The following is a 144179-nucleotide window of genomic DNA, read 5'->3' on the forward strand; positions in this document are numbered from 1 at the left end:
TTATTTGTTGCGACGGTGACGTGTTTACGTCTACTAATTGTCTTTTCAAACCAAACAGGGAGCTCTCCCGTTTCTCCTTCAACATATATTTCTCTCATTAAACCTACAGAACGTCAAGCCATTATGTCTTACCGCCCTACTTGGGTTTGCGCGCTAATGTCCACAAGGCCGATCCATCGCTCGATATACTGATTTGATATGGCAGTATGCACCAAGAACTAATGAGATGAGGGATACTATCCTTCACAGCTAACACTCGTATGATCGTTTGGATTAGTCGAGTGATGAATGTATTTGCAAAAGTCTTAATCCGAGGCCATATCTGGTCCTTTCTAAACAATCAATGGTATTTCGGTTATGATAAGTGACATGGGAATTCAGTCAGTTATCATAACCCAAATACCATATCCACGAATCCAATATTTGTGGTCATAAAAATTCAACCTAAAAAGCGTAGGCTTAAATTGTTGAACAAGTGACATTGCTTCCGTATAATAAACATAGTAGAAATCAGCAACCGAATCGTGGACATGATGTGCATTTGCCTTGCTGTCCCTCATTATACACAGACCAAGTCAGGGCTTCTTTCAGCTGATGGCGTATGTGAAATAGGTAATGGTATTTTGTGGTAAAATGAAAGGTTGACAGTTGGATGGAATATAAAATACAACAAAAATACAGGATTCCAGTTCTTTTCTGACATTGGTTCGGTTATTACATATCGCAGCACTCAGCAATTTTCCAGCTACATGACGGCGGTCTGGAAACAATGGAGACTCGACCAGACAACATGCCATTGAGCATTTATCTGCGCAATTGGGATACGGTGACACGTGTCAAGAATGTCAGCCAGCCTGACCAGCGGTCACGTTAGTGACCTTTTACGACAAAGCATGGGTTACTAACGTCCAGTTCTAGCCCCGGATCTAGCGTGCGTTCGTGGATGTGAAGTGTATCGGAATCGAGTGTGCTGAGCGAACAACAACTTAGAGAAACACGTGCATGATATCATGATAGGACACAGTTTTCAGTAAAATATGTATTGTCTGTGACTACAGATGAATCAAACAACACTATTCGTTCATGATTAACATAAGGAGCTATGTCAGGGTAACTCGATTCGCCTTGTTATTTATCGTCTCACGTCCATTACTTCCACTATTTTCTCATTCCTAATTAACAATTTTTTAAAGAGTAGGTAGATCTCGCCGCCCCAGTTATTTTCTTTGATTTTCATTATTTTCATTTTTTTATTTTCGTGACCGCGATTATTAACTCGTAATATTTAACATTTTGTCAAAATTTAAATTTTGTTCAAAGGAGATTTGAACTGCTGAGACATTAATCAAAGTGCCGATAAAAAAAACGCATCTTTCAGTTTTAGAAAAATATCGAATCACGAGAAAATGATTGACATTACGAAACTATAATCAACGTAACTGTGAAGAGATAAACAAATAACTGAATATCGAATGTCGAGAATTTTCGTTTTATAAACAGTTACTTAATGCTTACAATATCAGGGTTAGAATACTTGAGAGCTGCTACTTCGTCATTAGAGTTACGCATGGAGACAGATATATTTAATATGCTTCCGTGAATATGAACAGTTTATAAGATTAAAAGCAATGTCTGACAGACGGTTGGACGTTAATGGCGAATTAAATTAATTCATTTCAGTAAAGCTGATACGAGAAAGCAACGTCACAAAGAGCCGAATCACAAACCCCACGGTAGGGTCAACCTGTTCACGTTTAACTGGACTCCAAGATTCCCTGTCTTTAGCCTTGGTTTACAGTGATATCACGTTGCAGTTATCATGTTGCAGTTAAACACTAGTAATTATTTGGACTTCCCATTCCTACTCCTTGTTTACAGTGATATCACGTTGCACTTAAACTCTATTAACTATTTAGACTCCGGGCTTCCCTGTCCTCAGCCTTGTTCACAGTGATATCACGTTGCACTTAAACTCTATTAACTATTGGACTCCTGGCGTCCCTATCCCCAACCTTGTTTACAGTGATATCACGTTGCACTTAAACTCTAACTATTTAGACTCCGGGCTTCTCTGTCCTCAGCCTTGTTCACAGTGATATCACGTTGCAGTTAATATAATATAACTGATATCAGAAGAACGAGCGGGGGATTGGTATAAGAAATTACCATTCTTTAGGGTTTTTTTTATTGAAAGTGTACAACACGGTACTGCCATTGACTTGCAGTTCATTTGGATGTGACGTTACAGCTTTGTGAGTCATGTAAGTCTCCTATGAGTTATTGCTTGATCTCACACAAGCAATATATCCTGTGGAACAAAGTTTTGAATGGCAAAATCTAGTTACCAACATCATGATCATCGATCTACGCAGCTGGAATACGAAGACGTGTCTATCAAGTCAGCGAGACTGACACCCCATTCCTGTGAGTCGCTTCTTACGACAAACATGAATTGCTGAAGACCAATCTTAACTAACCCATCAATGTTACGTGGTATTTTCGTCGTTGCATATGATGCTGCTTAACAGCTTCTTTTATCCAAGGAATAAATGATCCGGGACAAGGGGCGTAAAAGGCATTGTTGACTTCAGGGCACCTAAACGAACCTTCTATTTGTAGCCACAAGATTGCTCTACTTACCGACAGAAATGTCTCAATCCTACATTATCCTAAACTGAGGTTGTCGGTAGCGTTAATCACGAGGAGCCCATCACGAATCAAAGATCACAGGATATTTATTTTGCATCCAGTTATAACGGAGAGATATCTAATATATATCTGCTTAATGACATGTATAGTTACATTGCCGTAAGGATTCTTGCCATTTTGATACTTATTACTCAGGAGGTCACTCTCAATAAGACGGAGACGTAAAACATTGTAAATGTCGGTATTACTAATAGTATTAAGATTATGATGCAGTTATCAATACAAACATAATCGCGCACCCTCGATGATATATTGTCGTTGTTGGGTAAATCTGAACGTGGACCAAAACAATTTCAAGACTTAGATAAACTTTTAACACAAAAGGACAGGTTACAAAGCTTTGAGCAATATTCCAGCAACATAAAGGAAGGGAATGAAGAAAACGGACTCCACACACTCTACACATGTGGGGAATCGAACCACTGATTTCAGCGGGGAGAACGAACGCTTTTCCTACTTGGCTTCCTCCCCTCACATGTTTCCGTGGAGCGTACCGGTCTTTGTATGTATTACGTATGTGTGTCGCTGCGTGTGTCTGAATACATATATTCGCCAGGTTCTACTGGTAGCTGACTCAAAGATGTGTGTGATACATACTGGATAACTGTATACTTGGAAAACCGCTGATGAGCATCCGCAAGATCCTGCAGTTTTATCCTGGACGCCAGATGTTTGCCCACGGTTTGAACATCACGCACGTCAGGCCTTGGAAGCTACTTAGTGCAATTCTACAGCGCTGGGATGGCCAGTTGCTTCCGTTGACTGAGAAACCTTATTTCATCTGTGTGGTGTCCGAACGAGTGAATTAGTTTGTTTTACGCCACAGTTTGCAATATTCCTGCAATATCACGACGGTTGATACACATTTCCCCCATGTAAGGAATCGGACCCGGGTCTTTGGCGAGACGGATGAGAGAGAGAGAGAGAGAGAGAGAGGAGAGAGAGAGAGAGAGAGAGAGAGAGAGAGAGAGAAGAGAGAGAGAGAGAGAGAGAGAGAGAGAGAGAGAGAGAGAGAAAGGTAGAAAATTTCAGGGCATACACGACCACAACAGGACAAGTCCATCCGTCTCACCTATCATTATCTTAAACAACAGGCACTAGTTTCCGGTGGTCACTGCCCAGGTGATATTACGGAACCGGACAACGACGAAAACACGGTTAGTCTCCTGGCTCTGCTACATCAGCATGAGACTCGGCTATGACTTCCGACCTCAGAACCATCCTGACCCAACTAAGATGGCGCGGACACTCCGTCCGTACCCTTTAGTGTAGAGAGGAAAGATGCTGTCAGCAATTTTAACAATGACTGGTGTCAACAACACTCAAACACATCAAGATAGCTTTATTTTAACGTATCCACGCTTGTCTTTTGTGTTGGTATGGTTATATTTGCACTAAGAACAATGATTACATTACAGATTACTGCGACACAGAGTGAGTGACCGAGTTCGGTTTTACGCCGCTTTTAGCAATATTCCGCAATATCACGACAGGAGACACCAGAAATGGGCTCTATAAAACCGAGAGAAAATTGACCATATTAAATAAGTTCATCCATACGGTTTTATTAACATTTACCTTCAGAATGTAATTGTTACATGGGACGCCCGGCAGCAATCTTTGACATGTAACTACATTGCCCGTGTGTCTGCAATATCTATGAATACATTAAAAGTACGAAACGTAAGCACGTTTTGAAGTGGCATTCTTCTTTGATCGGAGAACAAAGGTCAACAATAATCCCAAAAGTAAATGGCTCTCTTTATTTCAACACGAGAGCATGTTGTATTAATTCTGGAACACAGTCTTAATAATCCACCATTACTTTGTCATTTGAATCTATTTGAGCGAATATCGCATTTCTATTAATATATTTGAATGTTTAAGTTACAAACATATTTGCATTCAGATTTCTTCTTGTTTTCGCTGTTTATTGCAAATGTTGTTGTTTACTTAACTAGGAATAACACGTAGGCACGAACACAAAGAGACAAAATTCATGTCCCATGTGAAAAAGTTGTTTGTTTCCTGTCTTGTTGCAGAAAAAATATTCTGTCGGAAACAAACGTTCTGCCACAGTTTAGAAAATTATTTGGTGAATTCTTTGGATAACCTTTCTGGAGCTCCTCTCACGAAGCTTCCTTTACTATGGGGAGCCTTAAGTCCCACTTTTTAACATTGCACTAGGGTTCACTTAGTGGCTTACGTTCACCTCAGCACTTTGTGAAAGGAGGTTGTTATTATATTAATTTGGAGCACCTTCAGAACATGGGAGTCCCACACCCTACTTCATAGGATATTGGTGAGAAATGTGTAAAGTTTGTGGTGTTGGTAGGTCAGTAATCCAAAGCTCTACAATGTGCAACATCATATCTTGTTTGACAGTGTTAATGTCTCACAATGGATTCGACGCTAAACTTCACATAATTTAGCGACCATATCTCTCTTAATGAACTGCTTATATCACCCAAACGCCACAAACCCATATTTGGTATGAACACAAAGATATAGTAGCAGCACCTGAAATATCTAAAATTGCGTATTCAACGACGACATCATCTATCCCCTAGGTGACGCCTTCCACTTACATGTAGCAGGCAAGATAATCTCTTAATGTGACTGCATTGTAGGTCGACGTCAACCGTTGTCTGTTATGTGAATAACTGGACATGACTGAGTGAGTTTAGTTTTACGCCGCGTTCAGCAATATTACAGCTATATGGAGGCGGTCTGTAAATAATCGAGTCTAGACCAATCCAGTGATCAATAGCAGGAGCTTCGATCCAAGCAACTGGGAACAGATGACATGTGTCAACCAAGTCAGCGATCCTAATCACCCGATCCCGTTAGTCGCCTTTTACGACAAGCATAGTCACCTTTTATGACAACCATGGGTTGCAGAAGACCTATTCTATTTAGAATTGTAGGCATTGCTGAAATGATTTTCCATGGGGAAATGTTTAGTGAAACATTACGCACATCATCACATTGTCAATAATGAATGGAAAAGACATGTTTTGTTGGAAAATTGAAAAATATGTGCATTTTGTCATTGTACGTCGTTGAAGATTTTTAGTTAATGAACTTTTGATTATGGTTTGAGACAGAGGGAGATTTTCCTTTCATTCAGTCTAAACAAAGCACAAGATTTCACTGAGCGTTATAAATGAGAGTTCAAAAACTGATGCGTTGCTCCACCGATATGTTCATGATTGCCATGAAAACATTTCTCAAGCTCTCTAACCACCACAACAACCCTGTTACGAGTCTTGCACATGGGTCTGTGAAATTTATATTGAAAAACATTTCTTCAAATATAAAACAAAACCTAGCCGGCCATTTAATACATGATTTTCATTCCCTGTGGAATATACACTATATTATTTACGTATTTGTTCATAATGCGTCACATAATAAATGCATGTACACCCATCATTCTTATCTTGAAGTTCTGTCTATCTCTACGACTTATAATTCATTGTGATCATCTCACATTAAACATCCATTGATCCTAAAGAGAAACATTAAAATTCAAATTACCTATTCCTTTAACGACAAAGAAAATAGTTAATACAAGTTAATTCATTTATTCTCGTATTTATGTAACAAAAGAGGTACCTACCTATTTTTCCGACGGGGCTGTTACAATACGGTTACCGCCACCGAAGCACTGCACATCATCGGAACACTGGAGTCTTCACCTATTGCTTCCTTAAAGTCTCAATCTCCTAGCAAATGCACACCCAAAGATAAGATCAAAAGCCAGAGTTGCATATATTTTGAATGTCTCAGCCTTCTTCGACAGGTCATGCGCTTTTCATTAAAACACTTCCTTGGTCAACAGCTAGGAATATCCATTTTTATCGACCCGTGTAAGCGGGCTGACCACCCTCCAAGACAACCTCAGCCAAATGGTCTTGAGCACGTTGAGCTCAGTGGTTTAAATGTGTCTCACTGAACTAATGATCCCAACCACTGTATGTCTCTCGTTAGCCCTCCATGCGCGCCTTTATTACCCAGTTACATATACTGATGACGTCACGGTGAATTTCACTGGTGTCCGATACCAGGCTCATATATATGGATGTTATTATCACTGTGAACATGCTCTCTTCACATACACCTAATGATTAAGTTGCCTGTTCTAAATGATTAACATGGCTTGAGTCAGGTGAAGACGTCCGCTCAAGTAAGGAAATACCTCAGAAAATCACAATCATATCTTCCAATATGCCTGGAACATTCCTATTTGCCCTTTCGTCAAATTGCCGTTGAGACTGGCTACCGTGGGCGTCCGTTGTTACGAAAACGCCAACCGCAAACGACGTGCACGTTTGAGGATGTGTGTGAAGCGTGTGCCACGTTCCATTCGCTTTCTCTTGTAGCAGCGTTTATATCACTGTTTGAGGTTATCAACTAACAGAAGGGTGGTTTCACGGAAGAGATCAATGAATGGGCCAGCGTCATTCATACTCATGTTTCATTAGCTGCAATGCAGTAGGAAAAAAGACGCTCTACCGCTGTATGTTACGTTCAAGTGGGTGAATGGAGATAGATTTACGCCACTTTTGGTAATAGTGCTCCAGTGCCTGACCAGTGGACATCAGACATGGGCTTCAAGAAATGTACTAACCTGTGGAAGCCGACCTGGGCCTTCGAACTAACAACCTGAGTGTTCGCTGTAATTACATTCTACCACACTACCCTCAGTTAAACGAAACCTGCTATACTGGAACTGCATTAAAGGACGAAATCTTCTTTACATTTTATACCGTGTGTGTGTGTGAGGGAGATGAATAGAGTCGATCATATTACATAGATGTCAATCAATGGGAAAGTGCGTGTGTGTGTGTGTGTGTGTGTGTGTGTGTGTGTGTGTGTGTGAGAGAGAGAGAGAGAGAGAGAGAGAGAGAGAGAGAGAGATTCATTTGAATTAAACTACAGTAACTCTTCCCAGCACAGTCTAGGTTACCAAACGCCCGGGGAATATTACAACAGAGCTCGGATTGCATAGTAGACATTACACATTGTTGTGGCACAAAATCAATGGGAGCTGGGATTTTATCATTGGTTATACATACACAGGAAAAGGTCACATACATCTTCCGCAACAGGAGGACGTCCCGAGCGATTCATTATTATCGTTTGCGATGTAGTTTTCTTTGCGTGTGTTTTGCCGTTATTTGTCTGTTTCCATGGAAACACGATTTAGTACAAATGTGTGAGGGTTACCTTGTCCGGAGCATATGTCCGAAACTGTACATTGATGTAATGTTTGGTGGCGTCAAGAAGAAAGTCTTGTGAGCTGCTGATCTCTCAAAGAGGGAAGGGGCTATGAGCGTTGGGCTCAGTTCTACACCTGTGGCTAAAAGCGTTGCAGGAAGATCTGGACGGAAAGGAAAATGATGCGGTTCATGCACTGTAGGCCTCAACACCTGCCAGACGAATGGTTTTTGTCACGTCTTGCTAACGTTTAGAAAATACCTTCTATTTGCGGAGATCTTTTAAAGTGTTTATGAACGATACGTGGAAAGAAATGTTTGTTTAAAACTCATATGACCTGACACTGAACAGTAGATGCAGCAAAGTGGCTTTTTTCAATTTTCAAATTTATCTACTCCAGCGTTCAGAAGTTTTTGGTACTCCCAATTGTATGTGAGCAGTTGTGAGCGTGAATGTTTGATTGGTTAATTTTACAAAATATTGGTGCTACAACTTTGTTATTACTTTCTCGTCTTGCTAGTTCATATTTCTGCTATTTGGTGAATATTCAACACCCTAAGGGATTTAAGAGAGACTGCTCGAAGTCAGCATTCTGTGTCTGAGTAGGATAGTATCTATTCTTAGCTTCTGCATGGTTTATCAACGTGCACGCTACACGATGACAATGGTACACCTAGGTGATACTGATCCAGCCGAATGATACAGACGGACTTTGATGATACTGATAAGCTCGTACACCCATACTCCCCTAGTAATCCTGTGATTAGCAATACAAGTATCAACCTACACGACAGAGGTACAACATTGTTTAACGCCGCTCTCGGCAATATTCCAGCTGTATGACGGTTGTCTATGAAAAATGGAGCCTGGATCAGGCAAACCAATGACTATCAGAATAAGCATCGATCAACGCAACTGGGATACGTGATTTAGCCAAGACAACGATTCTCTATTACCTGAGCAGGGGAACAAATCCAGTTTTCCATGGCCAGCACTCGGTCACCCACTGAACGTATTACGTCATTAGATCGCGTAAGCCTGTGTCGACAACAACCGAACATTCTCAACGAACGTGTCACTAGAAATGGGTTGGAATGAACCCGATTTTCATGGGACAGTTGATTATAGTGTACCTCCTAGGTTACATGATTCATAGGTTAGGTGGCAGTGACAGTGGTCACAGCGTTCGCTCGTCACCCCGAAGACCCAGACATGGGTAGTGTATGTGAAGCCCATTTCTGATTGACCCACAACGCCATATTGCAGGACTATTGCTAGAAGCGGTGTAAAACATTACTCAGTCACTCGTGATATTAAAAGTAGATTATAACAACATAACTGAGTTTCACTTTCAATGTTAATAGACATACTGGACACTGGGGTTTTGGCCATTCATATAATAAACTATATGATTATATGTAGTTAAACGACTAATGCAAATCTCATGATCAGGAGTGTTGTCCCTGTTACACTGTTCAGCTATGTCTAAAAAATAATAGCTATTAAGCATAAAGAATGTCATACCGTTCTATTCATTATCCCCTCTTTTTAATGTTATAGGCTGACATTATTTCAACTTAACTTAGCACTTTGCATGGGTTCAGCCTGATTTCGTGTTCTCTTACGTAATTCTGCTTATTCTCTTTACCAGAAACTTGCTAGCATGGATTTATTTTGTTGAAAAGTGTATGTAATCAACATGACCTAGCATTCGGGCAAGCGTGTGGCGAGTCTTAATGATGGTTGTGTGGTCAAGCATTGAACTTTCAAATGGTTTAACTTGTTTTGAAAGAATTAACTGGTGCATCATTTTAAACAACCATTCGACTGATACCGACTGTTTCCAGGTATATTTTCAGGTGAACCTGTTATTAACTGTGTTCTATCACAGTTCACGTCGGTGGAGCATCGATAGGTTGGCATTGCCATTACTGCTTGTTGCCCATTCAGACCCTAATCTTGATCAGATCCAAATCATGTAGTTTCACGTGCATGTAACCATGTTCCCTGTGAAGATCCAGGGTAGGAGGGCCTTCAGCAACCCATGCTTATGCTTGTCGTAAGAGGCGACTAACGGGATCGGGTGGTCATGCTCGCTGTCTAGGTTGACACATGTCATCTGTTCCCAATTGCTTAGATCGATGATCAATGTGTTGATCACAGGATTGTCTGGACCAGACTCGATTATTTACAGACAGCCACCATATAGCTATAATATTGCGGAGTGCGGCGTAAAACTAAACTCGCTCACTCATGGGCTGTTATTCAAATAACAGACAATCGTTGACCTCGACCTACAATACAGTCACGTTAAGAGATAATCTTGCCTGCTACATATATGTATTTTAAAGAGGACGGCGTTACCTTTTGCCATAAATGATTCCGTTGTTGAATATACGAATTTAGTGCCGTGACCAAAGATTACTGTTGTGATCGCATTTACGGCATATTAGTGTAGTAAAAGGGCAAACACATCAATAGCATTATACGGTGAAGTATTGGACGTTTACAAATGTGCTGAAAATCAGACCAAGTGTGTAACACGGTAGTGTGTGTGGAGGTGAATTTAAGAAAAAAGGGAGATGGTGAGAAAATGTTATCCACTGATGTCGTTAAGTACAGCTGTGTCTACGTGCCTTCTCGGTTTGTGTGTCGTAAATATTTTGAGAAAAATCAACGTGTTTATGCACGAACATTAAATTTGTGCTGTACCACGCCACTACATCACCTGACATGTAAGTCAGTGTGAAGGTTTACAAGCTAAGACGCCAGAATGTAGATCTTAGTAGTCTCCAAACTGAAAATAATACAAGACGGTTGAAGTGTGGTAGGAGCAATGAGTTTTTAAATGTAACCGAACACAGCTCTTTTAGCAAATATACTGAATTTATTTCGGTCGTTCTATTTCACGACAAAATGGCATGGATGTCAACTTCTTCCTTATTGTTTATATGTTCTATTTCATTTACATCTTCTAGTTCATGCCTACATGACAAAGCAGGTTATGTCGGGTATATATGGAACGTACAATGCATCTCATACATTTGCTAATATGTATATTTTTATAAGATACGTATAAAGCAGGAGACCAGTTGATGTTGACAAAATACCTTGTGTTAATTGGACATCATAAAAATCAAGCCTTGGGAATTATCTCCAGTCAAACACGTGGATCTATATACTGAGTCTAAACACAAACCTGTGTTGTAACCAAATATTACAAGACTCTGCTTTTTCGCTCGAGCAAACTAAGATCATGCGGAATATTTTTAATGAGCAGAGTAGCAAGATATCTACACAACAAGGTTGTGGTAATGTATGTGTGTTATCTATGTCATTAGCTGATGTTAAACGTTAGATAGTGTTAAAATGGTGACTTTAGTATGTTTACAAGCAAAATGACCATATTGAGCTCGAAATGTTATCGTGGAATATTTGAGTTTTATATAACAGTATGCATTTATGTTTTGCATATACAAATGTATATGACACTCCATATAAGTGCGGGATATTTAACAGGTATGGACACTGACGAATCACAAGTATTTCTTTTTGTGCAACGTCTCAAAACTTTCCCCTACTGCACTAACATGTAGTCATAACCAAATGACGTAAAATGCTTAGAAATGGGTTCATTGCCCCCTTCCATATCATCACTATTACAAACGGCAGTAACTCCGCTTTTTCGTGCTGTGAGAAAGCTCTCTGGACGAGGAACAGTTTTGGTTTAAGGACAAGGATTTAACTGGTTTCACATTGCTTCACATGTTGCATTGATTACAAGGTCTTACCAATGCTACAACCACCTTGCACCATCATACTTCAAAGAACTCCCTCCAGTCCACTGTCCTCTTGGAGCCGCTCATGAGGTCAGCATCTCCCCTCCATTTACACATTCAAATCTTCTACTTTTGGTAAACAAAGTCAGAGTTCGTCATATTTGTGAATTGCTGTAAATGCATATTCAAATCAAAATGAAGGAACATACAGGGTGTTGCGGCTATAATCATGGAATCGATTGGCTGTTACGCAAGCTCTCCACATCATCTCTCAAATCATAGACGACATCGGGATCAACAACAATAAACATGACCACGACAGACGCCCAATCTGGCCTGACATGCCAGGAACCGACCTGTAGAACAGGGAGAATAAGCAAGATATTTTCAAGTGTAGAAAATACATGCATTCGGGACATACATCATTGTCTGGTGAAAGCCTAGTATCCAATTGGTTTCAGACGTATTAGAGCCAGAGAGTGGAACACCATTACGATCAACACGAAGGTGAATTCTTCGGTATCATAGTTGCTACATGTCTGAATCTGTCGGACAAGTAATGGTTGTTCTGTCCTTATCAAGCATGGGAATGGACCCCGTGTATTGATTGTGAATTGCACAATTACTTAATGACACAGCTGGAAGACCTGGAACTCTGATGTAAGGACAGGTGGGTAATTCCAGAATAACGAGACATGGTAAATCACGGACTGAATGTCAAGGGTGGGGATTACTGGTTAGACCCATGGCAGGAATCAGCAGTGAAATGTCATTATGTTAGATATTCACTTTTCGTTGCGTCATAAATGCATCGATTTATGGCTGTGTCTTTATTACTGTCATGATTAAATTCAGTAGTTTGCTTTCGTCATTTACGTTTAGTTTGTCTAGATTGAACATAATCACTTGTGAGAGACATGATAGCGGAGAAGAGGAACATTACTTTCAGAAATATATCCTCCAGTTATATATTTTTCGAATTGTCTGAAATGATGTTATTCGGTTGAAAGAGGACTGAATTTCTTGACAGTTCAGTATTATTTATTTCCCTGGTAATAGGTTACTGAAGTAGTAGGGGGGGGGATTTTCATACAATAATTCCATACTGTACAACAACAGGGCAGGGCAACGCACACTGGGTATGCCACAGAGGCAGGGAAAGAAGTAGAGAAAGATTCAAAGGTGGTGTAACAGAGAATGAGATGAGGACAGAGACTGAGGTAAGGACAGACACTAGAAGAAACACAGAAATGAGGACACTCTCTATAGATAAACACAGGCAGAGATGAGGACTGAGATAAGGGCAGAGACTAGAAGAGACACAGAAATGAGGACACTCTCTATAGATAAACAGAGGCAGAGATGAGGAGAGAGATAAGGACAGAGATTAGAAGAGACACAGAGATGAGGACACACTCTGTAGATGAACACAGACACAGATGAGGAGAGAGATAAGGGCAGAGGTTAGAAGAGACACGGAGATGAGGATATTCTCTATAGATAAAACAGGGGCAGAGATGAGGACAGACGTGATGACAAAGGACTGGAAAAGAACAGACACACATGGTAAGGACAGAGACAGAGCTTATTGTAAGGACTGATGCAGACATGACACAGAAACGGGTTTTTAGGCAGCGATAGGGCAGATATGATGAAAGATACAGAGACAGGATGAGGACAGAGGCAAAAGGGCGACACAGGCAGGGAGTCATAGATATGGATAGTGTCCGCATCAGACAGAGCTCACAACAAAAAAGTGACACAGAGACATCAACAGATATAGTTACAAAAAGATGCAGATACAGGGAGACATCATTACAATGCAAGGGACACTGACAGGCCAGGAAAGTAACGAGACCATGATAGTTTAGCAGGTTGATTAATGTTTCTGCGCTTTTACCACTTAGCAGATGTACAGCCAGGAGGCCGTGTCAGGTAAACTGTCAGATTTTCTTACCCCTACTTTGTGCCAGACAATACCGACAGACATGGGATGGCTGAACCAGTGCCAACAATGAAGCCAAACCTCAAACACTGTTAGACACTCTATCCTAACCCATGTTGAAACAGAAACCACAAATCTAGAAATAGAGTCAGAATTAAGAGTTCTCTTTCTGGGCGATAACAACAACCGTGTCTGGAACCTCGAAAGGATTCATTCCCCCTCCCCCTTAGTCCCGTACAATCCTGAACAATTTTATAACCTCTAGTTCCCTCTAAGTCATACATCGTTGTGAGGTCGGCTGGCAAGATCGCTGTTGACCCAAAGGTGTTTCATTTTTCAGCTTTTAGCTAATTGATACCCATGTCCACATCGAACGTCTTTCCCCTGCCATGAGAGATGCCGCCTTTGTTCCCAATATAATTGAATGAATCCATTTATCATGGCGGGCCTGCGGGAGGTCTTGATCTCAATGTGCCAAGGATGTCGACGCGCTAAATTGATTAGCGTGAATCTTGGTAAAAGCTGGCTTATTGCCGTAAACACCTATCTTAATATTGCACGTGGGTTATACAGTTCTGATTTCCATCTCAAACATAATTTCGTTTCTTCACTGTATCTGGTCATCAACTTGGCGACTTACATACGGCCCGTCTAACCTAAACTGGTTCTTAATCTGGGTGTTCGTTTGGATCCGTCCACATTCAACGTTTCGGAAATAGTCCAGTGGCCTAAATTAAATGAATAAAATATGACTGGTGATGTGCAGTCAAACAATGTTGTGTCGAAATTCAACTTAACGAAAAAAGCCCAGTTCCCTTCGTATACTTGCATTGTTTACTATGTGTTGGTAGTATCGAACTCCTTCGACACAACGGTAGTTGATCCGGGTATTACAGGTGCTACATCAGTCATATGAATCAGTAACTCTCAACAGTTGATATGCACGTGCAACCTAAAAGGCATTCTGAGATGGCAGTTTCACATTAACAGCAAGAGATTTCATCGTAATGAGGAGCGTGACGAAGGTATTATTTGCCCAGCTTTGAATTGATCATATTTTTAAATAACAATCGTGTCTGAGTGATTGACTTCGCGTTTTGAAATTGACATTCGCCCATTGGGTGAATATATGTAGTTGCAATGATAATCAGAGTGAGTGAATATTGTTTAACACCGCATCGGCAATGTTGCAGCTATTCGCTATTCATCACAAGGACATGATGTTCGTGACTGATGTTCATTTAATAAACAAATGAGATGAAGAAGCCGATTGTTGTTCTGCAATATGAAAAGTGCTATGTAAATTGTCGAGTGGGCGAACCGAGAGACATCTTGAGTCTTGAGTGACATCCTGAGTCGGATGTGATGACATCAATCGACGTCAGTGAGCCTGAACTCCTGGCCTGATCCCATTGATCGCCTCATACTACGAGGGTTGGGTTTCTGAAGAAAACCCTTGTTAGAGGAGGTCGTGATAGTTTGTGTTGAGATGTGTTTATCGCAATAACTGAGAGCAGAACAGATTTGAGATCTGGTAACAAATGTGTGTGTAGTAGAATTCCAGGTCCGTGATAACCTACTCAGTAACGATGACCTAAGATCATGACGCTCTACATTCCTGATAAAGAAAGGTCGTCATGCTTCGGCAGAATTCACCCATGTCTGTTAATCGCTGCTAGGCTTTTCGATGCCGTTCACATGATACAGTCTACATGTTCTTCATCGTTTTGTATATGGCTGTATCGTGTTTGAGGAGTAAACACATGGCGGACTATATTGTACATATAGCAGGTAGTCGTGCTGCACCGTGTCTGTGAATCCCTGCTAGGTCTTCCAAGTGGTTTTCGTGTTATTGTTAACCTGTATCGTGCTTGGAGAGTGAGCCGGATAACTCATGAGATCGTGTTGTGTTAATACGCCATGTGATGATGGGGTCAGACAAATCATGGATTCGGTGGCAAACACGTGCAATATACTATATACTAACAGACTCATACATGTTTTAATAATATTACATGTACAGTCTAATTGCTCCTAGTGACGAACATCTCACTCTTCACCATTGTCTTCAAATAGGCCCCAAACACTTGAAACCTGCTTTAAAAGACGTGTACATCAACGCATGTTTTATTAACCCCGCACTAAGCAATATTCAAAGCACATGGTGGTGGTTTGTACATATTCAAATCTAGACCTAACAAAAATCTGATTAAAAGCAACATCAGATTACGAAGCCAGAGATGTGATGATGTAAAACCCGCGTCATCGAGTCTGACCACCCGATTCAGACAATCGTGGGGTGTTGCGGCATTGTCAACAAAGTATGTGAATCCTTTTCTATCAACATTATGATCTGTTTGTCAGTTTCGATTTTAGCTCAGATCGTAGTATCGAAATGCAATGTAATATTGATTGTAAAACTAAAAACTGTTTTCAAATCTGTCAAGAAAGGAAACTAGAAAAACTTAAATAGGGCAGATTAATATTGATAAACAACTATGAATTAAACATCCGGAAAACGGGTTCAAGATTACCAGCTGCCAAATTTGGTCTTAATACTGGAGACGGTACCAAGGGTACGTACACTTCTGCTACTGTCACAGTGCCCCATCTGGATTTACGTCATTCACTTAAATTTACCAAATTTAGCCAAAATGAAAAAAACTCAGCTGTAGTAGTAATAAGCTAAGCTACATTTTAATTTTGTAGTCTTGAATACCCCTCGCGTATAAATCTACACCAATTTAACTAACTTTCATGAAGCATATGCGCACTAAACAATTAAGATAATGATGTATTGTACAAATTGTAGAGTATGATTTACCATATGCAAATTATGCTTGTCAACAAATGGTACAATGAATGCTAACATTTATAAAAAGATCCATTAGTACTGGTAATTTCAAATGTTTATTTCTTTTGGATGAAAGAACATCACAAATAAAGTCTTATATTAGTATGTGTTTCAAATGGACAAATCATGACACCGTCGTTTAACAACTGTGCTGATACCCTGCGCGAGGTGAACCGATGCCTACATCTACATGAGTGATCTACTTTGTTTGCAGTGGAGCTCGATTATGGAACCAGTGAAAGATTTATTATGACTATATGTGATCAGAAGTGGTGTCGCAGATTTGTTCAATGCTACTCGTCCAGCAGCAACAGCCGTTGTTTTCTCATAGGAACCGACAAGGCTAGGTAGTCATCAAACACACGACAATGTCGCGTTGTCCAGGAGAACAGTCGTTATGTATTTCAATAGGTACGATGAGCGTGCACTTCTGTAACATTATGTGGATCGCCAGAAGAAAAGAAGGAGCGTTGGAAATAAAAACAAAATGTCAAGTTTTGGTTAGTTACTTACATACACTTTTGTTGATACATATTGGCCTTAATCGAACGTACTCTACATCTTGATGTTTTAGCCCTGGGTTAAATGACAGTGACAACAGCATCATCGTCTCTGATGCCAACCATGGATATGGATCTGTATGCATATGTAATGTAAACGCTTTCTGTGGATAACGTATTTGAATGGTTTCAGATTTCTCTGGTTGAGATAATGCCATGTAGTGAAGATGTGATTCTGAATTGATTTGTTTTTGTTCATTAATAAAGAGGACATAAACACATGCGTGGATGTGAGTAAAATGTAATACTGAGAAATATATTGCAAGATAATTTAAAACTTCGTTTGATATAAAACCTCGGAAGGTAATCTGCTTTCGGAAGGTAAGAGGCTTTGTGATGAAGAACATTTATAATATTTTGCTTTCTCAGCACTTCTTTAAATCGGAGAGACGTAGTTAGGTTTCGAACAGATCAGTGATGATTTCTATAGTTAGCAGATGATTTTATGATGTCCTGCTAAAATTTAATTTATCAAGAGTCCGCAGGTATTTTTCGTGAAGTATCTAAAATAGAACTCAAATGTCAAATGTTGATCGAAAACAATACCATGAACTATTACATTTTTACTACTGTATTATGGCCACATCTGTAACTAATTCCATATGTTTCCTCATCAATGTATACGTCAGTCATAGCTTTGGGGAATTTAAATGCTTTTAAAATCATGTAAATATGGACACAGGTTTCGTTCAATGCAAAGTTTTTTGTTGTTTTTTTTGTATCATAAGCAATATTGAAAGCTTTCATATCACAAGTTGAAACCATCCACAAGAAAGTAAACTGTCGATTAAATCCGTTATAATATTCCGATTTAATATTCCCATTAAATATTTATTTATCTTTTAAAATTTGACATACAAGAGTCTGCCGTTTTGCCACAACTACATGTAATATATTTATCAGAAAGGGTACAATCAAGACCAATGTGTAAATGTTTTTAAACAGGGCCTCGAAATCAAGACATATAACTTTTTAAGATAAACAAAAGAATGATGTCATTCTTTGTGAATGCCATAAGTCTAACTTAATAATGTGTCAGTGGAATTACGACGTTCGCATTATGTTATTGTGATTATATTCTCAGGACCATTAACCTGTTATTAATCATGCCTGCTAAGGTTTTTCAATTTCATACAGCTGAGACGTCAGTCAACAACTTGAACGGTTTATATGATCAGGTTTAAGCCTTTACAGTTTCGAATATATCCATTAAGAAACCATTAGATATGATCGCGTTTTGTTCCTCCGACATATCAGAAGAGACAGTTTCCTTGCAACAAAACAAGGGTCTCATGCACAATAATCTCAGTGTCTGCGAAAAGATTTTCCTAGAAGATATTGTCATCGTCTATCGACAAGGGAACTAGCTCAATTATACGTTGACTAAGTAATCCGTTCATTCCAAACTTCTTTAGCTGGTTATATGATAAACAGATTACGTTAATAAATAAGGGTAGAATTTTACTCTGATGGAAAAGTCAAGCAAGCAGGTATGTCGCACTTAAAGCAAAGAAACTATTTTCCAGTTGACGATAACACAATATAATACAGGTTATGGGTCACCAACAACTGAAAAAAAGTCCATAGGGAATGCAACTATGGAAACTTACATATCCGATCATATCTGAGATGACTATCTGATAACAGTGTTTCATGTTTGCATGAAATATTAAAGACAAGATCAAAGCATATATTTTCGAATCCGAATTTTTCAAATTTGCCGAAAGTTGCGAAAATCAGTTGACAAAGATATATCATCGACCTCTTCCATATAGCTCTGTAAGGTATCGAGTACACAGAACAGTACTCTTGCATGGTTAGTGTCATGTACCTGGCAAAGGCACCAGGTAGAAAGCCTCCACTGGACAATATCAATCTCGTCATTAAACAATAAAATTTACTCATTTCCCTCAAGTGTTTACCTCGATATCAGAGTAACGTGTCATGGGTTGCACAGTCCACGCAAAAGGTTCTCACTCGATATACCTGCACGTGCCGCCTTTATAATGTCAATACAATATCTGGAGTAGTAACGGTTGAAGGGCACTTGTATGACATTGGTATCAGCAGATGGTTACAAAACCCTTTTCTTTTTTTCCCATTTCTTTTCTTTTTCACATTCTTTCATAATTGAGTCTATATTGGGCGAATTTCGTTGAACACAAAATTGATGACAAAAGAACACTTTTGTTATCGGTCGATCATGAATATCAATAAAACAAGCTTGGAACATGAAGTTCGGGTGTCACTGTGTGTCACTGTGTGTCACTATGTGTTTTATCATAATGAACTTCTGTGTATGTGACAAGCCGGTCTCGCTGCCTTATGGCTAAACTAAAGCCGGTGTGACGTTTCAGTTTACTCAATGATTCTCAGATCACTTAAAACTAGAAATGTGTCGGAAATAATTAGAGATCAAGACACACACTGGAGATACTCGTGCTCACTTATGCTAATTTCACAGAATGTGACAGGTGCAATCATTTCAGTGGAGACCTAGATGGAGAGCTGTACAAACAACAACCTTATGCTGAAGAAACGACCTTGTGTGGTTTATGAATCTTGACGATATCGTCATTCTGGATATTAGTCTGTTGGGGGTGAGATATACAGAAACATGGGATAATGTTGTCGTTATGAGAAGAAAAGATGCATCTGGTTGGTGTTTCATAAGGCAAAAATAAAGATTAAAATCAAATAGGGTCAAGTAGCATAATAGGGTCAAGTGGAAAAATAATATTATCTCCAAATTACTTAAATGTCTTGGCATGCGAATGTGTTTCATGTTTTACAATATTATCTTCATATCAAGAGATTAGCTAGATAAATACACTTTCATTTAGGATTACATTAAGACAGCTTTAGAATACCTCAGCTAAGAAGTCGTTCGCGGTATAAAGCGTCCTGTCACACTCAGATTGCGTCTTTTTTAAGTTTGGAATATGTTACATTTTATTTGTCTCCATTTCCATTTGTTCAAACTGGACTGAAGCATATTTCATGTTTGTGAAATACCATTCAGTGGATCTTTATGAATGAGTGATTGAGTGAGTTTAGTTTTACGCCGCACTGAGCAATACTACAGCTATATGGTGGCGGTCTGAAAATAATCGAGTCTGGGACAGACAATCCAGTGATCAACAACATGAGCATCGATCTGCACATTTGGGAACCGATGACATGTGTCAAGCAAGTCAGCGAGCCTGACCACCCGGGACTGTCCCGGGACCTTTACGGGTAGGATCTTTATGAAACTTAACATACACATCATCTACTTGTGCCGTTCATCAATTGAATTTCTGAGTTTTTAGCCTTTCGCTCATTACTCCTGTAAGGTCAGATAAGCTTATGGCATGGCCCATCGTCCTGCGGCCGTCCGACGGGCCTCGTCCGCAGACTTTTCCCATTTTCGACTTCTCCTCCAGAACAAATGGTGCTTCCCTTTAAGGGCTATTATCAAATAAAATCATATTGGTCTGGTAACAAGTTTTCACAAGTGCCCAATACCATTTCCGTAGCACCAATGATAAGTTAGAAATAGCTGACGGCTCACCCCTGTCGGTTCACACTCGTACCCCCTTCACTCTCATTTCACAAACACCTCAATTCACCAACAATTAATCAGTGCATGTTTTCTCGGTACCCCGACACTGCCCTGCCGAGAAGAGGGGTTTATGCCCTGGGTGGCTGACTGGGCCACGAATGTTCACAACTTTTTACAAGCTCGTGCTTGTGTTGGCCATCGTCTGTTGAATGAGTGACTGAGTGGGCCATCGTACGATATTGAATCATATTTTCGGCATATATAGTATTCCACTTTCCATCTCCAAGATCCTCAAACAACGGTTGAACATGATCTTTATTAAACATTAAAACAACAGCAATCTCATTAGTTCCTCTCAGTTACTCCCAGCTACCCTCAAACAACTGTTGAACGAATCTTTAAAACAACATGCAAAATACAGAGGTGTATAAAAAAACATTAAAACAACAGCAGTAAATGGGATAACTAGGTAACTAATTAATGTCATTAGTTACTCTCAGTTACTCCCAGCTACCCTCAATACAGAAGCGTCTACGGGATAACGAGGTAACTCGGAGAGGACAAACCTGTCAAAAAGAGACTGTGTGCACATGGGGCACTCCCCGTACCAGACAAACGAGTATACAAGGAAATGGAAAACATGATTAATAGACTCAAATGGCGTCTATCAAATGGACACGCACAAAAACAGACTCTTTAACTACGAACATGGCAACTTCTACATTAATACCATTATGTCTTTGCCTAAACAGATACAGCCGTTTTAATTTTCTGTTTCAACGACGTCATTTAAACTGGCCAAACAAGACAATGCCTTTTCTCGGTGTCCCTAATACACTTCCATGCTAGCAAGTGTCACTGCACGTGTCACTGAACAAATCAATCATTGTGATGAATTAATTCATATCTAGACTGGAGGGATAGCCTTGTGGTGAATGTGTTTACCCGTCGCCAGGAAACGGACGGTACAAGTCAAAATAGGGAATTGCATCATTTTTGTAACTGATGTGTCAAATTTGGAAATGTCAGTTATATGTCTGCCAGACAACGTTGGAAAGCTTTACTGAGCCCTGGAATGTTTACACTTTGATCGATCAGTTTCTGAGTTATATGACGTTCCTTGAACACTTGATTGACGACAAATCATGCTCGATTGTACTTTAAAAGCTGCGAAGTAAAGTCTGAAGTGAGTGAACTTATCAAGCTACTTTCTTTAAAAGTGAGTAAGGCACGGCTGATGACGCAGGTTGTCTTGGGTGAAGATAAACAGATTGATGAACATTTAAGAGATCGTGTGTAGAGACATACAAATTACTTTCAGAAGCATCTTTATGTGCCAGATGTTCTGCGTTGCAGTCAGGGGGAAGGACTGTCAACACAGTTTGATGTATACGAGTGTCCAAAGATTGCACTGAGGTAAAAATGATGATTCTTCTGTCACCACAGTCTGATGTATACGAGTGTCCAAAGATTGCACTGAGGTATAAATGATGACTCTTCTGTCACCACAGTCTGATGTATACGAGTGTCCAAAGATTGCATTGATCCATGAGGTGTAAATGATGACTCTTCTGTCACCACAGTCTGATGTATACGAGTGTCCAAAGATTGCACTGAGGTATAAATGATGACTCTTCTGTCACCACAGTCTGATGTATACGAGTGTCCAAAGATTGCACTCAGGTAAAAATGATGACTCTTCTGTCACCACAGTCTGATGTATACGAGTGTCCAAAGATTGCATTGATCCATGAGGTATAAATGATGACTCTTCTGTCACCACAGTCTGATGTATACGAGTGTCCAAAGATTGCACTGAGGTAAAAATGATGATTCTTCTGTCACCACAGTCTGATGTATACGAGTGTCCAAAGATTGCACTGAGGTATAAATGATGACTCTTCTGTCACCACAGTCTGATGTATACGAGTGTCCAAAGATTGCATTGATCCATGAGGTGTAAATGATGACTCTTCTGTCACCACAGTCTGATGTATACGAGTGTCCAAAGATTGCACTGAGGTATAAATGATGACTCTTCTGTCACCACAGTCTGATGTATACGAGTGTCCAAAGATTGCACTCAGGTAAAAATGATGACTCTTCTGTCACCACAGTCTGATGTATACGAGTGTCCAAAGATTGCACTCAGGTAAAAATGATGACTCTTCTGTCACCACAGTCTGATGTATACGAGTGTCCAAAGATTGCATTGATCCATGAGGTATAAATGATGACTCTTCTGTCACCACAGTCTGATGTATACGAGTGTCCAAAGATTGCACTGAGGTAAAAATGATGACTCTTCTGTCACCACAGTCTGATGTATACGAGTGTCCAAAGATTGCACTGAGGTAAAAATGATGACTCTTCTGTCACCACAGTCTGATGTATACGAGTGTCCAAAGATTGCATTGATCCATGAGGTAAAAATGATGACTCTTCTGTCACCACAGTCTGATGTATACGAGTGTCCAAAGATTGCACTGAGGTAAAAATGATGACTCTTCTGTCACCACAGTCTGATGTATACGAGTGTCCAAAGATTGCACTGATCCATGAGGTATAAATGATGACTCTTCTGTCACCACAGTCTGATGCATACGAGTGTCCAAAGATTGCATTGATCCATGAGGTAAAAATGATGACTCTTCTGTCACCACAGTCTGATGTATACGAGTGTCCAAAGATTGCATTGATCCATGAGGTATAAATGATGACTCTTCTGTCACCACAGTCTGATGCATACGAGTGTCCAAAGATTGCACTGAGGTAAAAATGATGACTCTTCTGTCACCACAGTCTGATGTATACGAGTGTCCAAAGATTGCATTGATCCATGAGGTAAAAATGATGACTCTTCTGTCACCACAGTCTGATGCATACGAGTGTCCAAAGATTGCACTGAGGTAAAAATGATGACTCTTCTGTCACCACAGTCTGATGTATACGAGTGTCCAAAGATTGCATTGATCCATGAGGTAAAAATGATGACTCTTCTGTCACCACAGTCTAATGTATACGAGTGTCCAAAGATTGCACTGAGGTGTAAATGATGACTCTTCTGTCACCACAGTCTGATGTATACGAGTGTCCAAAGATTGCACTGAGGTAAAAATGATGACTCTTCTGTCACCACAGTCTGATGTATACGAGTGTCCAAAGATTGCATTGATCCATGAGGTAAAAATGATGACTCTTCTGTCACCACAGTCTGATGTATACGAGTGTCCAAAGATTGCATTGATCCATGAGGTATAAATGATGACTCTTCTGTCACCACAGTCTGATGCATACGAGTGTCCAAAGATTGCACTGAGGTAAAAATGATGACTCTTCTGTCACCACAGTCTGATGTATACGAGTGTCCAAAGATTGCATTGATCCATGAGGTATAAATGATGACTCTTCTGTCACCACAGTCTGATGTATACGAGTGTCCAAAGATTGACCTGAGGTAAAAATGATGACTCTTCTGTCACCACAGTCTGATGTATACGAGTGTCCAAAGATTGCATTGATCCATGAGGTATAAATGATGACTCTTCTGTCACCACACTCTGATGCATACGAGTGTCCAAAGATTGCATTGATCCATGAGGTAAAAATGATGACTCTTCTGTCACCACAGTCTGATGTATCCGAGTGTCCAAAGATTACATTGATCCATGAGGTATAAATGATGACTCTTCTGTCACCACAGTCTGATGTATACGAATGTCCAAAGATTGCACTGAGGTAAAAATGTTGACTCTTCTGTCACCACAGTCTGATGCATGCGAGTGTCCAAAGATTGCATTGATCCATGAGGTAAAAATGATGACTCTTCTGTCACCACAGTCTGATGTATACGAGTGTCCAAAGATTGCACTGAGGTAAAAATGATGACTCTTCTGTCACCACAGTCTGATGTATACGAGTGTCCAAAGATTGCATTGATCCATGAGGTAAAAATGATGACTCTTCTGTCACCACAGTCTGATGTATACGAGTGTCCAAAGATTGCACTGAGGTAAAAATGATGACTCTTCTGTCACCACAGTCTGATGTATACGAGTGTCCAAAGATTGCACTGATCCATGAGGTATAAATGATGACTCTTCTGTCACCACAGTCTGATGCATACGAGTGTCCAAAGATTGCATTGATCCATGAGGTAAAAATGATGACTCTTCTGTCACCACAGTCTGATGTATACGAGTGTCCAAAGATTGCATTGATCCATGAGGTATAAATGATGACTCTTCTGTCACCACAGTCTGATGCATACGAGTGTCCAAAGATTGCACTGAGGTAAAAATGATGACTCTTCTGTCACCACAGTCTGATGTATACGAGTGTCCAAAGATTGCATTGATCCATGAGGTAAAAATGATGACTCTTCTGTCACCACAGTCTAATGTATACGAGTGTCCAAAGATTGCACTGAGGTGTAAATGATGACTCTTCTGTCACCACAGTCTGATGTATACGAGTGTCCAAAGATTGCACTGAGGTAAAAATGTTGACTCTTCTGTCACCACAGTCTGATGTATGCGAGTGTCCAAAGATTGCATTGATCCATGAGGTATAAATGATGACTCTTCTGTCACCACAGTCTGATGTATACGAGTGTCCAAAGATTGCACTGAGGTAAAAATAATGACTCTTCTGTCACCACAGTCTGATGTATACGAGTGTCCAAAGATTGCACTGATCCATGAGGTATAAATGATGACTCTTCTGTCACCACAGTCTGATGCATACGAGTGTCCAAAGATTGCATTGATCCATGAGGTAAAAATGATGACTCTTCTGTCACCACAGTCTGATGTATACGAGTGTCCAAAGATTGCATTGATCCATGAGGTATAAATGATGACTCTTCTGTCACCACAGTCTGATGCATACGAGTGTCCAAAGATTGCACTGAGGTAAAAATGATGACTCTTCTGTCACCACAGTCTGATGTATACGAGTGTCCAAAGATTGCACTGAGGTGAAAATGATGACTCTTCTGTCACCACAGTCTGATGTATACGAGTGTCCAAAGATTGCACTGAGGTAAACATGATGACTCTTCTGTCACCACAGTCTGATGTATACGAGTGTCCAAAGATTGCATTGATCCATGAGGCATAAATGATGACTCTTCTGTCACCACAGTCTGATGCATACGAGTGTCCAAAGATTGCACTGAGGTAAAAATGATGACTCTTCGGGATGGTGTCCTTAAAACCTCAGCTTGAAAAACATCAGACCAGAGCGTATGGCAACAGAAGGAATGCACAGTTTCGACTGGGCTGGTTTGAAATGGGGGAGGGGGGATTCCGTTCAGATTTACAGGAATCTTAAAAAAAACAGCAGATTTTTCTGCAACAGGTTTTTCAAAATTCCCTATTTGAATACATAATACCATTTTGAACTTGTTCAAATGTTACATAGGTTATGTTAGCGTTTACGCCTTTTCATTTATTTATTCATTTTAGAGACCCGTTTGATGCAAAAAGGTTTTCTTTCAAAATAATAAACGTCGCAATCAGCTAACGAAGAAGTTGATATCTAAAACAGCAAACCTTGACGCAAATTTATCACTTCCAAATACATTTAAAAAAACAAACTAGGATCAGAGCAGACTTCCTTGGAACATGGCAGTTATTGATTGGAAGGTGAAACAACATGTGTAGGCAATTACTATCTTGCTAATATATAGCTACGCCCTTGTCTAAACTAACAGGGTTTCAAAGTGGAGCTGTATTGATTTTTGTCCGACAGGAAAAAAAACAGGGTCATCCAGACTTAGATATATCATGGCGCATATTCTACGAAAAGTTGCAGTTTTATGTAACTAGAAAAATGTAAAGGTTTTCCGCGGACGGAGTATAGGAATGATACTGTACGACACAGATATTGTAATGGGTTTTGTTGGGGAAGGGACGTGTGGAGCGGGATGGTAAAATAAACAATTTGCATGTAGTTGGACAGCTCTTGCTGAATACACTGCTCAATCATACAGGATTTCCTAAATACGTACACATCATTATCATCATCATCGAGAGGATCCGAGGAGATTATGGATAGAACTGTTTTTAGTAGCCCATACTTGTCGTAAGAAGGGACTAACGGGATTGGGTGGTCAAGCTCGTAGAGTTGGTTGACACAATTTACGGTATCCCAAGTGCATAGATGGATGCTCATGCTGTTGATCACTGGATTGTCTGGTCCAGACTCAATTATTTACAGGCCTGTCACTCGTAAAACGTTCATAAGAAATCCAGGTAGCTTAGCGTTATTTAAAGACTCATTTAGTTCTTTTGATAATAGGGGCGGTGGGGTAGTCTAGTAGTTAAAGTGTTCGCTCATCTCTCCTAAGTCCCGGATTCGATTTTCCACATGGGTGCAATGTGTGAAGCCCATTTCAAATGCACCCGTCGTGATCTTGCTAGAATACTGCTAAAGCGGCGTAAAACCATACTCACTCACCAACGTTTTCAATAATACTACCTCGAGCATTCAGAAGGCGATTTCCTTCTTAACTTCCCATATTTTATGGATGTGTACAATGTCCATCGCAAACTGTTTCCGTTTCACTAGCCGTATAGTTAACCCCGAGCCCTCCCACTGGAAAAAAGAACTTCCGGATAAAGTATCACATATCCCTTGAATGTAACTATTTTTGCTTTTGAGCATAATTTCAATGTTTTTAACACGTAATTACAATTGTAAGTCATAGGAATAACGGAATGGATGTTTTGCCTCTCCATCTGAACACAGACAAGTCAGCCACATCGACGTGGAGTACTGCGAGTCCACAACGCTTGGTATGACCTTTGAATGCAAGATGTGCAGTGTTTGTCACGTGCTCGCGGTGACTCCGGCACTAGGGACGGCTAAAAAAACAACTATTCTGACCACACTGGTGGGTTTTTATCAAGATTCAATACGCCAAGGGAATTTGTGGACACCATGTGTTTCAAGTTGAGCACTACCCAGTGACGTCATCTTTACAAACAATCTACTCCGTGAAGGCGACGTCGAAAGTAACACTGGACCAATTCATGGACGTAAAACACGCCAAACAAACCTGATGATGAAACTAACAATACTGCTCTCGCTTTGTCTGAACGAACAAAACAAATTGTGGTTGTTGATCAAGAACATTGCTTCCCCAGAGACTGAAATGGCTGATTTATCTAAGAAAGCACATCCAGGTAATCTGGAAGAGAATGTTGCTCTATGTTGAATGGGAACCAGGAATCCTGTTGATCAAAATATCCGAATACAAGAACTTGAGGATTCTTTTGAGAGATCTGAAGCGAATTCTCCTGGAAGACGAGGAGAGAGTGGAGACAATTGTTGGCCAGCCCGACCCAGAGTTTGAAGACAGGGAAACATCTCATTCAATGCCAGATTTAGATGAGGTGAGTTTGGGTGATAGATATTAGATAACGGATTTTTTTGCAGTTAGAACACTAACAAAATGAGTCAGTGAGCTGTTCCAGTGATAACCATTGTGCTTTGTTACATAACGAAAGCATCACTATGATTATGTAAGATTATCTTGTATGTATTGTAATCGCCATGAGCGTCCTTTTGTATCATATTTATATTGAAATTTAATGTCTATTTCTTTTCCTCAGAAAACGGGCAGGAATAAAATGAAACGGAGATTGACATCCGATGAAGAAGACCACACGGCCGTGTGGCTCTAACAGAATGAGTTGTTATACGAGAAAGCTTCCGAGCGTTTCAAACTAAGCAGCCTGAAAAATGTGGACTGCCAAGAAGAAGGAGCTGGACGCCCTGCACCCAGGCGACCTTGAAAAGAAATGGTATAAGGACATGCGTACTCAGTACGGCAAAATCACCAAGAAAGTGAGTGATAAAGTTAGTTTACTATTATATGTATAAGTACTAGGAACACTACATGTACATATGTACTAGATATATATTTAAATGTACTATGAATGTATATTCCTAAGACAAGAAATAGTATATTCGAGTGTCTTGTAATGATTGTCACTTGCGTTTTAGCAACTGAAGGGTGGTTCAGGACAGACTCTGATTGTGGCTCGCCGTTAATGGATTACAGACAGATTCCAGTTCCTGGCACCCCACCTGACTAACATTAGGACTGGCAGAGGCTCCCAGCTGCAGGCTGGAACTAAAAACATACATTTTTAAGTATGATAATCCGTGCGTATTTTTAATAATCCCCATTTTCTAATTACTAAAATATACGAAATATACTACAAATAAACTAATATTAGTAAGTGGTAAAAGTTTCAATTTTTAGGGGACTCAGTCTCGGAGAGAAACTGAGACAGAAGCAGAGCAGATGGCCATGGATGACGACGTTGAACAACCCAGCACTGCTCCTGCTGGATCCAGCAGTTCTACTCCCATTGTCGCATCCACTACTTCTGGGTATGGAGATGGAAAGCCAAAATTTCTTTCTTAATATGTAAATATGATTAAATTGCATAAGTTATTATGTCAATTAATATGAAAGTATCAACGTTACACTGGATAAATATGTATTACTGTTTAATTAGTCTTTTCAGCCCCTACACACCACACAACAGCAGCAACGTCAACAACCACATCAAAAGCCAGGAACTGTTTCAGTCTGCTCAACCAGTTCGACATCCCTTCGTTGTCAACAGAACAGTTTGCAGGACTACTGCCCAGCAGCAGCAGCCCCTTCAAAGCCTGCATCCACTACCATCACAGCAATAATTGGACCCCCACTGGCAGCCTCCTCGCCCGCGCCAAGTCACGTCCATGAAAGACAAGACCACAGACCAGTTAGCATCCACCAACTACTACCCTTGAAGGAACATCCAGCCACAAAAAGTGCCACCAGTGACGGACTTCAGCAATCCATTCCTCCTTCTGCCTCGGGTCTCACGTACCAGTAACGCTGCTCTCCACACCAACCTGCTACCATCCAGAGGCCCACCCTGACCACACCACCCTCTCCAACACTCCGCACGGCAGCGAAACAGACTGGTGTTTTTCCTAGCTTTGACTCAAGTGCTGCAGCAGGTATGTCTTTGAACCTGTCAAACGTCTCTTAGACCCTAGAAACACCTCAGAAGGTCAGTCTCTCACCAAGGACAGCGAAACTATGGAGTAGAACTGGATGCTGATATGAATGAGTTTGAAATATAACTTTTTAAAACATTGTTCTTCTTATGTATGTTATTTTTTATTTTCATTTTTGAACATGCATTGCCAGGTGTAAGTGTAAATACATCTTGCAGGTGTGTAATAGAGTTTGTTCTGTTCTTTGTGAATATAGTTTTCATTTTGTCGAGCTCACCAATTGCTAAAAAATACCCACTCCTTTGTGAATTTAGTCTTTAATAATAAAACAAAATCCTTTAAAGTCGATTGAAGATCATATTTTCTTGCCAAGTAACAGCTCCTGAGTCCATGAAGTATTCCTTCAAATAGTTCCATTAGTTTGCGCGATCTAGTGACTTGACGTTCCTTGCACCCAGGTCATCCACATCTACATAAAGTAGTTGCGTGCAGGAGCAGTCATCATTTACCTGGTCTGTGAGAGTGATCTGGCTGTGACATTTCCTTTTTCTTAGTATGTTGTGTAAAGTGACGCAGGCCAGGTCTATTTGTTCAGCTCTGTCTGGAGTGTTATTTAGGGAGCCGAGTAGGATCTGAAACCTCACTCCCGAAAACATGATCCACCACTCGTTGGGACCGAGAAAGTCTGCAAAAGTCTCAAATAAAATATACTAAGTCTAATGCACGAATTCAAAAGCATTTACTTTGATATGATATTGCATTCATCCCAATGCAGTAAGTTAAATGATGATTTAGTCATAGGCAAGTACAATTACCTGTAGTTGAAGATCTGCTGGTGGCGGTCCAGCTGACGCTTGGAAAAGGGGCTCATCATCCAGGGGCAGGGTGGAAAGGCATCGTCACCTATGATGAAGTATGGAATGTCAACATCCCTCCAGGTCGGCATTTTCCAGTTCATCCGCCTGTTCAAACAGGTACCTTGCAGTCTGGACCCAGTTTGTAACCAGTCTTCGCGCTTCTCGGGGTCCACTAGGTTTACGTCAGGGTTCATGATAGTGATGTCACTACTTCGCAGTCCTCAGATTGAATGGGTACCTGGTGAAAATTGTCCCCGTAATTTATACAGGTTGGAAATCGCACTGGGATCGCACCATAAGGTGTATATGTACCACCAGAGCCCAAGACACTCATGTCAACAAAGAGGAACACGGCCTTGACCCTGAACCTCACGAAGGAGATACTACTGATGCTTCGCCTCATTTCAACGTTGACATGAAAACATATACATCCCTGGTATCCTGAGTGAGTCAGTCAGTGAGTTTAGTTTTACGCCGCACTCACCAATATTCCAGCTATAGGGCGGCGGTCTGTAAATAATCGAGTCTGGACCAGACAATCCTGTGATCAATAACATGAGCATCAATCTGCGCAATTGAGAACAGATGACATGTGTCAACCATGTCAGCGAGCCTGACCACCCGATCCCGTTAGTCGCCTCTTACGACAAGCACAGTCACCTTTTATGGTAAGCATGGGTTGCTGAAGGCCTATTCTACCCCGGGACCTTCACGGGTCCCTGGTATCCTGGAATGGCAATGGATTATATGACAAGCTAAGTATACATCGAAATTTCTCTCCCTTTTAAATGAATTGGAAATAATATGCTTAATAGAAACATAGGCGAAAACGCTGATGATTTTGTAAACTTGTTTACATCACATACATGCTTTCAGTCAGTACGTCGTAAAACAAACAGTTTGGAAGGTATAGCGGTAGGTTAGCAGTTTATATTACTGATCGACTGTAATGTATTTCCAAGAGTTTATATTCACTGGGAAGGTTTGTCTTGTTTCTAAAACAAAGTAATACAAACGTTGATAATACTATAGTGATACTGCTCACTGTTTATGTTTCACCAGAAACAACGCCTAACCCCGATGGAACAGAATCTTTGAGGGCTCAGCTTGTGGAGTTGAAGACAGACTATATCGATAGTGTCATCTTACTGTGTGGAGATATGAACCCAAGGATTGGTACTGATGGATTGGACTACATTGAAGATGACAGTATCGAGTATCTACCCTTTGAAGATGTTATGTATGATGTCTCCTGGTCACGCCCACCCCATTGTTTGAAGGACAATGTAGTTAACATTGTTACGGACAGCAATGGACACACTTGTGTAGAGTAATTGTGTAGAAGATGAATATCACTTCCTCTTAATTTGCCCATTCTATTGGGAGTTCAGACAAAAACATATCCCAACATATTATTATGGATATCCTGATAGAGAAATTTGCCTTGCTAATGAGTACTTATGACAATGTCATTGTCCGTAAGTTGTCAACCTTTATATACCAGGCATTGTTTCTACGAAATGAACACAATAACGTGTAGAAAGTATGTAATTATGTTGTTACTTGATATGGTATGATATGATTTGTGGTGCGATATACATGAGATTATATGATATGATATATGGCATGATATGGTATGGTATTATATGATATGGCGTGATATATGGTATTATATATGATACATGGTATGATATGATGTGATGTAATATGGGGTGTTATGATATGATGTGATGCGACAAAATATGTGTATTGTGATGTTATATGTTGTGGTACATTTGAAGCGATATGACATATTATGATGTGATTATATTATTCCTTTCTATGATATTGTGGCCTTCGGTGTGAATAAAGATTGATTAGTACACCATACTATATATGTGTCTCATCTTCCTTATACATATTAGTGACTGACGTAAAAGTAATATCACGTCCCGATCACCTCCCCTTAACAAGCTACACTTCAGCTTTATTATGACCAAAATGTGAATATATGTCCTTCTATGTCAGAGTGTTCTGACAGATTAGTATATAAGTGGAAACCGGAGCACGATGAGGAATATGTCAATGAGATGAAAACAGATTATGTGACATTTCAAAATGTCAATATATGTCCTTCTATGTCAGAGTAGCCTGGCAGATTAGTATATGTGTAGAGACGGGAGCACGAAGGGGTATATGCCAATGAGATGAAATCAGATTATGTGAGCATGTGTTTCAGTAAGTTCATGGACAACATTTTCAGTGATGACATTGATACAGCTGCGGATTGTCTGATTAATATAATACACTGCAGTGATAGGTCAATGAATACAAGAGAAAAGAAGTTCAATAGAAAACAACCAGAATGGTTTGATTAGAGAGTGATTATTTCAAGAAGAGTAATTAAAGACTGCAAGAACACTCCAGGAAGTATCCATCTATGAGTGATTACACTTCATATGACCACAGCAAATTAAACCTTCAAACGTGTATGTAAAGTCAAAGGTCGTTTAATGAAGGTGTTACAAGGACAATAAGAGAAGTATCGATGAGAAACGATTACAAAGCTTTCTGCAGTCTGCTTAAGAAGTATTCAGCTGAATCAGACAGGAAATGCCATGCATCATGGTACATCTGTAGAATCAGGTATATTTTGTTGATTTGTTGAATCCCTACGTAAACAGTGATGGTGGCCCAGTGTTTGACGACTTCGTACATAAACATTATGTCGATGAACATGATGTACCACGACTCTGAAACTGCATGGAGGATGGTCTTTCCTCTGACATACACAGATGGCGTTAAAGCAGAACCATAGACAGACTGAAATGTAATTGACCACCTGGTGATGATGGGATACCATCCAAATATTTAAAGAAAGTTCATTGCTACATTGCTATATTGTTTTCTCGTATACTTTCTACAGGAAAAGTTCCGGACGCCTGGAGTTCAGCAATAATCAGATTTGATAAATTTGACAAGTGGACAAATGGTCATGCCAATGAAGCTAATGCCTGGGTATTGTCATGACAGCTAAATTTGTTTTGACATGACTTTGTACTATTTTAGCACAAAAAGCTAATAAAGCATTATTCCCAAGAAAAGATTTTATGTGATTACTGTGATTATTGTCCTGTGAAGGAACACTTTTCATACAAAGGGCACCAAACCTGCTTGTCGCGAAGACTGAACAATCACTTGACCAAAATGCCAAGATTGACGTAGGCACATCGAGAACGGGCCATAAGAAACGGGTCACAAATGAGCGCTGCCAACAGCGATTGCAAGGACATTGGGTTGCACAAGACAAACCATAATTCGGCTGTTTAACCGTTGGATGGTGACATCAGCAGCAGCCACACGAGTGGGTCATCGAGTGAGCCGATTCACGGTGACAAGATGACTTCGTTCTGCTGGCGTATGGACCCTACCTACCTACCCACCTGCGTTGAATGGCCTTGACCCTCATCATAAAAACCTTCTGCACTATTCATAATTACATCGCCGTTTATTGCTGTAATGTCATTTTGCTCATAAAACACATGTATTGCACTGTGCTTCAATATACATTTTCCATTTCATCAAAAGGTTTTGCTAATTTTATCTTATTGAAACAAATACAACTGTATACTTTCTTTTGCTCATCAGTTTACTTTATACAAATGACCCATGTATCAAACCTTATATTTTCAATCGCCGTAGAAAATATCAGTGGGGCATAAATTCATAAATGATGAATGTTCATAAATTCATGTTTGCAAAATATCTTTACATTGTGTTTCGTTTTCGGTGAGAACCCTTTTGATACGCATGTGTATATATTCATGTATGTTTAATGTTAATTAGTATGGGTCATCTAGCCTTGAAATAATAAACACTTGAACTGAATTGAAATATTCCTTGAAGACTAGTTGTCGAGACTAAATGGGAGGAAAGAACAACCAGACTTATATAATTCGCTACCTTATTACCTGAAGGTTGGAATAACAGAGCAAAGTGTTACTTAATGAAATGACGAAATTCAAAGATATTATGTCATATCACCAGACCTTTACATGTACCATGACATAATTAACAACGCTTTGAGTACTTGCACTATAGGAGCCTGCAGTTTGTTAGAAGCGCTGGGACACGCGGTGTCGGTACATAAAAGCAAACTTAGGCCCCGAAGAGTGCTTATTCATACCACTTATTCATACCACTAGAATACCTTGTAACTGAACACAAACCCTTTTCTTCTAGAGTGAATCCTTAGGACAAAACATATTTTTCAGTTTATCTCGAACAAAATATTTTTTCCACGAGGCAACGGACAACATCCGAAATATGTTTATATGAAAAGCAAATACATCGTTGCACGCATCGTTGCAGTTACTGCCCACGCGCTTGTACACGTAAAAGTCGCAAATAGCAACACATAACGACGGTTGTTTTATGCCAACAATTAGATGGCATTTGCATGCCTTCGCCGCCGTTTAACAGGATATACTCTAGGTGCATGTTCACTGTTATCATGGAAAATTATCGGAAGCTCATCCTGCAACAAACATGATACATTATCAACCGAGACACGCGTACGTTAACGAGCAATATAATCGGCGTATTGGCGCGATGTGTAAGGAAGCAAACGAGATGGATGCAAAACTGTGCCAGCTGCTTTAAAGTTCATGGAAACGTAAAACCATCTCCTTGAAGATGTTGTCAACAGCAGGGTTGCCAAGAGAACGTGTCTCTACGTTTGTGCTCCTCAGTGACGACAACTTGATGGAAGTGTGGGACGCCATCGAACATCATAGGTAAATCATTGCTAACAGCTGTTTGAATGGCGCTACCTGTACTGCATCTTTCATGATGAAGTTGTCGAAATTCAGGAACGTATCGACATTCCATTTTTTGCATGCGTTGTCACAGGCTTCTTGAAGCAACATGGCACTTTTGTTATGCCATATCCGATTTCTTCTTCATACCACTTCCCTCTTCAGAACCAGAACTAGCTTAGTGCCACGTTTTGGTTGACATTTCCGCCCGGCTTTTTTTCGGTCATGCAGTGTTTTCATTCCGGCTCGAGTGCAACAGTGCAAATGATGGTTACACCTGATACAGACACTCTTGAGTTGTCACAACACCCGCCTTTAGCTCTGTCTCACGTGATCAGCATGGACTCTTGTTCTTGAAATGGCATGTTTTATGGATAACAGCTTCCTTGTTTTTTAAGACTTTGAGGGTTAATCCTGACTCCTTTATCAGGTGAATATGTCATGACGTCCGTTGTACATGATGTTTTTTCCTTGTTTACTGTAAGAAACACCTGATGGGATCGGGTGGTCAGGTTCGCTTACTAACATGCTATCGTGCATAGATCGATGGTCATGACTTCACCGGATTGTATGGTCCAGACTACAAACTGCCTCCATGCCGCTGGAATGTTGCTAGGTGTTAAACAAAACGCAAACAAAAAACAAAAGTAATTTTTCCACTATTTATTGCCTTTTTTATCTCCAGTGTCATTTGTTCATGTCCTGTCAGTAATGGAAGGATGACTAGGAGTGATATTTTTTTGTCTGTTTTGAATGATAAAGGCAATCGGAAGGAGTTTTTTCAGTGTTTATATTTCCAATATCACTGCTGGCGAGATTTGTTTCGAGGAGATGGTGGGGCAGTGAAGGAAAGAATTGACGACTCCATGGAAATTGAGACAACACACAATGTTGGCATCTTCCCATCTGTAATTATGATGAAGTTTGAGGCCATTTGTTTCCGTTTCCGTTTCCTCTTGTGAGACAAGCTAATTATTTCGGTTTAGCAGTGTTTTTCAAATGGTGAGTTATTTGGCAAGACAACTGAAACAATCGGACGAGAGCAAGTTTTTTTGATGCCAGTAAGTCGTGATGAGGGCCTGAAGGAAACGGATTTTGTCTTCAACTCTGAAGCAAACGAAAGAGAGAGAAATACAGTTAGCGTAAACGCAATCGCAAACAATTGACACTCATATGCGATATATACCTTGTATTCATGAACATCAGTCAGGTTTACACAGCGCCAGTGGCTGCTCAAAGGCGCTTTGTTTTTCCCTCGATCATTGGATGTCAACAGCACTTCGTCGGTTCTTTTAGTCGTGTACTAAATACACTAGAGGTTGTGGCAGTCTACAGTGACGCTGAAACAGGCTGCTCACAAAAATGAGGTTTGTAAAACCGGTCATAGGTGGGCTCTATCTCGACACATTAAACTGGCTGGATCACTGGGATTAGAGCCTTAGCGTCTTGGATCGCTCACCCACAACGTCCTCACAGAAAGTATTGTATTTGTAATATTGTAATCTGTTTGAGGAAAAAACTTTAAGGCGCTTCCTATAAAGTTCTAAGAAAAATAGCCACTTGTACTTGTACGTCGTGATTGAAAAATTGCACATGCACCTTCATGCACTATTTGCATTATTGTATTTGGATATCTAGGTTTGCGCGTGTGATGTGTCCATAATACCCGTACTGATGCAGTGTTTGTATATGTTTGAAATCACAAGGTGAGAAAAAACACTTATCAAAACTCTAAATCGCGTCCACAATACTATAAATCACGGTCCACACGTAGTGTGTGTGTGTGTGTGTGTGTGTGTGTGTGTGTGTGTGTGTGTGTGTGTGTGTGTGTGTGTGTGTGTGTGTGTGTGTGTGTGTGTGTGTGACAAATGATGAAATCAACGATTCCGTCTTTATTATGTTTAGGAACATATGTTTAGGAATATTAATCGTTCCTGACGATCCCTGTTGTATGTGGCAAGGTGAACACGGATGAAAACGTGAACATTAAAGGTCGGGATACACTAGCTAGCAATTGGCTTACAATATTAATCAGCCGATTCTCAGGTAGCTGGACTCAAGCTGCCAGGGTTTCGTTTATCACCTCATAAATAAACATCCACGCGTGTAGTACATTCTAATTCTGTCTGTGAATAATCAGAAATGAACTACATGTATGTCTTGAAAACAATAGATGGGTAGGGTAGCCTCTTCGTGAAAGCGTTTGCTCCTGCCGCCGAGGACCAGCGATTGATTCTCCTCATTTGTACAGTGCGTGAAGCCTATTTCGAATATCCTGACCCGAGACGTTTGCGTTACTAAAAGCGGCCTAAAACCACACTTTCTCCACACGGCTGTGGTTAAAGCGATAGTTCGTCTCGCGGAAGACTCGGACTTGTTTCTTCATATCCTTACAAATCGGGAAGCGCATTTTCAAGTTTCTCCAGCAAAGAAGCCGCTATTGCTTATAGCGGCGTAAAACCACAGTCCCTCTCTCACACAAAACACGGTAAAATCAACTGCAGCTAATGCAACGGGATCCTTAGTTTGATACGTTCATGGCACTTTCCGGGGGTGGAATCTATAACAGCGTCCAACATACAGAGTAGGGGGCGCTCGGGTTGCAGCCTTTCCGTCAACACGATTGATCTTTAGCGTAATGTTGCCACCATTTCCAATTACCATCCACATCCGCGATATCCCTCATTCAAGGTTCCCTTTCTCCCCCAGACACTAACAGTTTAACATATAGAGCAAAATCAAGGGTCTAAACGTCCATTTGTTGACTCAAGTCCAGAGAAAAACACATTAGATGTTTTTATTGGCACCATTGTCATCACGACACCCTCCGACTTTTACATCTGCTGATGACTGGGGCTGTGTCAAAAGCTGTTTGGCTAATTATTTCACAACTTCAGTGATTTGAGATTGTGGATTCGACTATGCGTTACCCAAAACGCAGGTACAAGGACTTACGCTGGAAGCGTAGAGTTGAGGTTCAAGACGTCACGATGGAAGCGCAGGTACACCGGGGTTTGGAGAATTCAGGTTTGAAACGCGCTTTCTTGCACGTACTTTTTTTGGAAACGCCGGTTCACCCCTGCACGTTTGAAATGTAATTCCTAGCTCTCAAGTGTCATTTAGGTCTCATGTAAACGTCTAATTTCAAGCTCTCGCGTTTAGAATGCAATTTCGAGCTCTCAAGTTTAAAATCTCATTTTCAAGCTATCGCGTTAAACATGTAATTTAGAGCTCGAAATTTAAAATGTAATTTCGAGCTCTTACGTTTAAAATGTAATTTCCATCTCTCACGTTTAAAATGTAATTTCGAGCTTTCACGTCCATAATGTAATTTCGAGTTCTCACGTTTGAAACGCTCCTTTGTCCACTCATCTTTTATATGGTTGCACATTCGTACCCTCACGTTTGAAACGCCTGTTGGAGCCCTCGCCTTTGAAACGCCTGTTGGAGCCCTCGCCTTTGAAACGCACGTTGGAGCCCTCGCCTTTGAAATGCACGTTCGAGGCCTCACTTTGGGTAAACGCCTTTATGTATAAGATATGCGCTTCTTAATGTATTTCCCGATGATCTGACTGCATGCCAAAAGGCTGTAGTTCTTCATTCACTGATAGCAAGATTGTAACAGTTAAACATTTGATCGTCAGTTATATGTGGGACCCTACTGGCTCACCCTTTTGGAGCTCTTCCAGTTTGGAATATATTGTACACCAACGTTCGCACGATCATATTAGTCATCACACACATGTGATTCCAATTTCTGTGTAGAAGGTCAGACACTTGGCAAATTCACAGCTAAAGCACCTGAGGCATTTTAAGAAAAACAGTAAAATTCTTGATAGTTATAAAATCCGTATTATGATCTTGCTGAAGTCAAACCTTGTGGTGTTAGGGTAACCTAGTGCCAAAAACATTCACAGGTAGAATGTGTGTGACCCCTTCAAGGTGTGCCCCATCGTGATTTTGCAATATCAAGAAGGGGCATACAACTCAACTTACTAATTCACTTTGTGTAGACAGACATGCAGAGGCAGTGTAACTCTCCCTGTTCCTTCTGCTTAAAGTTCACTTCATAGTTAGACCTTCTGAAAGAGAGTGAGTCTAGTTTTACGCCGCACTCAGCAAGATTCCAGCTATATGCTTAAATTTTATTTAAGCTATTTATTTTCGTTCAGGTGTCAGGCTGTCCTCTTATCAAGATCGCCATCATAGGCCGGTGCCTTTGTACAGAGCGACCGTAGGGCTAAGGTGATCGTAACTCCCATACCGTAACACAGACTCACGAGAGTCGTACCGCTATGGTTGTTTGTACAACGGCACCCAGATGTCTTCATTTCCATCAAAGGATTAAGTGAATGAATGCTGTTTTACGGCGAATCAGCACTTTTGTAAAGCTATTCGCGCCAATAAACTGTTGGTAAAGATTATCCTGAAAGTTAACTTCCACTTTAAGATGGAACTGTTGATAACATTTGTTCCTGCAAGCGATCCCAAACAAAACAAGAAATGGGGTTGTGTGCTTTGTGTGTCCACCCTTCGAGACTTCTAAATTACCACGGGAGATTTCAACACAGCCCCCACGCAGTGCAAATACCGACAATGTTTACAGCGCAATTTCTTTCTAAGCGAAGGTCGATAACATCGTCTTTAAGTTCGGACTCAAAACACGTTGTTTTGACATTGATTCTCGGGCATCAGAATAAAGGATCAATCAAATATTTGAGATCGGCGTTGTAAGTGAGACGTTGATGTCTCAGCATCTGAAGTCTGGAGGAGATTCAATTTACGAATGTTTGCTTTTACAAAAGCAACTCGGATTGGGGGTGGGGGTGGGTATGCAAATCAGTGATCCTGAAATACCGGTACATCTATTTACCGAATGTTCCACAGACACCCACACCTCACTTTGTCCTTGTGCAATAAAAAAAAAAGCAAATCTTAAAAGATCAACTCTTTGATGGATGACTTGGTTCTGCTTCAAACGTTCCTGATAAAAAGGGGGTATTTAACTGCGCATGCTGGTGTCGTAGTGTCAGAGGCTTTTATCATCAACGATGATCCTTTCTCCCACGAAGAGTGACCAGTGAAGATGGGGGTTAGAAAACTGATCTTCCGTCAAGAATGCTTGTCGTAAGAGGCGACTAACGGGATCGCGTGGTCAGGCTTGATGACTTGGTTAACACATGTCATCCATTCCCAATTGTGCACATCAATGCTCATGATGTTGATCACTGGATTGCCTGGTCCAGATTTGATTATTTATAGACAGACGTCTATTTCGCTGGCTTTTTGCTGTGTGCGGCGTAACTGGCCAGTCTTCTGGTACTTATAATGAATCGTTGATAACGTTGTCTTGAGAAAGCAGTTATCGAGGAAGAACATACGCAGACACCCGTCTTCCGGCATCGTGGCTGGTTGTCTTGGATCTGCTAATTGTCCACCCAGTCTATCTGAACTGTTTCAGCAAGTGTTCAACTGCAACAAGGGAAGATCCAATCGGAGCTGCAACACGCCGGTATGAGCCACTCCCAACCCTCAACCACCCACCCAAACCCTTCTTTACATCCCTCCTCCCCACCCTAACAGCCATGTTTTTCCATGTCTCCTCACTGCCTGCAATTTGGCGTCGTACTCTGCAGATTCGATTACTGCTCGTAATCACATTTTGACCACATTGTCACGACAACTGTTTTCGTATTCAACATAGCATCAGTAAGAGTTTCATTTATTCCATGGATGTTTGTAAGCGTATTCCAAGATATGTGCAAATTTAAACCAAATTGATTCCATTCAAGACAGTTTCAGCTCTGGCTTTGGCACTATTGCTAATGTTTTAAACAGTTGCTAAAACATTATCTTTTTTTAATGTGTTCTGAAAGTGGCTTTAAATATTCATTAATATGCCATGCTGCAAGGTATGAAAAGGTTGTCCTCTTCGCCTGTGAACTAGCTGACTGAAAAACGCCAATGTTTCGTTAATTTCAACTCAGTCACTCAAGACGTACTTCAAGGCGTCAATGCCAGAATATTTGGTTTAAAAACATATTAGCAGTCATTTCGTGTTCATAGAAAATTGGTTTCTTTCGTTAAACTGGATGTGTTATCGATGTGCCCTAATCTTATTATTTATTCAATAAAAATGATTTGACGGGTTTGATTGATAACGTTCTGCAATTGTGATCAATTTATAGTTATTCAATACGGTTATTACAATTATCGAGATGACTTTTCAGACGCTACGTATCCCACAACGAGGCTCATATTACTGTGCTATTTCGACCGTCTCGGTTCTGTTTCCCACAATGATGGATCGTACTTCAAAGGAGCGAGATGACATTAGATGAAACTGACTTTAACATGAAGGGATCCACTTCGAGTCATACGAGTTTCGACCCAACCGCAAATGTTGACGCACTTATGAACTTTTCCTTTGAGACACCTGGAAGTCCGATATATTGATCAAAGATCGACACAACGTGTTCTGATTGTATGGTGATTTACGTTCAAGTCTTAGCCACCTTGATGACGCTGACCATGGTACATCTTTTAAATGCTTATATGTGATGCATCAGGGGACAGATCCAAGTTAGAATTGGTCTTCAAGAACCCATGCTTGTCGTGGGAGTTTTAACAGGATGGGGTTGTCAGATTCGCTCACTTCTTTGACAGATCCGTTCACTTCCTTAACGGGGCGGTGGGGTAGCCTAGTGGTTAAAGCGTTCGCTCGTCACGCCGAAGACCCGGGTTCGATTCCCCACATGGGTACAATGAGTGAAGCCCATTTTCTGGTGTCCCCCGCCGTGATATTGCTGGAATAAAAGCGGCGTAAAATTAAACTCACTCACTTCCTTAACACAAGTCACCGTATCCCAACAACGTCGATCGATGCACATCACTGGATTGTGTGGCCCAGACTCGATTCCTAACGGTATGTCGCCACCATGTTGCGTTAAACAACAAACAAACCACACACGGTCACAAAAGCCATGGTCACCAACACATGGTCGGAAAGGCCACGGTCACCAGCACGTGGTCACAAAAGCCATGGTCATCAATACGTGGTCACAAAAGCCATGGTCACAAGCGTTGCACGGTCTAAGCACAGATCGCCCCAGAATCAAACCTGGGATTCGAACCTGCAACCAGTTTTTTTTTCCATAAGGAAAGAACGCATTTCTGTATCAACCAACTGCATCACCTCAGAACACTGAGTCATCAATACCCTTTTACCACAGTACCGAATGAAGGTTACAGATGCTGCAATATCGTATAATCGGGTTATGATGAATTTCACCTTAAGCTACACAAGTTGAGTGATAACAAGACGGAAATTTCACACGACATCAACTACGATGATTTCAGCCAGATGCATTTAAACTTTAATTATCAGCAACAGAAGGTCCCACAGCAGTCATTAAACGAGACGACAGACAACTCTAAGCCTCCAACGACAGCAACTCATGGTGCCACAGGGCACGATTGTACATGAAACACGATAAACAAACTGGCAAAAGACACTAAGCAAGGTGCCCGAGGGCACGAGGAACGGATCGGTGGCGACTTTCCCAAGCTGGAGGGCTACAGAGGGTATTAACAATATCATAATACTTCGTCATTAAGCTGCAAGTAGGTGAGAGGTCTCCAAAGCTTGTTAGACGTTGCAGGCCGGAGGCGGGGACGTTGCTGTAGCTGTTGAAGGGTGAGAAGACGTCGACGTCATCACCAGGAAAGAGTCTGTGTGTCGGTGAAAAACAGTGAGACAGACAGACACACAGACAGACAGACAGACAGGCAGAGAGAGGACGGGAGAGAATATGTGCCGTTTATCAATTAGGGGTGGATACAGCTTTTTGATACGGGATGCACTCCTGCGGGCGGGCGCACACTGCAGTTTCCCTCGTATTCTCGAGAGTTTCAATCGTCAGGTAAAAACTATCAGGACAAAAAGGTGGTTGGGGGAGGGGGAGAGAGAGATAAAAGTACATTTATTTGGGTAGATGAGATGGTGCCCGTACACTAAGCTCACGCGCGCACGAACACGCGCACGCACATGCACACTTTCGTATGATGCATACCAAATATGCATTGAAACCGCTTACTGCCTTAGCGTTGTCCGTTGCTTTTCTTCCGTGTCTTTTAACTCCACGTTTGATTCAGTAAGACTCGCAGCCACAACTGTTGCCAGGCTTTCTCGAGTTGTCTCCCTTTAATTGTTGGAAAACGCGCCATATCTTTGCGATCCAGATACAAAAGCTCAGACATTCAAACATCATCTGGAAAGATGATATGGCAGCATGACTAGAAAAACAAAGATATTCCATTTCCATCATCAAAACCAACTAAACCTGTTGTTTAAATAACGGAACAGCTTTTAATTTTCGGGTCACATGACTCATACATGAATGAGGAATATATTAAGCGAAATATTGGTCGTCTTGGGCGTGTGAAATCAACAAGCACGTCCATTGTGCTGACAAACAATGACAAAGCAACATTATGACGAATTTAAAATTTGGGTTCGTGTCCCGATTACGGATGTTTGAAACGCCAAGAGACAAAAGAAACTACACCATACTCAGGTAACTCAGACGACTGGGAGACTTCATCGCTAAACCATCGAGTCGAGGAAACTTGATGTTGGAAGGTCAGCAAGTTCAGTGTTTATAGCATGTCCACCCTTCAGGGGAAACCACGCATATTGGACATATATTCCGTTTTTCGGCAAAGATCTGAAGTATTAATTTTGTTTCAGTCACAAATACTGAACACTGATCACTAGAAACGGATCCAGCACGCCAGAACTTTGAACTATTTATGTACCTAAAAGTGTATGTGTAGTTTTACGCCACTCTCAGCAATATCCTAGTTATATCGCAGCGGTAAGTAAATAATCCGGTTTGGACCAGACAATCCAGTGATCAACACCATGAGCATCGATCTAGACAACTCTAATATGATGACATGTATCGACCAATCGGCGAGCCTGATCACCCGATCCCGTTCCTCTTAAGAAAAGTATAGGTTGCTGCAGATCATTCGGACCCAGATCTTCACGGGTTAGGCTAGTAGAGATCACTGAGTGCATCTGTCCCTACCCATATATTCCCACAACTGATAGTGATCGCATGTCATGGAACAAGTGCGACGAGATCATTAATGCTCTCTCCTCTTGGCGGAGGTCTCCGTTCAGGAGGTAGAGTAACAGTCAGGGACGGAAGACATACCGCGTGAACGATGCAGACTTCTACGATCCCAACGACTTTTGTTCAGTCGGCTAACAGTAGGATAACTTTGACTTTGACTTGTGCGAGGATTCTATTGCCTTTTACTTTGTATTGGCTGACTGAATCTTTTTAGGATTGTCAGTGTTTAAGATGGACTGTTGATTGTTTGGTCAAATCCATTCAATATACAGTATGGTTCAAAATTATTGAGAATAGCTAAAGCATTTCATATTATTAAACGAGAACAAATCAGATAAAATTGAATGTATTGTGAAAGTGAACTGACCTTTTCATGTTGTGTAGGTAACAATTTAATATTTTATCAAGTCTCCTTGAGCTTCACGGCACAGTCTAAGACGGGTAGGCATACTTCCTATCAGAGAGGTTAGTGTCTCGTGAGTTATGCTGTCCCAGTATCGGACCACTTCTCTCTTCATGTCTTCAATTTTTGTCAACCCCTTTTGATTCACACATTCCTTCAACATCCCCCAAATGTTCTCAATGGGATTTAAGTCAGGACTATATGCAGGAAATGGTAATGCAGTCACATTTTTCTCCTGAAACCACTGCTTGGCATGTTTTGCGGTGTATTTAGGATCATTATCTTGCTGCAAAATCCAGTCATTTCCATAAAACACATGTGCACTTGGAAGGAGAAAATTATCTAATATGTTAGTGTAGTGTTGACTTGTCAGATTTCCCTCAAACACACACAGCGGGGTCGTTCCTAATAAGGATATCCCTCCCCATACATGAAACTTTGGGCTGTATTTAGGTCGTCGATACAATGGTGCTGACGCAGACTTTGTCCATATTTTCACATTATTGGGATATACCCATATTGAGCTTTCATCAGTAAAAATCACATTTTCCCAGTCAAAGTTTTCATGTGCCAAACACCACTCAACACGCCTGTCTTTATGTTCTTGTTTCATGAGAGGAGAAGGAATTCCAGTCTTTTTCTCCCATCCAAGATCAATCAAATTTCTTCTAACTGTAGATTTTGATACAACTGTTGATCCCCTTTCTATCATTTCATACCTGATGTTTGAGATGCTTGCCCTTTGCCTTTTAGACGCTAAAATTCCCAGCCGGACGCGATCTGAGAAGTCCAATTTTCTGGGTCTCCCTGCTCCTTTCTGGTGCCCAAAATCCATTCCCTCTTTAAAATTCTTCCTAATCCTATACACAGTAGAAAGAGGAGTTCCTGTTCTCTCTGCCAATGTATTTACATCATCAATTCCTTGATTACACAACTCAAAAATCAACCTTCTTTTATCTTCAGCAGACATTGTTGACAGTGCTGAGGAAAATGACGTCTGCTACAAATTCAGGGGAGGTAACTCTAATTGTACTATACTCAGTAGGCGAAGATGAGTTACCTCCCTTATACCAGTACTTAGTTTTAAGTATCAGTGAATCAGTTGAGGTGTTAGGATAGCTCAAAGTAAGAAGAAAAATTCTCAATAATTATGAACCAGACTATATATGCAATGGTTCCGCTGTCATAAACATTGTACCGTTGTAACTAATTGTAGGTAACATATCAGCCCCAGATTTTATCTTTGTAGAGTTTATCACCAGGTGCCGCCTAGTTCCACTATACAAGTCTATATGTTCATATATGTCTATATGTCTATATGTCTATATGTTCATCATGTACATGTTCAGAAAATAATACCTTCCTTGCTTTCCGAACCGATGCCATGAACATACATCAAAAGCGACCAAGCGGGGTCTTGTTTCCCTCCTTTTGTTTATGTTTTACGTGTACTCAGTTGGTTCTGAAGATCGGCCTTCGTCCATGATTTCTGTCATTTGGATATTTTTCTGTAACATGTCATGATAAGCATTGCATTGAATCATTTCAACTTTTCTGTATGTTCATCATTGCTGTGCATAATGACATGTTTCCAGGTTTTGTCTGAAACGGGGTTATTCTGTCCTTCAAAGTCGGCACATTCTTGATAATATATTTGTCTTTTTAGCAAAGACATGAAGTAATAGTTTTCGTAAATTCACAAATATTGAACTGCGATCGCTACCAACCTGCACTGCGCCTGTAATTAACGCTAATATGAGGTTTATACCATTTGGTGCACGTATTATGTAGGCTAACGTGATTAATCAAACATTTAATAATATGGAATTTTGAACTTTGGGAACTCATGTGTTTATGTGTTTGTTGAAACACAATTCAACTTTGATCTTTTGAATGTGTTCTCTCAAGCCAATGACATATCTATGCCCATAGTAAATATAAACAATCCTCAACGAGAATGATAAAAAATACAAGATCGAGACAGAATAAACTTTGTATGCATTATGAAACATTTGTCAGGGAGTCAAAGTTATCAAACATGTTCCCAAACATTTACGCTACAAATTGTTGTAAAAAAGACATGGAAGCGCAAGTAAAATATATGTTATGGAATGTATCCACATTTGAAGTCTATGATCTTACTTTTCGATAACCCAGTTGACACGCAAAATAGGGCCTGACTATTACGATTATTAAGCCAAACTATTTTTGTTTGTGGCTTTATTTGTTTGTCTGTTACTTAAAATGTTTCCCAGTTATATGATGGTAGTTTGTTAACAACTCTGGGGCAGATAATGCAGTGATCTGTAAATAATCTAATCTGGACCAGACAATCCAGTGATCATGGGAACCGATGATATATGTCAACCAGTCAGCGAGCCTGATCAACCGATCCTGTTAGTTATCTTTAACGTCAAGCATGGGGTTTTGAAGACCTTCACCTTCACAGATCCACACATTACATCACAGTCCTCAAGACTAAGATAGTAGTAAGTGTCATGCATTTACATTAACTCACGACTATCTTAGAGATAAGAGAGCTTCGAAAATCTAGGCCCAGTGACCATCATACCCAGGAGAGTCTTTGCTCAGCGCTTTCTTCCGATGTAGGATTAATGTCGCTGAGAAATGAATATTACCACCATTGTCTATAGTGCAATAATCATTGCGCATGTATTATCTTGGAATTTTACTGCCATTGCCTCACTATTTTGTACACTCGTGGCGATATCTTTGTATCGATCTGAATTGATTTTTGATGACCACTTTTCTGTGTTGCATGTCGGTTTTCCACAAAGTTCTCTTACAGCACAATTACGCTCATTTTCGACATTAGTTATAATAGCCTATGTTGTATATTTTGGGGGGCATATGTACTCGGCTTAGCTTCCTATTGATGCAATAAAGGATTTAATTCATCCGTACTTTTTGAATTAATGTTGTAATCTAAATAGGTAATTACTTTTGGAATATATCATAAGGTAGTTTCCCTTACGGTTGATAGTTTGTATTATTAAGAGAAATGCATAAGAGAAGTGTGGTGTAAAACAGTGCATTTCATGACAGATTTTGACCATCCAGTCTCAACGAGGGAATAAAAGGGTAACAATATGCAATAATCATGAAACAAAGCACAAAAAATATATATATTTACAATGGATAATCTAAATAACATACTGCATGCCTGAGTGTATATCGTAATATTTCTATAAAGGTTTACTTGAAGTTGACACCCGTAAATAATAACGATGGAATACGGCCTGATCTTTCAATCCTTGGCACTATATACGAAATGAAAATCAGTGTCTATGAATAATGTAAACAGTTCACAGTGAGAATGACAAACAAAATAAAAGCACGAAAAAGTATAAACTTTTTATGTATTATGAAACAGAAATCCATTTATCATGGAAAAGAAGTGATCAAAGAGATTCACATACAAATACATTTTGTTTCGCTACACCTGAAAATAACACTAACGGGATAGGGCCTAAGCCTTTAGTCCTTGGCACTATATACAGTATGGTTCAAAATTATTGAGAATAGCTAAAGCATTTCATATTATTAAACGAGAACAAATCAGATAAAATTGAATGTATTGTGAAAGTAAACTGACCTTTTCATGTTGTGTAGGTAACAATTTAATATTTTATCAAGTCTCCTTGAGCTTCACGGCACAGTCTAAGACGGGTAGGCATACTTCCTATCAGAGAGGTTAGTGTCTCGTGAGTTATGCTATCCCAGTATCGGACCACTTCTCTCTTCATGTCTTCAATTTTTGTCAACCCCTTTTGATTCACACATTCCTTCATCATCCCCGAAATGTTCTCAATGGGATTTAAGTCAGGACTATATGCAGGAAATGGTAATGCAGTCACATTTTTCTCCTGAAACCACTGCTTGGCATGTTTTGCGGTGTGTTTAGGATCATTATCTTGCTGCAAAATCCAGTCATTTCCATAAAACACATGTGCACTTGGAAGGAGAAAATTATCTAATATGTTAGTGTAGCGTTGACTTGTCAGATTTCCCTCAAACACACAAAGCGGGGTCGTTCCTAATAAGGATATCCCTCCCCATACATGAAACTTTGGGCTGTATTTAGGTCGTCGATACAACGGTACTGACGCAGACTTTGTCCATATTTTCACATTATTGGGATATACCCATATTGAGCTTTCATCAGTAAAAATCACATTTTCCCAGTCAAAGTTTTCATGTGCCAAACACCACTCAACACGCCTGTCTTTATGTTCTTGTTTCATGAGAGAAGAAGGAATTCCAGTCTTTTTCTCCCATCCAAGATCAATCAAATTTCTTCTAACTGTACATTTTGATACAACTGTTGATCCCCTTTCTATCATTTCATACCTGATGTTGGAGATGCTTGCCCTTTGCTTTTTAGACGCTAAAATTCCCAACCGGGCGCGATCTGAGAAGTCCAATTTTTTTGGTCTCCCTGCTCCTTTCTGGTGCCCAAAATTCTTTCCCTCTTTAAAATTCTTCCTAATCCTATACACAGTAGAAAGAGGAGTTCCTGTTCTCTCTGCCAATGTATTTACATCATCAATTCCTTGATTACACAACTCAAAAATCAACCTTCTTTTATCTTCAGCAGACATTGTTGACAGTGCTGAGGAAAATGACGTCTGCTACAAATTCAGGGGAGGTAACTCTAATTGTACTATACTCAGTAGGCGAAGATGAGTTACCTCCCTTATACCAGTACTTAGTTTTAAGTATCAGTGAATCAGTTGAGGTGTTAGGATAGCTCAAAGTAAGAAGAAAAATTCTCAATAATTATGAACCAGACTATATGTACAAAATCAAAAACCGGACAGATTCACAGTGTGAGTGGGTGTGTATTGCGCTTTCAGCAATATCATTACGGAAGACACAAGAAATGGACTCCCTGGATCCCTTTGATGCACATAATTTCAGGAGAGCGACAATAAGAAGTTCAGTAATTATCATCATTGTTTGATCGGCATTACAACAGTCAACATTACAACGTGTTGTATGGATTTACAGGTCCCTTTATTATTTACAGCACGACGTTTCTGAGCTGCGTCCAGCCCCTTCATCAAATAGACTTTTACAAGATTCCACTTCAGTGTACATTGGATGTGCCTTGGCGTGCGTCTTTCTGTCACTGTTGTCATTTGTGGCTTCCAATCAATGCATCCTACGTTCGTATTATCGTTGTATGAACACTTGCAGTGTACATACCAATTCATAATATAGACATACCACTTACAACAGTGTCCATTTCATTCTTTAATTCCATCTCACTGGCCTCCGGTGCGCACTGTATATTTTGCTTATAGGTCATATTCTGTATAATTATGAGATATTAGGGTTTGTTTAAAGAAAAAAACAAAAAAACAACGGTGAAGAACATATACAGTTTTTACTCAACCACTGTCAACAGCACCTTATTGAGAGACGTTTCCCTCTAAGTTGGATTCCCTTTCCAGACAATATTATGAAACTGTATTATGTGTAGCACGTATACATGTACTAACCAGCTGTGTCACGTTTGTACCTGGAGAGGCATTTAAATAAGCAAGCTTTGCTTCTTTATCAATCCATGTCTCAAAAAGTATGTTTTAACCAGGTGGTGATAATTTGGAGATTTTACGGGCGCTTTCCGATATTATGGCCGTCTTCTTGGAGGTTACGGAAAGGGGCGAGCTGTGACGAATGCTTGCTTGATGTACTGTTTAACGCCACACAACAATGTTCCAGCTATGTGTTGTGGCGTTTCTGTATTATTGCAGTATGTGAATTTACCCGTTTTACTATTACAACTACTCAGACTGGCGTCGTAACAATTTATACCTCTGTAAATCATAAAAAAGCGTGTTTCGATCTTGTAAACCCGTAAAGCCAGTATTAGTCGCTCTTAATCGTTATTCCTAAATACTTGTTGCAGGATGCTTCTACGACTGTCAAGATGGTTATCTACTTGTCACCACCACATATTGCTTATATAATTAGTTATAATGTTGCGTGGATATTATTAACTGTTACTATTTATTTATTTATTTATTTATTTATTTATTTATTTATTTATTTATTTATTTATTTATTTATTTATTTATTTATTTATTTATTTATTTATTTATTTATTTATGGGGATAAATGAACAGCAGTTTAGTGATTCTAGACATGATGTTATGGCTAAATGGTTATAGCCTTTCGAATTAAATACTTAAGGACAAAGACTCTCCTAATGGTAGCTATGAGAGCAGGAAGACTCATCGCTGGTCGACCGCCATAACAGGATGACCACAACCCATTTTTCTACGGACTACGGAATTTAGTGCTGAAGTCTTTGCAAGCAAGTTTATATCTACGAGACACTAAGCAGGAAACTGTCTGAAATTGACTTTAATTTTCCGACAGTTCACCGGGAACGGTCAGTGAATGTGAAAGCAAACAAAATAAGTAACTGTCTTTCAATTATATTTTTGTTTTACATATGTCATTGGAATATTGGAAAATTTAGATTAATTTTATGTTACAAAGTATATTTTATTTATATCATGCATGTACGAGTCTCTGGTTGGAACTCCTTAGTTTGGACACATAAGGTTTAGACGGATTTGACTCATTGAGTCAGAATTGAATGTTGTGTTTTTATGAGCAGCGCCAGAGCAAGACAACGACTCTCGTCGTTCAACGTCATTTAGGATAACACCCGTGAATCGAACCACCGATGATCAGTTATCCGACCCTTGACCCACAAGACCACGATAGTGACCGATATTGATTTAGAAACATGTAGTCGAACATGTTGCCTATCGTAAACCTTCTTGTGAGTATGGATATGGTCTTATGAGGTTTAAAGTGTCTAAAAGACCAGGAAACTCTCCTGTTCCTCTTCGTGCTAGAGGGAGGTGTTGAAGCTCAGTGGTTAAAGTGCTCGCTCATCACGCCATAGCCCTGGGTTCGATTCCCCACATGGTTTCAATGTGTGAAGTCATTTCTGGTGTTAACTCCATATTAAAAAGGTATTCCCTGAAGAATACTTTGATGCTATTAATTATCAGGGCCTTTTACTCTTAAAATATGTTTTTCTGTCATTATCAACTAAACTATATGTGTCTGTTCGTTTGTTTGCTTGCTTCCTTGCATGCATGCATGCATGCATGCATGTCCGTGGATGTTTTAACATCACATCTGAAGAGAGAAAATAGTGTATGCATCGCATGTACCCATGTGGGGATTCAAACCAGGATCTTCGGCGTGACCAGCCACGGATTTAACCTCTGGGCTACCCTACCACCACGGGTTATATCGGATGAGTCCTAGTTATCAAGACTAGATAAATATTTTCACTTGAATTGAACAAATATGAAAGAGGCAATAGAACATAATTTTTCTGTCACAAACAATATCATCCCTATGAATGAATTGTTTCAGACAATATGTGCTCCTTCTGTTCTGTGACATGTGACAGTGCGGGCATTGGACGAAATCAGTTACTATTCACCTTCACATTTTTGCAGTGGCTCAGCAGCTCAGTAGCTCTCAATAACAACCAAGATAAAAGGTAAGTTCTCTCTGATGGTATTCTTATGCTATATCATCATACCGCTGTAATACTGAAACAAACATCTGCTCATGATATAGTCAAAATTGCAAAATCGACTCTGCTTTGAGCAGAGGTGTCTTCTGAATGTCAGTATCGGATCAACGAGGGCAAGCGGATTGTATTGTTACATAGAGATCGTATCAAAGAGAGTACAAGTGTATGGTATTGTTATTTAGAAATCGTACCAACGAGTACAAGCGGATGGCATTGTTATATAGATATCACACCAATGAGCGCACGCGGTGGGTATTGCAGTATTGATATTTTACCAACGAATGCAAGCTAACCTCGTTGTCATAAACCTTGCATCAACCACTGCCATCGTATGGTATTTTCTGCTGATCTCGGGCTGAAATGACGTGATTATGTTATGGTTCTCAATACAGGAAGCATTCCATGTTCGTTAGACATATGAGTGTGTGAGAGATTGAGCAAGTGAGTTTAGTATTACGCCGCACTCAGCAATATTCCAGCAGTCTGGAAATAATCGAGTCTGGACCAGACAATCCATTGATCAACAGCATGAGCATTGATCTGCGCAACTGGGAACCAATGACATGTGTCAACCAAGTCAGCGAGCCTGACTACCCGATCCCGTAACTCGCCTCTTAACACAAGCATGGTCGCCTTTTGTGGCAAGCATGGGTTGCTGAAGACCTATTCTATCCAGGATCTTCACGCGCACGTTAGACATATTAAAAACATAATACGAGAGTATACTCCTCGGAGAGTTGGGAATTAACATTGCCCGTACATGCATACCTGACATGCCTGGGTTTAGTTTTATGGTAGTGCATGATTATGATGACAACGATGATGATACACAGTTGTCGTGAAATACGGCTGACGGAATTGGGTGGTCAAATACGTTTTTTCCACGAATGTCATCGTATCTCATTTGCGTAGATCAATCCACACCGTGTCAACAAGGAATCGGTCGGGTTGCCTTATCCTTACTCTGATATTAACAAGCTGCCCCCATACAGATAGAATATTAAACACCTAACAGTTTAGATGAAATTAGTTCTCACCAGCTGAACTTACCGAGGTAGTGCAAGAGATTTTGTGTCTACCTTGCTTATCCAGTAAAAGACACAAAATACATAAAGCAAGCGTTAATCGACAGAATTATAACAGGCTAATTAAAAAGGTGAAATGCTTCTCGGGCATCGGCGCGTCACTTTTATTTGTGCACGTAACATTTTTTATTGGCATTTTCAAAAAAGAAATTTGACGTGGCCGCGTCCCAATCATCCATGTGTCCACAATAAAAATGAGTGTCTGTAAGAACGAGTGTGACTGAATCTACAATTTGCAACCCTGAATCGTCACTTTACTTTATCAAAAAAGTTTTTAAAAATTCCTACCGCCCTCGTCACTTTTGTAAAAAAAACCCTTGTGCCCGCGAAACATTTAATAATTTTTATGCAGGCTAATGTATACATAGGAAGCTACGGACGAGAAAATGTATGTATCATCTGGCATATTCCTTCAAGATGTATTGAATAAGGATGCGTCAGAAGGCTCCGCCGTCACAGAGACTAGCCACGCGGCCAAAAATCCATTAGCTTACACCGGCTTATCTCGTATTAATCAGTCACTATCAGACGAACAAGCTTTTGATATTGACCTAGACGCAAGAGTTACCCATGATGGTCCGCCAGTGGCATCCCCTTGAAGAAACCAATTGGCTCAGGAAGCACTAATAGATTATTCACCATTTAGATTCTTCTTGTTCCATACAGATGTATACATCTTGCACAAATCATGTCACGGGCAATAAGGAAGCCCTGGGGCGTTGTACTGAACCTCATTAGGACAGCGAGGGCATACTATGTTCTCGTAGGTGGGAAATGGTCCACTTTCACTGAAGCGGTAATTTCTTGCCTAATACTTGAATGGTATGACTCATGGATCATTCGTGCCTGCACAAAGACTTTCAGAAGCACACCGTCGTTTTACCATTGACTGGTCAGTAGCTTTTCATAATCCCGTGGCGATTCCAATTAAGCCATAACGTGAAGTTTCCGTGATGGTCAGCGACTAGCATGTGATAAGGTTCTTCTTCATCCAATACTCTCGGACAGTCATGGTGATGATTGATACTCTGTGCATCAGTTTGGTCACATTGGATAGATACCTAAGGAATCTGGGAAAATGGCAGTGTCTTTCAGTGCATCTCAGAACAAACAGCAAACTGAAAGTTGTTCTGAAATTGTTTTTATCTGATTTAAACGGTGGGTTTTTTTGTTACGTTCAGTGTCAGTCACGACAGAAACGGTTTTGTGTATTTGGCATGTTGGAAGTTGGAAGTTGGAATATAATCAAGAGAGAACAATGTGGAACAAGCTCTTGGCCATTTAACAGTCAGCAATAAGCAAATTTCAGACACAATATCGACAGACAAATAACATGGATGACAGACGTCGACCAAGAGTGACAAGTGGCGCACAAGACTGTAATACCAAACCGTTGTGAAGATGCCTCTCAAATTAGGGGTGACCTTCACAGGACTACATGTGCATATGTCAGAGTGAGTGGGCTGTATAGGTGAAACCAGTACGCCCGACCAATGTTCTTGCTGACAGTAATGCCGTGTACATTTACGTCCGATACAATTTGCGACAAAAGAGCCGTTTTAGTTGTTTGAAGAAAAGTGAAATAATTCTGCCACAATACAGATTTTCAAACTTCCCAATGCCCCATCCGAGCCAAAATCAAGAGAGGAATGTTATACATGTACATACTTTCAGTGTATACCCATTTCTTATGTTGTTGTAACAGATATGTTACGATTTTGTATACTCATTTTCGGGATTTACAAGAGGTTTTTTTTCATATCAGTGGACACACTTTGTCATATTTTGGTTATTGATATAGGAAGGGATATAGCATTTCCTAAAGTGTTATAAGGTGGACATCAAAACGTGGTATTCATCATCACAGTCTGGACTGGACTTAATCTGTCTGTAATATTTAATTAGAATCCTTCCACCTACAAATTTGAACCCTTACTCAGCGTGAACGTAATGTGAAACGTGCAAGGGCCTATTTAAATATCGTTATAATTAATCTGCATTTTTAAATTCTTTTTGTCAATAAATATTAATAATGCTTGACAAACCAGGTTTGCGAGTAAACTTTAAGAAGTCGCTGTAAAATACCAGATTTATAAAGCAATAGTGGTTTTACCTTCTGTGATAACCAATGTCCAAAAGAATGTTTCTCTCAAATAATACAAGAACACGTCACAATTTAATTCTGGACTCACGAAAGTCCAGAAACGCACTGCACCGTGGCCACTCTCTGACAAGCGACTTGACAAAAACAATCATGCAGCTGTTATGAATATGTGCTTGATGAAAAAAAAATTTTTTTTTCGAAGACTCAAATTTAAACTGGCATACCCATGGGCGAACAGTGGCCCATAGGCGAGAATGTTTAATTTCGTCCAGAAGAAGACAGTTGTATTAAGGAATCAAAAGTCAAAACTATATGTACTACTATCTTAGCAATCTAGGAATTCTGTGCCAGCTTCGACACATACAAAAGACCATGGAGTATATTTTTGCACACAAAGAATTCGCTTCAGCTGTCAAAACCGACATCTGTCCACTCTGGCAAGTTGTCAACTCCAGCGTAAAATCTCAATCCAGTCCGTGACTTGTACATTTATCATCAGCTCTACAATCTGACACGTTGTCTAAACTGGATTATTTCGTCGGTCCCGATGAGTGCCGGTTTAGACAGATTCCACTGTAATAGAAGATGTACAAAATTAAAATTTTCCAGTTTAAATTTATCCGTAATATTGTCTTTACAAAAAAGACTTACTGAGAAGGAAATTAGTGGAGGAAGACATTTAATGAACGAAAATTTGATGTATGTTTATCGGGAATGTGAATGATAGAAAACATTCTGGTAGAAACGGAAAGAGTATATATTGAAGATAGATCACCGGAAAATGTTATGCGGACGAAATATATACTGACTGTATGCTATACAGTCTTAATTAGTGGATATAATACTGACATAATGAATCATTTACTTCTTGCTTGCAAAATATATTATGTATCAAGTAGCAAAAACATAGATTAACAGATGATACGTTTGTAAAGAATATTGGGTGATATTTTCAAGACAGAAACGTTTATTGCCAGTGAAAATAAAATCAATATTATAATTGGACCAAAAAATGGTAATCACTATATTATATATACATACTGCGTTATATTAATGAAATATCCACGTTAATGGAACGCTAACCCATATAAGCCTCTGTCTTCTTGACCCGTGAAGTTCCGGGATAGCAACCCATGCTTCAGTAACCCATGCTTCAGCAACCCATGCTTCAGCAACCCATGCTTCAGCAACCCATGCGTGCCATAAAAGGCGACTATGCTTGTCGTAAGAGGCGACTAATGGGATCGAGTGGTCAGGCTCGCTGACTTGGATGACACATGTCATCTGTTCCCAATTGCGTAGATCGATGCTCATGCAGTTGATTAGTGGACTGTCTGGTCCAGACTTGATTATTTCCAGACTGCCGCAATATTGCTGGAATATTGCTGAGTGCGCCTTAAAACTAATCTCACTCACTCACTCTGTAATCTTATGAACTAGTTCTGTTGCGTAATGTATTTTGTAGAATTGTATCCCGTTATTTACATGAATAATAAAAAAAATGGAAATAAAATCAACCCCGGAATGAAAAATGAGTTGAAACAGTAGCGACAGTATGTCGTATCCGGCAATGCAGGCTCAGTACGAGATGCTGGGCGAGACATGTTCGAACAGCGGGTATATATCACAGTTCACAAGCAAACAAGGGAGGTAATCGGTAGGGGGAAGACCCATGAGCACACAGTCTTCAAGGTCATCCTGAACAAAGGGCTGGGCAATAATTGCTTGATTCCTGAAGGTCAAGAGCAACGTGCACGTGGGTCCAAAACTACGACGGTTGCTATACCAACATACATTTCAGCTTTTCATCGCAACGCCGTTCAGTTCTGTTCACCGTTCCCATACCATACCATATTCGACAGATTCTTTAAAATACGGCATTGTGGAGTGATGATCCACAAACTGTGCCCTGTTCCTATCCGAGAAAGGATGTCAGCAACGTCAGTTTTCCGCATCATCCATCCCAAAATAAAATTGTCCCTAGCGAACATTCAGAAATTTATCAATGCACTTTTTTGTCCTCATGATGTCTTCGAAGGAATCGGAGAAAGAAGGACAGGGCAAAGCGTTGGGCCTGAAACGTAACGCATTATATGTAATTTTAGAGGCATTTAAAGTACTTAATTTGGCAAACTGTATGGATGTTGGCAAACTGTATTGATAACAACGTGTTTCATTTCCTGAGTGTGACATTTTGATAAAGAGTTATGTATTGTTGTCAACACTAAGTTAATCAGTCATAATGGTTTAAAATTTTACGGAATTTAACATGAATTGTATTGAATGTAAGAAAGAAAGTATAATAACTGACATGTTTGACTAATCAATAAGCTGATAAAGCCAGTGAATTAACAAAGATGAAGACGTTGAAGCCAGAGATGCATAAAGGAAAGGAGTGGTCTAAATATGAGGAGATATTTAAACAGTTGATTGGAGTTGATTCGGGAGTGCATCATGTTCGAATGGAATGAAGTATCTTTGATCTCGGTTGATAGTGGTTTGACATCACCATTCTAGCGAACAAACAAACGGACTTCACGAAAGGCAAACTCAGCGAAGTCATTCACATCAAACTCTAAAACCGAAGCTCCAAAGTTACGAAAAGAGGGAAGTCTTTATCCATAAACAAGGGTGAATTTAGAGGCGGTTCCGGGGGTTGACAAGTTGATGCAAATAAGAAAGTAATCAAATCGGTTGGATGAAATAATGAATTGATGCACCGGCAGTGTTATTACCATTCAGCACAGCGAGAAATATTTCTCACAAAATGTAATTCGCATCGAATGCCATAGTATTTAGGACAGATGTATCGATAGTGGAAACATCCCCATAGTCATTTGAGCTGGAACAGGAAGCACTGTCAGAAATAACAGTATCACTGTTTAGGTCACTGCATCCCAGTCTAAGACGACAGTTTATTATTTCTCGTTACTTCCATGACTTTTACGTTATTTCCCGTTACTTCCATGACTTTTACGTTATTTCCCGTTACTTCCATGACCTTTACGTTATTTCCCGTTACTTCCATGACCTTTACGTTATTTCCCGTTACTTCCATGACCTTTACGTTATTTCCCGCTACTTCCATGACCTTTACGTTATTTCCCGTTACTTCCATGACCTCTACGTTATTTCCCGCTACTTCCATGACCTTTACGTTATTTCCCGTTACTTCCATGACCTTTACGTTATTTCCCGTTACTTCCATGACCTTTACGTTATTTCCCGTTACTTCCATGACCTTTACGTTATTTCCCGCTACTTCCATGACCTTTACGTTATTTCCCGTTACTTCCATGACCTTTACGTTATTTCCCGTTACTTCCATGACCTTTACGTTATTTCCCGTTACTTCCATGACCTTTACGTTATTTCCCGCTACTTCCATGACCTTTACGTTATTTCCCGCTACTTCCATGACCTTTACGTTATTTCCCGCTACTTCCATGACCATTACGTTATTTCCCGTTACTTCCATGACCTTTACGTTATTTCCCGCTACTTCCATGACCTTTACGTTATTTCCCGCTACTTCCATGACCTTTACGTTATTTCCCGCTACTTCCATGACCTTTACGTTATTTCCCGCTACTTCCATGACCTTTACGTTATTTCCCGTTACTTCCATGACCTTTACGTTATTTCCCGCTACTTCCATGACCTTTACGTTATTTCCCGCTACTTCCATGACCTTTACGTTATTTCCCGTTACTTCCATGACCTTTACGTTGTTTCCCGTTACTTCCATGACCTTTACGTTATTTCCCGTTACTTCCATGACCTTTACGTTATTTCCCGTTACTTCCATGACCTTTACGTTATTTCCCGCTACTTCCATGACCTTTACGTTATTTCCCGCTACTTCCATGACCTTTACGTTATTTCCCGCTACTTCCATGACCTTTACGTTATTTCCCGCTACTTCCATGACCTTTACGTTATTTCCCGCTACTTCCATGACCTTTACGTTATTTCCCGTTACTTCCATGACTTTTACGTTATTTCCCGTTACTTCCATGACCTTTACGTTATTTCCCGTTACTTCCATGACCTTTACGTTATTTCCCGCTACTTCCATGACCTTTACGTTATTTCCCGTTACTTCCATGACCTTTACGTTATTTCCCGCTACTTCCATGACCTTTACGTTATTTCCCGCTACTTCCATGACCTTTACGTTATTTCCCGCTACTTCCATGACCTTTACGTTATTTCCCGTTACTTCCATGACCTTTACGTTATTTCCCGCTACTTCCATGACCTTTACGTTATTTCCCGCTACTTCCATGACCTTTACGTTATTTCCCGCTACTTCCATGACCTTTACGTTATTTCCCGCTACTTCCATGACCTTTACGTTATTTCCCGCTACTTCCATGACCTTTACGTTATTTCGAAAATATTCTCGTGATAACACCAGATCGTAATTTCAAGATAAAATGTTTCCTGATGAGACAGAAAATGCAAGCACATTTTGCACAATATTGGTTATAGCTGATTTATTCGCTTCACTGTACTGAAAGTTAGTTTAAATCTTATCAATTAAATGCATTTGTAACTTTATGATTTTATTTGCACATGGCATTTTATATTCACGATAAATCATCTTGCATGACACAACCCTTGTACCATAAACAAAAATAAAACGTATTTAAAGTTTTCACCCACACCCTGCATGCTACAATGCTTATTCCTAACGCACGGTACTTTTCCGGTGCGAAAGCCCACTAACAGCATCTGTGTATTGCATCTCCATAGCAAGAAGTTGGACGAAACGACAGCAGCGTTGAAGCGGACGTCACAGGTGTTGGAGATAGAGAAACAGAAGACGGACGTGCTGCTATATCAGATGCTGCCCCAGAAGGTGGCGCATCAGCTGAAGAAGTGGTAATGCTGATTTTATATTCGTGCCAATGAGTGAGTGTACTTTCGACCGTTTTCTAAGTGATTTTACTGCACGGCGGTATTAAAGTCGTTAGATTATTAGCCCCGCTGCAGCGGGTAAGGTTTTCTGTGAATGATTAACTGTCGATATCATTTCTCATCATTTTTCACAATGATCTTCAGAAATCCACTGGCTGGAAGCTACTTTCTCGAGAAGGTGGTCAGACCCGAAGACTTGGTTGACACATGTCATGCATATGGTGTCTCAGAGGTTCAGGTCGACGCTCCATCTATTCGTACGGTTAAATAAATTGCTATGACAAAAGGTATAAGAAATCCTATTTGAATCAGCAAAATACAACACAGTCAAGTCTGGGATGAGTGAGTGAGTTTTACGCCGCACCCAGTAATATTCCAGCTACCTGGTGGTACAGTCAAGTTTAAAATATTCAATAAGTCAACTCTAAAATATTCAATAATATGACAATTAATAACAACACAGATTTCTAGTCAATGGAGGTGAGCCACAAATCTAAGATAATGGGTCACAAATATAAAATATCAACTCACCAGAGTCTTGGCATTTACAGTGAGAGCAGATATACTAATGTAGAGGTGTTTTGAATGAGAGTAGTCAGGCAGACAGTGTCAATCTTGAATGTCTGTCAGATGATTTGACAGACTGATACTGATAGACAGAGGCACACAACTCCAATATAATTCCGAGTGTAAGCCGGGGTATGTCCGTCAACATAACACCCAACCTTCACCTATACCGACACAGTGTCCAGAACATCCAAGCAAAGCGTGGCTCTATCGCCTTTCACTTAGAACCTTCTCGATAGCCAGATGTCAACAAGATAAACAACCAGTCAATAGGGAAAACTCTTGAGCACTAACTAAGATGCTATTGCCATTGAACATACCTGATGCGATATGTGACCCGTAACGACCCGTGGAGGTCCCGGGGTAGAATAGGCCTTCAGCAACCCATTCTTGCCATAAAAGGTGACTGAGCTTGTCGTAAGAGGCGACTAACGGGATCGGGTGGTCAGACTCGCTGACTTGGTTGACATATGTCATCGGTTCCCAATTGCGCAGATCGATGCTCATGTTGTTGATCACTGGATTGTTTGCTCCAGACACGATTATTTACAGACCGCCGCCATATAGCTGGAATATTGCTGAGTGCGGCGTAAAACTAAACTCACTCACTCACTCACTCATGTGACCCATAACACGTATCACCTAATCAATGAGAATGCAAATGAGAAAAAACACACTCGTAACGCTATCAATCACAGGATTATCTATGGCTATAATGCACAGACCGCCATCACATAGTTGCAATATTGGATATGATGTTATAATGATATAAAAAGTATTTTGTCCGTTAGACTGCAGAGCCGTAGACAATAATGAATGATGAATGGACTTTTGCGTAATACAAATGAACTCTGTGTTTGTTTGTTGTTTGACGCTGCACTCAACAACACTCTGGTTGTATGGTGACTGTCTGTGAATAATGAAGTCTGAACCAGACAATCCAGCAATCAACAGCAGGGGCACCGACTTAAGCTGCTGGGATACGATGACATGTGTCAAACGAGCCTGAACACCCGATATCATGGGATGCTTAACTGGAACTCTACGGGTCATAAATAGGTCCCATCAATGGCGATCGATACGTTTGGTCCCTCTTGACAAATCTGGTCCACTGGGTGGATGTTCTGCAGCATGATGTTAGCACAGAGACATGTTTAGCGCATTGAATTTCACATCGAATCGTCGAAGTGGATTAAAGATAAGAACCTTGTAGAGTCTGCTAGTTTGGCATCCATTCATTGGCATGTATACAACAAAACAATCTCATTTGGTCCTTGCTTCTGGTAATTATCAGCGCTTGAAGACCCATGTATTAAATTACTTTCTCCTGCCTTGAAAACTGAAAAAAAATCCAATGAATTTTAAAAAATAAGTTTTAAAAGCAACTTTTTCAGTTAAAAAAAAAAGTTTTATGGGGGGTCTAGCCACTCGTATTTTCTACACCGAAAGGGTCGATAAGATTCGCGTTTGGAAAGTGTTAGAAACAACATAATAAGAAACGCAATAAGGTGTATTTTTTCTTGTAGAACATAGAAGGTTTCCGTTGGGGTCCTCCTCTCAAAGACTGAACTTGCCACTTAGAAAACAGAAGATGTTTCTATTATCGAAGCATGAATGAGCAAACTGACGTTCGTGAAAGTTCAAGTATGATGTATCTACTGCATTTAGTAGCAGCATAGTCCATCACACGGAACTCCATCTCAATTACGGATACCATTGGTCATGTGTTAAGGAACGGCGTTCGATTTTATCCATACTGACACGTTTGTCAAGACCTGTTTGGGTATGCTTTGGATCGTGAAGATGGCTATGACCGAAAACATCTAATCAACAATGGCATAGCAACTGCAGATCAAAGAAAATTATACAATGCTTGACTGAAATTGAAATAGTATCATTTCAAACGTATATACAGGCTGTATATATTCTTGACGTTATCATTTATGATGATTTGTTCAGATAATAAATAAATGATAGTGATAATTATACAACAAATGATAATGATAATCGTACAGTAAATGATAAATGATAATTTAACCGTGTGAAATATTGTATTTGCACATTAGACAAAGCTGTCACAATTTTGGACACTATCAGTAGCTTTCAGTCCTAGTTAGACTTACCGAGAAATATATTTTGATATCCGTAAATGTCATGGAATGTATGGCGACTGAAACAATGGCGTTATGTTCAATTTCAAAAAGGTACAACAAGGTGACAATTTTATTCATCGACATCGTTACCTTCACCAACATCGCCGCAGCCTGCGCGCCTTTGGACATCATTTATGCAGAAACGAAACCACGTTGATCAAGTTGCCTCGAGCGGATCAGCAGTCGCCAATCGACATTTTTCCGTGGCCGTTTTATCAACTTGGTTCCATCTCAGGGCAAAAATTAAAGGGCATTGTGGCGATTGCAGCAGTCCACTTATCTGATCATATCTATACCTTTGCTATATAAGTATAGATAAAGGCATGTTCGGGGTATTGTTGTTTACATTAACCTTAGCTCGACTAGCAAACTTTGGAAGGCTGCAAAGTATCGTTTCCCAAATACTGCATTGATTGATTTTGTCATTACCATTCACAGGCTCCACTTCCACACGTGAATGTTACGACTGTTTACACCAGAATACAACACTCAACAGTCTGAGTAAGACTGGATTTTATCACAACATGCCACATGATGACTGGACCTTTGCCTCCTATTTGGCTGAAATGAATTGCTATCAGTGGCCATTTGTTAGTTTTGCAATTTATTTAGGCGAATATTGACTTTGTAAATATTGGTTCCATAACAATTACTACCTTTAAATTACGTTTGACGTGTGTCTAGACAATTCGGACAGGCTCACTACGCCGTGGTGTTCAATCAGAAATCGGTGGTTCTATTCAAACTCCAACTGCAAACGTTCGCGCTTAAAATTCTTCAAATATATGCACTGCGTCTGGTATACGTTACGAGTACTGCATTTATGAATCAACAGAAGAGGGGAGAACTCCTCGTGACAGGCAACATTTGCACACGTGAAGACACAGGTGAAAAGCAGAACCAGAAACTGCTCTTAACACTACCTAGAAAACTTGCATTGCCCTGGACAATATAACTATTGAGGTGGTCTGCTTTTATTCAGTGATTTTACAGTTCTATTCATTTTCGATCTGATAAAACATCATTTGTTCATGAAATGCTCAGGTAATTATAAAATTCCAAACGGTTAATACTAAGCACGGGCCCTTGTGTCATTAGGAGGATTAAAGACAGGTTTTTTTAAAAAAAACGTAAAACTTTTAAGATGACCCCCGACTTGCAACGCTTCAAAGTACAATATATATGGACAAGGCCGAACACTTTGGTGTACCCCACTCGCCTGCTTTGCCGATTGCTACGCTACCATCGTATGCAATCGATTAAAATTTCATCTAAACATAATTATGGGTGATTGACCTATCGATCACCACTAATGGCACCTACCAGTTCTTTATTGTTATTTCTACAAGTCGACTGACCCTCAATGAAACGATCTTGACACAAATGGAGGACGATAGCAAGGCCGCATGAAGGGGGTATGGTCAGAGCAAGTCCTCTCATTGGTCAACGCATTGCAGGTTATGTTTTAATTATGACGGGTTTCAACAGTGGCATGAATTCGGTGTGGTAAAGTGTTGTCATGTCGAAACATAATCAGGGGAATCTGGCGCTGATTGTCATAAACGATCCACCGATTTGTTGTCAGATTCACACCACCAAGTCAGATCTCTGAGTGCTGGCTCCCCAAACCATTACACCACCGAGACGCTCGATCTGTCGGACTCAGTTTCGTGCAAGTATATATTTCGACGTAATTAGACGTCCCTTCTTCAGTCTCAACGTTGAATAAGTAAACCAAGCTTTCCATGAGTCCATACCTGCACTGACCTGCTCAATCGCATATATTGTATGACTTTAACGATGCAAATATCTTCGTGCTGTGCCCAATTCCTATCTGTACAGTAATCCATGTTTATATCCGGGTTATGATTGGTTTTCTTCGTCCCATGCTTGACTTAAGGTGTTTTTACAATTTCACCCCAACACCACCAACTCTACAACTGGTGTCTGTTTACTGCATGATGAGGTTGTAGAATAGACTGCGTACGTATTATGAATTCGTACCACTATCTTGATCTGCCTCACTGGGACGTATTATGAATTCGTACCAATATCTTGATCTGCCTCACTGGGACGTATTATGAATTCGTACCAATATCTTGATCTGCCTCACTGGGACGTATTATGAATTCGTACCAATATCTTGATCTGCCTCACTGGGACGTATTATGAATTCGTACCAATATCTTGATCTGCCTCACTGGGACGTATTATGAATTCGTACCACTATCTTGATCTGCCTCACTGGGACGTATTATGAATTCGTACCAATATCTTGATCTGCCTCACTGGGACGTATTATGAATTCGTACCAATATCTTGATCTGCCTCACTGGGACGTATTATGAATTCGTACCAACATCTTGATCTGCCTCACTGGGACGTATTATGAATTCGTACCAATATCTTGATCTGCCACACTGGGACGTATTATGAATTCGTACCAATATCGTGATCTGAGTCACTGGGACGTATTATGAATTCGTACCAATATCTTGATCTGAGTCACTGGGACGTATTATGAATTCGTACCAATATCTTGATCTGCCACACTGGGACGTATTATGAATTCGTACCAACATATTGATCTGCCTCACTGGGACGTATTATGAATTCGTACCAATATCTTGATCTGCCACACTGGGACGTATTATGAATTCGTACCAATATCGTGATCTGAGTCACTGGGACGTATTATTAATTCGTACCAATATCTTGATCTGAGTCACTGGGACAATTCTGAGTGACTGGTGGATAGCAAACTGAAACCACATGTCTTTCACACATCTTCCATAACGGAAGCGTTTCAATTACTAAGTCCTTGAATGAGCCACTTTTAAGCGAGTGTCACATTAGAGTCACCTTGATATCTTTAGAATATCCTAGTGCATTGAAACCGAGGGTTTAGTGGTTATGGAGCATATCCATTTGTTTTGTGTACTGAAAACGAGCAAGGTTATGACTGGACATGTGTCATAACTGGCATTGAATTATCTATGTCAAAAATAAGCAAATAATTACATCTTCAACATTAACAGTATGTCTCCATTAATGGGTCATTTGCTTGGAGACTGTTGAAGATTTGGAATTATAGAGGGATTTACGTACACAGTCTTGTTAATGAATTATTCAACCACGTGATCATCTGGTCTATACCATGGTAGAAACTGTCAACTCAGTTGGGCCATGTGCTAGAAGATGGTTTCACAGAGAGTCTGGAGCATCAAACATTCGCTGATTCCCTCAGTCCACGTTTTCAGTCACAGTACATGTATATGCTGTAATATTCGCGAAGCCAACAAACCAATTAGAGAGATATTTACTATGCTTACTATAAATAAAACATTCATCACATATACGTTCTAGGATAACTTTAGCGTAAATGATTGGCTGGTTTGTGTGTTTAACGCCGTAATCATCATTATTCAAGATATACGGGGGTGGCAAACAAACAATCGAGTCTGAATCAGACAATACAGTGATCACCGCATTCGTTCGTCGTCTATTTTTTATATATCGAACTTCACATAATTCGAACCCAATACTACTGTTCCCCGCTGCGATATTGCTGGAATATTGCCAAAATCGTCTTGAAACCATACTCGGGTACTCCTGATGTCCTGGTCTGACACAATACATGTGCCAACATCTGTGGTAGATAAATAGTCTTCTGATTATAGGAAATGGAGAACGCATGAGAAACTTGATACAGATTCTGACAGAGTTGGATGTAGAACTATGCAGCACACTGTAATGCCTGTGGTGATGTGAGCGTCTTATGCATAGAACACACACAAATCAGTTGGAGTAGAACGGAGTGTCACGGAGAGTCTTTGGGTGTGTGGTCATGATTGTCAACTTGACTCTTTATAGCATTCAGGACTTCTGTCATACCCAACAACGGAACACCCCTGTTAGATCTGGTCACACCCCAGCGAGAAAATGGGTACCCAGTAGGGATGTCACGACGATTCACTGGTGCATCGTCGGCAGGTTTTGAACGATACGATACACGATTCAAGTGATTTTATAATTATCAATTCGTGTGTATTGGAAGCAGTGGCTGTTTATCACATGAATGCATATTTGTGACCTTTCAAAATCTATATATGCTAGGATAAGTAGAGGCCATGTTGTCCGATTAGTTGTCAGTTCATACCTGTTGTAGCCGGAAGTCACATGACCTCCACACTGTGCAAAGATTTCAGTCATTGTCCCAATGTCTCCGTTCACCATAGATATGGTGATATGGTCATATTAGAACAAGATCCACGTCATGCGACCTTGTGATTCTAATGAGATTCTATTGAGACTGGAAACTGCACATATACTGAGGGACAAAATAAGGGATCACATGAAAGCACAAGTGTCCCCTTATTGTTTCCAGGTTCTTTACAAGTTATGCGATAAAAAAGCTTGTGAAAAAACATGGGAAAAAAAGGAAACACTTGTCCTTTCATGTGATCCCTTGTTTTTTCCCTTCAGTATGATGACAGAAAACACTAAAACCGGAGTGTCATTGTTTATTCACATTGAATGTACAAGTGCGTCAACAGCTCAATATTTACAAGTATACTGAACAACAAAAAATACGAAACTCTGGGTTGTTGTCAAGTTTTTAAATAGAAGACATAAACACGAACGCTGACTTTATGAGATTGCGTTTTTTTAAAACTTGCGTTTCTTTTGTTGCTCAGAATACATAATGTGTAACGTTTTGACATTCAAACCGTATCACTTTACATTTCTGTCTTTAGTGTAGGAGTGAGTAAACTTCATATTTGGCTTTATTTCAGCATATAATCAAGTGTATAGAATGAAACCCAGTAATTGACAGGATGAGCACCGATCCATACTGTCTGGGTAAAAGGACATCATAAGCCGGTTCTCATTAGTACTATGCTTTTAAGATCACCATTCGATGCTTAAAACATATCCAGTCCACCGGGTTCGTATTCTGAAAGAAATTATACGCAGGTTTACTCGTACTAGGTTCCTCTAAGTAATGCATTACTAATAAAGAAGGTGGAACATGTCCAACATACCCATGTGATATAATGCAGCACCTCTCCGTAACCGGTAACAACAATCGATCTATGTTTTAAAACACAATAGACCAATCAGATGCCCGCATGACTGTAGGTACTTTAAGCAAAACATCCTCTTTGATATTAGTTCCAACAGACATACTTTGTACGTGACAATGTATCATTAAACAGTCGTAATAAATAATTGTTGCATTACACTGAATATATAACACGTGCCTGTAAACGTATGCGCAAGAAAATACCGTTATATACCATATAAAAGATTTGGATCAATTTGACAATTATTTCGCTTTCGCTGTTTTCCCGTAAACGGAATAATAGGTTCAAAGCTATGATCGCGACGTTCCGGTGTTATTCGAGTGACCATATATGTGTCTATTCACGAGGTTATTCAGATCACGCACAGCGAGATCACACATGACCGAATTTCGTAACATGTCCGTTATCAGATAAAAAAGGATAGTTTGTAATCGCTAATATTCACAAGAATATTTCCAGAAAGAAAACAAAATCACATTTTCGAAAATCGTTATCTAAACCACGCAAGGCTGAACACAATTAGGACTGTGATACAATCTGTAATTTCAGCCCTTCAAGGGGGCTAATAACATCACGAAAAACGGCCAGAACAATGATAGCACTGACCTGATTTTCATATTTGTCTAATGAGGTGGCCAAGCGGCCAATGTCTTTCTTAACAATCAGTCCCTAGTATGATATGAGAAAGCATTTTTACTGAACATCAGTATCAAAACAGCGTTTGAAATTAAGATGTTTATCCATAGTTTGGATGTTTTCCTACATTCATGCATTTAAAGGAAAACAAATATCAACTTTATCCGAATATTTTATGACGGAGAAAACAATCCTGACTCAAAACATCCTCACATGTACAACATCCATTTTCTCACCATCGCTTGAAACTTGAGCGCATGTACATAAGCTGTTTATGAAAAATCTTGAAACACAACTTCATTGTAATTATACAACCATCATGTGACAGCAGCATCACCTTAGGATTATTATGACGTCATAGTAGAAAGATGTGACGTCATGACAAGATATACAGCTCAATTTCGACTGAATGTGTAGCTGAATACAAAGAACAAACAATACTACATAACACAATTCGGTTCTTGAACGGAAAAAAAATTAATGAAGTTCAAGTTTTTTTTAATACCAACACTATAGTTGTTGCGACAGAGACGCGTTCCTTGCATAGATGAAACCGATAATTAACTGTAGTTTTTTTTATAAAACAAACTCAGCCACAGACAAAAGAGGCCAAAGTCTGATACTACAATTGTTGTTAAACAAGTCAACTTCAGCATACGCATACACCTCAGTATCAAACCTAAACGTGAATGTTACGTCGCACTAATTGTGTGTATGCGAACAATGAATACTTCAAACTCTCCTCCTGTGAAGTCGCTCGTACAATGGTAGGTGAGTTCCTATAAAATATACCAACAAATAGTTTGTGGCCATGCCTCACCCACTAAACCAAAGAGTAATGGACTCTATTTTGTCTCCAAGGAAAGACTGGATAATCTTTCTCCTCAATTAAAAGCAAATTAGTGACTGTTATCTCCAAGAATATGAAGAGATTATTGAAGATATTGATTAATATGCTCTATGCGTTTGTATTTTTTGCGAGTGTTATTATTAGGGAAATCTGATGATGCTCTGAACTGTCACGAACAGCAAAAACACGAACTTATAATGTGTGTCTTTTTCTCCTCAGAAATGTAAACAAAAGCAAAAGTAAGAATTTACAGTGTGTACCTTTTTCTCCTCACAAGTGACGCCATACGCTAACTTTGTTGACTCTATCGCACTGTTTACAGTTTCATCAATTCTACATATTTTGCGTGTCTTTTACATACTTTTTTCAGGGAGGTACGTTCATTGTGGTATCCTCTGGAGAGAGTTTAGTTTTCTGTCACTTTTAGCAATATTCCAGCAACACTAATGTGGGGAACCAAGAAACAGACACATTCTGTCAATGTAGGGAATCAAGAACATAATTTACCCTCTAAACTACCCCTGTCACTTTTCGATGGGTCACTCCTGATTACATCAGAAAACAAAGGCCTCATAGTGGCATGATATGTACACACATATTTTCTGTGTGGATTTGTATAATACTGATAATGGAAAATAACGTTTAGTTATAATTTTACGGAAACTGTAGCTTTTCGTACACAGATTCCACTTCACTGAATGTCCGTCTCAGTGCAAGGGTTCTGTCCTTGCTTGTAACAGCACTGCTTGTAATCATGGACTGAGCGAACACAAACAAGTCACATAAATATTACCCCCCATTGGTATATTATACACCTTATATAACGACATTTTCAAAATATTATCCTGAGATGATCATTCGTTGTTTTCATAATTACCAATGCGTTTATGCCTTCCTTTATTATTGTTAAAAAAGTACAAATAATGAAACAGAACCGCAATGTTATAATAACAAATGTGATCCGCTTTAGAAAGAATGTCGCAAAATGTGACCAGTCAAAAATTACATATGCACAAACATACACGAAATTATCAAAATTCATATTAACTTTCACATTTACTATTTACCTTTACAAAACACATGTGCCTAGTGTCACATACGTTACCATAACACAAACATGTATGTATGTATGTATGTATGTATGTATGTATGTATGTATGTATGTATGTATGTACGTACGTATGTGTGTGTGTGTGTGTGTGTATGTATGTATGTGTCTGCCTGTTTATATATAAATATCCATATCCCATATACGTAAAGATACTACTTAATGTTTACATATACTAGAGCAGCCATTTTGAATCATTTGGAGGCCTGTGGTCTGTTACAAATCACCTCTGTCCTTTGAACACTAAAACATTTTCTTGGAATGGCGCTGTTTGTTACTTTTTCCATGTTCAATTGGATAAATAACCTGGACCCCCAGCTGAAATTCAGCCTTTCGGCATTTGGGTAAACTCACGCGCCTGAATTAATATAAATCAGCATTTTGCAATTGTGTAAAGTCTAACAGCACAGTCGAAAAACTAAATATTATCTCCGATATAAACCATTAAAAAGGTAGGGGACATTCCAATTTGCGATCCAACCTCAATTAACAATGCATGAGAGAAAAAGTAATATACATTCATACAGGTGAAACATTTTCAAAGTAATAGAATAAATTGATGCTGTCGCTTGACGTCGCCCCCTCATGTGTGGCATCAACCTTTAGCATTACGGGATTTGTTATCGCCGAACATCTTCCATATATCAACAAGACATATTGTGTGTATTTTCCCCCGCATGTTTAAGATTCCACGTGTAATTTCAGTGGGTACGACACAGGTCCATCACAATGTATCTTACGTTTCAGATGCTGAACTGCAATTCTTTGACGTGTAGTTTTATATAAGGTAAAGATTAACAGTGGGTAAATTAAACTGTTTTGGCAACAATTTCTTGGGCAAGACTGATCCTTGTCCAAATCAGCAGAACTACCATGCTATCACTGACTGTATGAAGTAGTACAGTGGAAGTTGTATAAACCTGCATTCGTCGGGACTGAAGAATATGCTTCATTAATGAATCCAGTTGAGACAACATGCCGGATTGTAGAGATGATGAAAAATGTACAAGCCATAGGCGGGACTATTTTATGCCGATGTTGACAAATTGCCGGATTGGACAGATGCCGGTTTGACTGTATTTCATGTACATAGAAGGTGCAACTGCTACTGAAGAAATTCTTCAAAATTCTGTTTCTGGATATCCTCGATCATTCAGTGTGCCATATTTCCATTCTTTGTTTGAAGGGCTTTAGACGTGGAATGCATAAGAAAAGCAAGAATTATGGAAGTCAGCTTGTTTATGTAATAAAAAGATTTTTGCTCTGGATGAAGGAGCAAGCACACGCCCCGAAACGTCGTGTTATTCACAATAAAGGAGTTGACATCTATGCTGGTTGAGTAAAAAACCTGTATGCCTTCAGTCCCATGTCAGCACTTCTGTTCCTGATTCAAACAAAACTTAAAATTCCTAACCAAGCAAATTGCTCTAGTCAGCGATAGCAATTTCATGCAGATGCTACAGTCCGACTCAACAATGGTCTCATTCGACATCAGACATTTCTCGTGATTATGGATGCCTAGAACTTTATAATTATATGTTTGATAAAGTCAGGGTGACCCTCCTTTCAGAATAGATCATTTATGATTATTAAATGTGTTTGGTATAACTTGTATTTTAGCAAAGAAGTATTGGCGAAATCAGTATAGGTACTGGATAGATTAATTATTTAATAGATAATTATTAATTATGGATTTTAAGATGTAATACACTATCAACGTGGATGTATCGGTACATCTTGTAGGTTGCTTACCGTAATACCTATAGCAAATGACTGACGAAAGTAAAGACAACGGCTCGAAACAAGGAAAAAATTAAACAAATATACACATTTGTTCATAGAGACATATTTGGTTTCCTTCTCATCATCCAAACAACAGAAAAGAATATTCTTTTCCTCAAGGTGCGATATCCAAGATTTTTAAATGTGAGTTCTATGCACTTTATTGTTTAGTTTACAGTAGTTCAGCTAAGAGTGGTTGTGCTGTGCAGTAGTCCCTCATAACACCAGCATAGCAGTTTTCTTGGCGTGGTAACCACGGTTAAGTGAACACAATAATCCCCCATCACCAACCTGCAAATCTATACGACCCCAACGCTCAACAAGGTGACGTGTGCTGAGCCAAAAGAAGATTAGTGGCAATTCATTGACTTCAAATGAAATATCCAGGACGATGAAACAACCTGGACTATTCTGGGCACATTTATTTCGCCATATTATTTATGTGAAGGGATAAAGGATCACGTGTTGTTGTTTTTTCCAATCGCCAGAACAGGGTCGCAGCTCCGTTCATTGTTTGAAACAGCAAAGGTATTTATCCATCCCGCACATTTCTGACACCGCAAGCCATGGTTTCTGTCCCAACGCATCACAGTAACTATTCCACTCTGCTATAATACATTACAGGTCTTGCTTTTGATAACCCGTTTCTTACGTCGCGGTCCGGGTTTTGATGACGTCACTGATCTTTCACTGACGTCAGAATTTGGCGTCGTAGCTTTTTCCGATGACGTTACTTCTTCATTATCCGAACTAAAGTCTGTGTCAACGGCGAGGTTAGTGTAGTCGTCGTCTGGTTCTGCAACTCTGCGGTGCTTGTCGCCCACGATGAAATAGGTCGTCATCTCACCTTTACCTTTTACTTGAATCCGGCCGCGCTTCTTTAGCTGGTATCCGTTGTTTCGTATGCATCTGGAAATAATGGTGGCTTGATTTGCGTAAATTTGTGTTAGTATGTCTGGGACCTCTTTCACGAAGCACTAATTTGATTCTACGTCACGAAAGTAAACTTAGTGCAATAATAAAGAATGGAAGTTACAGTTAACCTTAGTAAAGGTTGTTTCGTGAAAGGAGCCCCTGGTCTCGAAGAACAAAATACCGAACTATAACCATGTTATAAGGAAAAGAATGACATTGACTGACACGATACTCGAGTTTTGATCAACATTGCAATATTACATGGTTGGAATATGCTGAGTGTGGCGTATTGTTTTACGCCGCACTTAGCATATTCCAACCATATAACACCGGTCTGTAAATAATCAAGTCTGGACCAAGTAATCCAGTAATCAACAGCAACAACATCGATCTGCGCAGTTGGAATACGATGACATGCGTCAACCAAGTCAGCAGTCGAGACCACCAGATGCTGTTAGTAGCCTCTTACAAGCATGGGTTTGTTCTAACATTACGGGACCCGTGAAGATCCCGGGGTAGAATAGACCTTCAGCAATCCATGAGCGCTATAAAAGGGGACTCTGTTTGTCGTAAGAGGCGGCTAAAGGGATAGGGTGTTCAGCCTCATTGACCTTGCTGACACATGCCATCGGGTCCCGGATCGATGTTCATGCTGTTGATCACTTGATTGTCTGGTCCAGACACGATTATTTACAGACCGCCGCCATATAACTGGAATATTGCTGAGTGCGACGTAAAACTTAACTCATTCACTCACTCTAGCATTACGGATATTGACCTGCGGGGAAAGTAAATTGTCCTCCGGATGTTTAATGAAACCAACGATCATAGGAAACATTGTGAATCGTCAAGCATGACGACTATTAGCATATTCGTATCCTGGCGAGACTAAAGGATATATTATTGACATATTTACATACTTATGAATATAATTAACATTTCTCCCAGTTAGTATTTTGACTCAGAACCTGAGAAATATCTACTTGAAAATGTTTTTTGAAAAGATTCAGCTCGCCAAAATGCGTACGTTTTCCTTATTATGTCATCTTTTTCAGAAATCAAAATTTTATATTCCGAATTATCTAAGACTCTAGTAATGACGGCAAATGTATTGCTTCGAATACAATTAGATATCAGCTGTTCCCAGCAGAATAGTTTACAAACGTAATTCAGTTTTAGAGAGTCCGGGAACTTTTTGTGCTCTTTCAAAAGTACAAAAAAAGCCAAATCATAAACGAAATTCAATATGATCGACTTCGGAGGGACGCAAGCATCCCGAACTGAGTATTGTTAACCAACAGGATGAAATATACTCTTAACAAAAATAGGGGATCTTCCTCTTTTTTTGCATATTTACGATTAAAAATAATTAGGAGATTTTTCGGAGTCAATCAATGTTGATATGATATTACTGAATGTTTTGAGAGCGCATCACCATTTGCACTTCCTTACAACCATAGCTATTTGGGGCGTGGGGCGGCTACTGTGTTGTGCACGTGCATATCAGGAGCTGTGGTATTGGTGCTTATTGTGGTAATAGAGGGAAATAGTGGTGCGTTCATAAGATGTCTGTCCTTGAAACGTCTGTCGACGTTTACACTTCCTGTCCAGATTGATAGTTCATTATCCCCTACTTTGAAGGGTATATTTCGATAACGGGGTACCTGAATGTGGTGGGGCTGACGTGGATTCTTCCAGGGACGCCGTGACTCTCCATCCTGGATGCCGTGTTGACGCTGTCTCCAAACAGGCAGTAGCGAGGCATCTTCATCCCGACGACTCCCGACACCACGGGGCCTGTGTGGATCCCTACTCGGATCTGGAGACAAAACATACTTCCATAGTGCTTTTTGTTGCTAAAGTCGTCAATAGAAGGATATGGCTCCGGAATGTTTATAATCAAATCTACAAGTTACTACTTGCTTGGTAGCGGCGTTAGCACGCCGAAACGTCGCACTGATTGCAATAAAGAAGTTGACTTTACATAGAACTTGTTTTTCCGTCATCACTAAATTGTCTCTCAAAGAACAGAAATATACACTAGAAAACCCAGTGACTGATAATCTAAGCCACCATCCCTACCGTCGGTATATGATACAACCCAGTTACTACAAACGCAGTTAGCTACACAAATTGCTACAGCCCGTTTGATTTCGTTTGAGACCGATTAATTGCTCACTAACACAAGTGCGACTTGTGCCAGTTGTACGTGTGAAATTGAAATTTCATCACACACGCTTGTTGATTACCTGGCTCCCCGCCTCCTGCAAAATAGCGAAAAGTGACAACAAAATAATATCACCAAGGTATTTTATGGAAACACCTTCTTTAATCTTTATAAACACAAAGTTTCGGGGTCACTCCAGACCCCTTCACCACGCAGTTCACCTTGCAATTCGTTAACCATAACAACTTCTAAATGCCGCGAAAAGACATGATATAATGATCGTTTGTTGCACAACAATTATATTCAGGACAGAGCTGATCTTTCAGTTTCATGTGACTGCGCAAAAATGGGTTTTGTTGCAATTGTTACATTTATGTGAGCAATTCATCGATCTCAGATATTAGATTCAGTGAGCAATTCATTGGTCTCAGATGTTAGATTCAGTGAGCAATTCGTCGATCTCAAATATTAGATTCAGTGAGCAATTCATTGGTCTCAAATGTTAGGTTCAGTAAGCAATTCATTGGTCTCAAATGTTAGATTCAGTGAGCAATTCATTGGTCTCAAATATTAGATTTAGTGAGCCATCCATCGGTATCAAATGTTAGATTTAGTGAACAATTCACCGGTCGCAAATGAAATCAAACTGACTGCAGTGTTGAACTCCTCATTATTACAGGTAATTAAGTCAGCACTATACAAGCCAGTGATTGGTGCAATGACCAACGACTCTCTGATCCGTTTGTTTGTTTTTCAATACCGCACTCAGCAATGTTCCAGCTGTAGAGCGGCGGTCTGTAAATAACTTAGTCTGAATCAGACTTTCCATTGATCACCATCATGAACATAAGTCTAAGCAATTAGGATACAATAATATGACTCAACCGTCAGCTAGCCTGACCACCCGATCCCGTTAGTCGCTTTTTGCTGAAGATCAATTCTGACCCGGATCTTCAAGTATCTGAAGTGATCCGTTAAGCCGCCCAAAATGACAAAGGTAGACGGCTTATGACCGGCCCCAACCCAGCTGCCTCTACAAGTCTATGCTCAGCAACCATCCTACTGTTGGGATACGGAGTCACACTAAAACCAGTCCCCATTCTCTCCCCCATGCCCCATGTCATCAGTATAATTTGCTGGCGACCAATTCCAAGCCAGGACCTTCATGTCGGACCAAATGTCACATGGGTATCATTGTGTATCAGTGGTTTTGGCCAGACAATTAACAGTAGTTTCAGCTTAGTCCAAGAGTAATTATGACGTGAGTGCACAATCCATCAAGCATCTTCAAGTTAGCTTTCGCGGTATTCTCTCCAGGGAGCTGAGGACGTAATCTGAATAAAAACATCTCAAGCGATATGATCGTATCGCCTTGAGTAATCATCCGGTGGTTCAAGTTTGAGCTCGTTTGGCTATTTGAATTTCAAGGGCAAGATTTATAGTACTGACAATCTGCATATACATACACAGTCTCGCTTCGCATTTGCCAAAGTTTGGATGCTAACTGCTGACGTCACATTGTAATTGGTCATTTTAGTTTTCCCGACAGCTGTCTCGAAGACGATGGTTAAAACTGGAATATCTACCATTCCCGTTATTGTTCCTACCTGTAGAGGCTTCCCAGTGGCAGGGGAGTTGACTGTAGCGGCTCCCTGCATCATATCCATGGCGAAGTCGGCAACGGACTTTGCGTGGTTGGTGGACGGCTCCGGGACTCCGCTCACTACCATGTAAGCGTCCCCGATGGTTTCCACCTCAACAAAAAGTTCGGTATTAGTTGGTTTGGGTGTTTGTCTGCCCGATGTAGTTGTTATTTTGGTTTTGGTTTTGTTTTTGTTATTTGTTTTGTTTCGGGGTGGGTTTTTTTTATTGTTTTTTTTTTGGGTGGGTGGGGGTGGTGGTATCATTGCATTTTTTGTTTGTTTGTTAGTTGGGTGTGTGTGTCTTGAGCTTCTTTTTCTTTTGTATTTTTTTTGTGGTTGATGTGTCGTTGTTACGTTCGTTGGTTTCTATTTTTCGTATTTGAGTTCTGTATTTGTTCGTTGCTTTTGTTATTTTTTCAGCTTTGGTTTATTTATTTATTTATTTATTTATTTATTTATTTATTTATTTATTTATTTATTTATTTATTTATATAAACATATATATATAATTATTTTATCGGGGGGAGGGGCGGTTGCTGTCGGTTCTTTTCATTGCTGAAATCCGCACTCAGCAATGTTCTACCTATATGTATATGACAGCAGTCAGTTTATAATCGACAATCAATATATTGTATATATTGTTTTGGTGAACATCAATTTACATAACTTTGATACAATGATTAGTGTCAACAAAGTCAACGATCCTAATCACCTGATCCCGTCAGTCGCCTCTTACGTCAAACACGCATTGATCTACTCGTAACCCGGATCTTCACGAGCTCTACGCCTTGAACTTGCAATATCATGCATTCAGCCAGTTCTCAGAGTAAGCACCCCGTTTAGTAAAGCGATTTTTACGGATCTGGTTTTCTTCCTATCTAAATAGGAGAATAGGTGGCACTGGTTTCGAAACCACTGCCACTCATTGTACAGAGGTGTGTCCGCTTGCCATACAGCTACCTATGGTCAAGGTGTTGTTTCTTCCGACAATCCTGGATTCGAATCCAGAACACGTTAGTTTTCAATCCTCGACGAGTCAAAATGGCTTACAAATATATTTTCCGCGATCACATTCTGTAAGAAACAGTAAATGAAGCCTGTAATATTGCACCGCTGTAATATTTTATATAATGTATTAATTAAGGCGAACAAAATCTTAGTGTCTGAGCGTTTTTTACCTCAATTATTTTAGAAACAAATGGGTGTGTGTGGCTGGACATACTACCAGCACATTTGTCAAACTTTATTTCTGATAAGACCTGACATCATCCGAGTGCGATGTACTGTCATTTCGTGGCACCCCAGAAGAAGCATTATTTTAACAAAATCAGATTTACTCCCCGTTAAAAGCCAGATTTCCGACCGTTAGCGCCTTTTCGAATGTGAGCGTTGTTCTATTAGATTGCTGACTCCCACTTTGAGAATTGGACCCATGTGATTGATCATCGTAATGATAGAATTTTCATCTTTACGAGCAGATGTCATTCTACAAAAAGACATTACTGAAATATAATGCCCTTTAGGTGTCATGTTTTGTAAGTATGGGAGTGTAACTTGATGCATCTCGATCGGAACGTCACTCTGCCTGGCTGTGTCGAGATGGACTGAATGTTTTGGTTTTCGATTCCAACTCAAAAGCTGCGTAAGATGATGGGTTCAAGGTATTCCAATAAATATTTTACACTGTTTTTAGTATATGTTGCATTGCAACCGCATCGAAACGACATGAATGGGTTTAACATATTGCTCCTATTGCTCCCATATGGAGAATACAACCTGTGTAATGATCAAATGTTTCAACAACGTAGCTTCACAGCACACGACGAATCGACGAACGCGGTATGAACGCGGGCATGTTTAGGCAAATGCTCATCGGGTGCTATTGGTATGGCAGATGAAAGTGAGTGAGTCTAGTTTTACGCCGCTTTTCGCAAAATTCCAGCAATGTCTCGACTACGGACTTAAAACTTGGTTCTATTTAGCATTATTCCAGCGATATCGCGGCGGGCGACACCAGACATGGGCTTGTCACATTGTATCCATGTAGGGAATCGAATGCAGGTCTTCGGCGTGACGAGCGAATACTTTAACTACCCCACCATCCAACCCACACTATGATCACACAGAACAATTTCATTCCCCATTATCAATAATAATCAAAGCTTATTATACCTTGTATACATCATGGTCGTTTGTGCTCTTGTCGAAGCGGTGGTAGAGGGTGTTCAGCATGTTGACGATGTCCAATGGCGTGCAGGCTGCAGCGATATTGGTGAAGGTAACGATGTCACTGAACAGAATTGTCACTTGGTCGAACTTTTCTGAAAGATAAAATGACGCTGTTTGTTTCCATAGACAAACTATTACCAAAATGTTTCTGAAGAGATTAAAGAAGTAAGACAGGTTCACTTTAGTCCTTCTCTAACCACACCTATTACGATACTTATGACGTTGATCACAGGATTGTCTGGTTCAAACGCCGTCATTTACAGATTTTCGCCATATGGCTGGAATACGTTTGAGTAAGGTGTTAAACAACAACCAAATAAACAAAAGAAAACGTGTAACGACCTGGGAACACCTCTTCAGAAGTCAGAAGTCAGGAGACCAGTGGACAACTCAAAGGGCATCATGGTTTTCTCTTGACTGACACATTCGACTACATAGGAAAGGTGGGCAGACTTGGGGATTCCATTCATTACTCTTAATATCGATATCCACAGCTAGTATATATGAACAGATTCGATTATTTACGGGTCGGTGTGATATAACATGGCATATTCGGATTGGTTTTCGGCTTCAGATAGCAATGAAGGAAACGTTTGTGACAAATGCTGAGGCCGTCACTATTTTTTACACTTTTCAATATATCATCTGTATGATTTTTACATGAAATAAGAAAACAGATCTTATCTTGATTTCGCCGTCCCTGAGGAAGGTTATGGCCTAATATGATTAAATATATATAGCTTAATAACTGTCTTAGTTAATAACTACCGTATTTGCACACAAAAACAGGTCATCAAGATCTGTCTTCATAATTTGTTTCAGAAGCAAGGGTATTCGGTCATTACATAATTTACAGACGGTCACTAAGTGAACGAAATAATAAACATTTATCATAATATATTATAAATTCATTATCTAATTCATTCATGTGTGTAAATATAGAATTACTTTCTTTACTTATTTTTTCACCCATCACAATTGTAGACTGTTTTGCAGATAGGGAATAACTTAAAATACGAATGACATATTATAAGCTTGAGTGCCATGTTAATTATTTAGAAAAAGGGAGTCTAGACATGTAGAAAAGGACATATTATCTATATTTCCGCATCAATCAGCTGCGCTCACAAAACCATAATCTCAACACAAAGGAAAGTATCCGCCGATCCATATGTTTTCCCAGACATAATAAACTCCACTTCTTCACGTGGCATTTATTATCTGGGTCATCGTTATCAAGTAAATGACACACAACATTATGCACAAGAGAAATACATACAATTCAACTTATATGGTGTTAGGGTATACACCGAAACGACCAATCATTTACAATTAAAGACGTTGTCTGTGAAAAAATGTTTCTCTTCATATTAACTGTTGCCAAGTAATGCATAAAGATAATTTTACCACATGATACTCCGGATAAAGCCAGTATCAAAGCTAAGACTTCATCGTCTAAAACGTTTGTGTCCGTAGACGTCGGGCGTTTTGTGGTATTGGCAGGCGATATTATGGAATCAAAAGCAGTGTTATGAACCAGACTTCTGAAGAAAAACATGGACTTAATTTCCTGAATCGCCCGTTGGCCATCACTCTCATTACCTTCTACAAGGTGATATACGTTTGACACTGGTAATCCATACATGCTTAACTCTTTCATCTTTAGCCTGAGAATATTCTTTCAGCTCAAAACAATTCAATATGGTTGATATCTTAAAGTCAAAGGTAACGATCCACCTTTTATGTCTGTGTTGCTGTGAGTGTTTTTTAGTATTACACTACACAAAGGTATACGTACATATACTCAACCCAAAAGAAACGCAAATGCATTACATGGAGGAAACGTATAAAGATAATGTCAATATAATGGCACTGAGTAACAGCGTAACCCAAAAGTTAAAAAGACAGAAAGGTGACATGTGAGATTCGCATGATGGATGATTTTTGCGCACGTGGAACTTGATTATGTCTTGCATGGCGAAACATTAGCAACTTTCAAACGAGGTATTATAACATTCGGTTGCCCACAATGTGTCTTTAGGCAGTTTTAAAGACATCTATACATGGTTGATGGATATCAGTGCCAATGTCAGTTCACCGATTCATTAGTCTCAGCGAAGAAAACTGAAACCAATATTCGCTTGTCAGCATGCACGTGTTGAGCATGCCGTCTCAATCCATACATGTAGACAAAACACAAATATAGTTAATTATTAAATGGAAGATATTTTCTAGGTAAAATAAGTAACGATATGAACGGTTTCATCTGCTTCATTTAGATCATTTCAAGTTTAATCGCAACAGAAAGCAAATAGAGTAACAAAGCAAGATAGTTCCAATGAATACGACATTTGTATGTACACGAGGTCGCATACATTAACAATAAAATATGAAGTCTCACAATGAACGTGATTTCAACCACACACGACTATGATATCGTGTACATTTGTGATAAATAATTGAGTTAAGTTGTACGCCGTTTATAGCAATGTTCCAGCAATGTCACGACTGGGGACACCAGAATTGGGCTTCACACATTGTACCCATGTGAGGGATCGAATCCGGGTCTTCGACGAGCGAACGCTTAACCATGAGGCTTCATCAACGTATCTAAGAAACATAAGAAACATGACTTCAGGCAGCATCTGAGACATGATTTGTCATAACCTCACCAGAACTGAAAGAAAGAGAAACGATTCCATGGCAGGGTCGATTAATTGAACACTGTTCAATAACACTTCGTCAATGGCGTCTGTAATTAAGATGGACAACTTCCGTGTGTTGAAAGACGCTGCCTCATAATGTAATAACGCTTCATATATTTGACGTTGCACGAACGTCAGTTACAAAATTAGTCTATTTCATACTTAAATGATTGGAAGATATTCTGTTTTCTAAACGGCAGCTTTAGTCTTTCACAGGATGTCTTTGAACTCAGCTAGATACCTTCAACGACGACGGAAAATGGTCCACTTGAAAGAATGACAGCTTATTGCATCCTACTGGCCGAGATAACCAGCGTCATTAGTCTGTGTAAAACACCTTCCATACTTTTACCACATGCGTGAATGTGATCGATCCTACCGTTGTGGATAATAGGTCTGGCTGGACGTGGCTCTCCAGAAAACGTCAAACGTTAACCGTGGCCTTTTTAAACTCATTATTTTAAATACTTTCCAGTTTTCAAAGCAGGTGAAAGTAATCTAACACATGGGTCTTCAAGCGCTGATAATTACAAGAAGCAAGGACCAAATGAGATTGTGGTGATGTATACATGCCGATGAATGGACGCCAAACTAGCTGACTCTACAAGGTTCTTATCTTTAATCCACTTCGACGATTCGATGTGAAATTCAATACGCTATGCATGTCTCTGTGCTAACATCATGCTGCAATACATCCATCCAATGGAAAGCATTAATGGACTAATTTTGTGAGGGGGGACCACACGTATCGACCGACATTGCTGTGATTGATGGAGCCTATTTATATTCGCCTATGTTCATTCACAAACTGTTTATTACCCAACATTCCAGCCTTGTACATAAAATATTTTTTCTTGTATGTTAAACCCGATACTGCAGCTATGTGACGGCGTCTGTGAATATTCGAGCCTGGTATATAATCCTGTGGTTGACAAAATGAGCTCCAACCTATACGACTGAGATACGAGGACATGGATCAACAAAGTCATCTAGACTGGCCACTCGATCCCGAAAGTTGCCTGGTACGACAACCAGGGGTTGCTGAAGACTTAAGCGGAATAAGATAGGTATCAATACCACGAATCACCAATCACGAAGCATTCAGAAACAACCTGACCTACAGATTAGGTACAGGAGGGCTACTAATGATTAAAGCCGTTGTCTTAAACATGATATAACTTACGCATTGCAGACGATTCTTGAAAGCACATTCACTGACACTGAGTGTAAAGTCAGCATTACCACTCTTAATCTCAACCATGAAGTCCCGTGTTCAAACAAATATATTCAGTGATGAATTTTGTCTTCACCACTATCTCACCTGCTTCCACCTGTCTGCCGTTCTTCAGCTGATGCGCCACCTTCTGGGGCAGCATCTGATATAGCAGCACGTCCGTCTTCTGTTTCTCTATCTCCAACGCCTGCGACGTCCGCTTCAACGCTGCTGTCGTTTCGTCCAACTTCTTCCTGTGGAGATGCAATACACATGAGTCATGAGCCAGGTTTGCATTCCATATACAAAGGAAAACTACCAAGCAACTGGAGCATTGCCATATCTTCACACCATTATATATCCTTCTCGCTTTATCAAGGAGAACATTTCAGGGGAATGTGTTTACACTGTTACTGACATATATGTGGAGACAGAATATGTTATGCAATCTTGTGGGGACTAAAAGATGGCGGCACGACTGTGCTTGCTTGTCCAAAAGTGGAATGTAACAGAAAGTGAGAGAAATAGGTTTTACTACTGTGTGCAACAAACAAAATGACATTTTAGACTCACGCTATATCTATCTCTGCTATCCTCTGTTGGTTGAGCAGCACAAGCTCGCGCGTGACGTCATACAGAGGGATGTCAGCTAGGTATACATTCATCTCCATGAGTTCGTTGAGACTTGTGAGGCGAGGAGACCCGATAAAGATCATGTGACGTGACGCATCCAACCACATCATCTGTCCTGCAGCATACACTACTATGTACAAGCTTTATAGACTCCGATAGTCTGAGTGACACCTCAACGAGAGAATGCTAGTAATTTGCTTTGGGTCACATGTATTTATTTCTTTAAGTCATGTATGATCATGATTACACGATGCCATTTAAAAAGTGGTCAAATGCAACATATGTCATATTTGGGATTTCACTTTCTTAGCAAAGTACAAATTCTAGTACTTTTTGGTTGAGTCCCATCCGGGATTCGAACCCGCACCCTCAGAGTCAGGCACCTTATCGCCAGCACACAAAGTCAGCCGCCTAGCCCACTCAGCCACAGCGACTTCCATCCTGTATGATCCCTCTGAAGAACCCCGATGGCAATAAAAAAAATCCCAGAAATCTCTACGTAAACGACTACAATAATTAGTACTTTACTATGTATGATCTCATTGTTCATGGTTGCGGTAACATTGCTGACTATTTGAAACTACTTGGAGGGAATTGCTTTCTTTGGAAGATTTTCTTTCAAAATTCTTTTGAACAAACTAAATGATTAATTCCAGTGTAAATGTACTTTGTATTACACGTCAGTGTCCGACAGACTAGGAATTATGTAAGTATGGATGTACTGTGGAGGAATATTCTAAACAATCACCTCTGACTATGTAATAATATTTTGTTGGCACCAATAAACTGGTTTCAGTATTGAGTCCCACTGTCATCCTACTTCACATGGTCAACAGATAAAAGAAAACACCTGTACAAATTTCTACCGTATCCGGCTACAGATCAGCGTCTCTGTTACTAAAGGTCTCTGATAACTTTTGTGGGGATAATTATTGTAACACATTACCCCGTTGACGGTATGTTTGTGTACAGGAACTCCATCTAGCGATATTGTTTTCATTTGATGCTTAAGACCAATGCGTCTAATGTTTAGCTAGCCTAATCACATGTTATAAGAAATCAGACACCTGTTCACTAATAGATATGTATTAGTTTGGGTAGGCATGTTATTGCTTACCTTTCAGGACCAAAGCTTTGCTGTCACTTTGATTCTCAGATTCCTCCGGGGACACAGTCAGAAGAAACACTGCATTGATAAACTTCTGAATGTTTGCTATGGACAGATTCATTTTGGGGTGGATAATCCGAAATAATGATGTAACCGCCATACCTTCTCGAATAGGAACAGGACACAGTTTGTGGATCATCACTCCACACTGTCGTATTTTCAAACTTTCATCGAATATAATATGATATGGGAATGCGGAACAGAACTGAACAGCATTGAGGTGAAAAGCTGAAATGTTTGTAGGCACAACAGCTGCCTCGTTTTCGGGGGACAAGCGTTCCTCTTGACCTTCTGGACTCCCGCGTTCATTGTCCAGCCCTTTGTGCAAGATGACCTTGAAGACTGTGTGCTCTTGGGTCTTCCCACCATCGATTACCTCCCTTGACTGCTCCTGAACTGTTATGTCAACCTTTTGCTTAAAGATGTCTCGACCAACGGCTCGAACGGACCCTGTGACATAATAAATAGTGTGATGTCATTACCAGAAATGGGCTTATCATACGGTACCCATATGTGGAACAGAACCTGGACCCTTATTGTCGAAACGTTCGTAGCCCTAAGAATTCTTAACTTTGATCGTAATCAATGTGTTAAGAATGGGCTTAAGGACTTCGTAGGGCTACGAACGTTTCGAGCTAGTCTGGACTTTCGCTACGAGGAAACAACGTTTTGACCACGAGGCTACCCCAATGCATAAATGTGATGACGGATTCTTACGTTCACCTTCCTTGGTATTTTCACGTGCTTCTGTGTACCCTGGTGGGGACATTTAAACTTCACTGGTGTACGTAAGATGTCGCTTTGGATTTCATCAAGACTTGATGTTGGCAACAAACAATCGTACACCAGACAGTTCACATTACAACCTGATGTTTGAGTATTTACCAAGTGAATCATGCACTAAGCATAAAATATATTTTACAGACATTCTTTTTTTTCGTGGCAGGATAAGGAAACGTAACTTTCCTGTTTGCATTGTACATTCATAATTCCATAAGATTGCAGGGAGCAATTAAGGAAGATGTATTAAACATTTTTATTACTTTAATGGTGTGTTAGGTATTAAAGTATGATGAAGTAACAGTCATAATAATTATGTTCCACATGTATTTCTTGTACATATTCAAGCAAATTCACAAATTTCACAAATAAAGTTTATTTGACTTCGCGTTTCTGTATATAGTAGTGTTTATAATTATGTAATGTCTCTGAAGCATGTTCAAAGCGTCCCTCTTGTGCCAACGTCACGGTAACTGAGTGCACTCACGCCTCTTTAAATATTTATGCTCATAACATATTTTACTCATCAACACAGAGGTAAAATCAGAATCACATGTAGAACCAAATACTCGTTCCTCGTTCACATCAAAGTCTGCTGAGGTTCAACAAAGTGATCCGAACACTGGGTTTCGAGTCACTGTTTGAAAATAATCGTAAGAATTCAAAATCTAGATATTTACAATCGTATATTGTTTTTATATGTTACGATTAAAATACTGGACGTTTTCGTTCCAATTTTGTTAATCATAACATTTAAGATCATTATACGATTGAAAAAGTCTAGATTTGGATTGTATTAAATTACTGTCCAAACAGTGATGCGAAGATTGATTAATATAACCACAGTTTTACATCTACTAGCGTCGTGAAGGAAATTCATAGAACGGTTATAAAACAGTGAATGTGTGAGTGAGTTTATTTTTACGCCGCACTTTATATAATCGAGTCCAAACCAGACTAGTGATCAACGTCATGAGAATCATTCTTAGGCTACGATACCATGTGTCCCGATGGTCGCCTCTTACGATAAGCATACCACACCAAAATGTTTACCAGGTTAATGAGTGTATGTTGGTAGGTTGTTGTTTAACTCCGCATTCTGAAGTGTACGAGTGATATGGCGGCGTCTATTAATGTTAAGAGTCTGGACATGACAACCCAGTGACCACAAGCACGAGCACCAGTCTACGCAATTTTCTATCCGATGACAATTTAACGAGCCTGACCATCCGATCCCGTTAGTGACCTTTTGGCTGTAGTGGCTGACCAGTCCTAACCCGGATCGTCACAGGTCTTTATGATTAACGCATGCCTTGCGCGGTTAAATGCCAGTGACAACGTTAACTAAATTCATGAGCATAACGGTCATCGTGAGCAACGTAGCAGGTAGTTTCGTAAGAATTCTGTAACTCCCTCTGATTCTGGAAGCTAATTTCAAAGATGAGCCCTTGCGTTCATCACAACATGTCATTATGAGTTCTTCAAGCCAGTTTCTGTTTAAGTTCAAACGACAAGCCATGGGCAGATTTATAAACAAAACAGCATCTCTGTCACATGTAGCGACATAATTAAACGCCGTAGCGGCAATCTTGTAAAATGCAAAAGAAACACTGCATTGATGCCACGACAGGCGGGAGAAATAGCCTGCGATAGTCAAGTCATTGAACACTGTTTTGTTAACAAGAGGCCATACAGTTACGTCGTTTTAATGTTACGTTAGGTTTCCAAGCTAAGGAGCTTCAGCATCGATTAACCCACGCTCCGGTGCTTTGAGATTTAGCTTTTGACGGTGAAAATATTGCATTCTGAGCAGAAGTGACGTATGTGCCGCGACCTTATGTTAAAAAAAGCGTTGTTCAGTGGGGTTGAATTCAGATTTCTTCAGTTCATTCAAATGTGAGTTGATACCATTCTGCGCAGAGTATTTTCTTGTTTTGACAATCATATGGAATGGCGAGATTTTGCACTTCAGTGTCAAGGATACATATAACACAATGACAGCATTGTACTTATATTTACAAAAACTACTTGCAATTATTCTTTGGCGACAGAACCTGTTCTTCACAAACACTTACTGTCTTACATTTCATACCAGAGTGAAGACAAATCCTGATTTTGTTTCAGTCGCAACCTACGACTAACCAGTCACCACAATCAAGCGGAAGACTACCATGGACCCTTAAATTAAGGGAAAAAGCATTTTGATCTTTTCACAATAATATGGCAGCATTCAATATACGGTTATTTGGATCTTTGGACACAGCAGGCAGATTTCAAAAGTGAATATTTGAAACGTTAGACACAACACGCCGGTTTCAAATGCGGACATTTGAAACTTCAGTCACAACACGCCGGTTTCAAATGAAACGTAAGGACCTTAAATATTCAGTATCAATCGCAAACGATTTGAGTTAAGAGATAAAATGACTTTTATTTTGACAGAACATTTTGGTTAATACTGACGTCGCAGCACAACGTTTTTACACACACACACACACACACACACACACACACACACACACACACACACACACACACACACACACACACACACACACACACACACACACACACACACACACACCTGATCAGAGATACCAATCCAACTCAGTGACATAAACGAGCGTGGGTTGCTATTTGCCTGAAATATGATGACATGATGCTAAATATTAAATCTCCCAGTAACTAAATGAATGTTACTAACATAAAGACTTGTGCTTTGAACTCCAGGTCACTTGAGAAACTGTAAAAATGACTCTGTTTTAAGTTTTAATTCCTTGTTATTCATTGAACTCCTAATTACGACAAAGATTTCGTGAGTGGGATCAGTGAATTTCGCTGAAATTTAACAGAAACCATCCACTGCCTGGCTATTCAGAGACACTATTATACATGTAGCTAGGGTATTCAATTCGTGGCCTACATTACAGTGGCGACAAAGATCTTCAGTGATGATGCCAATTTCGATACGTCAATAAGTGGGTTATTTGATGAGGCAGATAATTAACTCTACGGCAGCTCATTGCACATAACTCAATTCATCGTAACCTCGTTCCGTATCCTTCATTGCTTCAAGACAAACCGCTCAGATTTTATCTACCTTTGCACAACCTTCTTTCGTACCAAAAAACCATTAACCTAGGTATAAAAAAAACTGTAGGGACGAGCAACGCTTAATCACCTGGCGGCACAGTGGTCTAGTCTGGAAAGCCGTCGCAATTAGTTGTACAGAGAGGCGTCTCTTGTCTGCTCGAACACTAAACTGAAGGGTTCAAATCACTGATTTGACCTCATTATGATTCTTGTCAGCAAAATATCCGTGATGATGAGTTTCACAGAGTTAAGTCTGCGAAAAGTTTTCTTTCCACTTAACGCTGATTCGCTGTGATACTGGAAACGTAATAAATTTAACCAAACCCACTCACTGACATAAAGCAAATATCCTAGTTGTTTTCATCCTATCACTCTGATGTTGTCCAATGAAATCACTTGAAATATTCAGAATTAAATAAATAAAAATATATAATTTAACTTTGTAAATATTTCATCACATATAGAGCATATATTTTTCAAAAAGAAAACAATAGTTTGCTTGTAATGTGAGTTTGGTTCAGAAAGGATTTTACGTATTTCCTTGCTGTACTATCGTCCAGTAATATTCCATTGTTGACGTCATACATCAGCTTGACGCCACCAAAAGGAGATTACAATATTTACAAAGAGATACCATTTGCTGAAGAGACATGTCGTAATATAGACATTCAAGTTTACTTTAAATGTCTTCATGTTCTACATGACATTATATGGCCTGGCGATATCTAACTGTTGAAGCATATTAGCGCGACATTCCAATGGTATATTTATATCTGAGTGAACGACAATTTCATTTGCGTAGAGATTCTTACCTTTAATTTACAGATATGTTACTGTATCATGGAACATACTTACATATACGTGGATGGTATTTACGTATGCATATATGCTAATGTTGATTTCTTAAAACATTAGAAAATTGCAACAAATTCATTATTTTTATTATTTTTTGTTGTTATTTTCATGGTAACTTTGTGTGTTGGAAGTAAGATGATGATATGTGGTAATTGTTTCGCGATATCATTGTCATTTAATTAAGTGGTGAGACAGAAGAGATTAAGGATCACGAACAGTTGTTGCAGGGCGATTCACCGGTCAGTGATGTCCGGTATTTCTGCCGATTAATTAGAAAAGGAGTTCATGGCAAACGATTCTATTTTAGAGGTAGCGATATGCTTTGTCCCTAGGAATAGGCATCTCTCATCCACACAAAATCTGATACACCTAAGCTAGCTGATAGACCGAAAGATCCGGATTAGAATTGATCTTGAGTAACTTGTCGTAAGTTGCTACTACCTTGATCGCGTGGTCAGACTCGCTGAACTGGTTGCGTGACATCCTAATGACGTAGAACTATGTTCATGGTGTTTATCGCTGGATTATCTGGCCCAGACTCGATTATTTACGGTCCGCCGCCATTTAGTTGGAATATTGCAGAGTACGGCGTAAAACTAAACTTACTCACTCACTCTACATCGGCAGTGTCATCGTACATTTACGTAGACACTTTCAACTACGAAAGATGCACGTTCATCACGTAGAAGACACTTAGTAAGTACAGAATACTTTACATCGTACACCTAACTAGATGGAAGATACGTAGGTCTATTCACAGATGTGGATACTTTCGTCTACACACATACAAAACTTGTCAACGAAGAGGATAACGTTCAAGAATGTGGCACTAATACCCCTCCATACATGACAGTTCCAATTGCGCAGTGAGCACAAACTCGATTACTCCAGCAGACATCTCGAAGATGCTCCGAGGCCTCACAATCATAGAACCACCATCTGCTTCCCAAATTGACCTCATCGTGATCCGGACTCGAGATTGACGTTTTTTCAACAACATTAAGGTCCGTGTGAATGCAGCAAATCACGCCTGATCAGGTTATCTGAATTCTCAACAAAACTGACATTTCCTGAAAGATTGTGTCAGGTCATATTGTGTTATACTAACAGTGATGGGATGATTCCAGTAACATCACTGTTCATTGGTCGAGATGTGTAATAACCCCTTGGATGCGGCTGGGGTATATATACTCTTCACAAAAAGTAGAGGACCCTGTATTTTTAATCTGGACAGGAAGTGTAAACTTTGACAAACGTTTCAAGGACAGACATATTATGAACGCACCACAATTTCTCTCTATTACCACCCCTAAACACAACGCATGATATGCAGGTGCACAACCCAGTAGCCTCATACACGTGCATGGTCTCCCATTCTTGATTTTGACGGTTTTTAAGAAGGTCGAGAAATCACTTAGAACATTAATTCAGACACTCATCTTGCATCACACATTTGTTAGAGTTTGTTTCTAGCCGTTTGTTTTAAAATGAAAGTCGTACACATGCAAACTACATGCCACACACCAATCATCTTTCAAAAGCGACTACATTCCAAATAACTATGGTTGTAAGGAAGTGCAAATGGTGATGCACTCTCAAAACATTCAATATTATCATATCAACATTGACTGACTCCAATAAATCCCCTAATGTATTTATCCGTAAATGAAAAAAATGATGTCTCCCTACGGTTTTTAAGAGTATATGTCATTTCTTTTCAACCTGTAGTGAGACTAAACAAACTCAAAATACGCCACGTACCGTCAGACTGAACTTTGAGGTTTTCGGAAATTACAGTGTTACGTTTTGGACGACAGTGCTCACGCGAGATATAACGAGCGGTGAGAGGTCACACAGACATTGGGCATACATGAAATTGTGTTACAACCAGTAGTGATATTATGAACAAACTTATAACACGTCACGTATCGTCGAAACATACGCATAGGCTAACTGTGGTGCAGTTTAGACCTACTGAGGCCTGGTTGTAACATCCATATATTTTTCCGTTGTCTATGCTCTGAAACCACATGACCACTATTCTCTTATTATCACTTTTACAGATTAAGATAGAAATGCTGCAGAGAGGGTTTGGGTGATCCTGGCACAGTCAGGCTGGTAAGGCTCATCATCAGTTCAGGGCCCTTGCCCCCTCTACACGCAGCCAATTTGCAAGATAGCGAAAAGGACTTCTCCCAGGAAACGCTGCCAAGTCGAACCCACCAAGAACGTAATGAGAATATGTAGAGTCCCAACACTGCTGCCTTCTGCATTACGCAGATTGTCAGAAGAGCTGTGCTCCCGGTGGAGAACCCTGGCACTCTCCTTATCTGCCCCATGAGATCAGGAGGTATCATACTAAGGGCACCGAGAATAATGGTAAGTCCGACGACAGTGTCTTTGGGATGCAAGCGAGTCATTTCAAATTAAACGTCAGCAGAAAAACATACCCAGTCTTGATTACCCTCAAACAGTTTCAAAAAGATCAACATTCACGCGTTATACATATGATATTTACTCCGAGAGTTGAATTCTTCAGTAATCACGAGTATCTGGGGATTATCAAAACTCTGTTCATCTTCCAGTTATGTTGTCAGTAATCCTACATTCGTTATAGAAAACGGCAAATCACGAACACTGAAGTGAAGTTAATTTGAGATCCATTCACCTGATCGTTGCATACATTGGACGTCGTGAATAGTCATGGAAACATAATCGTAGCAAACATTCGGGATTTGAAAATTGCCACATTACAATAATTTGATAAATTCAGCTGAGACTGTCAAAGTTTCAGGCCGCATGACGCTATTAATGAAGAAAAATTACGCCTAACTACGATATTGTATCTACATTAATGGAACACATTAAGCAAATGTCAATGTTGAGATTGTCAGGTTGTCAAACTTCTTACAAGTCCCACGTAAGTACATGCATGCACGATCTCTGAATCAACCTTCCTTCTGAACAATCTAAGTACGGACATCCATGTCATGTTCAAGGCTAGTCACACTTTTTATTGGTATTTTTTTATTTTGATTGTTTAACACTGCATCCAGCAATATTGCAGCTATATATGTCAGTGAGTTATCAAGTCTGGACCAGAAAATCCAGTGATCAACAGTATGAGTATCTAGCTAGCATCGCAGTTGGAATACGACTTGTGTCAATCAAGTCAGCGAGTCTACCACCTGATCCAGTTGAGTATGGGTTAATGATGGCCAGCTCTAACCAGAATCTTTACGGGTGTATTTTCTTTGAAACCAAGTTAGATCATTCGAATACTCCCACGATCATCCTGTTCTGCTAAATATTATGTAAAGATTTTCAGTTATGCTGTTGAACGTGCTTAACGTTTTTACACTTTTTCATTCTTCTCTGAATATTTATCCATGTTCGATAATTACCATATCTTAAACTGAGATTGGCCACAACACTATTTAACACTGATGACATTCCTTTTCTTTTTCTTGTAATTAGAGGATGATATGTAAATATTTGTAAAATGTAGACATCCATTGGAGAGTAATTTTCATTATTACAATTAATATTCGCCATGTTTTAGCTTGAATTGATCACTTTATATATCACCATTACACAAATATTTTCGGAAGGTATTTTAAAAAGTGTTTTTGTCCTTACATGCACAGAACATTAACCCATAACGGGTGGGTGTGTGTGTGTGTGTGTGTGTGTGCAATTTTACGCCTCTTTTAACAATATTCCAGCAATATCACGGACGGGGACACCAGAAATTGGCTACACAGAAATGGTTGTACACATGTTGGAAAATCAGACCCGGGACTTCGGCGTAACGATCGAACTACAGACTACTCCACCGTCCATAGTACAGTGATCACAATGAATGTTTGTTACTGCAACACCTATAAGTCAAGGTTAAAATACCGTCCCACCGAAACCTATGTATGTCTACTCTCTCTAATTATTTATCCACTAATTTGATGATATTTAAGCATGGTAACTAGTGTGCAGCGCTTCATGTGACCCATCTGTCATCAAAGTAGCATAACACGGCACTGCCATACTGTTGTAGGTTGTGTTCTACATTGAACTAATAATCAACTTAGAATTTTAAACGCGAAGGAATTCTGAAATATTCAAAGTATTAGTCAGCAGCGACAACTTGTGTGAAGCATATTTCTGGTGTCCCCTGCAGCCAGTTTCCTGTAATATTGCGGAGTTAACCCGACTGGTTCACTCCTTAAGTATAAAAAAATATCAGTATTCACAATTTTCAGCTACACCGAAGGTTGGTGTGCATTTTGTTTGTTTTGCATTCTGTTCGCTAAAACTATCCCAATTAAATCAAGAAACAACAAAGAATTGTCAAACGGTTAATAATAAATCATTATAGATCAATGTAGTCTAACATGATTTAATTGCAGTATATATCATATCTTTCAAAATATTTCTTTACTAAGTTGGACTAATCAATGTTCTAGACGCTTCCTTACAACTCTTGATCCCAAATAAATATTGTAACAGTTACGTTCACCTTGGCCATCTACTGAACCCTGATAGAAATAATGCAATACAATTACACTGTCAGTATTTTTCAACATAATACTGGGACGGTGGGGTAGCCTAGTGTTTGAGGAGTTCGCCAGTCACGCCGAAAACCTGAGTTCAATTCCCCTAATGTGTACAATGAGTGAAGTCCATTTCTAGTGTCCCTGCCGTGATATTGCTGGAATATTGCGACAGGCGGCGTAAAACCATACTCACTCAGTCAACATTATGCTGCCAGACACCAATATCGAGTGGTTGTACTGCCGTACTTCGTTTGTCATCGCTCTTTTTCATATGTAACATTGTCCAGTATGTCCTAATCTAACCGCACTTGATATTAATCACTCACCTAGCAATACCTCGAAATCTGCTCAAAGCGAATTCTGTCTAATCTACTAAAAAGTAAACTACAGCATACACAATGTCTTTGAATCTTTGAGTATCATTGTTTCTTGTTTCTGCATTTCTGTTGTTGTACTGACCCCCGCTAATCCGAATCCCTGTCACAAGCGGACTAAACTTTCATTCCAACAAAGGTCATGTCTGGATACATTCAAATTACCTCCAACTAAATAGGACAAACCTCACTAATCCGAACATCTGTTGAAAACGGACAAAACGTTGTTCCCACAAAGGTCAATTCTGGATACGTTCCAAGGACCTGACTAAACTGAACACACGGCACTAATCCGAAGCCGACAAAACTTTTAGTCCGACAAAGGTCAAATCTGGATGCATTCCAAGGAAATCTGACTAAACCGGACAAACCTTCCAAGGGTTATATCATGTTCAACTGTATGCACTGGTCGCATGTAGAGCTAAAGTGTCAAACAAATTGTGTCAAACAAATTCAGCAAGTGAAAAATGGCTGAACAACATGCAGAATGTTGTGAGACACGAGTTAATAGCTGAATCCCAAATAGAATCAAACAGCAGCCATACACTTTCAGAACTGTACAATAACAGTCAACCTTTGGCCCTCGTGATCGTAACTTGGAGGATTTCCAGCGCATGTTGACAACTGGAAGGTAGAGACATTGTCTATGGCTTCCGATCATGCGTCTTATCATATGTGTTCCATGCGTGGCATTGTTTTAATGTTCTTAACAGTATAGGGGCGGGGGGATGGCCTAGCGGTTAAACCGTCATACCGAAGGACCGGGTTCGATTCTCCACATGGGTACAATGTGTTATTCCCATATCTGATGTTCCCCGCCCAGATGTTGCTGGAATTTTGTTGTAAGTGGCGTACAGCTATACTCACTTTTAACACTGTAAGTTTCGACTGTATAACTGCCGTCTATATGTAATTGACTCTGGGACGGTCAAACAAATGGTTAATATTATCAGTGACATATTCACAGGCCCAAAATATCTGATGAGTTATAGAATCACTCGTTCACAATCCATCACAGATTTTCCAGAACTGTATACCGGTGTCATCAATGCAACAGACGAATAACTGGGTTAGAATTGATCTTCAGCAATGCTTGTGGTAAGACGCGACTGACGGGATCGGGTAGTCCTACTCGCTGACTTGGTTGACACATGCCATCGTACCCTGACAGCCTTGATCAATGCTCATGCACCACTGGATTGTCTGATCCAGACACGATTATTTACAGACAGCCGCCATATGTCCAGGAACTTGTCCAGGAACTCCCAAATAAGCATGATTGAGTTTCGCAAAAGCAGGTTCGTCAATAATGTTAAGTTTATATCTCCTTTATCTCTATTTAAGTAGACATTGCTATGCGTTACCTTTATTGTTCCATTCTGAAGACAATAAAGGGTCATTATTTGAAAATCGATCTTTATTTATAAAGTAAGTCAGACTGATAAGCTTGATTGAACCCTAAATAAGGCAATCGGTTGGAAATCAAAGAAGGGTTGATGGTTGCACTGTCCGCTGTAACGATGGTAACCAGTCTAAATAGTTCGAGAACTATTCATGACATTCTTGGGAAGCAGATAAACAAATACACAAACGTATTGTGATCTTGATAATCAGTATTTTCAAACGAATGCTAAGTCTGCGTTCCTAGGAGACAAGAGAGCTGAGTATGATGTCTATATACATGTAAGTCAATGTCAGTTTACATAACCATGAATCTTATTCATTATCATAACAGAATATAATAAAGCACATATCTATACAACTAGTGCGTTGGTATTTGTTTCCCTAGATCATTTGTCGCATCGTGTTATCAATTTCAACTCCCTGAAGAGTATTTAACTTTAAGTCCACAGCTGGGTGGACTGGTCACAGGACTTTGTCCACGTTTCTGTCCCCGCAAGGTTTTCACACCTACACCTCAACCTCGCTGGATCACTAGCCTGGCTCTGTAGCCAGCTCGCCCACCGCGCCCAGTCTAACATTTGCAATAACGACGTGAATTCTGGTTAGAGACTAATTAACAACGACGAGAGTTCTATGGATAAACAACTTCTTTAGTATTAATACGAGCGGCGTTTCGGTGTAGCTACTTACACTGTTATCAAGCCTACGATAACTATACCGATATGACGCTCATAATCAGTTTTAGAATTGTATCTCAGTAGAACTCTCCTCATTGTTCCTCACACCAACTTCAAAACGAGACATAATACTTTGTGTTGTTTCCTTTCTTTTTTCATTCTTGCGTTTTCACCATCAGACTTATCAGTATCAATTTATTCTCAGTGACAAGAGGTTGCTTTAATTGCTTCACAACCACTCTCGCCCATTCCCACCCCCAACCCTAGCGCCTCTTCAGCCACTGGACTGATACATCACGGTACACAATGGATACTTACACTGTATCTGTACTTACATTATCCCCTAGCCGAGCTGATGCCACCATTTTATCCAAACATTGATTGATTAAGACTGAGGCACTGATACATCAGCTTTATTGTTTCCAGTATTTATTAAATACTTAATAAATCCTCCGTGGAGGCCACTTACCTATAACAATGGGGTAGAGTCCAGGTCGTGTTGTATAATAATGCAGCATTAGACATCCGTCGGTATGAGACTCACATCTGAAATCAATAATATTATTACATATAAATTACTGAGTACATATACATATAACGAGGTCAGGCTGAAAGGTCCTGAGCTTTACGTGGAGATTAATCCTCCCTAATCAGCAACCGGCTTCTTCTTGGACTGGGAAAACGTCCTGACGTTCAACGGAAATGACGTCATATGCATGTACATAATCTCTCTCTCTCTCTCTCTCTCTCTCTCTCTCTCTCTCTCTCTCTCTCTCTCTCTCTCTCTCTCTCTCTCTCTCTCTCTCTCTCTCTCTCTCTCTCTCTCCAGGATTTGGGGAAGAGGTGAAAATGTATGGAATATCCGAAGATAGTTAGATGTTAGTCGCCTCATACGACATGCTAGACTTCTAACCAGGATTCTCGTGGATTCCAGTAGTTAATATGATAAGCGTCGATCCATTGTATGGTGCCAGTCTGTAAGTAATCGAGTCTAGATCGGAAAATTCCATGATCAACAGCATGAACTTATAGGATATTAACCGAGCTTCCCCTTTCATATCAAGTTTATGTCCCGAGTGAAATAATTTTGGTTTGTCACGAGCTTTAGAAGGGGAACGAGATTTGTATCCTATTTATTACCCACGTCCTAAAAAGTGAAAATATCGTTAAAATAAAGCAATGTTTTGCTTTCCTATCTGGAACAATGTAACGCGGATTAATACAACATATTGGTGACTGGAATGTCAACCGCTTCACTCCAGGAAAACGTACGTTGCGTAGAGGCAATGTATTTCCTATACGTGGCCTAATCACAAGAGAATAAACAAATTAAGACAGAATCAAGTCGTAATCAAAATTTAATTCTTTTCAGCTGAGGATTTGTTTTCAAAAGCAATAATGTAATTCATCAAAACATTTGCGAAGTGTAAATATTTTGAACTTGACTACGTGACCTAAATCTAGCCTGAACGTTAGTCGGCCCAGAAAATTCTGGGGAGCATTTAGTTGGGAGCGGCAAACTCAACAGCAAAGATGAATGTGAATAACAGGGAACTGTATGTCTCAATTAGTTGAGCTTAATGTTCTTCATCGGAGGACGAGTTACTGTAAATAATTCAGCGACGCTTTGCGCAGGATGCCAGTGACGCCTTCTCATCGCGACTTGGAATTCCCACTTGTCGAGATTCGATGTTTATGTTGAAAACTCCACCGAAAATTGGGTCTGAAAACACAGCCTACAACCTCGAACGAAGACGATTTCAAGCCTATTGTGTTCAGATTCTGGGAAGTGCTTTACCGCGGGAGGCATGTCAGTGACAATATGTTTTTTGCGGGAGGACGCGAATGGATGCGGTTGACAGTGGCAGTGATAGAGATACAAGAGCGTCGCTCGTCTTTTTGATGTTGTGTGTTACTGTGTTGTCCTGACAACATACACGCAGAAGGTATCCAATCTCTTGATAGCATTCACAACTCTTCCAACCAATTGTCCGTCAATTTTGACGAAATCAATAACTTTTACGGGCGACGCCATATTTGTTAACACTCATGAGAGGCCTACTAAATGTATTTGTTTACGTATTTTTATAGATTGTTCTATTCCGTTTTTATTACAGAGACGTGAGTTATCATAGATTTGAAAATAATGGTTGTAAGCACAATAAATGAAATAAATTTTATCTAATTCCATAGAAATGTTTTCGTTTTACAAATTACATGCTCTCAGGTGTGAAAACTTGAATGAAAGTCATGAATGGAATGAGTGATGAAAGTAGTACCAGTAATGTCAAAGATCACCTATTAGCCAATCAAATCACTCGAAGGTGTTATGACACATATGTGTCATAACACTTTGTTATGAAACACCTTTACGAAGTACCACGTGGGTAATAAATCGGTTTACACAACTGGGACACGATGGCATGTGTCAACCAAGTAAGCCTAACGTTACAAGTGGCATAAAGCAGAGAGCAAGAATGGCTGAAGATCTATTCTAACCTATATCTTCGTAGTGTTTTTCATTAACAGAAAATATATACTTCAAGAAAGATACTATTTGGTTCGTTAGTTGCTATTTGTAATCAGGGGAACCATTGTAAATGATGTTCTGTACATTTCTCCTAATTAGGCTCAGAACACAGTCACACTTTGTCACAATCACATGACGCACTTTGAGTAGATTAATGTAGAAAGCTGTAAATCGCCCATTGATTTACCGAAGACTGCCTAAAAGGAAGGCTACGTGCTAATGTACCATGCAAGCACATTTCTGACCTGGAAGACCATTCTTTATGAGCATTTATATGCATAATACCTCCATTGAAAATCTAGACAGCGAAAGGCGATTATTTTTAAAGAATTAAATATGAGCATACAAATTGTTGACACATTTTACCGTGGGATAGAGTGAACTATTTTATATATTTCATTTCATGATGGATAGATGTTTCATGTTGCATTTAATTTATTATATACTTGACATTTTAATTTTTAACATTTGGTTCCTTTTGATTCCTTCTGGTCCAAATTTTCACGAATGTCCACATGAAAGAACATTGACTCAGTTTTCTACGGGCATTCCTTTAGATCTTAATTTAGATACAGTCAAACTTTAAAGAATGATTTGTTAGATAATTTATGTACCCTCATATAAGGAATGTACATATCATATATGTATCATCTTAGTTCATCTTTCATAAAATCAATTTAAATGGACCTGCTGTATTTACAGTGTAGAATAAAACATGCCTTGGTGATTCGTTATGGCTTTTCATGTACTGATATCTTCCAATCACTTGTTGATGTATTGCTGTTTATTATTCGTTAAAGCGCGTTTGGGTTTGAACCTCCAGGTGGCTCAGCCACAGTTGTACCTACTCACCTAAAGGATGGCGCCTCTATGTTCTTGTAGCTGAGAGCCAGTAGGGAGTGGAGCGAGTCAAGGTTCTGGATGAAGCTTTTCATGTCTCCTCCTAGTGTCTTCAGCATCTTGTCGTAGCCATGGCGAAGACAGTAGATGACGAAGTAATCGCCAAACGCCTCCAAGACTGCCTCCAAAGACAGATCTGACAGACAGATGAAGTGATACTGGAATACAGTTCTTTGGGCTGAAGTCTTTACTAATTTAAATTAATTTACAACTACGACTTCCGTCGTGACTACTTCTAGTACTGCAACTATTGATACTAAAGTACAGTCGGAAGTAGGAAAACACTGTTCTTAGGCTGTTACTCTGTATCCCTAATTTATCAAATTTACACAGTTGCAAATGCCTCGAAATAACTCACATCGGCCTAACTGGGTAATCAGTGGGATGCGTTGTGTTGTGTCCAGAAAATCATGTTTACTCGTAAAAGCCGAAAAAAATACGAATAGCTGCTGACAATAGATCAGACTATAGATGGCAATTAGGTCGTTCAGCCAGGTATGATGACGGACCGTCCACTCACCTGTCATGAAACGCATATGCTGCCTTCAGTCACAAGGGCTCATCTCAAAGAAATTTTATGCTTTCTCATGTGCGTTGAATATGTCTCATCTATTGATTAACATCTCACGTATCTTTCTTTTATAAAGTTTGTGTTGAGAGATGTAAAAGTGTGTCATGCCCACAGAAATACTTAAATCGGTCATCGTATCAAATGTCCCAAATATTTAGGTGTCATGACCCCCGAATGATAGACAGGACTTGATATTATTCGAAATTGTTATGACATGCCATTTACCGTTTACCCTAAGGATTATCTTTTCTCAGCTGATATCTCTATCCCTCTATCCTGACCCCAACCACTGTTGTCTGTGACACCTCGTCCTGACACATCGTTTGAGGGGACCTCTCCTACCTGTCTCTTTTCATAGCGACAGTGAGACTCCTTGGCAGCTACATCCTTAATAGTTTCAGTATTAAAATTATTATTTTTTACGCCAGCTATCGTTTATCTCAGTGCATTCAACTGCATGCATACACAATGAAGCTGAGTTTAAGTTTATGGTGGGCATTTAAAAAGGCTCCATTGTCATACAGTATCATCGCACACTATTTTTCATAGAGTCATGGTCTGTTATAAATAAGATTCTGAAGCATTGATCACATCTGTACTCCTTAGTAAAGTCCTTTTTTTCTACGTTTTCTATCTCCCTACCACTGAGCCTGTAGTTACGCCGAACTTTGTGTAACAGATATTCCACTTTCATGTATTAACTACATAAATTTTAGATATAAATGCGAAAAAGAAAAAAATACATTTTTCTCTATTTCCGACAGTACTTTGATACTAATTCCCGACCCGTGAAGGTCCGGGATAGAATAGGTCTTCGGCAACCCATGCTTGCTATAAAAGGTGACTCTGCTTGACTTAAGAGGCAACTAACGGGATCGGGTGGTCAGGCTCGCTGACTTGGTTGGCACGTGTCATCAGTTCTCATTTAAGCAGATCGATGCTCATGCTGTTGATCACTAGACTGTCTGATCCAGACTTGATTACTGACAGACCGCCGCCATATGGCTGGAATATTGCTGAGTGCAACGTAACACTAAACTCACTCACTCACTCAATACTAATTCCTACTGTGCCATTTTTCTGCCGCTTCGGCTACTCCTAGATTAGTGCTCCTATTAGAACTACCACGACTACATTGTTGCAATTACCAGCAACAGTAGATCCGACGGTTAGGACTGATCCTCCGCAACCAATGCTTGTAAGAAACGACTAACGAGATCGGCTGGACAGATTCGCTGACATGGTTGACACATGTCATCATATCCCAACTGCTTAGATCGATGCTCATGATCTAGGCTCGATTAAGTAGAGACCGCCGCCATAAATTCACTCACTCACTCACTCACTTACCAACAAGACCACTGGTGCTACTACTACTCCTACATCGCCTACTACAACAAGGGCTACTAATAATAACACTAAGAGTCCATTACATAATGGCCCCAGTTTGAGTGAAAATTACATTTTTGAGACATTCGCTCACTGACGCCAATGTTCATAGTATCGATCACTTGTTTGCACAAACGGAACTTGTACAGGAAATCGTAACAAAGAATAAACTAATTTTCGGGTATCAAAAGTTACGAAAATGTAACTATTTCTATGTATAGATATAAACTAAGCGACAAAAAACAGAAATAGTTCATTCCGCCCTTCCATCATTGACTCCATCTCCACGTTAAAATATTCATATGTGTTTTCAAACTATGTTCCATTGTCCCCAACTGCAAGAGTGAGTCATTTACTTCTGTACTGTTTGATCATGCATAGAAGTATCAGATGAAAATTGTGTGATGTTATTTCATAATCACACAATCTATTCGATGTGTATTACTTTCTGTCTGAAATGTGAGAATTTATACACTGGCTTGCAATTATGAGCGAAATGTTCCAGCTTGGATTTACAGCGGGCGAGTTAGTTTTACGCTGTTTCTACAATATTCCAGTAACATCACGGCGGGGGACTCCAGAAATGAGCTTGAATCACTGTACCCACGTGGGGCATCGAACCGTGGTCTTCAATGTTACCAGCAAACGCCTTAACCACTAGGGTACCCCACCGAAGCCTTGGATTTAGAAAGAAGGAGTTAACGTTATGACTTATATTACAATATTGTCATAAGGCGGTTCTGAATGCCCACAGCAGTTAGACTATCTGTTAACTTTGTTCGGTTTGGATGACATTGCAAATACTAACATCTCTAAACCAACGTCCACGAAAACATACTTAACTGCTTTAATCAATCCGCGCTGATATACAACAAATATTTGCTATATTCAGATGCCGTGGTCTTGGATTATGAATATTTACCAAAGAAGACAAATTCGTCGGTGTTTAATCAACAGATAAGACGCGTGGTTAATGGCATCAATATTGAATTTATCAATCTCAGTCATTATTATTCAGAACATACTTCCTGAAGGCCAGAGTGACACTGGAGCAAGTATGTTAGTTTTGCCCTGTAGATAACCAGGGCACTAGCAGAACGTATTGCTAATGCCTGGGACCTCCACATCCCCATGCAATCAGCTCTCAGGGCAAAGGGTCCCCAAAGACAATGAATATGCATATATTTGACAGCGACATCTCTATCTCACCCCTGTTTTAAAGTCATGTCACACTTCTGCCCTAAAACGGCTTCAGGAAGAGAGTGTGTAAATCGATCCTTATGCATTTCCAAAAGAAGTCTGTTTGACAGGGTCCGTAGTTGATGGATGGGGGTCAACGATATGGCAGTGTAATTTGAAGGAAAGTAATGACAATGTGTGGTTTATTTGAGCAGGAAGATGTGATGTTTGAAAAAGATGATGGAATCAGACGGCCGAGACATTAGAAAAGTTTGAGACTGTTTTAGTCAGTGAGCGAGTGAGTGAATTTACGCCGCTTTTACCTATTTTCCAGTGATATCACAGCGGGGCACTAGGAATAGGCTTCACACATTCTGCCTATGTGGAGAATCAAATCCGTGTTTAGCGTGACGTGCGAACAATTAGTCACTAGTCTACCCCACCGCCCCCAAGGCGGTAATCGCAAGAATGAGCGAACAAGAAGAGAGTTCTACTGCTTATATGTCAGAAACATCAGCTGAACGACCCAATCTGGAGTAAAAGAGGTAAAAAATGCAAACTGGGGTTCGAACCCACAGTTATGTGTTCCTTTGCACCGGGAATGGTCACTCGTTTCTCAAACCACATCAAACCTCTCGTTTCTGAATATAAGCCCCTGCTTCTGTCTGGTGTCAAGCTCACTTGTCAAAAACCCTATTATCCGTATAACCGCCCCGTGTTTGTTTCAAAGCGGCATGAACCACAGCAAGCTCACTCACTCAAATTACTGTCACTCATATGTTTACAAAGGCTGGGGTGGTGTGGTACCATATCAGATAAAGCGTTCGCTCGTCAAGTCGAAGAGCCGGGTTCGATTCTTCACATGGATATAATGCGCGAAGCCCATTTTTGGTGTCCTCCGATATTCCTGGAATATTGCTAGAACCGGTGAAAACTAAACTCACAGATCTTCACAGTAATATTCAATTAATCATGTCACTTTTCTGTTTATGGGACATGAAGACGCAATTGCATATGTGACATACAATTCTACCAGGACTATAGTAAATCGTGGATTGTGATTGGTTAACCAAAGTCATCCACAGGTATTTAATCACGTTATATATTTCTAATTTTTCGACATAGTATGTATTGTTTTTGAGCCTTAATAGCACGGTTAAGGTAGAATAGAGATAAACCTTGTGTGCTGGGAATTAGAGGTATATAACGAAGTTATAATGTTTAAATGTTTAAAGAGCTGTTATAATTTCGTTATGTACCTCTGATTTTCCAAAACAGCATGTTTACCTCCTAACTATTCATGAGATTGATTCGTGTTTATGTAAAACAGAAAAGCTGGAAGATCATATTATTTTTTCCATGTATCTCTGTAAGGAGATGGTTTTCGTCAAGAATCGTGTAGATCCTTACTGGCATCATCGTTGTTAACGCGGCACTCGACAATATTCCGGCTATGTGGCGGCGGCCTGCAAATAATCGAGTGTATACGATGCAATCCAGTGATCAACAGTTTGAGCACCGATCACCCCCAAATTGTATACAATGACATATGTCAACCAGGTTTGCTTGCGAGCCTGACCATCCGATCCCGGGTTGCTGAAGACCTATTGTTACCCGGATGTTCACGGGTCTCTTTCCATGGTTTGGGGGAAACAGTTCTAAGATGAACAGTTACGACATGTTGAGTCGTATAATGGAATCTCACCTAGTACTGTAGACACTGCTCCGATGAGTTGGAAGGTGAGCTTGTCTTCGTAGCGGTAGAAGACTAAGAAATGGTCGTGTTCATCAAGCCCAGATTCCTCCCTGCAACAAATATGGGTTGATATCAGATCAGATTTCCTCATGTCGTATAATGCTTGTATGGTAGCACTGAGGGGCCATGTAGAGGAGTGAAACCAGTGGCTTATAGTTCACACGAGATGCTCACGCGTGCGTTCGATGAAAGGGACATGAAGAGATTGGTTTGGCTTGGTTGTTGTTTAAGGCCGCACTCTTCAATATACGGGTGCGGTCTGTCTAATCGAATCTGGACCGGACAATCCAGAGATCAACAGCATGGGCATCAATCTACGCCATGGGGGATAAGATGACTCGTGTTAACCAGGTCAGCGAGTCTGACCACCCTTCCCCCTTAGTCGCCTCCTACGACAAGCATGGGCTACTGAAGAGCAATTCTAACCCAGATCCTCACGGTTCGGCGTGAATAGAAGGGGGATAATATATATCGTCAATACGAAATACATAAATGTTCATACGATATTGTACACAATGCACATCAAATGAAGAGCAATGATTCGGGAAAATAGATATTAGATACTGTGCTCAAGAAACATGTTAGTGTGCACAAGCTGTAATAAAGCGAGCGAATACATCACTTATACCGCAACCGGAAACTGTCCAATCTATCTGCAAACTACGGAAGTGCCGAAGGATTATGAAAAGGAGATAAATATTATATATCGTGCAGATCCTAAGCATTCACGAGGCGTAACAAACACAAAAGATAGTTCATATCGTGCATACGGAATACCGAAGTGCTAACTACACAATCTAGAAACGGGACACATAAAAGCGTGCCGAGCGCACGTGCTTCCGTGCACTGAGAAGAAGTGTTGTCATTATCCGTTTGACACCGTATTGCAATACCACCTTCCAATTGCTCATTTATATGGTTTCAACTCTGGTATCCATTTTTTTAGGCCCAGTGGAATTTGTTCCAGCGAAGAATCGGGATTCTGTGGAATTGATCTTTCATATTTATTCAGTTCCGTCAAGACAACCTTTGCAAACTGCCGTACACAAATAAAATGCCATTAAACCGCCACAAAATAGATTGCAATAATACACAGATGTTGCTCAGAAGTACATTTGTGGCAGCAAATTTCAGCGCAGATGTAATTACTAAATTGACTGCCGCCGATGAAAATGAGAGTCGATGAATTAAAATAATAACGACTTAATAGAAATGACCATTATCAACAATAATTAGGACGGGAACTAACGATAACATCATACATCACAACTTCTGTATCTGTAATCTTTTCAAAGAATCCAAACTTTCAGAAATCGTGTTTTTCCTATTTTACTCAAAAGCCTTTCTTTGAAGAATCATGCATCATGTACCACTGCTAATTAGATTATATTATCTCAACCGTTGCTCTGAAGGGCCTTTGTGGGATAGCCAGTTTCAAAGCAGATGTATTTGCTTAATTGAATGCCCTCGGTCAAATGAGATACTGATACATTTAAATAATAAAAACTATGGAAAGTGATTATGATAAAAATAATAAGGACGACATATGATAAGGAACATCACTTCTCTCTCTGAATCACAGGAAAAGCTGCAAAATTTCAGAAAATGTTTTTTCCTATTTAACATTGTACGAGGTATTAAATATTCATTCATTGTTTGTGTGTAGCAACAATCTGTGTTATTATAATCTCATGAATGTTGAGATTCATTTATACTTTTGAACAAGAATTTCCTTATAATCCGAAACGAACCCTGCCAAATATCTTTTACCAATAACTTTTCCCTGTTTTCTTCCTCATCTCGACAGCCTGGAAAAAAGTCCGTTACGGTTAAAACGACATTGCGTAATGATCGTGTGAGTTGAGATCTGAAATTTGCACTTCGGCTAATTTGAGTGTTATAACATTAAGTGTTCAAAGTATCAATACATTAGTGTAAGTCATGTAAGTGATTCTTTTGAGACAGTTATGGTGTCCCGAATGTGTATGTTTTCGAGTCCGGTCAAGACAACCTGGTACGTCTTATAAGAAAATGATTCATAAGACAAAAGTGCATTTTAGGCAAAAGAATTGTCTTATTTCAATAATCAAATATTATTTTATCCTATTTTTGATTGGAATACAGAAATGTAAAACCCGTAATTTGATAATACATTATGTATGCATGCATGTGATTATTAATCGGCAACCTTACATTTAAAAACTTTCTCTTCAAAACTGAATATTACTTTTGGATTATGTCCACACTGCAACATTCGTATTCCCCCGAATATTTAGACCTCAAATCGAGTAGTTTTCTTACACCCACTTGTTTCTCAGGCGTGAGAGACAACCTCTTACATTAGATTGACTTTACGTATTTCCAAGATAATCCGTCACCGACTAAACCTGTAGGGATTGTTATCAATAGTCATACGCGACATTGATCGCCTAAAAACAATCCACATTTGAACAGTTGGAACCAGAGCTTTGAATGCGTTCTATTTTCCATTTTGAGATAAAGGCATTTCGGCCCTTCTTTCCTAATACAGAATACAAGGAATATATTGAATATGGAAAAAATCAAATTCGATCGGGACAAAACGCAAATACCATCGGCGGGATCAGAGCTAAACCAAAAAGTACATATCTTAGGTAAAGGCTGAACAGACAACATAAAAAACCAAGCACTTGCTTACTCCGTAAAACCCTCCCACCTATACACATTGTACGTCCTGAATACGTGTTTCGTTATATCTCTTCCAAGGAAATAGTAATACGACTCCCTTTTCCAAATGTGTATTCTCTATGTGTGCCTGACTACATATGAATCAGCACCTTCGACATTTTTTTAGAGACACTGAGTAGTCAACACAATGTGAAGATAGTGGATGTCTCGAGTTACACAGTTGTTTATGTTTAATTTCTTGTCCAGTTTTACAGCCCCTTTCAGACATCTTTCCAAAGCTACTGAAGTAATACAGGTATCAATCATTACCAAGGTTGTCGATCTGATCTAGAGCATTGGCTGGAGAAGAACCCAATCATTGACTCGAGTCTCCGACCAGCACCGGAATTGGCACTCCGGTGTCACATTACGGCTTAATTGGAATTGTCATGGGATTATGAACAGCTTTTGACCACTGAATGGACATCTTGTGACCAGTCTTTGTGTAGCCACGAGTGACCCATGTGTCAATATTAGGCAATAAATTACCGTTTCTATTGGATTCAGAGAAAGTGGACTGTTTCACGCCTGAGAGAACAATCTTTGTCCACCGTTAACCTAATGAGGTTCGCTACAACGCTCCGGCGCTTCCTTATTCCCTGTAACATGATTCTGCAAGATTTATACATCTACATTGAACAAGAAGAATCTAAATGCTGAATAATCTATTAGTGCTTCCGGAGCCAAGTGGTTTCTTCAAGAGGATGCCACTGGCGGACCGTCATGAGCAATTCTTGCGTTTCGGTCAATATCAAAAGCTTGTTCGTCTGATAGTGAGTGATTAATACGAGATAAGCCGGTTGAAACTAATGGATTTTTGGCCGCGTGGCTAGTCTCTGTGACGGCGGAGCTTTCTGAAGCATCCTTATTCAATACATCTTGAAGAAATATGTCAGATGATACATACATTGTGTCATGTTCACGTTACGGCGTTGACGTTAATCGCTCGTCTATAGCTTGCTAGTTATACATTACGCTGATATAATCCCTCTGATTAACGCCTATGTGCGAATTTATGTAACGTTCCTTGGATAAGCAAGATATTCTCGTGCACCACCATCTTGCAGGTTCAGCTGGTGAGAACTGATTTCAGATGATGTTGATATGCAGTGTTTTTGTGAATAATGACAGACTCTGAATTATCACTAGTCCAGCAGTATAGTTAACGTTATGTTGCGTTAAGTTGCCTAAAACATCGTGCTGCTGTGTCGTGATGATGATGATGATGATGATAATGATGATGATAATGATGACGATGATGCAGAGCATATCATTATCATTATCATCATCATCATCACAACATCACCCTCATCACCACAGTCACCATCGTCATCATCATCATGCACGTAAATCAATTTACGCTCAACACAAAGGGCAGACAGTTTGCATCTTTTTTCCCGAATCAACGGATTTTCTGAGCTCCCTGGGGAGTATATACCTGGTTCGAATCTCCACCAGTATCATCAGAAAGAAGCTGTGGTTTTATCCGATCAGAATCCAGGAACGTCTGACGTGGTACGGGCTCCGAGCAACGTGAACGCATTTTTTGAACTTCAAGGATCGTATGAAAGTCGTTATCTTCTACTCGTTACCCACGGCGTAGGCGAGGAGTATCACCACGAGATTACCCATGCAGCCACATGGTTTGATGATGGCTCAGTAACAGTGTGGGGATGCTTTTATCGTGTGACTACAAGTTGGATCTTATTACAGTACCAGGTCACTGAATGGTCACTCGCGAGACACTGTGATAACCACCCCCTTGCCTGTTGTCCGATATTCATGAATGACAGCGTTACACCTCAACGCCATCAAAACAATTTACCATGGTCCACAAGAGGCTCCGATCTGAAGCTCATCGAAGATCTTTCCTCGCCACAACCACGCTTATATATTCTAACCATCAGAAGTTACTTACTACATACTAGCCAGTTTTCACCGACTCTCATAATTTATTGAACTCTTGACGCACCTTTTCAACGTTACGAATTTGTTTTACAAAACATCAGTTCATGTGTAAATAGCATCAACAGTATGGAATGTTTTGCAAAATCTAATTAAGAATAGCTGGCGGAAGTAAGTGGCTGTATTTACAGTAGTGACTCTAAACTTTTAATGGGTAGTATAGAAGTATGTTCAATATGCATCAGACATTTTACCTGACCTGTGGATAAGTATGCATTGACATGTTCATCCCAAATCCCCGACGGCTTAACATACATTACATGCAACCGTATGTGAACCATTACACACTTTAAATGGATCATATCTATTCCACTATTATCTGGAAAACTATGATCAGAGAGCGCGCAATATGTACTTACAGAACTTTCTGCCATATTTCCTTGCTAAATTTCTCCTGTAGCAATTCTCGAACCACACAATGGATCTGCCCGTACTGGAACAAAGAAACAGAAAATTACTTTATGTAAAATACAATTATGCATCATTTTATTATGTTTACGTATTGTTAAGACACAGTACTCCGAAACATACAAGCTGACGTTTAAAGCCTAATGGAGAAATATCGGGAACATACTGGTTGTATACATCAACACCAGCGTATTTTAATCTTCATGGAGTGACAGAGCCTGATAAGGAATGACATGGAAAAAACATTACTTTGGAATGCACTTTGAGAAGATAGCGTGGTGAGGCCAGATACCCTCACTCCTTTCACAAACACCCTTGTTGTCATGGATGTTCATACGAGTTCATGCAGGTAGCAAACGTACTGTAAGTCCCTATTATCGTCATTTACCTTTAGTTGTTGTAGCTTTACAGCCTGTTGTATATTACCCAGTTCTATTACAGAAGAGTAGGCCATCGGCTCAAACTACGTAGATTTCATTGTACGTGGCAAAGCATGGTATGTAGAGAATAAACTGATAATTGGAACATCTTAGATGCATTGCATGAACGATAAAGCTAACTACAATATTGTACAATCTGATGATGACATTAGAAGTTTTAGTTTAGCTATATTTGGATTGATACAATAGGTTTTAGGTAAATGGTTCAGCGGAGCTGTTTGCATTAGAATCCCACGATTAGATAATGGTATTCATCACAATATAAACTTCACCGCATTGTAAACATGATCTATCATTTCAATCTATATTATATACCTTTCAATTTCAATACGTAACCGGTGTGGAAAAATCCTAACGGAGCCAGTGCTTCATCAAACTCTGATGCTAATTATATTTAAATACGGTTCCCAAGAAAATCTTATTATGAGGTAAGAAAACGACATAGATTTGCTACCATTTTGAAGGCAACTATGCCAATTCTATTTATGAATACTTCTAAGCCGACTCACATATTCAGATAAAAACGATGTAGGAGAATTCACAAATTGCTATTCCCAAACAAAACCAAGAGCCAAACCGTACAACAGATCTCGACACTGAGAAGTTCAGTTAATTTTTCGTGATCGGAAGACTTTAACAAATTTATATTGTATAATTTTATGGTTGTATTATACAACAGTTTTACCTCAAAATCTGTGATACTCGGAGATTGAGCTTACCATAATATTTCATTATTTTTGCCACGATAAGGATGAAATATTGCCAATGCAAAAACACACATTCACGTTTTAGGTGAATGAATGAATGAATGAATGAATGAATGAATGAATGAATGAAAAAAAAAAACAGTTCGTTGCATCAGTCAGTTCGTCAAAAACGTTTATTTAGTGTAAATATGTTTTACAGCTATATTGTAATTTACCAGACAGATAAGTTTTCGAGGGATAACTAAGACCGGATATTCTCGGGGGTTGTCGGTGTGTGGTCAGAGCGTTTGCTGGTGATGTCCAAGTGATACTCATTGTTGGAGTCCACGTCGTGAAACAACACCAACGTGCGGACAAATAATAATGTTTTGTTATAGTAACATTATGTAACAATGTGTTTGAGCAGTGTTTTTGTTTGTTTGTTTGCTTTGTTTGTTTGGGTTTTTTCACTTACTTGTTTGTTTTTTAGCGACAAATATCTGTGAACATGTTGGTCCACGCGCGTTAGGTATTTTAAATCTAACTGCATAAATGGGATACGAATTTGTTACTCGTTTCATTGTGTCATATTCAGGAATATTAGCAGAACTTACATTAGTACTCTCACCGATACATTCAGCTTTATTTTTTAAACAAACCATATCATGTTAGCGAACGGTCCGTCGCTTGAAAATTAGTCTCAAATAACTGTTCTTCCTATTTTCCGAAATGTTTAGCGATAGTAAGTTAGATAGAGCATTTGCATCTTCAGCAACACAAGCTGATCATAAAGGATGACTAGGAAGATCTGGTGGTCAGGTCCAATGTTGGACGCATGCGGTATCCCTCTTGATTAGACCAAAGCTCATCATGGCAATCACTTGGCTGTATGGACCAGTTTAACCAGTTGTACACAGCGTCTGACGATGGAATTATCTTAAGTACACAACAAGCAAAACAAAATCATTTTTTCCCGCTTTATAATGATCACAAGGCGACTTGGTACCATACTAGTCACAGAGGCCAGGTTATAATGGTAAACTGTGTCAAGTGTATGAAGTAGTGCTGTGACGTGTGAAACGGATAACTGTGACGGGTGGGTAGTGAGTTGGACCCAGGTACCCGTCTAATACCCGGACACGATATGATTATGCGACCCACAGATTAAACAATGTAATAATATTATTCTTTCATTATTAAAAGGTTGTATTGTCCCTGCACTCTTAGACACAATTTACAATCACTTCTTTTGAACATAATACATGGCTAAGCCATTGAAGATTTCTCGAAATTTTGGCATCCGAGCTGTTGAATATATTGTCATTTCTTGCAAATGTAATGTCAAGAATTATGATAATGCACATCAGGGTCCAGTAGAGGGTGTGGTACCCGGGTAGAAGATTTGAACCTCTTTTTTGTAATATGAAGCCGTGTTGTTACCCGTCGTTATGATGGTGACTATTGGAAGAGGTGACCTGATTAATACTCACAGCATTCTATCAGATATGACCTGAACTCACGTAAACTACTCTTATAACGAACGCGAGGTAATGGATATACCGAACTGCTGGATATAACGAACCATTTCTGACACAAGTCACTTTTTGAGTTGAAATGAGTATCGCGAACGACGGTTACAAATTATGGTCCCTTTGAGTTCGTAATAAGAAAGTCAGCTCAATATGTCTGCATACAGAAAAAGACAAATTCATGTATGTAAATTGTGAAACTGTTTTGTGGGGCTTGACCTTTCTCGAGATATTAAACATAACAACATTAAGTTCCGTCTGTTGAAAAGATTCCCATCAAATGAGGAGAGTTGAAAGAAATTACTACATGATTCAACATGGAGCTGATATTTCGAAAGGGTAACTGGAACTCTCACTCGTATTCAGGTTTCACTCACAAAAATTAGCAAAATACTACTATGATTACACGTTGTACTGAAGAAGAATGTTGTCCTGTTCAGTAATTAGCTACCCAGCTCCGTGCACAGGTAGAATTTTGAAGCAGTAAATACTGAGAACCTCAAACTCATCCCGTCCCAAGATTATCAAATGAACAAAGCAATGAGAAGACACATGACACAGCTCCTTGGCATCAGCTCATGTGACACTTTCAATAAGATAAAAGACCCAGGCCATAATTACACCGGTTCAAACATTGTGAAAGTTTGGTTCATCCTCTGTGGCAACTACATAGCATTCCCCCTTCACAACTGACAATTATCCAGACTCTATTCAAAGACTGATTACCCCTTGGCAATATCCGCAGTCACAAGCATCTCCCTCCTAAATGCCTCTCAAAGAAGTCATTTCCCTGTTCCAACATGCTTCGGTGAGGGTCACATGAAACCCGTAATCCAGTTAGAAACAGAGGCACGCTTTGTTGTTATTTCGGAAATATCACCTTTAAAGGTAATTTTGTTTCTAATGCGTGTATACGAATATTTCTACGAAAACTCCAAACCGTACTTTTTTTCTGAAAATAATTTCATCAGCATTCCAGGCCTTGACATTTTGTGTTAGAAATGTAAAGTACAGTAAACCTTACACTTCACGTATGAGTTGATATCGTTCATTAAAGATCAAATTTCTTCTACAAGACTCCAATTTTCCAATAGTCTTTATGTCAAGCAATGTGATTTTCTTTCAGCTTCTGCCTTTGTTGTCTTCACTTCCCAACTGTGCAGCAACAAAGTCTACGTATCTTATGGATGACAGCTTCTCTATTAAACGATAACGCAAATCCAGCAACCCATACGCCGTCTTCATGGACATCATGACCATCAATTGCAGACTCCCTCAACAAGGGCAACACAGCCAGGTCAGCAACCACCTGACGTTCTTTCAGAGAAAGAGATCCAGACACCTTTCCAAAAGGTCTCAAACATCATAATGAAATTAATAAGTTGTAATCCATAAAGTATTTTGCCGTAACTCAATTTTTAAACAGTAACACGGCTCATATGCTGGCATACTCGCTCATGCGAGGATCAAAAAGAGTTAGCAATTTGTTTGATCAAGACGTCGATATCTGACGCTTTGTGGAGAACGTGTGGAGGAACCATCCAATTTAGTCAACATAATGTCCGACGCACTTTTGTGTTGGCGTTCGACCAAATGTCCACGTGTGAACAGTTGACAAGCCTTTGCAGGTTCTTTACCATGTTAGGACAGGCTACGTTCAACTCTTCGCGAACGCCAGATATAATCAATAAATGGTTTTGAGGAAAGCGGACAATTTTATGGATATGCAACTTCTTTTATCTGAACAGGTGATGTTTCGACATAGATTCTAATGTCGTTGTCAAGCAAGTCGTACATGAAAAGTAATTTGGGTGATTATACGATAGTGATAGTGATAATGATAGTGATTCAAATACAACTCAGTCTGCTTATTAAGAAGTGTGAATGGTTCTGAGAAAACGGCTTTGGGCGGAATTATTTTGATAATGGAAATATTTTCGATGTATTTTTGTCGTGTGTTTTAGCAGAGCTGCAACATCAAGGTTCCAGCAGCCATTTCGCAGCATGTGTCCTGAACATGAGGAAACTCATTTAACGTTTGTAGTGTAATTAAGTTTCATTGTAATCACTCCAGTGTTAAAGTTTGCACTGTAATGAAGACAGCAGAGGGAGACGTGCCAATTTACGTTTGTCAGAGGTACGTGATGTATACTGCCAGTTGTCCAACTTCTATAGTCGGTGGCTGAGTGGGTCAGATGATTGAGTGCATGTATTGGCGATTAGTTGTCTGGGTGAGAAATTGCAGTCCCACATATAACATAATATATTTGACCAATTTCTAAATGTCATTACGAATTCATATTTATACCATAAGATGTAATTATATTGCAATCGACGTGGCGATGGAGTTTCCATTTTCATAATAAATCTGTTTAATGCGGAACTGTTTTTACCTAACGCGCCGAAATTCTGTATACAGATTTCCCTTCCCTATGTGTGCCAGTAACCTATGAATCTGAGTTAAAATACATATCAGATCTGAAAACTGTTTTAGGTTTTCATCCACATGCATGTGGGTGCACCGGTTAAGTGAGTGACTTATTTTACTCCGCTTTAAGGATTGTTTCGGCAATATCACGGCGGGGAACACCAGAAATAGACTTGACACATTGTGCTATGTAGAAAATCGAACCCGTCTGTACGACGTGACGATCGAACCCCCTAAGCCTATGGGCTAGCCCAACGCCCCCTAGAACCATGAAAATCATGACACCGGTCATAGCATCTGCGGCATCATTTGTCATATCCTCACCCGAACATGAAAGCAAGAGAAAACATTCCATGTCAAGATCAATTATGTAGAAGGCGGTTCGTTGACACTTCGTCAATGACGCCTATAATTAAGATGGACAACATCCGTCCGTTGAAATACTCAGCGTCGTATTGTAATAACGTCTCATATATGACGTTCCCCGAACGTCACTTGTCAAATCAGCTTATTTCATACTTGAAAGAGTCTCTGTTTTTAAGTGGTAACTGGCAATGCGTCCGATGATTTAGTGGTTGAAAATCATCACACATTGACATTTTGTTTCGATTTGGAAATTATTGGCAAATCTTTTCATATTGCAAATTAAACATGACACTGTGCATATAGATGTTTGGAAGGGCATATTGCTGAAGAGCATATTGTTTGACCTCTTATCAGGCGGTGGTACTGCATCAGTTGTCCAAATGGATACATACGAAACAATGTGTCATTTGCAAGTTCCCAAAATTACTACAGAAAAGATTACCTCAAACCAACAATGAATGAGAGAGCAATGGTTTCCGGGAATTGGAAAAACTTTTCACCTTCTGCCCGCAAACGTTGATTCCCAAATCTACCAGACAGTCAGTTAACTTCCATCGAACATTGAAATTAATTACTGAGGTATGGCTCTGTTCCGTCCAAATGAAGCTCCCCATTCCCAACTTGATTTACTCGTTGTCATTACATATAATTGATGTCCACATTTCTAAATTGGCTCTGACGTGCTTGGTGTACTAAATATAATTCTGGTGTGAATGCATATATGCTTTCAAAACCAATCAGACGATCATGAAATATAAATGTTGCAATCGGTTTTCAGAAAGGATCAGCTTTGAAACATGATTACCCCAGTCAGACTGGTTTCGAAACTAAAGGCTGACTTTCCCAACAATCAAACAACATAGGCTACGGAGTATGAACAGTGTAAGTCCTGCATGGACGTTGGTCGCGGTCCCTATTGATTTCGGTACTTCATAATCATCAAAAGGTTTTTGATATTATTCCTTTTTCAGAATAACACACACAGTATATACTCTTACTTTAGTGTAGTATCTAGGATGACACAGAATGAGTCATATTTTTGACACAGGATTCAGAAATAATGTTTAAAGTTACATATAAAAATCACGCTGGGAGCAGATAACCCAGTAACATTGTGAGCAGTCCACAAAACAGGGATACTATGATATGCAGTAACCAAGTCAGTGAGTATAACCACCCTATCCCAGAAGTAGCCGCTTACGACAAGCATGGGTTTCTGAAGTCGAATATGTCGTCTACAATGTGATAAATGTTCAAGCGGTATATGCGTGCTTCCAACATTGCCATTAAGCATCCTTGTATTCGTTTTAGTGGTACTGTTAAACATGACAATCTTCCGACATTTGTTCTTCAAGTAAATGAAGATGAAAGCGACAAAAAGCATTTTTATGTCCATTGTACGATTCCGACTATATCATCCTAGGGTCGTTTGATAACTATGCATTGTTATATTGGAACAAAAGACATTTAGTGAGTTTTCCATGAAGCTTTCCTTTGATATTCTTCTGCAGCTTCTCATGGTGGTTATTAACCAGAAGGTTCCTTTGGAACACCGGAAAACCAGAGCCGCCTCCTTCATATTCTTTTTGTGCTTAGGAAAGGTTCCCTCTGCGATTTTTACTCCCTGCCTGACAGTAGCAAATCCAACAGCCATTCATGGTTACACATATATCAATATATTCAGTACTGTCATTGTTTAGTTACTGACGAGTTTCTATTTAGTATTTCGTTTGTTGTCGTCACGACTTTCTAACCGTATAACCGTGATCTTTAAATAATCGGGATGTTGACATGAACCTCGATCTACGCAACTGATACACGAGTTAATCAACTTAGTCAACGAAATGTACCAAAATCCAGAGATTGACATCACGAGCATCCATACACACAAATTACATAACATGACATGCATCAACCACGTCAGCGTGGTTGATAACAAGATTTGGCTGTTCGCCTCTTACAAGCACAGATTATCGAAGACCGGTTCTCATAGTTTTCTAACAGGAGACTGAAAAACTGGAACCCAGCGTGTTGTACCCTTTGACCATCATTCCGCAGAATGGTCTCAAGTCTCGCATCACAGATGTCTTCTGTGTTCGCTCTATGCCATGTTATGAGTGGTCGGCCACCTACAATCATGTCATGTATCCCTTCATGAGTTAAGTCGCGTATAGAACTTGCGTATGAAACTGCAATCCCTGTGAACGATGAACCATGAAAACGATGTACATTCACTTGAAAGTCTATAAATCGTTAATTCCAGACAGGTTCATAAGTGTTTTTTCAAACCAACTGCATCCAGTCTAACGAGTAACGGAGCATTTAATCAAGGCATACATATGTTCAGAGAGTGAACTTCGGTACTTCGGATAATCAGTTTTTCAAGGCCGGTTCAGATTCTAGGTTAACGTGTTCAGAGAAAGGATGATATTTTTTGGTGTGTCGGTTAATCAATTTTTCAAGACCGGTTCAGGTTCTAGGTTAACGCGTTCAGAGAGAGGATGATATTTTTTGGTGTGTCGGTTAATCAATTTTTCAAGACCGGTTCAGGTTCTAGGTAAGCGTTTATTTAATTATGTACGGTACATGTACCAGTTAAAGGTGCGCACCAAGCGTTGCATTCAAAATTCTGCTTAATCTCCCTCCAGGCTTATATTATGTTACTATTCAACGCTTGATTTGAAGGAAACTAATGTGTCAACATATTTCTACGTTTTACGGAGGTCTTCTTGGACTTCCTTCACATCGCTGACATATGAACATTTTTACCTAAATTGGAAACCTTGATTTTGATACATTAGAGCGAGAAACTCGGACACAGTGTGTAATTCAGTGTGATCTGTTTTCATCAACGGAGAACAGATGCAGATTTGAGCAACCTCTATCTTTAGAAAGTAATGCGCAAATGGGATTAGTGGAATAAATGTGCGGTATGTTCAAACTCTAAGCTGTGTTAAGGGTTTAGTTTCACAGATGTTCTTGAAATGAATGCTTGTTGTCAATTCCTATTCCTTCGCTTTTATTATTTCTTGTCAAGTATATTTCGTGATCCTCAAATTGCTTTATGGAGAATATGACAAAACTGTATGTAAATCATACGTATTTCGGTTTGATTATTTACAGACCGCATTCATATAGCTGCAATATTACAAAAAAAAACGTTATACGACATACCAGCCAAACTTCAGCGCTAATGTATTTGACTTCTCATCTCAACCATTACCTCTTCAACAAGCGCAGAGAAGAAGTGAGCCTCAAACAATTTGAAATATTTGTTTCTTAATCTGTTCCAACAAAGCAGCAAACTTACGTACGTTTGAACTCTTCCAGCTCATTCGGACATATTTCAAAAGACAACATTGAGAGGGTTTTCAGTCAATTTAGATGACTCATTTGTTGTCCCCGAGGGTAAAGCAGTCAAATCCTAGAACTACTGAATTTGTTTCTGTGCTTTCATATTTATATTAGTATCAAAGAAAGTGCAATGCTTAATGCCTTTATCTGCCCAAGGCTGTTGACAACGTGAAGCCCCATCAATAACAAACATGAGTTCAGTCGTATATAGAACTTATAAATGCAACCCCTCTGAATTATCCAAAGCGAGAATTATGTTGTAAACCACAAAACGCTTGAGAAGTACAGTATGGTTCAAAATTATTGAGAATAGCTAAAGCATTTCATATTATTAAACGAGAAAAAATCAGATAAAATTGAATGTATTGTGAAAGTGAACTGACCTTTTCATGTTGTGTAGGTAACAATTTAATATTTTATCAAGTCTCCTTGAGCTTCACGGCACAGTCTAAGACGGGTAGGCATACTTCCTATCAGAGAGGTTAGTGTTTCGTGAGTTATGCTGTCCCAGTATCGGACCACTTCTCTCTTCATGTCTTCAATTTTTGTCAACCCCTTTTGATTCACACATTCCTTCATCATCCCCCAAATGTTCTCAATGGGATTTAAGTCAGGACTGTATGCAGGAAATGGTAATGCAGTCACATTTTTCTCCTGAAACCACTGCTTGGCATGTTTTGCGGTGTGTTTAGGAACATTATCTTGCTGCAAAATCCAGTCATTTCCATAAAACACATGTGCACTTGGAAGGAGAAAATTATCTAATATGTTAGTGTAGCGTTGACTTGTCAGATTTCCCTCAAACACACACAGCGGGGTCGTTCCTAGTAAGGATATCCCTCCCCATACATGAAACTTTGGGCTGTATTTAGGTCGTCGATACAACGGTGCTGACGCAGACTTTGTCCATATTTTCACATTATTGGGATATACCCATATTGAGCTTTCATCAGTAAAAATCACATTTTCCCAGTCAAAGTTTTTATGTGCCAAACACCACTCAACACGCCTGTCTTTATGTTCTTGTTTCATGAGAGGAGAAGGAATTCCAGTCTTTTTCTCCCATCCAAGATCAATCAAATTTCTTCTAACTGTAGATTTTGATACAACTGTTGATCCCCTTTCTATTATTTTATACCTGATGTTGGAGATGCTTGCCCTTTGCTTTTTAGACGCTAAAATTCCCAGCCGGACGCGATCTGAGAAGACCAATTTTCTGGGTCTCCCTGCTCCTTTCTGGTGCCCAAAATCCTTTCCCTCTTTAAAATTCTTCCAAATCCTATACACAGTAGAAAGAGGAGTTCCTGTTCTCTCTGCCAATGTATTTACATCATCAATTCCTTGATTACACAACTCAAAAATCAACCTTCTTTTATCTTCAGCAGACATTGTTGACAGTGCTGAGGAAAATGACGTCTGCTACAAATTCAGGGGAGGTAACTCTAATTGTACTATACTCAGTAGGCCAAGATGAGTTACCTCCCTTATACCATTACTTAGTTTTAAGTATCAGTGAATCAGTTGAGGTGTTAGGATAGCTCAAAGTAAGAAGAAAAATTCTCAATAATTATGAACCAGACTATATTTTTAACATTTGGAAGTCCTTAATTCCAGGCAGGCGCTTGACTACTGGTGTTTACAGCTGTTCTTTCTTTTCACAGAACTTTTTTCAGCAAGGTTTTAAGTGCTTTTGAAACCTTTTCCATCCACCCTGACGAGGTATGAAGCGTTTAATCAAGGCACACACGTGTTCGGAGAGAGGATTATTTTTTTCCGTGGGTGGGTTAATCAATTTTTCAAGACCGGACCAGTTTCTAGGTAAGTGTTTATTCAATTATTTACGAAATATGTACCAGTTAAAGGTGGCCATCAAACGTTCATTCAAGATTCTGCTTAATCTCACAGGAGACTTATATTACTATTCATGAAGTTTTTTCCACAAAATTTCCTCTAGTACCTAGTTCTTTTCGGTCGACCAGGTGTTTAGAAAACTGTCACGTCAACTTTCAGTGTTTATTTTTAGAACAGACCTCTGCTATCTGTTTGACTTGTCCCAGAATATCCCAAGTGGTCACGAAAGTAATCAAAGGACACTCACCCACATATCAAAATCTCAGATTGTTATAGTGTTTTTGCAAACGTGGTGTACTTCTTACTTCTTTCTCGAGTAATTGTGTGCGGCGCCACAATAGTTAATGTAACCTTTCGGAGGGGAAAACGTATGTTTGTGGGTTCAGTTCCCAGGTTCGTGCTGATGTTGTTTGTCAACATAACGCAACATAATCGTACCCACGACTTCGGGCCATCCTCCCACTTTCAGATGCAAGACTTAAAGTCAGATATTGTGTTTTGGGTTTGTTATTTGTTTATTTTATTTTGTTGGTCTTTTTTGTTTCTTTGTTTATTTTGTTTTGTTTATGTTTTGTTTTCTCCGATCTTCAGACATTGTGGAGCAATGATCAAAACACACCCATTCACCCTAAGGACGAAACAATATCACTCATACACGCAGAGGGGAAACAGTGATGTCATCGAAATCAAAATGCAGCTCTCTCTCTCTCTCTCTCTCTCTCTCTCTCTCTCTCTCTCTCTCTCTCTCTCTCTCTCTCTCTCTCTCTCTCTCTCTCTCTCTCTCTCTCTCTCTCTCTCTCTCTCTCTCTCTCTCTCCGTAGATTTAAGACCCTATGACTTCCAATCACTGCATCTTTGAAAGACGTGTTTTCATACTATTTCCCGAGAAACAACACTTACCCAAATGTTTAACGTTAACGTTAACTAACGTATCCAACACACGCAATCCATTATTTGTAAATACGAAAATAACGGTGATCATTAATAATGAACTGATCAAAATCAGCGATCACCAGATTTCGCAAAATGTTTACCAGGTCTTGCCAATAATGGCGGAACCCCGACCTACACATCAAAAGTTATGCGTTTGCTGCCTGAATCAGTACAGACAGACAACTGCTATAAGTCATTTTCCCCCAACCAAGAAAACGAGTCAAACGTTGGTCCTGCAGTCAGGATATTGGAGATGCGCTTTATATCCCTTTTTCCCACTTTCCCACGTAACATTTAAAGCCAGTTTGCCATTTTTTCGTCATCAATATAAATTCCGTCTTACACGTAGGAGCCGTGAGCATAATTTCAGGTTAACTGTTTGTTATCCCAAGCGACAATTTCCGCATTTACTGCCAAACTCCAATACAAGCAATCCCCTTCAGTACGTAATGCGTGTTCATAATGAGAGAAAAAACTCGTTGTGTGAACAACTTTGTTATTCCGTTGAAAACTAATGAAAAAGTCAATAAAAACTATAAAGCACTTTTTATGTTATTGTGGTGTGATAAAACGGTGGTGGCTGTGAGAAAAAGCGTACGGACCTTAAGATGTTCTTGTCCCGCACCTGTTCTGTCTTTGACAACGGTCTGTGTTTTCGTGCAATTTTGTTTTATCTGAAATGTTCTCTTGCCACAACTGTTGTCTTTTATAACGGTCTGTGTTTACTTGTTAGCTTGTTTCATCTGAAATGTGCTGTTCCTGCATTTGTTCTTTGTTTGACGTCTACCTGTGTTTACTTGAAAATTGTTTTTACCTGAAATGTTCTGTTCCCACATATTGTGTTGTTTAGTATTAGTCCGTTATGGTCTGGCGAGTTTTTGTGCACAACTCAAAGGTCTGTGATACCGTATTTTTGAGTGGCCTATTTTGAGTGGCCTGTTCATCAAGTGTCCCTCTCATAGGTCTGTGTTGAAGCGTCTATCTATACAATCTGACAGTTACAGTGTATACATGTGTTCAATTGTACAGTTGAGGTGTTCATCACAACTGTCTGTTTCTTACATGTTAATAAAGATAATTGTTTGAAACGTTATGTCATCTAGACAGATCAACTCTATTTGTACATCCAGGAACATAAGTGAGTGTTTCTCGGGTAATATCCCATTGTTTTATATAACGTGACGTGGTTCCATGTGCAGACGGAGATGTGCTGTAAGATTGGACTAGTGCCAGATTTGGAAGGTACCACAGTGTGATAACTAAAGGGTTACTGAGTTTAGAGGGTATTGTAAAAGTCTCAGTGTATTTTTGTGTTTTTTGGGTGAGCTGGTTGGTGCTCCTCGTCTCAGAAGACTATCATTAAGTGTGATGATCATCACATATTGACAAGGACTAAAGTTGGAAGTTGGATTGCTGTTCTGAGAGGCGAATATTAGAAGCTTCAACCGTTGCTCTAGTATTATATTATCGTTGAATTTGCACTTCGACTCTGTTTTGCACTGCCAAAGTGATAATCTTGTGGTGATTGGCAATGATTTGAGAACTAAGTTAATTTTAGAATACAAATCTAATGTCATCATTGTTGTTTTGTTGGTTTTGCTGTGTGTTGTTTTCGTACCTAGTTGATTGATTTCCGAACTCCGTTTTAGGTTACAACTTACCTATGCAGTCCCTACTCTCTGGAACTCTGAACTCTGTTCCTTATAACCTCAAAACTGTTGACAAATGTAAACCATACTTCTTCCAGCAGTATCTCCATTAATGTGCTCTACCACTTCTGTAATATGTACATACTTGACTTGCATTGAGCATGTCTGTTAACGTGGATTGTATATAAATATGCATTTAATTTATCAGTATATTTTACAAATCAAAGATGAAAATAAAGCAGAGAGGGTTCGGGTTCTTTCACAGTCAGGCTGGTAACGCTCGTCATCAGCTCAGGGTCGTTTCCCCCTCTACACGCACCCCAGACACGAAAGGGACTTCTCCCAGAAAGCGCTGCCCAGTCGAACCCACCAAGAATCTAAGGATCATAATTATGAAGGCCCCCTAACACTGTAGCCTTATGCATTACCCATTTTGTCAGAAGGGATGTGTTCCCGATGGAGAACCCTGGCACTCTCCTGATCTGCGCCAAGAGATCATGAGGTTCCAAAGTAAGGGCACCGAGAACAATGGGGAGCCTGACGACAGTGTACTTGGGATGCAAGCGAGACATTTCGAAGGCGAAGTCCGCATACTTTACATGTTTTTCCTGAATCTTGCCAATCACACTGCTATCAAAAGGGACAGAAATTTCAATGCTATAAATAAATTCATTGGCTTTATCAAAAAGAACAAGATGAAGTTTGTTGCCTGGAATTCGTCTCAGGCTGTATATTGGCCTATTCCAGAGACGTTTAAAAGCATCATTTTCCATGACGCTCTGGACATGTTCAGGGTCGTTGCATGGATGTACCTCTGAGTCTGAGCCATATGCATGGCGGAGATGTTAGTAAAGGCCGCGCGCCATGCCATCATGTCTTTTAAGATATGCTCTTTGTGCCAAGGAAGGGCATCCACTGACAAGATGTTGGGCAATGTCTATAAATTCATTATACAGTCGACATTTCATGTTAACATTTTGATAAAGAATCACGTACTGGCGATTTCGAATTGGAGTGACCTGTCCTGAGCAGCAGAAACGAAGCGCTCAGTTTCGCATCTGAGACCAGCCGACTTCATCCAGGTGAAGGAGTTGTCATTCTGTTCCACACACTGCATGTGCACACGATGCAATGGCTTCTCAAAAAGCTACTTCACGAAGGATCGACTCTGAGCAGACTTGGTGAACAACTTCACCTGGCTTACTCCCATCGCAGCACATCACCATCAAAGAAATCAACCTGAGATTTCAGATTGTGTCCAACAACCTTGGCACGCTTAAAATAGTCTAGACATGCATCACCAGAGGATCATCCGATAAATAAATATGTGCAAAACATCTATCATGAGACTCCACATTCATCAAGCCTCGACCTCCAGAACTGACTGGCATATATAAACCATTGCCTGAAATCGTTAAAAGTTCTGTACAACTTTTCTGTTGATGCGGTATATTCGATTTCACACTAGGGGTTGTATGTCCTTAAAAATATAAATTGATTTTATCATTTGTTTCAACAGGTTTGGTTCCCTCACATCGCGATTATATCAGATATTATATCAGCTGAGACTCATTTTTCGATCGGAACATTTTTAATGGCAAACACTTGCCGTGGAACAGTTGAGATGTTTGAAGATGAGTTTTATATTGCAAGTGATAGAAGAAAATTGAATTTGCGGAAAGATTTCCTTATTTTAAACAAAATAAAGAAACATTGAAGAATATGATGAAACAATTTCCATAGTGTCGTTCCTGATATATGAAACGTGGTATTGTAATAAAACAACATTGAAATCTATTGTCAACGTTACACACATCTCTAGAGCCAATTATTACCAACACGCCATCTGCCTCAAGGAAACATCTAGAGAAATATGTTGTAAGGCAATATATGACTTTGATTAGTCAGCTGGGAGGTTTTGCTCAGAAGACAACTCTTGGAGTTCTAAAACCGAAATTATCCCGTTATCCGATTGCACGATATGCATGTGTTTATTGATGACCATTGATTGCTGATATTATCGTGTTTTCAAGAACCGGTTAGTGTATCCTGCCCCACAGAAGGTATATGTCATATATACACGCAATGACAGGTCAGTTGTGTTTATTTTAGGGAATCGTTTTAGACATGAGCCAAATTACAGTTGCCATGGTGCGCTAGTGACATACACAATGGGAGCTGACCTTTATTGATGTGTATGTCGATGCAGGTTTTTGTTCGAAACAAATCAAATGATTAGGTCCCCTTTCAATACATACGACTCTTTTTGAAGGTTTTGTTCATGCTATTTACGAATGAAATCAGTGATGTTTATTATTTGTTCGCAAAACTGGAGACAAAATATATAGTCGATTGTCTCCGGGGAAATATCTGGTAGGTACTCCGACATAAACATGTGGAACGAATGAACAGATTGTTAAAACGACTGACTTGGGCCTTTAAAACCGACAGCATGGGCCTTGTGAGATATTGTTATCTGAAAGCTGGAAGCAGATATGGTCGAAGGTCTGTGTGATCGGTTTAACTGGGTTCAGATTGCCGAGGCTTGGGTGTACAAGACAAATATTGCAGCTATTTTCTAGCCTCTCTCATTTTAATCACTATTTTTACAATGTCACAAGCGAAGGTTTAAACCCTAGGCTATCCCTGCCCCATGCTCTACCAGAATCCAGGTTTGATGGGGATATGTAAGGATTGGTTTGGTCAGTGTCATATAATAATGGTGGGTCCGTTGACGCATAAAGTGGTTACGACAGACACGGAATGTATACGGAATACCTTAAGACTGCTCTGATTCGGGATCTGGAGAGAGTTGGTCATGTCTTATGCAGCTTTTAGCACTATTTCAACAGATTCGTGGAGGGGGACACATATTGTATTCATGTGGGGAATCGAACCCAGGTCTGGGGTCTGACAGGTGAACACTTTAACCACGTCGCTACCTCACGTTATCCCATGAGACAGCAGTGGTCAACATGCAAGCTACAGCACTGGCAGATACATGGTCTATTTATAGTATATTTATACAGCGCACATGTCCACGTAACTAGTACATGACACTAGCTGTGTTTTCTCTTCGATCATTGATAGTCAACCACACCTTCACCTTGTACTATCAATCTCAACTCCCATGAGGATCATAGAACTCTTGCTGCCACTGGGCACCCCGAATTTATGTTGCTGTCCCATCGCTAAGAGGTACCCATTCACAGTACTTTGGACACACATTCACAGTACTTTGTCCAAGTTTTACAGCACGTTGAGGTACCCACAATAAGATGCTTGCACGTATTCATTTGGCCACCATCTGGTCATATACCAACGGATTCGTAGGTTCCTTTACGTGCAAACAGTTGTGTACTGTACGCTAGGGGTTGTGACATCATTGAAAGACTTCAAGGTTTTGACACCCGGTCTCAGTTGGGCTCGATCCCGAAACCGAAACCTTGCTGAATCACTAGCCTGGCGCCCTAGCCAGCTCGCCCACCATGCCCCACCATGATACACAACAAATACCATAAAATAGCGCTTACCATTTATCCTGGCTGTTAGTGAAAGCACGGGTATTTTGGTACTGAGGTAGTTCCAACCATATATGAAAAGGTCACTGAGCACTGATATAGTCCAATCCTGCACTGTCACATATTACTGGGGCCCATGCCAGAGAAGGGAATGGCGGAGCCTTGTCTGAAACAAATAATACACTGTGAGTGAGTGAATGAGGGAGTATTGTTTTACGCCGCTTTTAGCTGGGGGACACCAGAAATGTGCTTCAAACATTGTACACGCGTGGGGAATCGAACCGGGCCTTCAGCTTGACGAGCGAATGCCTTACCCACAAGCCTACCCCATCGCCTCTGATGCATCATGATCAACGAACTGGTAGTGTCAGAAAATTCAGTGTTGTTAAATACAGTCATAAATATCGTCTTAATCATCACAGTTTGAAAGGTCTGAACGCCTCACCCAACATCTGATGTATCTGAGTGACCTAGTTGCCGCCTTTAGCAATATCAGGAATTAAGAAATGTTTTTCACACTTTGTACCCCACTGGAAAATCGAAACCCGAACACTTCAACCAAAATGCTTACCTACCGACACTCTAATGTGTGTAAATTCCAATACATAGGCTTGTATATTATAGGGGGAAAAAACATCTTAGATTTAAAATCTGGTGATCAAAACTATACTTTAAGATAAGTTTTCATAGTGTAGATAAGTATCTCTTTTACATGCAGCATGGGTCCTATGTCTCAATGACTTCTCTCTTTCTACTACCACAACAATTTCGTGTTTGCATATCGATCGGTAACTATTATTATTACACACACTACTAGTTAAAAACATTGTTACGAGAGTGTATTTTCCGTGATTTGATTTGTTATTAATTATTATTGCGGTAGTTGAAATTGGGTCACAATATTTAAGGTTTGAGTGTTAGTTATTATGGGTCACATTTCCTATTATTTAAGCGGCACGCCTCTAAGGCAGTACTTTAGAGTTACCTCCCTTTGAAAAACATAAACACGAGACCACTACGATTGTTCCAGAGGTCTCCACGTTAGTGGCGATGTTCGTATGTGCTCGAACGTTCAGGAAATAACTGAATGCATATATAAATGCTAGTTGCCGTGTTGACAACGGACACGGACACATTTACTGGAGTGTACATCATCAGTATCCGTCAACGCCTGATCTACATAGCCGCTGCCTGACCGCTCGCTGTGTTACATTCTGCGTAACTGTTTCTCACTATCATATCAAGACTTTGGTGAGTTTGCCATATATTTGGTGACCCACCGCCTTGGATTTGTACTGTATTTGAAATCGGTATTGTGAAATTGACTTGTGACTTTGTATAACTTGCTCTCTTTGCTTAGTAATGCAATATTTGAATGTTTTAGACTTGTCCTTGTTCTGTTTTGCTGGTTCGCAGGGGATGTCACGGCAAAATTATTAACCGTAACACGAATTGCTTGCTAGGTTTTCGCACTCACGTGTTTTGCATAACAATGATTCTTTCAATTATACTTTCCTGACTTCACTTGGAGGAAAAAGGGTGCTCGCGACATCCGCATCGACTGAGTGAATGTGGTTTTACGTCAGGCCACTGTCAGCCATTGTCAGCCATTTTCCAGCACAAGGCGGAAAACACCAGAAGTGGGTTCCACACATTCAACCCTTGTAGCTAATCGGACCCACGGCTTTGGCCTCACAAGTGAAGCTACCCAATCGCCAAATAGAAACTTTTAGAATTTTTTAAAGTATTATCAGTGAGTAGTCGTTGTCGTTGTTAACATGCACGATTGGGCTTAATGATGATTAGTTCTGTTTGAAGAGGTCGTACAATGATTCAAAATTCACCTGCCTCACTAGTTCTACCTACTAACCTACTACATGTATGTATTTTTTCAAGTGTGTTCTTGAAACGTACAGTGTGATTGTTATAATGTCTAGACCGCAACAGACCGCCAAACCTATCTAACGTCTGAAAAGAAAAGGTGCAGAAAGTAGGTGATCTAAACCAGTTGGCAACATTTCTTTTTATCGTGGGAGTCGAGCTGGCTGAGTGGATTAGACTGCTGGCTTTGTGTGCTGACTATTGGTTGGTAGAGCGTAGCATCTAATAACGAATTGGAAGTAAGCGTTGGGGACATCAGCGTCCTTGGTGTTTTATCAGACAACACGACTATTGACAGCTGATAGAAAAAATCAAATCAAATCAAATCCTTGAAATATGATATAATTCATTCAAAATGGTCCGCAAATCAAGCTTTATTATCTCAGAATATTCGCGGAGAGAACATTTCGCCGCCTCTGAACTACGCACATCCTGGATTTCAAGACGATCTATGTCAAAAAGCGTGATATCAAGCGAATGACGAATCTTTAAGAACAGTTTCATTCACAAAATATGACAGACATTCCTAAGGATTCATCAAACATGACACATATGAGGACTTTTCTAATGTCATAACTTTCACATAGGTTTTCTTCGAAAGGCAACGTTTGCTTTTCCGGTAGCACGAAGTTTTTCTGTACACACCATTTGATGTCACCTTTGATTGTCCACTAAATCATTTCCATCACTGTTTTGCCATTTGTGGCCTATGGCATCTGTTTCTTCAGACTCGAAACATAATTCCTGGTTTTGATGTTTTGAATTTTAATGTGTCACCATGGATTATTCTGACAAAATTAACTTGACACACTTTCAGAATCTCCCTACTAACGGGATAAAACATTTGATCGATACATCATTGACGTTTCTCGCAAATCAAGTTGTTGATACTCGTTTTTGTATGAAATATAATTAAAGATTTGAAAACAATTTCCTTTGTCCTCTCGTGTATCGTATTATTTCATGACGCATGGCAATCTAAAACGTTATATATCTTTTTGTCGGCTAATAGATTATGTGTCCGAAATTAACGCTGTTAAATCCCATCAAGGCTTGAGTAACGAACGGTAATTCCTTCAATCCTGTCGGTTGTATCAAGTTCATTCCCGTGCATGGGATTGGCCGCAACAACACATATCTGTCACGTCTTCATCCTGAGTACAGAGCACAGTCTCATCGTGATCTCTTTAAATTACCATCGTCGGGCAATGCTAGAAGCATTCCGTCTCGCGAGTCCGGCCTGTTTAACTGAGGACTTCAATGCAGATATGGACGTTATGTCCAGGGAAAACCTGGAATGACCGCTGTAAGAACGTTCACACATTTATTCATCATGATATATTAATATTTTAGAATGATTTGAAAACCTGGACATTTTGTAACATAAATTGTTCATTCGGATTATTTCACAAAGAAATTAAAGGCACCGTCTTGATTAACGAAGTTTCGTGGTGTCGTTTAAACGAACAATAGAGAATTTGTAAATTCAGTAGTTCTTCTCAAAATGCATTAATACCTTTCTTTCAATTTCCGTATACAGCAAATTGAGCAATGGCAAAAGTAGCAGTACTACTTTTAAAAGTAGCTGTAGAAGTGGTATACTAGTATAGTAGTAGATACTGCAATCATTAGGTCCAAAAGAGAGCAGTGGTATCTGAATCATTTAAACCAACAAGAAACTCGTTTGAAAATCAAATGTTTCTGGGATATCCGTTAAATTAAGCAAGGGAGATAATCCTCTACGTATACAACTTCTTTCGCGACGTTTCGGTAGGGATCTACACTGGTTTAAGCAAGTAAGAAAGCACTTACGTGAATACTGCGGTGTACCATATGTCTAAATACACACCTGGCGGTTTAATGATAAACTACTTGTTGAACATAATAAGTATAGTCAAAATAAGGACGTCCCGAGATGTCATTATTGTTCTTGTTTCGTGACGTCGACTGTCGTCTGCTTGTTGGTTTCAGCCGATATCCGTCCGTAAGGAAAAAATCATTACATTTGCTGACGAAGATCAGAAAACTATTCGCTGCATGGGATCGAGGAGGGAAAACCTATCTAAAAAATACCTGGAAACTAAGATTGCCAATGAATATTGTTTATTCAACAGTAAAACCTTTCTGGAAAAGAGAAGTAGGTACCCTCGATTTGCATCGCTTCGAGACGTAAAGAAATCTTTTGTTACATAAATATAGAATCGTTTCTTACCAGCAGATTTAATGGAATATGCAGAACATCAGGGCAAACGAACAGTCAGTCCTGACAATGCTCAGACATGTATCATGGTTGGTGGCAAAAAGCTGTAAAATAATATGAACTGAACACTGAAAATGAGTGATGACACCAGGTGCTCGTGAAAGAGGAATGTCTTACCCTACAGGTAGACCTACGAATACCCAGTCTTGACTATCCCAGATATATGTTCTGTTCGTGAAAAGAGTAAGTAAGCATGTTCCTCCTCACGGTGGCACAAGGCATTCACAAAATTTGCCTTTCAGTGAAGGTATAGGATGTGAACATTAGAGATGGACTAGGAGACGTTTGCTTGTCTGTTTAACGCCACACCATGAAATGTTTCAGCGAGGGTCTGTAAATAATCGTGTCTAGACCAGACAATCCAGTGACCACAGCATGAGCGTCGTTCAAATGGGATACGATGGCATGTGAAAACTAAATCAGCAAGTCTGTCCACCCGATCCCTTTAGTCGCCTCTTATGACGAGCATGCTATGTTGAAGAGGTAATTAGTGGAAATGAATGAGCACCATGTGCTCATAATGAAAACTGTCGGTGTTTGATGATGAGTTTCCATCATCACGAGAACGTTCGAGTAGGTAAATAGTCCGATACACTTAATAAGAAATTGCACACCTCGATCCTCGATATGCTAAATACAAAAGAAACAAATATTGAGGGCACTAAGATCAAATGGTATTCGAAATAATTAGAGCATTTGAAGATGTCCTCGTTTGTATGACGTCAGACATGTTTCTTTATAGACTTCTGCGTATCAAGCTGCGGTAGGTAAGAAAGGTTTTTGGACCTCTTTGGGCCAGAATAGACCTTCATGTCCCAATGCTTATCAAGGTAACTTTTGTTATTTATTTAAAGTATGTCATACTTCCAGACTTCCAGTGTGTCAAGATATGTCCATAGGATAACATCCGCCCTTCAACATACCAATTTGTATATGCCATTTTAAAAAAGATAAGAAGCTTGTTTGGAACATTAGTATAACGTCTGGTAGAGTGACTAAAATACCTAGGTATGGTAACCTGATACTCTGTAGCCACTATATACTGTCGGGTATAATGCAATTACCAGATAAATCACATCACCTTTCGTGTCCCCGTTTCCGTTATTCAATATGGCGTTACGAAGACGATAGTTACAGCCACTTAACAGATAATAGCAGGAGCATCCATCAGAGACTGAAAAATACCCTCGACCTGTTAGCCACCACAGTTTGCCTCTGTGTAGTGTTTCGGTCAGCCGCGCCAGATTTGCTGGTCAAGCATAGATTCCCCGATTAGATCCATTAATTTCACTGGACAGAAACTTATTATTGAAATCAAATAATCTTGCCCGAATGCATCTTTCAAAGTGATTAAGAAGCGTCGACGTTGATCGACTGACAGGAAGGTTCACCTAAGACGACCTTCAAGGAAAGTATGCCAACATCTTCTCCCTGATGGTTATCGTATCATAGTGAACGAATTGATTTCAAAAGAAACGAGATTGAATATTTTTTTTTATACTTATGGATTGTTAAAGTGGAAGAAGAAATTTGCTGACACACAACGTTTTCGTAACGTTGTGGGAATGTTGATTGGTAACGTCATGTCCGAGCGTTGTTGTAACGTTGTAGGAATGTTGATTGGTACGTCATGTCCGAGCGTTGTTGTAACGTTGTAGGAATGTTGATTGGTAACGTCATGTCCGAGCGTTGTTGTAACGTTGTGGGAATGTTGATTGGTAACGTCATGTCCGAGCGTTGTTGTAACGTTGTGGGAATGTTGATTGGTAACGTCATGTTCGAGCGTTGTTGTAACGTTGTGGGAATGTTGATTGGTAACGTCAAGTCCGAGCGTTGTTGTAACGTTGTGGGAATGTTGATTGGTAACGTCAAGTCCGAGCGTTGTTGTAACGTTGTGGGAATGTTGATTGGTAACGTCAAGTCCGAGCGTTGTTGTAACGTTGGTTATACGTACTTTATAACGTTATATCACAAAGTTATACCAACATTACATATTTACTTTGGGCTCCTCCCATGGGCATTACATTTCTTACAACTTTGTATCAGGATAGAGTCATCTGTAAAACTGTTCACTTTTAGACTCTTTCTATACGTTTTAGCTACAGCTTCAAAAACGCACGACCAAAACATCATGCAAATTGACATAAAAACATTGAAGTGAAGTTCTGCCTTGTTTTTATGTACTGTTCATTCCTGTGAAAACAATCCAACTGTTAACCTTACAAAAACGACAATGTCAAATACGTTAGCATCAAAACACTTTAACAAAATGACGTATCGCAACGTAAGGCCACAACGTTGAGGACAACGTAAATGGGAGACCGCGTAATAACATATAACAACGAAAGCATAACGTTGTCACAACGTTGTCACAACGTTGTTACAACGTGAAGTTGTTTCCTGCGAAAGTCTTGTCCAACAGATGTTTGATCATTGGTACAAGAGACAGGTCTCCGCGAAGCACTTAATTTTTTGTTGGTTGACGTTCATTGTAGGACTCGTATATCAAACACTCATTTCAGCTACTGTATTAAGCCTGGATACCTATTAAGTACATATTACTATATCATTCATGACCTTCTATCATGTTTTGCATCCTTTATTTAACCCCCCTGGCAAAAGCTTTGGTCTCAGACAAAAAGCACTATCGACTATAAATTGTCATCATTTCCAATTTGTTTTCTTTTGTTCATGTAATGATTACTTTTCCGTAGACAGACCTTGGCAACAAAGCACGACGCTCAATTACCCTAGATCCAGTGACAATATACAATACTGTACACAGTTACATGCTTAGATACAACGCTGTCATTAAGCTCGTACACTTCAATAAGCCCCACTTTATATCCAGAAGCAACTTGGATAACCACAGGGGCCAGATTACCCGCATCCTGTTCCTTGCAGTGTATGTTCTTTTTTCGCAGAAAATTATGCTCTTTAAACGTACTTTCTCTTTTTTACAAAAGGATACAAAAACATACATTTTCGAGGGGAATACATTCAAGATATATTTTATGTACCACTGGTTTTAAACGCAGAATATTTGTCATTTTAATTTTGGCTACAATCTCTCAATCTTGCCAGCGACTGAAAGGATAATAGAGCAAGGGTCCATGCAGGTAGGCGAGAAGTACGAAAAGACCCCCATGGTCCCTAGTATCGCTATCTACCTTCAATCACTGGTTATCTAAAGTCAATTTTTATATTGTTTCTTTCTGTATAAATATTGTTTTATGATTACATGCTTGTTTTAAGCTTTCATTTGTGATAATGTAGATATTTTACATTCCTTGACAGATATTTATTTTACCTGACCTTTGTTTTGATATACAACACTCATAGTCACCACATGACAGAAATACTGCTGAGATGGCACAAAATGTTTAACTCACTCATTCACTGTCACTTTTTGAGACATCATATGTATGTCTTAGGAACAAATACCTGTGGGTTCTCAGTCACCATGAGCGTGCATATTTCCAGGCTTCCGGAGATATGGACTGTTGTCTTGGCCTATCAATTTCGTCTTATCCCGACTCATTGATTTGGAGAAGACGGTCGTATTGACTGTTGATAGTACTGATTGCTCGTCACGCTATACACAATGGTTCCATAACCAACATTGGTCAATGTCTAACGTCATCTCAACAACGGATGAATCTGTCATTAACAGGAATGATCTTATATGAATAGACCGTTTGTTTATTGCAGTGGATGAGACGTTTCTGTGGAGATGCTAACACCCTTATTCAGCAAGTGATTACCGAAACGTCTCATCTATTGCGATAAGGAATTGATATCCATAAAAAATCATCATTCCAGCTTTTCAGTGCCACTCAAAGAAGAATCTGAATGTGACGCGAATAATCATGGAATCATAAACATCATATGTTTGTAGCTATTATTAACATATTAGTTTTTTTGGAAATCATTAATATAATCATTTGATTCAGTTCAAGGAGTATGGAACTCCTATGTAAACTAAGGCTCAGTATTATTCGTTGCACGGCTCTACTGAGTCTAACCAACCATAGTAGGAGGTCCCGTCAGGTAACCTTTTGATTGAGCTTTTATCTCGAAAACGTTTATACTCAAAAGATTCCGCACGATCTCTTCCGAGTGATACACATAGAGGATGCAGTTGTTGACAACAGTGAGAACACAGTCGCGTTTTTGTCAATACACCATGTCGTCATCTTGTGGAAATATACATGTAACCATATCATCAGAAACCCCTTAGTGTATACTAGTATACTGCAGGTGCAGTATTTGTGTTTTATGCGGATTTTTTTCGCTTTTTGAGAGATCAGTGGAAGAGAACATCCAGAACGTCCCGACGAATCCTAAATAGTGGCCGTTGTCTCATTGTTCAAATGCGTTCGCCCGTGTCACATTTGATTGGACGGACAGAGGTTGTTCAAGGGTAAGCTGACGCGACCTTCTACTAGTGTTTGTTGGACTCAGCTTAGCAGTGTACTAATACTGAGCCTTAGTTTTCCTTAAAATTACATTCACTGCATACTCCACTGAAACCAAAATGATGAGGTGCCGATAAACCATTGAAACGGATCAAAATCCGGGTTCGAGCTCCCTGCCGTAGTCAATTCTCAATTCACTACTCTACCAAATCCTTTGGGTAAATATATTTAATCAGTGATGTTTTTCAGTTATTATGCGCGTCTATTTCCTGATTCCGTCAGAGATTATGTATATCTACTGAAATCTACACTGATTCATAATACAAATTTACCGAAATCAAGATATGAAACAGATATATAAAATACAAGCGTTCCTATTTTTTTTCACTATGGCCAGTTTTCATCGCCAGCTTTGTATAGCACTATGAAATCTGAGAATACATATAAGGAACACTACCATGAAGGGCTGTTCCTTTATTTGTTTTCTTTAGTATATTGTTCTATTACGTACTCCACTGTAGCGTTAGAAATATACAATAATAACCTCGCCATAGTTGCCATTATGTCAAATGTTCGCAAAATACTGGGAATTCGCAAAGCTCTTTTATGGCTCTTTGTGTCTGTTTCATTGAATCAAAAACAGGTGTAGGCTTGAACAAACAGGACGAAAGTGATGCGAAAAATATTCACCGTTCTCTCACACACTCGGAAACTGAAGTCGGATCTTACTAGTTTTAAACGTTGGGGGTGGGGTGTCCAGGATGGACCTAGGGTGGACGTAGGCCCCTTTTGTCAATGATGGCAGCACTGAGAAACCCCATTACATTATCGGGCTACAAAACTTTGTAAGCAGTGGCGATTCAATTATCCGTGTTGAGTAGAAAAATCGATAGTTGCGATACACTGATTGTAATCTACTGTGATTTAGGTTGATATGAAGGGCTATTTTCTGACAAGGCCATTTCAAGGGATGGGGGTCGGTGGATGTTGTTGTCTATCGCTGATGATACAGGACGTTCACCCGTCACAATACTTGCCTACATTCAGTGAGCGTTATAGCAACTGGCCCGCTAGCCCTCTACATTCTAATTTCGGGCTGGTGACGTATTTTCTGGGTAAGTAACTTTCAGGCATAACTCACTAACCCACTGGCTAGCAACATTTGGAAATTAATTCGTACACCGTCTATACATTATGTGTATCGATCTGCGCAACTGTGATACGATGACATGTGTCAACCAAGTCAGCGAGCCTGACTATGTGATCCTGTTAATCGCATCTTTGGACAAGCATGGGTTGCTAAATTCTAACTTGGTCCATGAATATGGAGCACTAATGTTTGATACCTTATGTTTAAATTATTCAGACAGTTGGTGAACTGCTCGAAACAAAGCACATAACGATTATATATATATATATGATATCAGTGTAGCAAGAAATCCAGTAATTAAATATTGATAAGAGACGCTACTTAGAGCTGATATGAGATATAATGGTCGGATTAACGACTGAGTTGCTTTTATAGCTTGTATCCTGATATAAACACATTAATAATTAATTAGTTCCTGCGGTACATGTTATGAAATTGGAAACAATAAATGTCCTTTGGTTTGACTGAAGTTCGTGAAGACGTGTTGTAGTTTGTTAATCTCATGTTCTGTTTTATTTACAGCAGGAACAAGTATATAATTATATTTTTCATCATTTGGTTGTAGTCACTTTTAGACTAATGACGATGTAAGATTCTACATCAAAACGTTGCTCTGTGCAATAAATACGATTTTCGAGCTTCCGAAGACCATAGCTCCCAAAGTAATGCATCCATTTTTTTTCCTATATGTCGCAGTCTATTCGACTGAAATGTGTGCATACATTTATTGGGATATATACAGTGATCATTCTTGAATTCGCCTTGAAACGAACTTTTGTGTGTTGACCTCGTTACACCCATTTCCTTTTATATAATGCCAAGAGTCTGTTATAGACAATGTATACCACGATGCCAGATTTGTGCGTTACAAGCCCCAGTGGATGAGTTCAGATTCCCCTTGCACCGCAGTGAATGCCGAATCCGAACTGTCCCCTATCGAGCACGTCTGGGACGAAATGGACGGAATGGACAAAGAGACGTTGGCCAGATAACCAGTCACGCCACAGGAACACCTCCAGATGCTTCCACAGGTATGGAATACTGTTCCACAAGACTTCTTGCGACGTTTGATTTTCTCTATGAGGTGTAGGTGTTAAACATACGTCAGCAGTCATAGTAGGTATACACGTTATTGACTATGTGAGTTTCATTTTGATGGCTCTCTCACTGTGACCTCATTAGCATATGTCCATCAGAAACGTTGGAAATGTGTCATTTGCAAAGCTATTGTGGAATGATTTTCTTGAAATATCAAACAAGTTTCATTATAAAAATATCAGTTGTTAATTCACATTTCTATCGTCAAGGCAATCACAATAACATGTACCCACAGTTGATGGCATTGCTGTCTCGGCAGTCTAGTGGAAAAGACGTCTCACGGGAGACCTGAAGGTTCATCAACGGAAACGTCAAATTAAAAGATGTTAAATGATAACATTTGTTATTTTCCTGCCATACACAGAAAACGACTGTTATGTGTTTGCTGTACCAGGTCGGCTCAGGGTCAGTGTGATGTGTCGGTTATCTGATCTCTCAGTGTGCCAGCACACTATACCCTAACTGATAAAAGCAGGTATACACATGTACTCGAAAGCATGTCTTTGTATCAATGATATAACACTGAACGTGACTATATGTCCATTAATTCATACTCATAATGAAAGTTCAATGCGAGATTAAGAACGAACGAATCATATTATTATTTTGAAGTAGGGAAGACTACTTGATTATCGGATTAATGAGGTAACTGGAACTTTCTTGCTATTACAAAGCGGATATAAGGGATCAGGTGGTCAGGCTCTGTGAGCTGGTTGATTGTTCATCTTCGCAAAGCCGCCTGAATTTCATATTTATATCTATACAGCACCATTGTACATCCGCGTCAAATGTTTCATATTTAGATGAATGCAGCATCATTGTACAACCGTCTCATATATTTTATATTTAAATCTGTGCTGCATCAAGTACGATCACATCATGTATTTCATATCTATTCTTCATCATTGTACAACCGCCTCATGTATTTCATATCTATTCTTCATCATTGTACAACCGCCTCATGTATTTCATATCTATTCTTCATCATTGTACAACCGCCTCATGTGTTTCATATTTACACATGTGCATTATTGTACGACCGCCTCGTGTAATTGATATTTAGATCTGTGCATCAGTATTGACCAACTGCCTCATTTGTTTCAATTTAAATCTATGCTACATCATCGTTAAGGCGCCTTATGTATTTCATATTTATATCTATGCATCATAATTGTACACCAGTCTCATGTGTTACATATTTAGAGATTTGCATCATCAGTGTGCAACCGCCTCATGTATTTCATATTTAAATCTGTGCCGCATCATGTACGACCACCTCATGTGGTCTCTCATTGTGCCAGCACACTATCTTGCGGATAAAAGCAGTCGTACACACGTATGAAGCATGTCGTATAAATGATCTAACATTGAACGTGACCATACATTCAGTCTAGACGGGTTCGGATTCAACTCGTACAACCACGCACTGTTGCAGAGTTGACACGGGCGCTTCAGCATCATTGGCTAGCGTTTCTGCGGGGTCTTTTGATTCAGTCCATGCCTCGGCGGCTACAAGCATGTATCAGGACACGAGGTGGACATACCCGTTACCGGATCCTGCTGACCCTCTGCTTGTTCCATGACAATATGACATTACTCATCTCTGCTTCCGTTATTGATTTCTTCTGGAAATGATACAGAAAGGTTTGCCAACCCGATCTTGTCATGCTATATGTGTACCCTTCTTACACTCTGTGAGATGAAATAAGCTATGAAATTGAAATTGCGTTTTTAATTATGGCTTTTAGTATATTTAGATCTAGGTATCGAGAGTAACAAAACACTTTCCACAAGGCTGTATGACAAAATGAGGTCAGATTGCCAAAAGTCAATTTCCCTGTCGAGCAACGTTCGATGCATTACATGCTTGAGGTCAAATTCTCTTCAATACCAACATGACAAAACACAAGGTATCTTCCAGCAATACACATGAATGATTAGGAAATTAAAACTCCCTTTATAAATCTAAAAGGGTATCTGATATGGAGAGCCACATGTGGATTGCCCGAACAAAGGAAAATATTATTTGATTAGAGCCTAGCGTAATGATTCAGAGTGGCAAAACCGATCCACAAGGCAAGACATGAGGGATAAATTCAACTGTCCAATACAACATGAGCTCCAGCCTTTGGTGACTACACGTCACAACGTTTGATGTATAATCGGGCATGTTCTTTCTGCGAACATTTCAATGAGCTTCTAGCGAGTCTTGCTTGAAAGTTTTTCGATCAAGGTTACAGAATTCAAGGCTTCAGGAAAGCTTTCAAAGGTTCTTATCTCAGACACGTGAGGACATTTCCTCATTGAAAAAGGTATGTCTGATCCAGTTCCTCGTGTTGCTTGAGACGAGCTCGCACCTTTTTATGATCACCTTTAATAGTTTCCCATTAACACATGCTTCCGATGTGCAGGAATCATACAATAAACTCTGCTCTTAGTGACTTCCCATGATGGAAGTGGTTTTGTCGCGTTTATTTCATTCTGCTTTGCTTGGCAAAGATTCCGGGTACTTTCCGTCGCCGTTGCCACAGCTGTAGATTTAAAATACGACATTTGTAACAAACTTGAGACAGACCTACAATAGACGTTCATTGTAAGATTTGGTGAAAGTAAGAAAACTTTCTCATATACTCGATGCTCTCACATTAAGTTTTACGATTTTTTACCATTCTGTATTTTTATTCTGCAAGATATGATGTAACTGCTGAAAATACACACAAGGAATAATATGATAAAAAGAAATATGGGTGGATAATTTTTCTTTATGAAATAGGAGCGATGGGGTAGTCTAGTGGTTAAGCGTCCCCTCGTCAAGCCGATTCGATTCCCCTTATGCGTACAATATGTGAAACTCATTTCTGTTGTCCCCAGTTGTGATGTTGCTATAATACTGCCCAAAGCGGGGTAAATCTATACTCACTCACTCACTCTCTATCTATTTATCTATCAAGGGGGCAGCAATTTTCATGCTGTTGAAGCCAGGTATCACGGCAAGGGCAAAACAAAGCTACTTCAAAATGAAACGTCGAAATCAGATGAACCATTTGACTATATTATCAGATCAAGTCCAGGTCAGAAACACACTACAACCACCACAAATGGGGAACATCATGATTTGCAAACGAACAGGGTATTCTAAGAGGAAAAGGAATAGCTGATATTCCTATTTTCCATCACACTGCAATAGATGCCGTTTCAGTGGTCCTTGCTGACACAGAAGATTCTAAAGAAATAACACAATTTATACGAAAATACGAAAAAAGAACAAACTGCCACCTTGCAGGAGAACAATTCCATTCTCCACGCTGACAAACATGAGTTACCGGTCCTGATGACGTGAAACTACGAGGCTACTAAGAGGGGTACACAACAACGGACAAATTATCAAAGGATATGGTCTGATTCAATAGCTGAACAAATTCGAACGAGCGAGGTTTCAGATCGGACACATTTCACCTCAATTTTCAATTTTCAATCAACCCTGATTCAATCAACCCTGAATCAATCAACGCGTACGCGTTCTCAGTAAGAGGACTTAGGACATATGCACCGATGAGAAAGGTACATTTCGTTGGATAAGAAAGAGGAAATGACATAGAAAGTGAATGATGACACTAGTAGAACAATACACAGGTTCCACGGAGCCAGATTTGCCCAAGGGCTACATCATGCAGACAGTGATACCTCTGAAATTGTTAGCCATGCGGGTAGTTTCAGCTCATGCAACAGATAGGATATCTCCGTAATGGGATGAATACCACGGCGCACTTAAATGAAGGGAAGGCGACAATGTGAAATTGAAAACAGTATTAGTTTACACGTTGGTGTTAACTCTATGAAGGACACTGACGAATCTAGCTGGACAAGATATTGTTGTTTTCACATATGACTAAAATGTGAATCATATGAATGTGAATCATATGTGAATCATGTGTTGAATCATATATCACGTGCATAACCAGAATGATTCAGTAATTCCTGACCCATCTTGGAACAATGCATTTCCTTCAATGGATACTTCGGCACTCTGTTAGCAGGAAGTAGCCAGAGAAGGTTTCTCACAAGTTAACTTGCCAAATGTAGCCCTGCATTAATGTAGGGTCAGTGTTTATTTGTCATATTATTATTATGGTTCTTTTTCAAAGCCTTCAAGGTTACCGACAGTTTATTCTTCTAGAGGGTCTGATGGAATGATACCATCCAAAAGCAGATGTGACCCTTGAATTAAAAGCTACTGTCAACATTCTACCGGACGTTCTACCCAGTACTCATTTTTTTGTAAAACATCGATCGTTAACCTGCAATTTCCCTGACCATGGTCATAGGTTGTTCGAGACAATGAATGTGGCATAAAGCTACGGAAATTACTGTGTGCTCTAACACTGACACTCCGCTTCTGGAGCTGGACTTGATAATGGGTAGAGTCTATAGTATTTCGGGTATTGACATATTCGATGTATATTCACTAATATTAATGATAGCTCGTAGTGTTGCTTCCAGAACCCACCGTTATTTTCCACTCAAAACAAAATTGGCGGGACGAGAGCCAGAGTTTGGTTAGATTCCAGTCGCTAACCTGTAAAGTTGTCCATCCCAATGATGACCGCTTGTGTCAGTAATGATTCACATTATCTAAGATTTTTCTAATCAAAATGATTTGGTGGACAACGAGTAGGGTTAGCTGCTCTGACCCTGATTATTGACCAAAATTACTCCGTTGTTAAAGGCAGAAAGGCAAAGGAGAAACGAGTGCACCATGAAAATACAGCAGAGAAAAAATGTAGGGCGAAAAAGCAAAATAGACATCATGATAATAAAATTAAAAAGATTTTGACTGTCTGTGTAGGATTTTTTAGTTGTGTGAAAATTTAGATAAGTTGGTGAGGATTTTCAATTAATTCTTGCAGAGATCGAGTGGCTTCGCTTAAAACAATACTGAAGATTATTGTGTCGGAAAGAAAAGGCACGTCATAACCTGAAAGGGCATATTGGTGAGGATTACTGAAAAATAACAAACGTTATACGGAGTGAAACAGTCAAAGATCAAACTGACGTGCTTTTTGAGTGTGCAAGGATGTTTGTGTATCACACCAGGGCATGAGTGTCTAACTGCGATCGGAAACGTTTTATTATTTCACATGGGAATGAAAATATTCAGGGCCGGCTGGCGATCGGAAACGTTTTATTATTTCACATGGGAATGAAAATATTCAGGGCCGGCTGGCGATCGGAAACGGAAAAATACAGAGTGTTTGACATGATGTTTTTCCTCGTCTTTTGACTCGTGAATCGGACCATCATCTCACAACATTCTTATCTTGTTACAGAAAGATACAGTGCTACACGCATACCCTTCACTTCAGGAAAACCAACTGGGAAATAAATTGTTTGATATATAACGCCGAAAGTTTGGCAGTTCTTGGATGACTAATTCGTCGGTTGTGACTGTGCTTACAATTTTTTTCTTAATCTTGAAACATGACATTTGAGATAAGATGGTCAACTGAATCAATCTTTGGAACACAGCCATTCTATGAATTTGATTGTGTCACCAGCAGCTGTTTATGACAGGTGATGGTTGGTGTGTACTGAGGACGAACGTACATGTACGCTAACCCACTTGTGACACACGTCACAAACACATGCAGGGTCAAGTCACGTCTGAACGAAACACGGTTACATATGGAGTTTGAATCTGATAACACTTTGGTCTTTGCTCGTCTTTGAAATATCCTTTCCATGTGACACAAAACCTACGAAAGCCAGATTAATGTAGGAATAAATATTCCAACAACATATTATCATGAATACCTTTTGCTGCTCCATTTTCACTACGACGTCAAATACGGTGTAAATCCATATATTGTTATGCCACCACCAGGTATGAAATGCTTGCAGGACAAACCAATTATATATACGTCACATGAATATAGGGATATATATTCCGTCCTTCTCTTAAAACACTGACTGAGACTGTTTCTCTGATTTCAGCTGCCCATATATACTCATTTCAAACTATCAGTTAATTGGACTTTTATATACGTTTGATTTACTATAATTACATGCCGCAGTTATGGAC

The 144179-nt window shown here is 39.7% G+C and overlaps 2 protein-coding genes across 2 annotated transcripts; both read right to left on the bottom strand.

Annotated features, from left to right (window-relative positions):
• Positions 1–58522: 58522 nt before the first annotated feature.
• LOC137296506 (ribosome-binding protein 1-like) lies at positions 58523–59998 on the bottom strand. Its single transcript, XM_067828309.1, has one exon. It carries the CDS (start codon positions 59996–59998, stop codon positions 58523–58525), a length of 1476 nt encoding a protein of 491 aa, XP_067684410.1.
• Positions 59999–73334: 13336 nt separating this feature from the next.
• Positions 73335–110990, bottom strand: LOC137296507 (guanylate cyclase soluble subunit beta-2-like). Its single transcript, XM_067828310.1, has 12 exons — positions 110925–110990; positions 110488–110561; positions 105407–105507; positions 100515–100698; positions 97602–97678; positions 85349–85849; positions 84172–84346; positions 83707–83852; positions 79624–79772; positions 77416–77562; positions 75306–75460; positions 73335–73635 (listed from the first exon to the last, which is right to left on the bottom strand). The coding sequence occupies exons 1-12, from the start codon at positions 110988–110990 to the stop codon at positions 73335–73337; spliced, it is 2076 nt and encodes a 691-aa protein (XP_067684411.1).
• Positions 110991–144179: the final 33189 nt, after the last annotated feature.

The sequence above is a fragment of the Haliotis asinina genome, chromosome 9 (genome assembly GCF_037392515.1).
Source record: "Haliotis asinina isolate JCU_RB_2024 chromosome 9, JCU_Hal_asi_v2, whole genome shotgun sequence".
NCBI classification, from domain to species: domain Eukaryota; kingdom Metazoa; phylum Mollusca; class Gastropoda; order Lepetellida; family Haliotidae; genus Haliotis; species Haliotis asinina.

Bases quoted from the DNA above. Each gene is read 5' to 3' on its own strand.
- LOC137296507 (XM_067828310.1), bottom strand. From the start codon at position 110,990: ATGGCCTACTCTTCTGTAATAGAACTGGGTAATATACAACAGGCTGTA. The intron at 100,699-105,406 runs GTGAGATTCCAT...TCTGTCTGTCAG, and splicing joins AGCAGTGTCTACAGTACTAG to ATCTGTCTTTGGAGGCAGTC. The intron at 73,636-75,305 runs GTACCCCGTTAT...CATTATTTCCAG, and splicing joins GTCAGCCCCACCACATTCAG to ATGCATACGAAACAACGGAT.
- LOC137296506 (XM_067828309.1), bottom strand. From the start codon at position 59,998: ATGGAAGTAGCGGGAAATAACGTAAAGGTCATGGAAGTAGCGGGAAAT.